The sequence below is a fragment of the Doryrhamphus excisus genome, linkage group LG22, assembly GCF_037039965.1.
Source record: "Doryrhamphus excisus strain RoL-2023G ecotype Guam linkage group LG22, RoL_Dexc_Guam_v1.1, whole genome shotgun sequence".
In the NCBI taxonomy this organism is placed as follows: domain Eukaryota; kingdom Metazoa; phylum Chordata; class Actinopteri; order Syngnathiformes; family Syngnathidae; genus Doryrhamphus; species Doryrhamphus excisus.
Genome location: NC_136378.1, coordinates 10,197,539 through 10,338,900, shown reverse-complemented (window position 1 = coordinate 10,338,900; position 141,362 = coordinate 10,197,539). Strand labels below are relative to the sequence as shown.

General features: G+C 41.7%; 13 protein-coding genes across 22 annotated transcripts; 6 read left to right on the top strand and 7 right to left on the bottom strand.

The window, feature by feature from the left end:
* Positions 1-33,105: 33,105 nt before the first annotated feature.
* Positions 33,106-44,563, top strand: clint1a (clathrin interactor 1a). The gene is made up of 12 exons (XM_058063742.2): positions 33,106-33,305; positions 36,268-36,372; positions 36,802-36,898; positions 37,229-37,337; positions 37,780-37,944; positions 38,062-38,242; positions 38,654-38,873; positions 38,959-39,046; positions 39,774-39,839; positions 40,306-40,598; positions 42,047-42,239; positions 42,539-44,563. Exons 1-12 carry the CDS (start codon positions 33,265-33,267, stop codon positions 42,880-42,882), a joined length of 1,902 nt encoding a protein of 633 aa, XP_057919725.2. The 5' UTR covers positions 33,106-33,264; the 3' UTR covers positions 42,883-44,563.
* A 587-nt stretch (positions 44,564-45,150) lies between these two features.
* lsm11 (LSM11, U7 small nuclear RNA associated) lies at positions 45,151-47,222 on the bottom strand. The gene is made up of 4 exons (XM_058063743.2): positions 46,744-47,222; positions 46,393-46,532; positions 46,212-46,295; positions 45,151-45,911 (listed from the first exon to the last, which is right to left on the bottom strand). The coding sequence occupies exons 1-4, from the start codon at positions 47,177-47,179 to the stop codon at positions 45,672-45,674; spliced, it is 900 nt and encodes a 299-aa protein (XP_057919726.2). The 5' UTR covers positions 47,180-47,222; the 3' UTR covers positions 45,151-45,671.
* Positions 47,223-47,443: 221 nt separating this feature from the next.
* Positions 47,444-50,401, top strand: thg1l (tRNA-histidine guanylyltransferase 1-like). 2 transcript variants are annotated; one of them, XM_078788288.1, is made up of 7 exons: positions 47,444-47,814; positions 48,079-48,282; positions 48,355-48,531; positions 48,611-48,780; positions 48,859-48,947; positions 49,374-49,481; positions 50,035-50,401. In XM_078788288.1, exons 2-7 carry the CDS (start codon positions 48,089-48,091, stop codon positions 50,191-50,193), a joined length of 897 nt encoding a protein of 298 aa, XP_078644414.1. In that variant the 5' UTR covers positions 47,444-47,814; positions 48,079-48,088; the 3' UTR covers positions 50,194-50,401. The 2 variants fall into 2 exon arrangements, with proteins under 2 accessions (XP_078644414.1, XP_057919917.2); XM_058063934.2 differs by having other exon boundaries at positions 47,445-47,814; positions 50,032-50,392.
* LOC144894427 (N-acetylglucosamine-1-phosphotransferase subunits alpha/beta-like) lies at positions 50,267-52,187 on the bottom strand. Its single transcript, XM_078788289.1, has 8 exons — positions 51,994-52,187; positions 51,700-51,919; positions 51,543-51,620; positions 51,372-51,454; positions 51,203-51,301; positions 50,967-51,134; positions 50,814-50,901; positions 50,267-50,744 (listed from the first exon to the last, which is right to left on the bottom strand). Exons 1-8 carry the CDS (start codon positions 52,062-52,064, stop codon positions 50,703-50,705), a joined length of 849 nt encoding a protein of 282 aa, XP_078644415.1. The 5' UTR covers positions 52,065-52,187; the 3' UTR covers positions 50,267-50,702.
* On the top strand, positions 50,520-78,427 carry adam19b (ADAM metallopeptidase domain 19b). 7 transcript variants are annotated; one of them, XM_058063925.2, is made up of 28 exons: positions 50,523-50,587; positions 50,725-50,788; positions 52,546-52,591; positions 52,687-52,741; positions 53,394-53,482; positions 58,859-58,962; positions 59,607-59,692; positions 59,782-59,852; positions 64,993-65,071; positions 65,255-65,331; positions 65,691-65,871; positions 65,938-66,003; positions 66,328-66,399; positions 73,413-73,579; positions 73,659-73,743; positions 73,830-73,969; positions 74,117-74,294; positions 74,361-74,450; positions 74,530-74,725; positions 74,913-75,021; positions 75,802-76,018; positions 76,094-76,171; positions 76,241-76,349; positions 76,420-76,546; positions 76,637-76,739; positions 77,311-77,517; positions 77,592-77,680; positions 77,775-78,427. In XM_058063925.2, coding segments are annotated over exons 5-28 (2,640 nt in total). In that variant the 5' UTR covers positions 50,523-50,587; positions 50,725-50,788; positions 52,546-52,591; positions 52,687-52,741; positions 53,394-53,480; the 3' UTR covers positions 77,782-78,427. The 7 variants fall into 7 exon arrangements, with proteins under 7 accessions (XP_078644409.1, XP_078644408.1, XP_057919908.2 ...); XM_078788283.1 differs by having other exon boundaries at positions 50,520-50,587; positions 53,397-53,482; positions 65,691-66,003; XM_078788282.1 differs by having other exon boundaries at positions 50,520-50,587; positions 65,691-66,003.
* LOC131110643 (N-acetylglucosamine-1-phosphotransferase subunits alpha/beta-like) lies at positions 52,139-56,798 on the bottom strand. The gene is made up of 11 exons (XM_078788287.1): positions 55,994-56,798; positions 55,819-55,907; positions 55,464-55,583; positions 54,924-55,123; positions 54,768-54,832; positions 54,571-54,705; positions 53,283-53,462; positions 52,920-53,120; positions 52,670-52,840; positions 52,333-52,456; positions 52,139-52,257 (listed from the first exon to the last, which is right to left on the bottom strand). The coding sequence occupies exons 1-11, from the start codon at positions 56,123-56,125 to the stop codon at positions 52,181-52,183; spliced, it is 1,494 nt and encodes a 497-aa protein (XP_078644413.1). The 5' UTR covers positions 56,126-56,798; the 3' UTR covers positions 52,139-52,180.
* Positions 65,176-72,375, bottom strand: LOC131110641 (N-acetylglucosamine-1-phosphotransferase subunits alpha/beta-like). Its single transcript, XM_078788281.1, has 18 exons — positions 72,194-72,375; positions 71,773-71,861; positions 71,411-71,530; positions 70,260-70,462; positions 70,096-70,160; positions 69,888-70,022; positions 69,598-69,768; positions 69,309-69,518; positions 69,057-69,227; positions 68,666-68,789; positions 68,211-68,607; positions 67,917-68,136; positions 67,724-67,837; positions 67,565-67,638; positions 67,397-67,495; positions 67,153-67,320; positions 66,689-66,774; positions 65,176-65,926 (listed from the first exon to the last, which is right to left on the bottom strand). Exons 1-18 carry the CDS (start codon positions 72,323-72,325, stop codon positions 65,919-65,921), a joined length of 2,586 nt encoding a protein of 861 aa, XP_078644407.1. The 5' UTR covers positions 72,326-72,375; the 3' UTR covers positions 65,176-65,918.
* Positions 78,428-80,842: 2,415 nt separating the features above from the next.
* Positions 80,843-83,022, bottom strand: gpr151 (G protein-coupled receptor 151). Its single transcript, XM_058063933.2, has one exon. It carries the CDS (start codon positions 82,720-82,722, stop codon positions 81,412-81,414), a length of 1,311 nt encoding a protein of 436 aa, XP_057919916.2. The 5' UTR covers positions 82,723-83,022; the 3' UTR covers positions 80,843-81,411.
* Positions 83,023-83,952: 930 nt separating this feature from the next.
* ppp2r2ba (protein phosphatase 2, regulatory subunit B, beta a) lies at positions 83,953-118,171 on the bottom strand. Of its 2 annotated transcripts, none has more exons than XM_058063931.2 (10): positions 117,908-118,171; positions 93,280-93,377; positions 92,427-92,592; positions 91,689-91,801; positions 90,072-90,249; positions 89,810-89,974; positions 87,113-87,282; positions 85,886-85,977; positions 85,677-85,800; positions 83,953-85,162 (listed from the first exon to the last, which is right to left on the bottom strand). In XM_058063931.2, exons 1-10 carry the CDS (start codon positions 117,984-117,986, stop codon positions 85,007-85,009), a joined length of 1,341 nt encoding a protein of 446 aa, XP_057919914.1. In that variant the 5' UTR covers positions 117,987-118,171; the 3' UTR covers positions 83,953-85,006. The 2 variants fall into 2 exon arrangements, with proteins under 2 accessions (XP_057919914.1, XP_057919915.1); XM_058063932.2 differs by lacking the exon at positions 117,908-118,171 and adding an exon at positions 102,350-102,566 and having other exon boundaries at positions 83,957-85,162.
* Positions 118,172-118,618: 447 nt separating this feature from the next.
* Positions 118,619-120,939, top strand: rpl26 (ribosomal protein L26). The gene is made up of 4 exons (XM_078788064.1): positions 118,619-118,740; positions 119,398-119,569; positions 119,650-119,790; positions 120,777-120,939. Exons 2-4 carry the CDS (start codon positions 119,402-119,404, stop codon positions 120,903-120,905), a joined length of 438 nt encoding a protein of 145 aa, XP_078644190.1. The 5' UTR covers positions 118,619-118,740; positions 119,398-119,401; the 3' UTR covers positions 120,906-120,939.
* Positions 120,940-121,597: 658 nt separating this feature from the next.
* On the top strand, positions 121,598-122,919 carry atp6v0e1 (ATPase H+ transporting V0 subunit e1). Its single transcript, XM_058063936.2, has 4 exons — positions 121,598-121,840; positions 122,225-122,272; positions 122,660-122,781; positions 122,891-122,919. Exons 1-3 carry the CDS (start codon positions 121,737-121,739, stop codon positions 122,751-122,753), a joined length of 246 nt encoding a protein of 81 aa, XP_057919919.1. The 5' UTR covers positions 121,598-121,736; the 3' UTR covers positions 122,754-122,781; positions 122,891-122,919.
* Positions 122,920-123,778: 859 nt separating this feature from the next.
* On the top strand, positions 123,779-126,772 carry LOC131110350 (vesicle transport protein SEC20-like). The gene is made up of 6 exons (XM_058063398.2): positions 123,779-123,865; positions 124,280-124,372; positions 124,442-124,533; positions 124,605-124,709; positions 124,950-125,068; positions 125,192-126,772. The coding sequence occupies exons 1-6, from the start codon at positions 123,785-123,787 to the stop codon at positions 125,386-125,388; spliced, it is 687 nt and encodes a 228-aa protein (XP_057919381.2). The 5' UTR covers positions 123,779-123,784; the 3' UTR covers positions 125,389-126,772.
* Positions 126,773-127,805: 1,033 nt separating this feature from the next.
* Positions 127,806-129,524, bottom strand: nkx2.5 (NK2 homeobox 5). 2 transcript variants are annotated; one of them, XM_058063562.2, is made up of 2 exons: positions 129,116-129,524; positions 127,806-128,495 (listed from the first exon to the last, which is right to left on the bottom strand). In XM_058063562.2, exons 1-2 carry the CDS (start codon positions 129,441-129,443, stop codon positions 127,888-127,890), a joined length of 936 nt encoding a protein of 311 aa, XP_057919545.2. In that variant the 5' UTR covers positions 129,444-129,524; the 3' UTR covers positions 127,806-127,887. The 2 variants fall into 2 exon arrangements, with proteins under 2 accessions (XP_057919545.2, XP_057919546.2); XM_058063563.2 differs by having other exon boundaries at positions 127,806-128,492.
* Between the last annotated feature and the right edge of the window lie 11,838 nt (positions 129,525-141,362).

Here is a 141,362-nt window from a genome sequence, read left to right as displayed (position 1 = left end):
ACCATGAACTACTTACTATGAGCATGCATTACAATTTCCCTTCAATGTGTAATCTCTTGAACATGACACAGCTCAAAATCTTTTCACTTCCTGGTTGCTTCAGAGTTCTCCTTTATGGCTTAAAACTGCACTAAACATGTCTTATTCTATTGTGCAGTTGTGTCATCACCTCTTTTTGCCTCTCACACAAAAAAACGTAACAGTGGTATACATACAACTTTGGTAGCAAATGAGTTAATATAGACATTTTATTTTTAAGGCAAACAAACAATGTGGTTAGTTTGGAGCTTGTTCTTGTCCCACAGGGAAGTGTCCCTGAACAACTTATTCTGTTAATGTTGTTATCGCGATCTAAAAAGCCATTATTGAACAGTTTATTTCCCATATATATGTATTACTCCGGCTGCACGGTAGCCGACTGGTTAGCACACAGGCCTCACAGCTAGGAGACCCGAGTTCAATTCCACCCTCGGCCATCTCTGTGTGGAGTTTGCATGTCCTCCCCATGCATGCGTGGGTTTTCTCCGGGTACTCCGGTTTCCTCCCACATTCCAAAAACATGCTAGGTTAATTGGCGACTCCAAATTGTCCATAGGTATGAATGTGAGTGTGAATGGTTGTTTGACAGCTGGGATAGGCTCCAGCATCGCCCGTGACCCTCGTGAGGATAAGCGGTAGAAAATGAATGAATGAATGATTTATTATATTGACTAATACAAGTGTAAAGGGGACTATTCGTTCATGTCTAGAGGTCACTAATGATGTTAACAACCATATGTAGAAGGTCATAAACAGTATTTTATGCTCTAATATTCCATTTATTCCAATACTCCAAAATACCAGCAAAATGTGAGTGTCGGAGGAGTTGCTGAGACCGATTCCCCAGGTCAAAAACAGGCCTGCATCACTCCCCCGTCCTCGCAAGGCATCTCTCTGTAATGAATCAAATTCATTAATGCATTAGCGATGGCATGGTGAACATGGTTAGCCTGACAAGTTTCCTCCTAAACATATTAGTTAATGATGATTCCAAGGTTATTAATTGCAAACGCACCAGCCCACCATAATTGAGTCATCATTTGCATACCCGGTCATCAGCAGAAAATTAATTTCTTTTTTATTTTTTGCATATCTAATTTAAGAGGCCGCGATTGGATTACCTTGTGAAAACAGCAGATCCCGGGGTTCCGCTGACCTCCGTGTGTGTAACTGGAGGCTTCCGTAGAGCCGAGGGGAACCTGGAAGTAGTGATGAATTAAGGATTTGTCAACACTTGAGTGCCTCTTTAATTGCTTGCAACTTTATAATTGTGCAGGGCCTTTTCCTTGTGTATGTAATAACCGAGTTGGTAGTTTGCTGACAAACAGTAAAGTAGGGTGCATGATTTAGCAGTAAGAGGTGGAATATTGAATTATGGAGGTGACTACACGGAGCCTAATGTTTTTGATTAGCGAGCCGAGCATCAGCACGCGGCTCCTGGGAATCCACCGCTCCACAACACACACGGCATCTGAGCAGACACACTCAAACACATAAATCATAAATACACATAGACAAAAGGTGAAGCCATTTTGCTCCAGCTTTCCCCGGCCCAGATAGAGTGGTCAGTGTGGAGGAGGACAATAGGAGTGGGAGGCCCGCGGCCGGCCTCTGGAGACGTCCCATTCAAAGACACTATTCCTGGAGAGCGGCTACTTTGGGTAGCGGCGCCACAGCCTCGGCACATCAAGAGCGGCGCTGTTCAGGAGTTTCTCTGCTACTAGTATCCTAATGAAATATATTAATGCACATATTCCGCACCATCTCGCACTCCTCCTACTTCTCATTCTCCTCTCTGTATGGACACATGAAGAGAGGAAGGGTAGTGGAGAGGCGTATTTGAAAGAAAAAACAGGAGTCCCCATGGGGATCCCACATAAAGAAAAGAAAGAAATGAGAGAGGAGAGGATGGGGGGAGAAGTGGGGGTGGGTTGGAGAATGGAAACAGAGCAAAAAGACAAGGAATGAATATTAATAATATGCTGTGTTGGAAAAATAGCTATACAATGGACAAAGAGCTGCATTCCTCATCACACTTAATATTATTTATAATACTATGTACACCAAGCAGTACAGCTTCAGTTTGGTATGTAGTATTATACATTTGTACACAGGGGGTTCAGCATTCATGGACTCACAAGTTAGTGGATATTTGGTATAACTTTAAACCTTTACTGCTAATTTTCCTTTACTGCTAAGTGCAGTTTTCCTTTAAAGGGGGCCTATTATGCTCATGTTTCGGCCCTTTGTATTGACTTGTGGGCTCCTATAGAGCAGCTACACACAATAACCAGCACATATAGTGCAGTAGCAGCAGTACCAAAAATCCACTGAACCCCTACCGGAGGTATAACAAGTCGTACTTGGTATCAAAATGTTCGTTAGAACCTCTACTTTTCAGAACTGGTGTTGTACTTTGAAAAAGTTGTGTATAACATAGTCAATTAACCCCTTTATTGCCGAAACACGCAAAAAAACGACACTTCCTCATACCTTCAATTTATTCAACCCAGGCACTATAAAACTTTGTTTGATGCCACTACAATGCTATTTCTTTATTAACAGAGGTCTGTGGATATCATCTGGACATCAGTGGTGGTGTAAAAATCCCAAGGGGGGTAGTCTGGGGCCCCAAAATGGGGATTTTAGCCCCTTTTTCTACTTTTTCTTCAGGAAAACACCCCTTGTGAGCCCAATTTCAACTCAGATAAGGAGTGTTTGGTATCAAAATGTTCGTTGGAACCTCTTCTTTTCAGAACTGGTGTTGTACTTTGAGAAAGATTTGTGTAACATGGTCAATTAACCCCTTCATTTCAGAAACACATTAAAAACGAAACTTCCGTACACCTTCAATTTCTTCGACCCAGTCACTATAAAACTTTGTTTGATCTCGATAAAGTGCTTTATTTCTTTTTAGCAAATGTCTGAAGAAACAATCTGTACACCAGTGGTGCAGTAAAAATCCCAGGGGGCTAGTCTTGGGCCCCCAAAACTTTTATCTTAGCCCCTTTTTTCTACTTTTTTTCGGGAAAAAGATCCTGTTGCAAACACCAGTGAATTTGTAACTGTACTCGGACTCTGAAGGTCACTTCAAAACTCGTTTACCTGTTTGAAACAGCTTAGCAGTATTTTCTTTACCAGTAAAAAAGTGCCTGCTACCAAATATTGACCAATGAGACCAATGCTAGTTTTCATCGCTTCTGCCATCCCCATCCCCATCCCCATTATCTTGCTCAACACGGACAGTATTCGGGCAGTCACTGCATTTGCATGCTTCGATGCACGGAAGTCCAACCTGGAGACATGGACATTTCGCTCCATCAATACAGCTTGAATCTTGACAGTACAGATGAGTGAGGTTCCTCAGATCACTGGGAGCCGATTCCTTCAAAGTTCGAATGCACACAAGGTTTTCTCCACTCTTGGTCCAGCCATATGCACAGGGGTCCCCAACTTCAGGTTTTGCTATGTGGCTGCTGCACCATACCATGGTCTGATATTTTGCCCGGAGTGCGTGCTGTTGAAAAGCATCCTCTGTAGGAGGGAGTGACACCACTGGCTTGTCGGTTGTTGAGTGGATGAGACGCAATTCATCCAAAGTTTTGCAATGTCTGTCCTTACGACCTTTGTAAATGAGGATACCGAATTTTCTTGCAGAATCCATTCCCACCTCTGGTCCAGGACTGTTGAATTCAGAAAGGCCTTTCAACTCATCTTGATGCTTTTGAAGCGCATTGAATGCAGTTCGTTTCCCTATTTTGAAAAATCCGCTAGTAGTGTCACATCCTGAAAGGGCGTGCATTGCTGGCAAAATGGAGCAGAGTAATGGCCCTACTTCTTCAGCAATCTTAGTCACTGGAATGAATCTCTCTTTTGTGGTGAATTTTCCGGCATGACCTGCGTGCATGTAGACCTCCCGACTCAACATTCCTCCACTCTGATAATGCAACAGCAACACAAGGACATCAGTGTCATCGCATCTGACGATGGTCCGTGGAAAGGAAGCTGAGTGTGTTGCATGTAACACAATTCTTGTGTCGGCTTCAGCTTGTGTCGAAGCCAGGTTCTCCATCGTACAAGGTCCTTCAGCAGATATTTGTTTCACTGTCTCTGGGTTCGGGTAACCCCCAGCAATCACCAGTGTTTTGTCTGGTGCAATCATGTCAGGTGCTCTCGCCTCTATATATTGACTAAGAAAATATATCAGTTCTGCTTTATTCTTTCCGGACTTGAGAAACTGTTTGTAGTTAGGAACTTTCCTATTCCCAATTACCTTGTGGGAAGCTCTATGTTCATGACTGTCCCCACGTCGTTGTCTTTCTCCTCCCTTGATGTTCAAGCTTGCATCTACATCATAACGGTCAAAGACCACCGTTTCGACTTCAATATGCAAGTCTGGATTTTTCAATAGTCTGGTCAGTCTTTTCAAGATGATCTGTCCCAAATCATCGAATGTCTGGAAGTGTGTTTCATTCACACTTTGTACAAGACTCATTCCATCAATTATGTATGCAGTTCGTGTGTAGGCTTCTGATTTCAGAACTGTTTCCTTCTGGCAACGTTCTTCAAGCTTGCTAGCAAGGTCTGATTTAGTCACCTTTCGCATGGCACCATCGTCATGGAATAATGCTGGCGGTACTGGGGTCAGCTCATACGACAAGACATCCTTCAGGTTGATTTCTCTGTGTCTTGCAACACAAAGCAATCGACTGAACAACACCTCTGGGTCAAGTAACAGCTTCTTGGCTTTATCAAACGATAGAGATTTCTTCATGCTCTCGAATGTTGTGGCCACAGACTTGGGTACTGCATCCCAAAAGTCTTTCTCTCCACCATCCACAAGTCGCTGGGCAATGAAATTATCCAGTATGCCTTTTCCCTTTCCTGGAATCGTTGTCAGGGACTGCACAACCGGTTTTGTGGCAATTTTCCCACTTGAGATATTCCCCTGGATCCCCCTGGGATTTTTACTGCACCACTGGTGTACAGATTGTTTCTTCAGACATTTGCTAAAAAGAAATAAAGCACTTTATCGAGATCAAACAAAGTTTTATAGTGACTGGGTCGAAGAAATTGAAGGTGTACGGAAGTTTCGTTTTTAATGTGTTTCTGAAATGAAGGGGTTAATTGACCATGTTACACAAATTTTTCTCAAAGTACAACACCAGTTCTGAAAAGAAGAGGTTCCAACGAACATTTTGATACCAAACACTCCTTATCTGAGTTGAAATTGGGCTCACAAGGGGTGTTTTCCTGAAGAAAAAGTAGAAAAAGGGGCTAAAATCCCCATTTTGGGGCCCCAGACTACCCCCCTTGGGATTTTTACACCACCACTGATGTCCAGATGATATCCACAGACCTCTGTTAATAAAGAAATAGCATTGTAGTGGCATCAAACAAAGTTTTATAGTGCCTGGGTTGAATAAATTGAAGGTATGAGGAAGTGTCGTTTTTTTGCGTGTTTCGGCAATAAAGGGGTTAATTGACTATGTTATACACAACTTTTTCAAAGTACAACACCAGTTCTGAAAAGTAGAGGTTCTAACGAACATTTTGATACCAAGTACGACTTGTTATACCTCCGGTAGGGGTATCTCGAAAACTAGAGCACTTTTTGGCCACCTGCTACTCCCCTAATAAAGCTTGATGGGGGCGGCACGGCGTTCAAGTGGTTAGGGCGCAGACCTCACAGCTAGGAGACCAGGGTTCAATTCCAACCTCGGTCATCTCTGTGTGGAGTTTGCATGTTCTCCGGGTACTCCGGTTTCCTCCCACATTCCAAAAACATGCTAGGTTAATTAGCGACTCCAAATTGTCCATAGGTATGAATGTGAGTGTGAATGGTTGTTTGTCTATATGTGCCCTGTGATTGGCTGGCCACCAGTCCAGGGTGTACCCGCCCAAAGACAGCTGGGATAGGCTCCAGCACCCCCCGCGACCCTCGTGAGGAAAAGCAGTAGAAAATGAATGAATGAATAAAGCTTGATAGTTCTTCCAGAACTTGCACCTATTCAGTTGCACGGTCGGTTTTAATGTATTCCACCCACGGCCCGCCTCCAGGCACTCCTACGCCGCTGTGGTTGGTCACATTCACGAATACTTAAAATGGATCCCAAACCGTATAGGTGTTGATGATAAACGGCAATGTATCCTTTTAAAATGTTGGCTTTTAACATGCAGCCACATGTGTTGGATTATTAGGGATGATCATATTAGGGATTTGACCAGCCAGACGACTGTGAAGGCTGACATTGTTAAAAAAAAAAAAAAATGATAATGCCATGCTCCACAGTCTTATTTTGTAATGGTTGCATTTCCTGTCGGGGGGAGGTTGCAGTTGCTTGACCAACAGCTGTTTGTAATTGCAATTAGTGGCTGAGTTGCAGGGATGCCGCTGGTTCCTTGACTCCGTTCCCCTCACCTGTGCTGTCACCGAAACGGTTTACTTACCTGTTGCTTCTGTTATTTGTTCTCACAGAGCTTTTTTCTCTGTCACCTTTTGTCGCCTTTTCCTGCACAAAAGTGAGTATCTTTTTGTGAAATGTTTTAAGCTGCCACTGTTTCTGCATTCTAGTGGTAAGCTAATCAATCCCAACGTCGGTATCAATATAATGTAAAAAGAGCGCTATAGCAGAAGTGCATGAGTACGCATTGGAAACCACTTTGTTGCACCAGGAAGTCAAATGTTGCTACAGGATAAGTGATATAGGAGGGGGGGGGCTCTTGTCGCCGTTGCTCATTAGGGGTCGGGTTGCATTGTAGAGATTCCTACAGCTTTCAGACTTGCCCCAAGGTGAAGATCCACTCCCGCCTGCTTGCGCAGCGGATAATTAGTTTTTATTGATCGCCTGTGTTTTATTACCGAATAAATACCCGACGCAAGAAACGAGTCCTGTCTTTGAATTTGAACGTGCACCCCTACTCACTAAAGATAGCGCTGTGGGGGTGGTAAATGTCACTAAATTGTCAACACTGTCTCTTCAACGTATGAGTCTTGTGCTGAGAATTGGGTCTGTAAGAAAAAGTCATTGATTGATTCAGTGAAAAGTTCACAGGTCAATAGAAGATGCTTGTGTCGTGAACCCTGCCATGCTTACCTTACCATGCTGAATTCTACTCCGAGGTAGAAACACGGCTACAGTAGCGATAATGTGTATCTGTGGCAATGTAATATTGTGCTTTTGCAGGTGCACAAAACCACACAGCACATCTGGCTGCCAGTAAGACGGAGCACATTTAAGGTACGCACACGCTACTCCTTGGATATGAGCGTGCACTCGCATTGGAGGTTTGTGCTCTCACTTATGAGGGTGTGCGGTCGTTTCCCACAGTAATTATAGCGGTGACTGTGTGTGTCTGTCTATGATCTGTGTGGTACCTGTCAGAGGGAAGCCGGCAGAGCACATGCTTTATACGCCTTGTAATTGCTGCTGCTAATTTACTGTGCAGTGCTCTAATGAGTGGGGAGGGTGAGGGGCTGAGGTGTATAATGGATGTTAGAGCGATAGAGATACAAAGATAGATTTTATCGTATATAGAGAGCGGGTGGGAGGCGGGCAAAGTATGTGTGTTAAGCAAGCATGTTACACTTATCTTTATTGTTCTACTAAAGCAAAAGAAAAAAAACAAAACTCTTTTTCTTTCCATCTTCTTTCCCCATATGCATTCTCCTCTCAGCCAGCACATTAGACACGCTTTTTGTTATGTTGATTAATGATAAAAGCAAATCCATAAATAATGTAGATTATTTATTCCATTTATTCACATGATAATTAGGGCTAGAAGCAGCTACCTCACAGAGATACAGCCGTTATTATTTTTTTCATCTGTTCCAGTACAGCTCCATAGGCCAAGTGACTGAGGCACATATTAATGTCATTCACACTTTGAAGCTCCAACGGTATCTTGTGATGAGGACACGTCCACCCTTCATTTTCCCCTAATGAGGTCGCGATAGAGGCCAGTGGTTTTCAACACACACACACATATGCATACATTGTTTTTTTTGTGCAGCCTGTCTGCACAATCTCAATGAATGCTGGATTGACAGGGTCATCTTTGATTGATGCACCGCGGTCCGTCTGCATGTTCTACAGCTCAGTCATTTAATTATGTTTCCTAAGCATCATTAAGTACCATTATATTCTATCATATTCTAATGAGAGAGGTGGCCGGTCGCAGGACAAGCTAATTGGTGATTAATGTTGTGTATCAGTGAAAGACAACGCAAGATTGCTCATTTAATGACACAATGCTGTATTTAAGTGCTGAATATGTAAAAAGGCAAACAAAAGAAACGAGGGAGGCTAATCTCTATCTTCTCACATCGTCTGAGTTGTCTTTTCTTCCACTTGTGTGTGTGTGTGTGTGTGTGTGCGCGCACACGGACACACACCTCGCTTTACTTTGAATTGTTGACCTCTCAGCCGCATTATGCACACTTACCGCGATAATGCAGGAGACATAACTCAGCTGCTCCTCCAGATTATCCACTAACGAACTCGGTATTGATGCACTGCGTCACGGCGACATGCAGACGCGAGAGCATGCGCAAGCACAGACACAAACATCTTCATGCGGTATCGACGTGCCGTGCGGCTGTAGGTGTTTCCATTTAAGGTCAGTCGATTGCTTTAAGTATGTAATGTTAGGAGGGGGGTCCGTAAACATGTCAAATTAGTAGTAATGAATGACCAGACGCCAGCAGGGGGATGTGTCAGGGTGCAGGCTCAGGACAATACATTAGCCTGAGTTATCTGAGTGTTGCCCGCTTCGAACACACGCAGCGGCCATGCAGACACGGGGTGTAAACCAATGGGACCCATTCAGCGGTCACACGTTCTGCTTTAATGGGCCGTGTGCCTGATTGGTGTCCCGAAGACCAAACTTCACTTGACAACATAATGTTAGTACGTGGGAGGATTAGGGGAGGAAACACTTAAAGAGCAAACTTAAAAAGATTTAGCCACACAATCAGGATGATTTGAGGGTGGAGGAGGAAAACAAGAGCACTCGGAGAGCACAGACCTCCTCCAAGGCTTGAACATTTGTCTCATTCTAAATCAATGAGTGACCAAAGATCTCACTCGCTAAACGGCGGTAAACTTTCTTCCAGACTGATGGGACAGGAGAAAATGTGATACGATCCCAATAGCCGAATATGATGGGATTTTATAGGAAATAAAGTGTCAAGACTTTTAATGTTAAACCTTTTTAAATACAGTGGTACCACAGCTTTTGTTATGAATTAGAAACCATGTAACTCCAATCAATACAATACTTTTTCTGATCCATTCAATACACACAATACAACACTTGTTACGCGCATTATTGCACAATTATCGTGACAGTCTACAAGAACCGATGGCAAAATTTGGGTGAATATTTTCGTGAAAAAAACAAATGAAAAATGGCGGGTTTTGAACCATACAGTAAAGTTTTGTTTATTCTTAAGTGCAGGAACAGCAACGTCATTATGAACTGGAGACTATCCCAACTGACTGGCCACAAGATTGGGTATACCCAGGGCCACATAACATATTTAAAAAATAAATATGCCACTTTTTCAAACATTGCATTAAGCAGTGTCTTATTTTACAGAAAGTCTTTATTCATGTTCATTCATTATTGAAGATTGTTGGCCATTATCCAGCATCTCCAATAAAAAAATTGGTGAAAAAGAAGCTCAAATATCAAGGTTGACAGATCAAACGACAAAAGACAGTACACAAAAACCAACAAAGAACCCCACAGCGATGAAAACATAACTTCCTTGGCAGAGGTAAAACTTGAAAAATATGACAGATATATGGCTAAGATGGGAGAGAAAGCAAACAGTGCTATTTATTTTTTCTTGTCCGTGTTGAAACAGGAAAAGGACCTCTGGTTTAATAAACCATGAATCCTTTCACAGAGGGTTTGTATGTTATTCTTCTGAGAAACAGATATGTGCGGAGGGAACGAAAGAGGGAAGGAAAGAGAAACAGAAAGCAGCGGGAGGGAAAAAAGAGATGTAGTTCTTTCTCTCCATTGCACATATACACACACCATCTACAGTGGTGTGAAAATTTAGTTTTTTTTTGTTTGTCACAAAATGTTTCAGATCATCAAACAAATTTAAATGTTAGCCAAATACAACACGACTGAGCGCAACATGTTTTTAAAGGAAACTTATTAACTTATTAAGGGGGGGGGTCTTAACTGACATGGCCCTGTGTGGAAAAAGTGCCCCCCCCCCCCCCCCCCCGTTAAAACATATAATAATGTAATAATTGAGATCTATCAATCTGTCTGGAAACAGTTATAAAGCCATTTCTAAAGCTTTGGGACTCCAGCAAACCACAGTGAGAGCCATTATCCACAAATGGGGAAACATTGAACAGTGGTGAACCTTCCCAGGAGTGGCTGGCCAACCAAAATTACCCCAACAGCGCAGCGACGACTCGTCCAAAAGGTCACAAAAGACAGCATAACATCATCCAAAGAACTGCAGGCCACACTCGCCTCAGTTAAAGTCAGTGTTCAAGACTCCACCATAAAGACACTGGGGAAAAAAAAAAACATTCTTCGTGGCAGAGTTCCAAGACGAAAACCGCTGAACAAAAAGAATATTAAGGCTCATGTCAATATTGCCAGAAAACATCTTAATGATCCCCAAGACCTTTGGAAAAATACTCTGACGAGACAAAAGTTGAACTTTTTGAAAGATTTGTGACCCGTTGCATCTGCAGGAAAACTAACCATATTTTAAGAAAAAGAACATCATATCAACAGTCAAATATGGTGGTGGTAGTGTGATGGTCTGGAGCTGGAAGGCTTGTTATGATGAATGGAACATTGAATTCTGTTGTCTCTAAAAAAAAAAAATCCTGAATAAATGTTCGTCCACCTGTTTGTGACTTTAACCTGAAGCCAACTTGAGTTCTGCAGCAGGATAATGAGGCTGAGAGTGAGTGTGAATGGTTGTTTGACTATATGTGCCCTGCGATTGGCCGGCGACCAGTCCAGGGTGTACCCTGCAAGCAGTTTTCCAACTGAATTTATATCACCAGCAGGCAAGCAGACGAAAAACCCCATCAGTGACAGATGCACGGTCGTGCCCGATGTCTTGTTAAAAACAGTGTATTTTCATTCATTCATGAAACAATTTTAAGATTGCAATATATTGAGAGGGATGTAATATTTTAGCACGCATATGCCAGCCATACATGCAGAATGCCGTCTTTGTGCGGCATCAAACTTTCCAAATACATCGTGTACTGTACGTGAATGAGGCACCGCTGAGCTCCTCCGTGTCTGATGCTTGCAGAGTCAGTATCGGGAGAGGCGGTCACTGTGTGTGACTAGCCAATCACGGATCATTAAGAACGAATACATAATGAGCATTTTCTTTAAACATGATGAAATGTGTTTGTATCCATCGAATATGCATTATCTGTTACTGGATACTTGTTATAAATGAGTATCTCTACTTTGGAGTGTTCTTGTCCTCACCTGAATCCTATTGAGATGCCATGGTGGCATGACATTAAAAATGCAGTTCTTGCTCAAAAACCCTTCAATGTGGATGAATTACAACATTTCTGCATGAGTGGGGTAAAATTCCTCATCGGTGCAGTAAGAGACTCATTGCAAGTTATCAAAACGCTTGATTCCAGTTGTTGCTGCTGAGGGTAACCAAACCAGTTTCAGTATATTTAGGGGGCAAACACACAAGTCTGGAGCTTTTTCCCGTCTTCATAATGAAACGGTTCAATGATAATCTGCATTTTGTGTTCAGTTGTGTTTGTCATTGACTAATACATAAAATTCTTGGGAAAACACTTTTCCAAAACCACTGTACAAGCATCTACAAGCTGTATGTTGGTTTTGGGTTTATGTGTGTGTGTCGGGGGGGTGGGGGCGTTATACATCCTTCTTGGTCCAGTCTGGGAGTGAACAAGCATAAATGAGAAGTAAAAGATCCACTTCCCATCTGTGAATGATTAAACCTCTCTCCTCTTCCACTCCACTTTTGACACTTTGACACACCAAAATTGCTCTCTAACATATTCACCCCCCCACCGTTTGCTTTACCACAACACTGCTTGTGTACTTATATATACGCATAAGCGGTGCATACCCAAAAGGCAGCTCTGATTTGGAAGATCTCTTTGACCCTTGCATCCACAGCGGATATGGTGATAAATAAACATGTACACAAGTGTCTGTGTAAGTTGTCTCTTTGGCCCCCACACTCCCACTCTCCCCTCGCTCTCTCTCGCCTTCCTGTAACAAAGGTTACATTGATCATGTTTCTAAAAGAGACTCTGTATTTCCACACCGCCCGGCCTCTGATATGTTTTTCTTGGCAGCTCGGACTTCTACTTTTGTCATTCACTCAGCATATTTTAACAAATTAGAAACATTAGAAACCAGCATCGCCGCGATGTTTTGGTTTGGGTTTGAAACTCTTACGGTCGCCACAATTATATTTCAAAACATGGCTGAATTGTTTGACAGCTGAGCGGAATAAAACCCTAAAACAACTTTTTCATTAGAAACACATGGGCTTGCAATTAGACGCCGGCGTGATCGCAACGGTGATGATGATGTTTGCACGGGTTCATTTGTTGTCATGTGAACAGCGACACATCGTGCGGGTTGGAGGTCGATGCACGTGTACGTTCACCTTTACGTGTGTGTTGTGCATACTTGTGTGTGTGTGTGTGTGTGTGTGTGTGGAAGGGACAAAGGGACACAGTGCTCTACATAACAACATTACAGATGGCTGTTGTGAGTGGTTGTGACAGTGAAAGCGAGTGAGTTCCCACTCCATACAGATGTACTCTGAGTGACCTTACAAAGTAAAACAGCCCCCCCGCACCCCCGTTACGTCTCCCTCTCACTCTGGCACACACTGTCAATTCTCACTCAGCCCTTGCGGGCCACTAAAACTTGTTTCCTGAGCCAGGAATACATCAAGGGCCAGGAATATATATAAGCAGCGAGCCGGGGAGATGCATAGCAAGGGTCCAGGAAAGCAAAACTTGGACTAAATAAATATTGGACTGAAGGATTAGTAGCTTTTGCCACCTATAAAAGCAAGACAGGTATGCCAGCCTGACTTAACGACCACATGCTCTGACTTTACCCTCCATTGTTTCACTTTTTTGTGAACGAAAAGAACATTTCAACACATTTACTTTATGGACTAAAAGCGGGGGAAAAAAAGTAGAAATGACTTCCCTCATCTTAACAATCGCCTCCTTCCTTTTACTGACATAGAGACTATATAATGTTATTGGGTGGGAAGGGGAACATAAAAGCATTAGTAATTGATGTTTTTTGGAAGCCTATAGTGAGAGAAAAAAATCACCACCCACCCCAACTTATAATAAAAATGATATTAAAGTTCTAAATTGGTTGAATTCTTTCCCCAGTGATGACTTTAAATGCGCTGGGAATTAAAGATGGGGTAACCCAGTTAACATTTTAATGTGTCAATGGAACAATCATTTTCATACTTCCATTAATTTTGGTTAAATGAAGACATAGCATTGTTATGTGTATGTGGCTCAATACACAAAGACAATTGCATGCCTGTCAACCCTCCAGTTTCCCCTGGGAAACTACCCTATTTTGTCCTTCTTTCCCGGCACCCTCTAGTTTTAATAGTTTCCCGTATTTTAACTTTTATATAAAGACTTACACATCTGGTAGCCAGTAAAGTCAGGCCTTAATTCTAATTAATTTTTTCCTAACTAGAGATGCTCTATCGGCTTTCCCCATCAACATCAGATATACCAATATCATCCAGCACTTCATTACTGATACCAAGATTAACTGAATGAGCGAACACATTATGTTTTTTTTACTGTGATGCAACTGGATGCATTTCAATTTCAAAACCAAAATGCGATAAATGCTGCAATGTGCATTGTAAGTTATAGAAAAGGTGCCATATTTATTTGAATATAAACATTTTGTCTCAACAAAATAGTCATTTAACTATTATAACATGTCCTCCTGTTAGCAACGATACAGATGCAAGCCGGATATTTCGATGTGGCACAAACATCAAGTGCTAGTTGTGTGTGATATTAGATTAGAAGTATTGAAGGAAGACGTCTTTCTCCATATTATAGTCATTGCAGACTGTGTGTTTACACTCTGAAAGAAAATAATAATTCCAAACAGGACATACTGCACCAATATCAATATCGGCAGAAAAACTGATACCGATATGACCTGATATCTCATTTTTATGCAAATAGTCATGACCATGAAGCCCATTAAAAAAAATGTAGGGGACATTGAGGCACTGGTGATTGAACTGTGCATGGTAACAAGTTCCAATGTGTAGAATGACCAGGTAAAAAAAATGTGAGCCATTCAATTGGCTCACATTGTCGTGTCTGCTGGAGAGTTAAAGTACTCTTTCCATCATGAATCATAATATCAGTTACCTTTCCAGTGCTCATTTCCAACAATATAAACACTGTCCAAAGCTAACAGTCAGTAGTGTCGTTTTTCTGGTATGGTGCCTACTAAAGTGATTGGTAAACATCATTTTTCCCCATATAAAAATGCTACAATGCTACAAATAAAGTTTTACAATACATCAGTTGTACATGTTTCAATCAATGAACTGTTAAAATGAGGTAGAATTAACCAAAAGAAAAACTTCCCGAATTAAATCTTTGCGCACCATCCCTTTAAGGCTGCCGTCTCTGTGTTTTAAACAGCAAATATATTTTCAAGGGCTTCCGTTGTGCAGCATTCCTCCGCTTTCTCTGATGTTCAAGCTGATTTTGATTTTTGCATTTGCTTGCTCGTTCCTTTTCAGTCCTCCTCTGAGCCAGCTCTTTTCTGGTGGGAGATTGTGAAACAACAAGAATGTGTTTTATTCTCGTGTGGTCTGACCCGCAACATTTGCTTTCAATTTGACAGAGTTTGGAAAAGGCATCCATGGGAGAATGAATGATGGCTGCATGACGGTTCACATGTAAAATCCTGATCCTAGCCCAGGTCATGTAGTCCCTGCAGCACAGGAGGCTTTCTGCTTTACTTCCTTCACCTCCTCTCTTCTTCTGGTTCTGTCCAAACAAAGTCACCTGGTCGTGTATTGTGGGAGATTGTAAAGTTTTCACTGAGCCCATGTGGAAGCCATTTGGCTGTAATCTCCAGTAATTGTGACTGTAACGCAGAAACAGGCTGGAACGCACTGGCCTCCTATTTTTCTTCAGGGTCACGACAGGCTTATCTCAATATTTAGCGTTTTGCCTGATTGAGTTATCATATCACATTTGCCGTTAAGAGCTGAGTGATGTCAACAAATGTAACCAGAGAGCATGAAATGTTGCTTTAAATCAGGTTCCCGTTTGAAGAGAGCGCACACAGCCGTGTCAGCACGTCCCCAGTGAGATCTGACTTTTTAAAATGCATGACATTTAAGGCCGCGCTGGAGATGTTCGACTAAAACGCTGTTAAAAAACCTCACCATTACACTGTGACCTATCCAAGTTCTCAACCCAGCCCCCCCCCCCCCACCCCCAACAAACACACACACACACACACACACACAAACAGGCAGAAAAGGGCCACTCTGCTGAGGTGCAAATGGTTTGTCTCTACGCATCAGTGGTTCAACACCGCTACTTCTCCTCTGCCTGCTCCTTCTTGACTCTGTCCATCAAAAGCCCACCTCGGTCACCCCTGTCCTCTTTTCAGTGATGCCTCTTCCTCACTTATCTTTCCATCATGGCTGTACTGTTGGAGGCAGGGTAGCTGTTGCAAAATAAGAATATAATACAATATAATATCATTGTCTGAGCTCCCTAACCAGCCTTATGTGCCAAACGTTTGGAGTTCATTGGATTCTCAGAAAGTACTGTTTTCCCCTTTTATTAAAAGACTATATTGATTATACATGCTGCAATGACTCTGCATTGTGAGTTAACGTAACTCACTTTAATGGTGAGCTGTTCCATACAATTAATTCCCGCTAAAGGAACATTCTGTGTTTCTATATCTTCAGTTGTCATTGCTCACTACTAGAGAGGCAAGTGTCACACAAAGCTAAAAAGTGAATGAATGTCATGTTTGCACAACACCCCGAGACCTTTAGAGGTAGACGTTCAACCTGATGCGGTTCTTATTTTGACACAGAACTTTGAGATGTTTGCAACAGCACCAGAGAAGATAACGTGGCAACTTTGCAGATGCGTAAACCAAGCTTAATTGCAGATTAATTTGCAGAATTAATCATCAAGGTCATGCCACAGCATCTTAATAGGATTCAGGTCAGAATAGACCATTCCAAAGTCTTCCTTTTAGTTTTACTTCAGACATTCAGAGGCGGACGAACCCGGGTTTGATTCCGCTTGAGCTCACAAACAGATGGTCGGACATCCTCTTGCAGGAATTTTTGGGAGACAGCAGAATTCATGGTTCCATTTATCACAGCAAGTCTTCCAGGTCCAAAAGCAGCTAAACAGCCCCAGACCATCACACTACCACCACCATATTTTACTGTTGGCAAGTTTTATTTCAAAACTGCAATTTGTCTTCAGTTGTGTTCCGGATCTGAAACTTAAGTGTAAAAAATGTGCAAAATAAGAAATCAAGAAGGGGGTAAACACTTTATAATTTCCGAAAGACTTGGCTACATTATTAGAGCTTCATTTTCAAACACCAGCAAGAGCAACATTGATCATGAAGGGTAAAAAAAAAACCCTCCATGGGTCCATAGAGGGCACAAATACGTACATGACACCACTGCTCTCATATCACCGTTGCTTTCCATTCTCCATGAGCCCTGTGGCCACTTCCTCACATCCTGAGGAATGAGTAATTGTGTTGAATTGTACCCAGTCATCCTTGTCCATGTTTAATAATGACTCTTTTGAGTCTTCCATTCCAGTGTTGTGGAGAGTGGCAGGCCCACGGAGCTGGAAGCCATGCAGTTATCATATAAAGCACATCGACTGCGAAGCCGCAAAGCCTACAAGTGATTAAAACCTGTCAACTCAGGGTTACTTCATCACAATCATTAGTCTTTTCTTGTCCTACCTTCTGGCTGTAAAAACCCACACAGCCTTACCCCTCCCCGTGCGTTAATAATATTCACTCTGCCTCTGATACATTAGCCAGTGAATGATAGGGCAAAGCCCCGGCCTAATTGCTTTCTTCTTGTAAAGTCTCAATTCATTTTTGCTGAGGAGACACGGAGATGTGTGCCGACGTTCACACACACACAACCTGACACACACTTACATTTACACATAGCCCCACCTTCCCCACTGCTGTTTTATGATGGATGGGGCTGAGGATGCACGGAGGGGAGCGTGGAGGGGGGGGGGGCTATAAGACTGCACATGTGCATGTACTGTGTGTGTGCAGTAAAAGTGTGTGTGTTGGCTGGAAAAAGAAAAAGAGGGAAGCTGAGCAGAGGAGCTCTGATTAACGACACAGAGAAGGGGTCCCAGAGGAGCTAAGGGGGGGGAGCAAAACTATCTAGGGCCAGTTGAGAGAGAGAGAGAGCGAGAGAGAGAGAAAGAGAGAGACAACGAGCGAGGATGGGAGGGAATCTGTTTTCTTTTCATATGTTTCATTAAAGGAAATTCACAGTCGTGTGAAACTCGGCGTATCCATCATTCCATTCATCATCGGTACAGTAAAGGCCTCTTCTGGTTAGCTTCCCTGAACACCACGCTATAGTCCTTCTCCATCACACACACATCTGATTAAATCTCTCACCTGCCTTATGATTGTGGACGAGTGACGGACTTGTGTCCACAGTTTTGTACACGGAGGAAAGAGTGCCAGAGCGCGGGCCATCACCTCTCTCTGATTGCGCATGAGAGTAAAGGTAATGGAGGTGTAATAGCACCTTAAGTACCCTGCTCTCACTGACACTCCCTCTATAGCATTACCCCTTTGGTCTAGATGTGCGAACGAGGGGATGTGTGCATTGGCATATGTCCATGTGTAAGTTTTGTGTGTGTGTGTGTGTGTCGGCAGTGAATAAAAAGGAGACTTTCTGTGTGTGTGATGAAAGACATTTGACGAAGGTTTGTTGTGTTTTCCCAGAGGGTTGTCTGAGCGGCGGCGATCAAAGAGAAAGATGGAGGTTAACTGACCAGACCTGAGAACGTCCACACAGGAACCTGAGGGACTTGTCTCTGTTAGCCCAGGTACCGATAATCTGACACACACACACTCAATCAGCAGAGAGCGGAAGGGTAACCACTGGGGATTTCAGGATCTGTAAGGTTCAAACTAACTTTGTCATTTCACTCATGAAGCTGTAGCCTTTTCACACAGTATCCACAACCTCGCCACAAAATAGCTTAGCGCCAACTCCGGCTTCGATTATTCCTTCCTGGAATACAGAAGTCCTATAAAGTGAGTATAAGTTATATTGTGTGCATCCCTGGAGAGGAAACCAATGACTAGTCTTGCAGTAAGAAGTTAGACGTTCTGCCGGTATATCTCAAAGTAACAATCCACGCCCAAGGACTGAGTGAGTGGTGCATTTGTGCTGGAAGTTAAGTTGGAAGTTATAAAAACACACACACACACACACAAAAACAATAAAAGACGAGTGTGTGAATGTGTGTTGCAGGAGTGTGTTTGAAAATGAATGAGAGATAACATCAGAGGCAGCTGCTGTGGTGAAGAGAGACAACTAACACCAGCTAGAACTTGCCTTAAAAACAACATTGATGACTTGTTGATCCAATGGATGCTTGAACCTATTAGTGGTAAGATTAAACTCTCATTGAATCAGCAAAAGTTGAATTAAAGGGTGGAATTTAAGTCAAATAGCAAATTAAAAATGAAATATGTATATCTAAATTGTACATCAAATGTGTATTACTGTCAAAACTTGGATTTCAAACACATCAGCTTTCATATGATTTGGTTATAGTTTGAAATTTGGCTCATTCGCTCATGTATTTTGCCCATGGCAAGTACCAAGATGGCGTCCTTCGTCTCCACCTTTGCTGCTGCCTCATCTGTCTTCTCCAACAAAAGTCTTCAATAAGGGCAAAAGTGATGATAATATTCATTCATCCATGTAATTTGTCATTTAATTTTTATTAATTGTCTGATAGGGCAGCACGGCGGTCGAGTGGTTAGCGCTCAGACCTCTGTGTGGAGTTTGGATGAGTTTGGGTTTTACTCCGGTTTCCTCCCACATTCCAAAAACATGCTAGGTTAATTAGCGACTCCAAATTGTCCATAGGTATGAATGTGAGTGTGAATGGTTGTTTGTCTATATGTGCCCTGTGATTGGCTGGCCACCAGTCCAGGGTGTACCTCACCTCTCGCCGGAAGACAGCTGGGATAGGCTCCAGCACCCTGCGACCCTTGTGAGGAAAAGCGGTAGAAAATGAATGAATGAATAATTGTCCGATTAATATCAGACAATTTCCGTAAAAATGTGATCGCCATATGCCGATAAATGCCTTTCTAAGTCGATCACAAAAAACTAGGGGGAATTAGGTGTGTTTTCTGTGGAAAAAGATCACATATGATCAATATAATTAGAATTAACATTCTGAAAGTTTTACATATGAAAAGCTCCCACAGGCTGAAACTATTTTTCGTCTTTCCATGAACTGTAAATCTTACTTGTGCGAGCTGAAAAGCAAACATGTGACATAGTCCACATCTGTACAGCAAATGTGCTATCTCAATGTTTGATAAACAACTGATTAAATCGACACTGCTCCTCTGTTTTATAAAAGATGCCTAAAACGTGTCAAAAACATCTGCTTATACAAAGATAATAATGCTAAGCTTGAACTGACGTCGTCAGAGGTCATATTTAACAATACTGTGTGTTTTTTTAAACAGTCCTTGTATCTGATCTCATTAGATTGTACAAGTGGTTCATAAAGTATGCGTTTTAATGTTGTTGTTTTTAACAGCTGAGTAGACCTGACCATGCAGAATTGCATGCAGAAGCAGATAAACACATTGTTAGCATGCACCTTTTTCTAAATAACCTAGTTTGCCCTGCAAGAGGAGCAGAGTGAGAGTGGGAACAGCTCACTCCCTTACACCTTAAGAAACATGCTGGTGACAGATGCTAGTAACCAGATGCTGGTAACTATAGCCTGCCATACCAGGGTCATGAGTGCATCTTTTTTCTTTAGTGCCCCCCCGTGTTATTCTCAAGTGAAATTCAAAAGAAGCACAGTCCAATTATGGTAATTTTATCATCCATTCCAGAGAAAATGTTTGGCTTTTTCACTGTTTTTTTTTTTGGCTCATATGGGAAAGTGAGATATTCTGGAAAACCTGTTTCCAGGCTAATGGAAGCAAAGTTTTCTCTATTCAGTTCATTTCAATTCGATTTAATCACATTACTAAGTTCTTTCAGCTTATAATTAATTCCCTAGTCCAGTGGTTGAATCCAATAAATAAATAAATGATATGGATCCCCTTCCTCGGAAATATTACATTAAACACAATAAACACAGCTTTATATCCCAAACCATCCATAGCCTCCAGGTTTAGAACCCCTGCTCTATTCACACAGAACTTCATAGTCTGAAGAGCCTTCGCTCAACCTTCGCTCATTTGTCCAACTTTTGAATTGCAAAAGATGGGTTGTTCAGAGAAGAAGAAAGAATAAACACCAGAAGTTACAGTATGTGACTTACATGATGTGATTTCTTGTTTCAATATCGGGTGCTCTTTTGGTCCTAACTGCTCATCTGTTGCAACCATCATGCAGGATAAAGATGATTGTATGAATACTAGGGGGGTCATGGATTCTGTGCACTGTTACAAGAAGTTCTGACAGGAGAAGGACAAAAGTATGGAGATTTTATTACTTCTTAGTTTCTATCTTGTATCATTTTATTTCTGTATACAGTATATGTTCTTCATATCCTCTGTTAATTTAGGTATACTATGTTCTGACTTACACTAAAACTCAACTTCGTAACCCGACGAGCACCGGTATTGTATTTCCCACAAGAAAATTAGTTTTGGAATCCAGACAAATTGGAGATTGACCGAGGTGGTGGAACATCTTAGGTTTGACGTTATAAGTACAGTCATTTAAAGAAGACAAGGGCAGTATCAAAATAAATAAAGCATGCAGGCTTGACCATAGCAAACTTTTTTAGGGTCCTCGAGTTACAGCAGACAGCGAGTATCCTTTACTCTTAAGTTAAATACGACCCAAACTATGACATTGAGAGCCGTACTGTTTAGGTATAGGGGGGGAGGTGCACGGGATGCCGCTGCTGGGTAACATCTCTGTCAGGGTGGCTTTGCTCCATCACCACCCCACTTCCACATGCACACACACATCCACCCACTCCATCACCACCCGCTCAGGGCTCATCAGTCGCAACGGAGCACATGTGGCTCGAGTATTCTAAACAAAGCTTTATAAAGAGCTCAGCTAAGACGGCCCGATGTCACAGTGGGGGTACTAATGATGTCTAGAGACTGTTAAATACGCCAGTGACAGACCAACGGCCCGCATGCCTCGCACTCAAACACATCACACACATGTTTTCCTTTTGGTATGTGTGGACAATCACTATGGAGGGGTGGAACACATGATCACCGGGACAAACACACACACACCTTGTGCCCAAGGGCATCTGTCCGCAGCCTAAGAGCCCCCAACTGTTGAAGAAAAGCAGCTCAATTAGCCGTGTGGAGAAACTAACAAAATACATCCATAGACACACTCACACCACCCACACACACTCAGAAGTGCATTGATCCTTCCCAAGTCTGGGGCTCTAATTGGTGTGTAGATGATACCGTGAGACTGTGGGATCCTTCAAGCAAACACAGAATGACTTCCATTTCTTTATTTCTCATTTAAAGTTGAAATACACCCACAAATCCTCCCAGTCGCACTGTATTCTACCTGATATTCTTTTGGAGAGTCTTATCTCATCTCGCTGGGTTTAATCATTTTTGTGCATAAAGCACACACTGGAGCATTAAAATCTGAAACATTCCGCTGCCATAAATATCTAATCGCTTGATAACTTTGTAGACAGAGAAGTGGAAAAAGATCCATTTCTATTATGCGTACATGTCCATTGTTCGATGAGCGCCCTGAATTCTAATATACACGCACCACCTCCCACACACACATAAGAGCGAGTTGTTACAGGCCGTTATCGAGAGCAAATGGAGTCGAGTTATTTCCACAAAGGGTCTCAGCGGGTCTAGAGGATCTCGACTCTCGCCGACTGGGAGCGATTTAGAGAAAGGCACACTGGTATATTAGTAACTGAAGACGTCTGGGGACAAAGCTGCTCTCTCTAAAATCTCATCCCTGCACCGTGACCTCTGCAGCACTCACAAGCGGGACTCGGATGTGCTCGCCGTTCTTTTTTGTCTTCATTGACCATTTGAAGTTTGTTCTTTTCTCTTTGACTCTTCTTTTCTAACGCTAGGTCATTTTCTCTTCCACCTCCTTTCTTCCTCCTTTCACTCAACTGCACTCATATTCCAGCCTATTTTTCCACATTTCTCTCACTACACTTCTCTCCTCTTGCATCCATCCCGTCGCTCCGCTCTTTCCCTCCACCGCCCTGCCTCACTGGCCCCAGGGACGGACTGCTGATAGACTGTGTACACCAGCTGCCCAGGGGCTATTTTTAAGGAGCATTTGTCCTTCTCCTTTCCTCTGGAGACTGACTCAACCCAGCAACATCTCGTTCGTGCACACTCACGTGCACACACAAACACACACAGGCATTAACACATGCACTCATTAGCCCATGAGCATGCATGCCCCACAGTGTTTCTCACACACACACACACACACACACACACACTCCGTCCAAGGGCATTCTGTAAATGTGGGGGCAGCTTGTAGGGCCGCAGCCCACTGCTTAACTGCACAGGAGCCCTGGCGCTCCCTGGCTGGCCTCAGAGGGCTCATAAAGCTGCACTTCTCCTCCTCCTCCTCCTCCTCCTCCTCCCAGGTCCCGGGCTAATTCTCTCCCTTGTTCTACTGATGCTTTACAATAGTTTGTAAAACAATACTGTAAAACACTGTTGCAAAGTATTGCGTCACATTGCTTTCATCACTAAACCCAGCAGCGCCCAATAGGAGCCTTTGAATAATGCATACAGGAAGTGGCAAGTTTCAAAATAGTGGGACTTTACCACAGTTAGTTTGTTTTCTTTTTAAATGTGCTGCTGAAACATGTCAAGAAATCCACAAATACTGACAGGAAAACAGCAGACAAGAACAAGTGATGCAATTTGTCTTCAGAAATGTTACAGAAATTCCATGTCACCTTGGACGTGATTGTGAGGGAATTTGTTAACAAGCTTTTTCAAATTAAATTCACAGCATCAAATGTGGGCTGCTTCTGTGCTGCGTTCAAGCACCGCTTGCTGCTCAAAGCGCATATAAGGCATAAAATGAATCCTCAAACAACTGCTCCAGCAACCTCGTTAAGGCATTATTTACTTTCATCGTTAGCCAAGGAAGAGGACACTAAAAATCTGTCAGCAGCCTGAAGTGTCTGAGCGCTGCTTAATTGTGCCATTTATCAGCCAAAAAAGCTTGCACACTCATAAATAAACACAATGCCTGTGCAAAGGAATTATAAAAATGTCAGGGCTAATCCACAAGTGAGGCCAGCGTTGATGCATATTAAGCGATTTAGTCAGTGAAGAAGTGAAGCAAAAAAATATGATGGTTAATTTAAGAGTCATTAAAATTGCATGAATGTGCATTGCGCTTGCTTGGAGTGGGATTTTCTTCTGATCGCTAGAGAAGAGGGAGAAAGAGCAATACAAGCTGCCACACAATGTGGGCTATAAGCTCGCTGATTGATCACAGCAGAGCCCAGCAAGCCTGAGCGAGAGTTCAAATCAATGCTTCTGATACTGTGGAGCTAATGTATGTGGCACATGGATGTGTGTATGTGTGTGTATGTGTGACCAGTGCGTGTGTGTGTCACATTTGGTCCATACACGTTTACAACCTTGTATGTTTTGTGCATATTGAAGTGCTTGTGTTTGTGTGCCTCCCTCATTTGAGGAGAGACAATGTTCTACATTCCACAGGGGAACACAATCATTACCCAAGCAGGAACTATCAAGCCTGGAGGCCACGGCTCTGCATGTAGTGTGAATAGATCCATCTACTTTTTCACTGAGACGTGCTACTGAACGCACCGTCCACCATTACCAGTGCCCTGCAGTTCAAACCGCACTGTCACCTTAAACAACAAAACAATTAAGGTGAACAAAAACAAACGTTATCCAAACATTGCTCTGATTGTGATGAAGCGGTCACCGCTTGATGCACAAACCTCACCGGTCCATCAATTATACTTAAATAAAACACAAGAAGGGGTTGAGTGGGTTCCTTCTATGAGGTGACATGGACAGTAGCTTGTCTAGACGGTTTGTGAGTGTAAGCCTTTACTTTCCTAACTGGCCTGAGGGACAAAAAGGCTTTGAAGCCCTCTGCTGCCCTCTGTTGGTGACTACAACTCACCATACATTCCCACGCATGGCAGGCAGGTATAAACATATGGCAGCTGTCTATCTCACCATAACAGGTGTGTGAGTGATTCCTCTCTTTCCCAGCATGCCCCTTCTTCTTTGTCGATTTCCCCTGCTGGCAAAAAGCAGACAAAGTATGGTTGAGTTAATTTCCCTTGTTGCTCTCTCTCTCTCACACACACACACACACACACACATGTTGTTAGCATGGCCCACAGGAAGCTATTGTTCCATCATAATAGATGGCAATCAGAGGTGACGCCAGCTGTCACCTGATGCTGTGTATCCTGCTCTCAGCTTTCTGTGTGCAGCTCTGATATACCTGCACAAACGTCTCTGTTGTTTCAATGACCTTTTGCACAGCAAAAATTACACAGTATGGCCATTTGGTGAGAATATGGTGCATATGCAGGGTTTTATTATTGCCATTTTACATCACTCTGGCTTCAACGCAAAGTAAGCACTGGAAGAATCATAAAGAGCCTAAAAAAAAGCCTAATGCCACACTATATGTTTTTGGCAGTAGTATACAGGAGACGCATGGGGGTTACGTTCCAACGCCACCCTACGAATAACCAATAACTGAGATTCCCTTAAAGATGTTTGAATACTTGGCTAACTCCTGGTACTCACCTCATTGCAAGTTTGGAGGCTGAAATGATTGGCAAGTGGACTGTAAATGCTAGTGCTGCTGTAGCAACACAAACAGAGCACCTCCATCTTGCAATAATTTGGAAATAAGGGAAGTTTATCAAGAAAATAAGGGAAAGTGAGGTAAAATTCTGGTCTTTCGGAAATACCACTATAGAATTTTTTCAACTGTGTTGGCTAAAATACAGGAAACTTTAATAAAAAATACGGGAAAATTTGAAAACAGGAAGGTGCCAGGAAAGATGGCCAAATATGTTACTTTAACATTTAATGCATTATTATTACATATTTATAAATTATTACCAACTTGGACTAAATGTGATATGTTTTCTGTGGAAAAAATTGGTTGTTAAAAAAATTATTTTAATTAAAAAATATTTTTTTTTAACCAAAAATCCACAAAAAGTAAATCGCAAATATTGAATATTTATTTACATATGCTCATTGTAGCATGATAAAACAACATAGTTTTCACAGTACTGAACATTTCTAACGCCATGTGGTTATTTCTCTTGTCCTCCTAGCCACTAAATTAAGCATGACATATCTGGGTTGCGATAGCTCTGTAACACACCATAATGCTACTATACAGCACTGATTACACAAATGTGCACATACACACACTCACCAGCCTTAATAAACACAAAGATACGTCTTTAATAACCTCCACGCACAAAGAATGTTCTCTCTCTTGCTTTATGCATCCTTGAAACTACCCCATTCAGTCATTTTAAACATATTTCTCCGGGTCTGGATTTCTTTTAAGATTTATTGTTAGTGTGCTTCCAGGGCCTAAAGTCGTAAAGAAATGTGCCAGGGTGCTCTCAGTATGACACAATAAAGTTGATTTTGATTGACACCACTGGTGAGGTCTAAAAAAAAATGAATATTTACACTATTAGTATTAGTCATAGTAAAAATTCCAGTCACATCACATACATACGCTTAAACCAGCCTTGATCTATAAACAGACTGAGAAGGGAGCGACTTGATTGGCTGAGAGGATGATTGACAGTTGAACGAGTGGAACCTTTGAATGTAAAACTCAAAGGAAAGATGGGAAGCGTGTTTGTGCAGGTCCCATGGGGGGAAATGCCTGGATTTTACACACGTGCACACATATGCACGCGCGCGCACACACACACACACATAGACACAGCCTTGCTCTACTTTGGGCTGTGCTCCACTTGAAAGCATCAATGCTCCCTGTTGTTTGAGACAAGCTGAGTGTTGCATTGCAAAGGAGTATACAAGTCAGTGTATCCTTGTAGGTGGACAGGTGTGTGACGATAGCAAAACAGGTGACACGGCGTCCATCCGTCACGGCCCTCTTCATATTATTCCCGTATCCATCCTACAGTATCTCCTTCCTCTCCTTCTTCCTCCTCTTTTGTTGTTCCTATCATGTCCCAAGAGATGGAAATGAATGAGTTTCATTCACGTTCTAAGCTTCAGGTGAAGCCCAGAACAGCAAATTATTTTCCATTCACTTTTCAATGCTCATTTTCTCGTCTGTGTCATTCACATATAGGATTTATCCTCATGTTCATGTTTCATCCAAGCTTGAAAACATATTAAGAGTGATGTATAGTCAAATGAAATGACAAAATACGCTGTGTTCTGCAAACGGTGCCGCAGAAACGTGAAGGCACCGTGCCCTTGACTATCCCCCTGCTGAAAGTAAGTCTTAGCCAATTAACAGTGTCTTCTACTGGGTCTACATGCACACACACAAACACACATGGGTATGCACTCGCACACAGCCGAACCCTCACAGCTCATGGGACTAAACCTCATTAACTGCTCTGAGACAGACACTCGCTCTTTAATCAATCCTTTTCTAAGACTGCGCGCACATGGATGAGAAAGATGACAATACACCACAAACACACACACACACACATAGTATGTGGAGAGAGGTGTATCTATGTTCCCACACCGGTCTCCCAGAGAGAAAAACATGGTCATTTGCCAGGGTGATTCAACTCTAAAACACCCTAATTACATCGACAAAGCCACTTTGTTTTGGTGCTGGATAAAATGTGAATGATTTAGCATATTATTATTACGCCTCTAAAATATTAACCAACCCCCAGGGAGTTGATCTGCTCTTTTAAATATATGCAAATTATTTTATTTTGGTTTGGTTTGTTTCCAGTGACTTTTGTGAATTGTGTTTGGATAATTAAATGAGTACATGCAGATGTAGAATTGTAAGCACTGCCTGCTCGATGATCGCACAGATTTGCATACAAATTAGGAATGGCGCACCTCGACTGCTAATCGACAAACTTTTGTTTTCACTTCAACCTTGACCTATTTGAAACATCCACCGTGTGTCTGGCCTTGGAGAGGAAATATAAACACTGCTTTTTAATTGATAAGACTTACTTGATATTGTCCTTCAGTGCAACACTTTCTCTTCTGTCAGGCTCTTTCAATTATGATTGTCCTCCTTTTTTTTTTGCACACAACCACTGGATTGATGTTACTGTGGAGCTACAATACCAATTCTGCAATGACTTGCAGTATCTGTTCAGCTGAATTAGTGCATGTGAATCATGACAAGCGCAATTCTTTCAATTTCAAGGATGATGTCAATTTGAATTGGTTCATGTTTTTATATTTATTTTGCTTACTTGGGAATATGCTTTGTTATGATAATAACTGTAGAACTATGTACAGTGCCGCACTGTGCGAAGGGTGTCACAACCCATGAGGTGCCCAAATTTGCGCAGAGGGGGTGAACTCACGGCATAGAGCATGACAGCCCAAGGCTGCTGCAATGTCAGTGCCTGGTGGTGTAATGGTACAGCTGCTGCAGAGGCTGCAGATTTGATCACAGTATATAGTATAGCAATAGTATAAAAATAGCTTGAAATGGGTCAGTTTTAATGGCTGATTTTTTTTTTTAAGGGGCCCAGATTTCCTGAAGGTGCCCACGTTAGTGATATAGTAATTATGTAATTGGGGAGGGCTCCAAATAACACTCTGCTTAAGGCTCCAATTTGGCCAGGGGTGGCCCTGACGATGTACATGTAATATACATCCATCCATCCATTTTCAATACCGCCTCTGCAGGGTTGCAGGGGTTGCAAGGGGAGCAAGAGCCCATCACAGCTGACATGACAACCATTCACACTTACATTCACAGCTACAGGCAATTTAGAGTCTTCAATTAACCTAACGTACATGCTTTTCGACTGTGGGAGGAAGTACCCTGAGGAAACTGCAAACAAGCATAGGCAGAATATAAACTCCACACAGAAAGTCTACATGTTTGTTAGTGTTTAGAATATTTTATGAAGGATTATGAAATAAAGGCGCAGAATTATTTCATTGATGCCAATCGGTGAAGAACATAAAGACACCCAACTCACAATACATGACATTGGGTCTATGAGAATAAGACAAGATGAAATTTTATGATGATTTTTAAGAAAAGTACAATGAAAAAATATTACAGAACTTTAAATACATGTTTTTATTTAACCAAGTCGCAAAACAATGCAGGTGCGTAAATGCTTATTTGCCCATGCGCAATTTGTCAACATTTTTTGAGACCAAATGAACCATGAATGTTATGATAATTACAATTATACATAATGGTAATATTTCCACCCCACACCCCCACACAAACAAAGCGACTATATGACTGACAAGAGGTCTCACTCTGTTTGAATGCCATTGTTTTACGAAGCATCGTTGTTCTATGAAACGTCTAAGTGTGCACAGAGTGAACCCTCAACCTGCCTGGCAAGAGGAGAGAAAAACGCTTTCACACAATATATAATGGCCGACAAAATCATCCATTTAAAATGTAACCAAATGACCAAAATGTAGTTTTGTCCTCAGTCTACAAAGTTTTGTGCTTTTGTATATTTATGTCATCCTGAAAAATGTCACTGAAGCAACAAAGCTGGCAACATTTGTACAGTAGTATAGTAATAGTACTTCTGCATTTTTTTTTTACATATTTGAGAAAATACAAACTTGTCTGGTGTATGTGTCGAGTGGTTAGCATGTTGGCCACACAGTCAAGAGATCAGGAAGACCCGGGTTTGAATCTTTGTTTGGGCATCTCTGTGTGGAGTTTGCATGGTTCTCCAGGTACTGTGGTTTCCTCCCATATTCCAAAAACATGCATATTAAGTTAATTGGCGTTTGTCCATAGAGTGTGAATGATTGTTTGTTTATATGTGCCCTGTGATTGGCTGGCGACCAGTCCAGATTGGTGACAGTCCCTGCCGCTCATCCTGAGTCAGCTGGGATAGGCTCCAACATACCCTAATCTTTCCAGGTTGTGTGGCTATCATGAATTCTTGCATCCATGAAGTCTTTTGAACCCTCCACAAAGGTCATTTTCCCACTATCTTTGTTTTTCCACTGCTTTCTCGCTGATTATGGAGGTACTTTCCTGTGAGCAGAGTTAACATTCTATCTCAGTCAGACGTATGTTGAAAGTCTCCACTTATAGTACTTCTCCATTTACTCGTGTTGCTCGTGCCCTCTAAAAGCCTCTGCTCTGTCCCATTTCTCCCATTGCCTCAGGTCCTTTTTGACACCTCTGCCATGTTAATGGACCAATCAGAGACACTGTCCTTGAGAATCTCACTTTGGCTCATTTTCATACCCCCCTTCCTCTCGCTCAGATTTATAACCTCTACTCCTTACAGCTCCAGATGTTTTGTTCTGCGTTTTACTCTCTGTAATTGCTAATTCAATCTGGTAGTAAAGCAGCAGATGCTCGTTGGATTTGAGCGTACCTGCGTGGGTTCCTGCGTCTATGGACAGGTTCAAGGAAACAGGATTTAGTGTAACATGCCCACTCATAAATACTTAGAAGTCTTATCCCAAGTTCATTTAAAGCAAGGATATAGAAACAGGTACCAGCTTCAATCATACGCTGAATGACCGCCCCCAACTAAAGCCACGGTTGCTGAGCTTCACTCGTTTCATTCTATTGACAATTGACTTTGGAGGCCTAAAGCACGGTGGGAGTTTCTGTCGTTGGCCGTCTTGCTGTTTTTTATTATTACTATCATTTCCCCATCTTTTTTCTCACAAGCGAAAGTGGCCGTCAAGTCAAGTATAAAAGAAAAATAAACAGAGTGGTTATCCACAGGAATGGGAACACTGCTTTTGTCCCATTAGGAACATCTGTGTGTGTGGTTTAAGATCACAGCAGGATGTGTGTGTGACTTTGAACACATCACAAATGGACTGACTGCATAAGCACATTCAATACTTACATACTGCGACAGATATGTTGAGTATGGGTACATAAGGTGTCTATGCAGTACTGCATATAAGTGTTTACATGAAAGTTTAACACACACGCACTGCTTGCTCGCATATCCACACACACACACACACACACTCAACACAGTGGACCTGTCATGTGTCATGCAGACAAGGGTCAGATACTGCTTGATGTGTGGGGGGGTTATATCGCTTGGGAAAAGGACCTAAGATCTAACTGGGGCTGCAAGGGGGCCAACAAAAACAGCATGGAATACAACAGCAGAGAAAGACCAGTCCCATGGACAAGAGGAAGTCTGAGACTCAACCAATGGCTCCACGGAACAGAGCTGTTAAATTATAGGTAATGTGAAAAACAAAGAAAACTGTTATCAAATGACACAATATCTCCACAGGGGGGTTTAGAAAATGCTATTTTACGCACATAGACATCATATTCCAAACACATTCATCATGGGAACTTTGTGAACACACGGTCTGGTTCTCCAAAAGTGACTGGCAAATGGATATAAGGTAGAGTATCATCTCACAGGATCAGAAAAGTCAGAGTGCCCCCTAGTGTTCTCATTGCTACAATTACACCACAATTGTTGGCTGTTTGAAATAAGTGGAAGATGACTCTGGATGTGGCATGAGAAAAACTAATGTAAAAGAATATTTTTGTCTGATAGGTGAAACTAAAACAGCCTGATATGATTTGGAAATAGGACAAATAAGCACCAAGATTGCATACACACACCCACACTATCCACACCATCCACACCATCCACACGTCAGCGGACAGAATTGTGATCTTTCAGGACACATGGGCTTTTTTCAATCAAATCTTTGATTGAATACTTTGCTCTCCTCAGCATCCGCAGCCTCAAAAACGCACACATTGTTGACAGAGAGTGTCTTGAGCAACATCATTTACCACTTAGGCCCCTCCCAGAGGAGCACGCCATGCCTAATGCGTGGCAGATAGCTTGATAGCTCTGGCTTGTGTCGAGAAGTGCACGTCAATCAACAGCTCGCGTCAACGTCACGGAGGCAAAGTGTTCCTGAAAGATCTTTTTACTGAGTGCCTTTCTATCCATCCTCTCTCAGACACACACAACATTCACACATGCACAATCACACGCGGCCATTTCCATCTCAGCAATCACTACTCCTCGAGTTCTGCTCTTCGGACGTGTAACAGTAATTGAGGCTGCTCCCTCGGGTGCAGTGCATTCTGGGCTGTTAAGTGCTGTTTCTTGTTTTTGTTTTTTTTTTCTCAACAGGCTTGTGTTTTGGCTATTGTGTTGTTTCCTCCTCCTCTTCTATTGAAGTGGAAGTCATGGGCCGATTTACGCGTATCATTAGAGGTTCCTGATGGATGTAGGCCATCCTTCCCCAAGCTATATTAATCAATACGACAAAAAGGATTTAGATGTTTTTGTATAAGCACACAAGTCACATGAGAATTGGAAGTGTATTTAAAAACATGGCCAAACAACTGCTGCCAATCATTCAGCGCCTCTTCCTCTTCAAGAACTCCTTCTATATCCGAGATGACACTCAAGTCAGTCAAGGCACTTCACATGCCACGCTGACCTCGCTGCTCGCCACAGCAGGCCTGGCTTTAGTATGCCCTTGTGACCTTTGTGTGCGTTGATGACGTCATCCGTCCAGAAGAGGGAGTGATTGATCTGGATTGACACAAACAGCCAGTGCCCTGGCTGGCCTGTCACACAGCATCACTGGGTCCTTGCATGCCTGAATGCCAGATGAGGAGGGAGTGAGAGCATGCAGGGGGGATGACCTGCTCACTTTTATGTGGCTGGAGCACATTTGGACAAAAATGAAAGGTTTTCCTTTGACAGTGGAGCGTGAGAAGTTAGTTGAGATGCTCCGAAAATACACCAAAAACTACTGTGTACTTTGAAACATCCATGCTCAAATAGTGGCCTTTGCTGTAATATACTGTACGCCATGCCTTAATTAGTTGTCCATTTGAGCAAATAAATGCCAAATGAAACCTTTTTTGCCAACATTATTAACCAAAATAAATTCAGTTATTATTATATTCTAAAATGATTGGTCTTATACCTGCGTACTTGTCAAGTTGCAAAGTTTTTTCCGTTGAGGGTTGCATACTGACTGACTTTTGAAATTTGTAAAAAGGCTTAAAAAAAAAACATTGGCTCACACACCTGTTATGAATTGAGTTCCTTGTTGCAACAAGTTCTGCAAAAAGTACTGAACAGTTTGTCATGTGCATTCAAACATTGAGAGAATGTCAGTGAAGCTCACCTGTAAAGGTTATACTGTAGTGTGGCTTTAGCTTCACACTCAAAAGCTGAATAATGTGCAAATAGGTCATTTAATTTGTGTTATAATTATTCATTTTTAGTATAGTATGGTTTATTTCTTGTTAAATTGTTATTGCATTGTATTATATTGTTTATTAAAAAAGCTATCTAAATAGAATTATATTGCAGGGCCTATGATCAGACAATTAGGAAAACAATGAATGAGTATGTATTTAAATTCCTTATTGTATTGCGTATGTGTTCCCATGACAAAGTTTGCAACAAGATGTTCCTGGTGCAAAGGTGCAATGTCAGGTCTTTTGTTCTTCCACTTCAAAGTACTTGAAGCAAACGGAAGCGATCATTTATTGACGCCAGTAAGCTTTCGTGACGGCCTGGTTGGTGCGTTTGCGCCTCCTGTCTAGAAAGAGAGGTGTGACCACTCTTTACTTTTCCAATTCAACGTTTGGTATCGGTGTTGGGCTTTGAGTGAAGCGTTTTAGCGAGGCGGAAAGCTTCTTTTCACAGAGCCAAGATGCTGAACATGTGGAAGGTTCGGGAGTTGGTTGACAAAGCGTGAGTATCTGGCAGCCGTTTACGTGTCCTTTGCGTGCGGAGTGTACCTGTTTGAAAGAGACACGTATCAAAAAGTTTGACGTCACGTCGCTCAGACAAGTTAGCTAGCTTTGGACGCTTGCTAGCGATGTAGTTGGCAAATTGGACTCATTCTTTCAACGTGTATACTCATTATTTCAGTGTTGCATTTGATTGTATGAGGCGCAATGTACTGCTTATAACCTAAGCGTGTTGTTGCTGTTTGTTCCCGGCAGGTCAAGCTAACTCACTTAGCCAACAAGCTAATTTCCTGGCTAGGTGGCTAACTGACCCGGCTAGCCAGCTAAGCTAGTTTGACAGCTTTGGCTCATTAGAGGGGGGTACTGCTGCTATATAACGTTACGTTTCACAGCCACGGTTTGAAGTGACAACAGTTAAAAACACAAACTCGCCAAGTGACGTGGACATTCTGGCACTTGTCGATAAGTTTGACTCACTTTTAGTTACTCCTTATGGAAGTGTGGGAACGTGTGTCTTAACATTTCGTGTCATTCAACATGTAAAAATGTTATAACATGTAGTAATATGTCATTTATTGGTGTGTTTCGAACATTTGTTAATATTTTACACATAATTTAGCTAACAAGACGTGCAGTTTGTCTTGTTTACGTTTCAACAGCTGGTTGAAACCTGATAACGAGGGGTGGGGGACAATTCCGTTGGTGGTATCCTTATCGGATCGATACTAGCGTGATGAGATCGATATTTTCCAGTTATTTTCTATGTTTATGTTCACAAATGTGTGTGTTTGGTGTGGCATTGCTTGCCTGACAAATGATCAGAGTCACAAAGAAGACATTAAAGACAAAATAATTTCATGATTTTAAACATATTCAAGTTTTTAAAAAAAAATTACTTGGTATCAGATCAGAACACAGGTTTGCAGTATTGCTCAACACTACTGAGAACATGTGAACTGATTTTTAAAAAGTGTATGCAAATGAGTTGCCGTGACACTCCTACATGTAGTACACTAAAGTGTCAGTTGTGTGTGATGGCAGCCAGTAGTAAATATTTACCAGCTTTGACCTCAAGCAACTTCTGTTTTCTTTACATGTAAGTTAATTGTGTGCACATTTTTATTGTATTATATGTCTTACATGCAATGTTATTAGGTACATGTTTGCAGACAATTGACCTTAGACCATTATTATCTAAGAGTGTTTTTCTGTTGGATGCACTCTTGCAAGTAGTGTGACACAGAAAGGGCACAAAATAAAGAGGAAAATGTATGTTCAAATAAAAGATTAGTTTCCCTGAAGCCTTGGGTGATTAATACAGCACGTGTCACCGACTGTAATGTAGTGTAAATGGTTTCCAACCGACTACGCTTCAGCTGTTTGTTTTGTCAGTGCATAAAAATAACGCGTGAACAAAGAGTAAAACACTTGGACAAATGCCAATCTAAAGAATATATCTGTTTAAAAAGTATGTGATAGTACACCGCTGTCGGAGAGAATTGCAACTTCCACTTTATCAGTAATATTGAAGGCAATGGTGACCAGTAAATAAGATAAGCCATTGCATTACTACATCCTGTCTCTGCATGTGTCATTTATAAGAGCATGAGGAAATGTGCAGTATCTTAAATTATTACAGAGGCAGAGGATATGTCCATCATACAACATAATGAAAGTAACTGAAGAACTTGATAAAAACTAGATATTATCTCAGTCATGACTGCCTCTTTTACACTGGGGCTATTTTTCCATTTAAGAATTACAGTAGAGAGCTGCTAACCCATTTTGGATCAACTTCTACAATAAGTGTGACTCTTGTAAGTTTAGATTCAGCTCCAGAACTTCCCACTTCTGTCTTCAATATGCCTCACAAGGATTTGTATGTATGCTGTTTATTTATCCTGTGTATTTTTCAATGATTACCAACTTAGGATGAATGAGATGTGTTTCCCGGGAAAAATAAACAGTTTTCTTGCCATGAACTTGCTTTTTCATCCAAAGAACACTGTGTACTCAAGTGTGTAATCCTCATCCCCAGAAGCTTGACGTAGTGATGCAGTCTGTCTTCACAACCACAAAAAAGGGTGTATCCCAGTTAAACTACCACCAAATCAATGCTGCTCTTTTAGGCGCTGTGCTGAGGTGGCATGAATATGTGAGGAGGTTAGGAAGCGTACGGCCCAAATGTACCCGCCATACCATGTTTTGGTTATACTGTAGCTCTGATAATTAGCTCTTTATAATTTGATAAAGAATCCAAATGCATTCTTCATATTTTTGTTCAAATCAAAAACATCCCTCTATATTAGCATCGTATTAGCCAGCAAACAAAATATAGAGGCCCCAGATTTTTGCTTTCCAAATTATATGCCCTCAGGTGAATTTGGAGGTCCCACGTTCTTTCAGTCTTTGTATTTGATGGTTGTTTGTGGCTTAACTTCTACATACTCATCATTCTTTTCGGATATTTCCTGACTGTTCAACAAGGTCACGTTCTAACCACTTCAAGCAGAAGTTGCAACATGTGTACAAGGACTGAACAGATGAAAGATAACATGTGTTCTGTGTTTTCACAAACTTATGAGGTGTTCTCATTTGGTAGTTTTTTTTACGTAGCCAATAAAGATCCTGACTATGTTTTTGTTACTCTACATTGTACTTCTTGTAGGCTAAAATCGAGCAAGAGGTCTCTTGCAGCAGGTCTTGTGGTTTTATACTGGGCACAAATTTGCTTTTGTTTGTTCATAGACACGTTATACGGTTCTTGTTTTGACTGCTGGTTCCATGCAGCGTTCACAACCAAGCATTCCCTTTGTCCCATTGTCCAGAGGCTGAAAGAACAAGTGTATGGGTGTGGCAGTAAAGGCAACCTTTTTACTTGTTGAAACAGATGATGTGATTTGGTCTGTTTTGTTTTTTTTTTCTTTCATATTGATTTTTTTAAAAATTTTAATTCTGCACAGAACGAATGTGGTGATGAACTACTCGGAGGTAGAGTCCAAAGTTAGAGAGGCAACCAATGATGACCCTTGGGGACCATCAGGACAGCAGATGAGTGAAATTTCGAGGTGAGCAACTTTCAATTAATGTTGCATGCTGCCTCTCTTACTATCTTGAATAAAGTTTTGCTTTGTTGTGTTTACATATTACAGTAATCCCTCATTTATTGCGGGTAATTTGTTCCAGATCCAACAGTGTTAAGTGAATTTCTCCGAAGTAGGATTACTTTTTATAAAAGACATATTTTTTAACATTGCCTCTAGACATGAAATAACACCTCTATAGTCATCTTTACACCCGTATCACCTTAATAGTAGACAAAATAAGAGACATAGAGAAGACATAAACAAGACTTGTTTCCTTGGGGACCTAGCAGACAGGCAGACATGAAGTCAGGCGTTCAGTTATGTTATTACTAAATAAGCCAGATAAACTTTGCATTGTGGTGTGTTAACGTGCTGGCTATTTCTCTGCTTTGCAAATGTCTTAATGCTCAGAGCAACCTTCATGTACGAGCAGTTCCCAGAGGTGATGAACATGCTGTGGACCCGCATGCTGAGAGACAACAAGAAAAACTGGAGGAGAGTCTACAAGGTAGGCCCATGTACTACAAACTTGTAGTATATGCATTTCTGCAACACAGGCGCAAAGGCCGATGGTTACAATTGATTGACCCTTTTAAAAATGCAGCTGTTTTCAAACTTACAGGAACATTTATGTGATTAATCATGAACACATCAAAACCATGTGTGGAAAACCCTTGAATGTTTGAGATTTTTAACCTATCCTGGATTTTTCTCAATACAATACCCTGCTGGCCAGAAAAAAAATCAATCTTGGCCGTTTTGAATAGAATTCTACAATATTCATATCCGCAATTAATGCAAAATCACTCTTGACTATTATATATTCTGTCCTCTGCAGTCCCTACTGCTGCTTGCTCATCTCATCAGGAATGGATCAGAGCGGGTTGTCACTAGTGCTAGAGAACATCTCTATGACCTGAGATCATTAGAAAGCTACCACTTTGTTGGTAAGTGTTTTTCCCCCTCTACCGTGTTTTCTTTTCCTCTGCACTTTGGTAGAGGAGTGCATACGCAAGCATGTCAAACCTCTGCAACTCATTGTCACTTTAGCTGTAAAGTTCTGCTTTGATAATGAGAGGCTTTCTCTAACAGAATGCTAATTAACAACAGTTTCAGTGTGAGCTGTGATGAAAGCTCTGCTTATTCCACAATTCCTAACACCACACAAATGTGCGCGCACACACACACACCCACAGTCACAAACACACAAAGCTGCTTTCATTATTTTCAACCATATGTGTATTTAAGGTGTAGTTTACAAGAAATTCATCATTTTCTGTTGATTTTAAATTTGCTGTGGTCTTTAAGTGCGAGACTGCATGTCAGCATTTAAGTTTTTTTAAAGAATCTGTACACGTTGGTAATTATATGCTGCATCTTTGCACCTAGACGAGCATGGGAAGGACCAAGGGGTGAATGTGCGGCAGAAGGTGAAGGAGCTGGTGGAGTTTGTCCAGGATGATGAAAGGCTGAGGGAAGAGAGGAAAAAAGCAAAGAAAAACAAAGATAAATATGTTGGCGTGTCCTCCGACAGTAGAGGATACAGAGGTTACTGTAAGTCCGCTGTTGACAAATTGATCAAAACTAATCTCAGCCCCTTATACAAAAAACATTAATGTTTTTCTCTGTAATCTGTGTGTAATCCTTCTGTTTTGATGTGTTGGCCCCCAGCGGGGGACAGGTACGATTCAGATAGCCGTGGCAGGTGGGATGACGACTGGGAGAATAATAAAGGGCAGTTTCCTTTCAGCGATAAGTTGGGAGAGATCAGTGACAAGATTGGAAGCACCATTGACGATACCATCAACAAGTTCAGGAAAAAGGACAGAGACGACTCTCCAGACCGATTTAGGTAGGGGGAAGCGGCACAAACCATTTTCCAAATATCAACTCCCATTGCCAAAAGGACATTCTAACCATTTTGAAAATATACCCGTTTTATTGTTTTCATTAGTGTCATTACTCTGTACACTGTTTGTACTTTTTACTGTTAGCTGTACAATTTGTGATTAGCCGTGTGTTTTGTGTTTTATTGACTGTTGTATAGCACTTTGAGCAGTTAACGGTTGGAAATTAAAACAAATAAATTTGACCTCAACCTACCCAGCCTCTTGCCCAAAGACAGCTGGGATACCTAGTGAGAATAAGCATAGAGACAGCACAGTGGAAAACGGAGCTTAATTTAAAAATATATATGTTCCACACTGAAACATTTTACAGGGGCGTTCAATACATTTGTGTTTTTTTTTTGGTTTTTTTCAAGTGACAATGAGGAGGAACGAGGTCGCTCATCTCATAATGGCAAGTCAGGCAAAGAGTTCAAAGATGAAGAAGAGACTGTTACCACCAAGAGTGTACAAATAGTCCAAGCAACAGAGACGACGGCTACCAGAAAGAGAGGTGGTGTCCCATCTAGGAAAGTGGACTTGGGGGCAGCGGCCCAGTACACAGGTGACAAGAGCCCAAATGCCACCACCAAACAGGTAGCATATGTTTAAGAGAAACTTCCTATACAGTAGACGGAAGAATATTGTCCCTCTCTCATGTATTTATTTTATCGTATTTCAGCCCCAGTCAGCAGCCCCGCAGCCTTCAAGTAGTGGACTCGTTGATCTACTAATGGTGGACACGACACCTTCAAAACCGTCTTCCACAGGTATTTTCCGAGTCAATTTCAGAAAGACATTTTCAACCATGATTTTCAGTAAAAACAAAACGTCAGTTTGAAAATCATGTTTCTTCCCAAATGTATGACAGCCAAAAGATTTTGGTAGAGAGTAGTTGTCATATTCTCACCAGTGTAGTTTAAGTAAATACATAAAATGAGGTGTGGTCTGACGCAGAACATACATACTGCATTGTAATCTAACCAAAGTCCTGGTCAAAAGTCCAGAAGCTCTTTTTTTCCCTGCAATTTAATAGAGTAATGTACTGACTGTAATGTAACTGACTATTTAAAATGGTAATGTTATGGGTCAACAAGCATCTCTTTAATCTTATACCCTCACGCAATCAAGGTCCAAGCAAAGACAATTTGAGTCTCTGCACTTGATTATTCAGAAAATGGGAAATGGTGATCCAATGGCCTGACGGCTGGCTTTCTTAAAACGGACACTTCTATACTTTTCACAGTGTCCAGCTGCTGTTGTTGGCGTCAGATTTTGGGGACTGTTGGAGGAGGGAGTTCATGTATAGGAACTAAGTGCAACAGATGTTTTTTGGAGTAGTCCCTGGTGAATGACGAGGGCAGGAGGACTGAGCAGATGTTACCACCCATCCTTTCTGCCCAGCACTCCTGACACTGAAGGAATGCTAGCTGGCAGCTCAACACCTGGAGTTTGTCCATAAAAAATGGACCTCTTCATGTCTCTTTCTCATTGCAGACTTGATTGGTGGATTTGCCGACTTCTCTTCGCCCGCTGCTTCGACTGGTCTTTCCGCCGGATCTGGTAGAATTCAAGTTTTTTTTTTTTTGTTTTTAAGTGTGTGTTGTGCCATTGTAGCTATTCCAGCACACTGCTAGAATATTCAAAAGGAAAGCTGGCCATATGGTGCATGCTACCTGCTCTGCATAACAAGAACAGACACACATCAGCTTCAGTTATGGATGACAAGGAGACAGGGACAGAGGAAGACGGTGGTGGTGGGGGGGGGGGGGGGGCAGAGGAAGTTGAGAGGGAAAGACAACAAGCAGAATCAATTCAATTAAATTTTAAAATGTGGCATTGGTTATCACCGAGAATACCTTCAGTAAAACTGGACTGACCCTACAAAGACTCAACTGATTTCCAGGAGAGATTCAATTTGACATTTCGATTTCTGTTTGCAGAATGCTGCCGTTATTTACACTCAAAATATCAACATCATGGTTTGGGTGGAAAATAACTTTTTTTTTTTTTTCCTTTCATCTTTCAGCCGCAGCAGTCTCCAGCAGCAACGGAGACTTTGGAGAGTGGAATGCGTTCCCTGGTGGCCAGATGCCAGCATCTGCTCAGTCTGTTGACACCAGTGGAAATGACCTTTTTGGAGCCATGACTGCAAGTCCTGCCCCTGCCCCAGTCGCAGCTGCGGGAAACAATGCGTCCTCAGCAGATCTATTTGACTTGATGGGGCCAACTCAGACGTTCACCTCCTCTCAGAGCCTCAACTTCAGCATGAACAGTACACAAAGCATGAGCACCACAGGCCTGCCTCAGTCTAGGTCGCAGGTATGCATGGTTGCACTCATACACACAAGCATCCATTTTGAATAATTTATTGATATACTTAGCATTACATGACATCAGTTTCATGCTGACATTTTGGGGAGAATAATCCTTGACAGGTTTGGAATGCTGATATTATCAGTTAATGTTACTTGACTGATGTGTACAATTATAATAGGCTAGAGAGAGTACACAGCTTCCCAGGCAGAAACGAAATATTGCTTAGTGGTTTGTTTGGGTTTTTTTTAGAGCAGGTAGCACATTTACTTTGGAGACGCAGCTAAAAATCTGAAGCAGGAAACTGTTGCTTTCCCTTCAGTTTGATGCTGTAGATTTCAATTAGTCATTGCTAAACCTAATGAATGCTAAATTGCTATTCTGCATTCTGTACTTGAACAGGAGAGACCAAAGGAGATGTCTGTCACATGACCTTGTGTGACGACTGCTGTTATCGTGTAACAAGCATCATCAGGAATTGATAAAACAATGTTGCCTCTGGAGACCAATCATTTTGCCAAGTTGGGCTTTTTTTCAACCGCAAAGACAAAAGAGCAATATCAAGAGAACATGACAGTGAAGAAACAAAAGTGAAAAAAGACATAAAAGCAATTTCTTCAACACACTCACGTGATCAAAGAATGTGTCTAGTCCAAAGTAAAGGTATGAAAAACAATAAATATAGGCAAAAACATTTTTAGATACAAATATATAATTATATTACACCCACAACTTCAATATACCAATAATACAGTATTAATACCAGAGAGGATACTTGTGTGTTGGAATAGTTTTTTTAATCCTTGGCCCTTATAGATAAGTGTTAGAACATACAACCATCCCTTTGTATGCATTTATTCATCGTTTGCACTGCTTTGTGACCACTTCAGTCAGTGTGCAGTGTGATAAAGACACTTCTCTTGTGATTGAAATAGACGATAAACCTGACGGTAGAGTGTTAACAGATGCTCGAGTTCTCCCCTTGAGATCCCTGCCTAACCACCCACTCTACGTACGGCTGACATCAAGAATAAGAACATCAGGTTTGAGACATGTAAACCAACATTAAAAACCCAACAAAAGCCGGTGCATGTCGACTGTATTCCCTTTTAAAAAGGTTCTTGACCCACTTAAGGCAGACACCCACCACTGCCTTTAGTCTGTTTTGTTCAAGAATATGGTTTAATCAATTAAGATCAGAACCTGGAACTGTAACTCTTCATTATCTCTTTCAGGGTTGGTTTCAGAGAGTAAATCTATCTTTTCACACTATACTATATTACTTTTATTGCAGCATAGTGTGGATTTCTCACTGAAACTGTATATTACTTTCTCTGCCATGGAAAATTGCTAATAACTTTTATCACTATATAGTTGAGTAATATTGTAGTCTTAAAAGTAAGATCTCTTAGAATGTTTTATTTATTTGGTTCCTTTTTTAATGTCTATTCCAGCCAATCCAGAACATCGGGGCGCCTCTACAACCGCAGACTACTCAGCAGGGAGTCATTTCTCAGGGTGCTGCAGCCAAAGCTTCCCTCCCCTCCACTTGGTCAGACCATTCTGTGAACATCAGCCTTGACTTCCTGGGTCCGGGCATGCAGGCGCCCAAGCCAAGTCAACCCACCCTCAATACACTCCAACAAGGTTAGAGTGTGAACCAGAGACTAGGTGGATAACTATAGCCCAAGAGTCTGTGTAGCCAGGCAAAATGTGTAAACAAAGATGGTAGAATAGTCGAACTTCAAGTGGAACGTCAGCGATCACACACGCTGGCACCAATAGGCTTTAGGCAAGCTGACAAGCTGCCGTCAATTGACGACACATTTTACAGACTATTTTCCATTCTCTCACATAACATAACATATGTTGGTAACAATAAATGTGCACTTTGAAAGCGCTCTTTAGTTGACAAACTCTTAACATGTTCAATCCATTTATTCCAGGCAACCAGGCAAGCGCTAATATGCTCTCCCAAGGATTTTCCACAATGAGCCTTGGACCCTCTGCAGTCAGACCGCATGTGAATCCTATGATGCACCCTGGTGCTGGCATGGGCATGAGCATGGCCTCCAACCCAAGTATGATGGGAATGGGAATGGCGTCCAACCACGGAATGATGGGGATGGCGATGGCTCCCAACCAAGGGATGATGGGGATGGGCATGAACATGGGGATGCCACAGGGAGGTATGCCAATGGTAATTCCTGGTGCCATGGGGATGAATCCAGGAATGGTCCAACAGTCCAAACATGACGCATTTGCCGACTTTGGTAACTTTGGGAAGTGATTACGCTGGAAAGCAGAGATGATATCTGAGGGCTTGTTAGTGAAGGATTATGAGCTTCAAACAAAGAGTACTTGAATCATGTCAACTCTCAAAATACAAACTCTGCGATGTCCTTATTTTAAACAATGCTGTACAGTGAAATGGAGCTAAGTGTATGCATGTATGGAGTTTGAACCAATATTGGGTGCGGTCTGGGGGTGGTCATCAGACAGCTATTGTAAATCGTGTGCCTTGCTGTTTATGAATGCGAGGTGTGTTATACCCAGTGAATGTCAGGGGTTTCGCTTTTACGACCTCAATCAAATGAAATCACCAGAATAGCAAAAATGTATATGCATCGGTTTTTGAGATGCCTCTTCTCTAACTTTATTGAATAGTAAGTCAGGATAACATAATCAGCCATTTTAACTTCTAATATATCAAGTTACCTCTTATTTGTCCTTGTCTTCCTTTATTTAGCCCGTAAATACAAATCGCTCCCTTATGAAGAAGCTTATTGGGGGAAATAACAATGTGAAGAGTTACATCATCCAGAAAAGGATCTAAATTTAGATTTTTGATGGAGCTCATTGTGACCTTCCCTTCCATGTTGGGACACGTCCACTCATTATGGAGCCTTGTGTCCTACTGGCAATCATTGACTGTGTGAAACTAAAGCTTTGACTCATTCATGTCTGGAGATTTCCAATCACAGACATCATCAATTATCTTTGGTACTACATATATGGCTTTAGTGATGGTGTACATATATACAGTATATATAAATATATATATAAATTGCTTCAAAAGAAAAGTATGATCACTTTGCATTTAAATGAGATAATCAGTAGTTGGATTTTTTTCCTTCCAATTACAACCCAGAGTGCCTGGAAGACCTTTTTCTCTTGGTTAACTTCCTCAAGGGAGACAATGTGACCATGCAGTGTTGACAGTAGCAACCACACCATGTACAAATAATTTGTACTCGTGCCTCAAGCCAAGCAAACTGTACAGATAACAGTTGTCTTAATTACTTCATGGTTGCTGTTTGATTGTCCTTTTGGACATATTCCGCCTTTTTGAGTTATTGTACTTCCACTAGCGCAGACTGTTTTCTGATTACATCAAATGTGAGCTTGAGTTCTTGTTCGATGTCTCCGCCCTTTTTTTTATACATTAACAGCGGCTCATGTTTAGTTGACACTTCCTGTGTGTGACCGTGTGTGAGTGTCCTCACAGCTTAGCAGGTAGAGAATGATGAGTAGAACAATCCTGTTCACTTAGAACTGGTGCTGATCTGTTAGAACATACAAAGCACTGCTCCTTAACTGGACCAAGTGCCTCCTGACCCTTGTAACTGTAATATCATATAAATCTTGGGTGCCTGACATTTTTGGTTTGCCAATGATATAAATTATTCACTGGCCAGAGTACAAGGAAGTGGATTCTGCAGCCTCGGGGGGACTCGAGCCCTTGCACACCGATACTATTGTAGCCTTTTATTGAAGTCTGGAACATTAAAATGACCAAAAAAAATTCAGTAGTGTTTGTCTTATGCAGGGGTTATTTTTCTACTTTTGATCTATAAAAAATGGGATTGTTACTTAAACACTATCTGCAACTATCAAGTTTTGCATTATTCCCATTTTGAGTTACACAGCAAGATGGCTTATTTACAACATTAAACAGTTGATTGAAATGACTTAATGGCGTGTGTTGTTTCATTAGCCTCATTCAAATGAGCTTCAAGCGGCACAAACGAAGTACTGAGCTCGGAACTGTACTTTTAGTCGATGTAAGCATGTTCAGTGTCACAAACCTTGCATGTTAAGTAGTTGAGTTTTGAAATTGTTAAATATTAACAATTAAAACATATTTTTTAAGTCTACCTTCAATTATAACAGTAATGTCCACACGAACCCAATGCTGGAATAATACTTGTAAGCCATGACGTCTTTGCGACAGCACGACACCTTGTACGGCTGTCCTTTGACGGCATCTGTCCGTCTCGGTTGTCGGTGTTTAATGCATTGGTGTGCGGTACAATGATTAAAACATAACTAAACTCATATGATGATGTGAAAATGCAATATACTGTATGTTATTTACGTTAAGATAACTAACGAAAAAAAGTTGAACGTAATCGGTGAGTATGACTCCTGGCTCATTCTGTCGTTAACTTTCATATGTATAAATATCGTATCATTTCTAATTGACCAAAATAAACGAGGAAAAATCCAGAGTGTTGGGGACGCCGAAGTAACCCCCACAATTGAAAAGCGAAAGCATTTTCTAACTTCGACGAGATGCAGTAAATTGTGCTTTTATGGGTAATGTGCCCATTAAAGAGTAAAGGCAATCCGAGACGTCAAGACAAATGACAGCTTTTGAGTGCCATCTGCAATCCCGAGCTTCACAAACTCAATTATTCATAATGCATTTATGAAGTCCGCTGAGACTGTGCTGTCATTCCTGTTCAAACTAAGTGGAAAAGCAACATCAAGAGACAATCTGGAGATAATGGCGACCAAAGCTTTACTGTGTCTTTGCTGCCACCTGCTGGATGACAACTGAGATGCACCCTCGAGTATCTTGTTCCGTCTCAATCAGAATCGGCTTTATTACAATTTGATGCTGATATTTGAATGCTGGTGCATTTCTGAGTGACTTCAGTTGTAGACATGTCAAAAAAGACCCAAAACTACAAGAAATAAATTCCATATCAATATGATATATGATTGATTCTCAGTGGATTCTTACAAATAGAAGAACCACAGATCACTATCAGTTCATGCACAGTTCAAGTGGTGTCAGAGTGGTTGGGGATTGACCAGGAAAATGCTCTCACCCCGGATGAAAAGCTGATTGACATGGCGAGTTTGGACCTTGCCATAAGTCTTGCAGTCTCCTCTGGCAAGGCGAGCAGTCGAATGTTTTGAAGTCGCTTTTAGAGTTGAAGGTGGACTCTTGCTGGTTTCTCCTTGGCTGCTGTGCTGTGTTGGCGTATCCTCACCTCCTGAGCTCTCTTGGAGTTTCAACTTCTCAAAGAGCTGTGGAAAGATTTCAAGAGTCTTAACGAGTGTGACAACTGTGTACATTATATATCATAACTACCACTTCTCAATATGAAACAGCTAATTCCATCATGCTCTCATAGATGTCATGCCCCCACACATATTTGACCCAAATACAAGAAGGTATTTAACAACTGGTTGTCTTATATTTGAGGTCTGGAGATTTACACAAGCCTTGTAAATGATTGACAAAGTGAATTTAGTATTCTATTTATTCTTGCAATATTTCATAACTGAATGAAATGTCACCAACTGACAATCTAAAGCAGCAAATACCCGTGTGATGGTGAGGGCTTTCTCGTGGTACAAGGCCTCCCCAAGAAGAGGCTCTCTGTATGTCTCATCAACATCCACCATCGCCTGCCAAAAAGAAATATGAGTAACAGCAGCAAGTATTCATCATAAAAACTAAAAGAACACCAAAATGGCCTGTTTTACCAAAGCCAGGCGAGCTCACCATGTTCCAGAACTTGTCGAAGGCCACAATGAAGCCAGAGCACACACCCCTCAATCCTTTGAAGGTCCTGATGTGCACTTTAACCCTTATCCTCTCTTCCACACATCGGTACAGCTCCCCCAATGGACTGCCTTTGCATACTGCACACAAGCAGATCTCAGGTCAGTTTTAAATGCTCATGCACGTGAGCACAATCACTGAAAAGACAATTTATATGCATTAGAATGAATGTGAAAAATAGTGAGTGTTATGGTGAATTGTTTATTAGTTTTTCCCCTGAAAGTGGGTGTCATGGATGAAATAGTACAAGAATTAGAGGTGTAAACGTGTTGTTTTGAGTATTGAACCTACGGGTCATCCGAGTTAGGACATTTTTCTGAGGCTTTTGTCGCCGTGGCCGCGGTGTTTTGTTGCTGCCCTCTGCCTCCTCATCTTCAGACTTCTTCTTCACCATGAGCTGCTTCAGTCGCTCGATACGCTCCGGGTCGGCCACCCCCTTCATTGCCTTCTGCCGCTTTTTCTCGACATTTTCCGGCTTTGCTCTGCCCCGGCCGCCCTTGAGGAAGCTTTCGTACTGGGCGACATTGTCGAAACATTTAATGTTTGGAAAAGGCAGCGACACCGCGGGTGAGTACAAGGCCAAAAGTGGGTCGAAGTTTTCAGAGCAAACGTCTGTTTTAGAAGTGTCGTCGTCCAGTGACACCGGCGAAGCATTTAGGCGGGACGTTGATGCTGTTTCTTCATTATCTGGCTTTTCTGTTCTCTTCTGCCTTTCTTTCTCCTCCATGTTTGTTTGAAAGCGCCGCAGCAACAGCGCATACTTTATCGCAGAGCATCATGGGAAATGCTAATATTCTGCACATGCTCACGCCACATACAGCTAGGAATCATTGTTGTGCTCGTTCTTTTAGAAACATTGTATTTTTTGTGATATATATACGTATATAAAGGCATATTTGCCGTTTAAAAACAGTACTTATTTTTCTACTACTACATAAATGTCTCCTGCAACAGCAGTACAAAAGCAATCTGTCGTAAGTAGACGATCTTTGCTTACACGAGCTTCCAGCCAGATGATCACAATTTGCACACTGTATTTACCAACTGCTCCACTCTACTAACTCATGCTGGAGTATATTTTATATCAATATATCCGAATGTCGTATGATTCATAAATTAAATGAAAGCAATCTACTTTAAGTTTTTCTTATGTTCAGGCAATGCGGACCGTTGTGTAATACAGACCGTGTTGTCAGCCGGAACATCTTTACTGGCGGACCCAAAGCCACTCAACTCGCATGAGAGATGTCATCTTTTTAAACACAGCTTATTTTTGTGTCTTCTAATTAATTTAAGACAACAAGCTGGCTTAGCAATATCATATAATCTGTGTTAAAGATTATACACATCGTCTGAAGTGTGGTAAGTCTGTTGTCAAACAGATTAGTATTTGTCTCATTTTATATTGTGGATTTGATTTGTTAGAATAAATGCCAATCTATTATAAATTGTCTTGGAAGCTAAAGGGTACGACTGTTGTCATACAATTTCAAAATGTTTTAGAGGTCTTTGTTGTCTTTGCAAGGACCCTCTTGTAAAAGACACAGACAACCCCACTGAGTCCATGGTTCAAAAGAGATATAATGGAGAGAAATAATAACATTTGTAATGGCTTTTTCATTGCAGGATCACCCTGATGCTGACTGCACATGTCTGCAGATATCTCCAAGGCATAAAGACTTGTGTAGTTTCACCTGTGGCTTGTCTCTTTACCTGCACTCATACCATGGCAAAGAGCAAGTTTGAATATGTGCGTAACTTTGAAGGCGATGACACCTGCCTGAGAAACTGCTATATCGTTGTGCGACTGGATGGACGCAGCTTTCACAAGTGAGTCTCCTTTTCTTGACGGATATCTACAGTCTTCCTGAAAAGATGTGAGTGTAGTTGTGTTGTTTTCAGGTTTGCAGAGCAGCACAAGTTCATCAAGCCGAATGACAACAGGGCTCTGGGGCTTATGACTCGCAGTGCTCGCTCGGTCATGGAGGAACTAGACGATATCATCATTGCATACGGACAAAGTGATGAGTTCAGTTTTGTTTTCAAGAGAACCTCCACCTGGTTCAAGAGGAGAGCCAGGTACCTGTGTTTCAACAATAGTGATACTTTTGCTGCTGTTTTGCCTACTGACTACTTTTCCTCTCTATTCACCTTCCAGCAAGCTTTTGACCCACGTTACCTCACAGTTCTCATCCTCGTATGTATTTTACTGGAAAGAGTTTTTTGGGGAGCAGCCCCTCCTCTACCCACCAGGATTTGATGGTCGTGTGGTGCTGTATCCCAGCAACCGCAACATTAAAGATTACCTGAGCTGGAGGCAAGCAGATTGTAAGTATGCTGCAATTGTACTTAAACTGAGGTGGTTAATTTATTTAAAGTGATCCAAAACTGTGTCTGCTGTTTCAGGTCACGTGAATAATTTGTACAACACAGTGTTTTGGACTTTAGTACAGAAAAGTGGACTCACTACAACGCAGGCGCAGGATCGCCTTAAAGTGAGTATTCAACACTGTATACATTTTATCTGAGTGCCTTACATTTATGGAAAATATGTATTTATCTGTGTTACTGATGATAACTTGCAGCATTTCACACTGATGATTTAAATCTTATAACTTACAGTATGTTTTGTAAAGGCAAGAGAATGAATTCCAACATTAGGTTGTACTACTTTATTGGATCAATATATTTTTTATTGTGCTTCAAAGATAAACTACAGCATTTTTGCTTGGACCACTGCACAGAATGCCTCCACGTCTGCAGAATATTGCCACAAGATGGCGCTAGTTGTATTCTCTCTCATGACTGTGTTTGGTTAACTCTCATGGTTTAACATGAATGAAGGTGATGTTTCACATTTTTATACACATCATTAATGTAGTTTTTACATTAATATACTACATTTCTTTCACCCCCTGCAGGGAACGTTAGCTGCTGACAAAAACGAGATCCTGTTTTCCGAGTTTGACATCAACTACAACAATGAACCTGCCGTCCACAGGAAGGGCACGACTCTCATCTGGGAGAAGGTGAGGTGAAATACTCACTTGCTCAATTTTTGCTTGAGATCTAGACAGTTTTAAAGTACACACTCTCAACATTAACAAACTTTTTTTTCATTGAGGGTCACATTTGATAAAAATTTGAAAAAAAAGTATGTATTTAAAATCACAATAACATTTTTACAGATTTTGGAAGGCGCACTGTCAATCTATTTTCAAAATTAAAGGCTAAATTGTGATTTATAGTGCAGAAAATACGGTACATCTGAAATATTGAACAGCTGGACGCTGTACTTTGTACATGCATTCATTATTATTATTGTGATTATTATTATGCTAACTGTTGGTATTATATTAATTAGATAAACACTATGCATGCTTGAGGGAATACACTCATTACCATTTGACACCATGACACCACCATGTTGGAAGAAATTGCTGAACAAGAAAATCTGGCTTTAGGAACACACAAAGTTTTTATACACTATGTAAAAATACATGTTTATGGATGTTTGTATCTCTATATTATATTACAAAAGAGACTGTTTTAGAGCGTTTTTTTATTATTATTTTCCAGCAGGACGAAACCGTGACCAAACAAATGAATTTAGCAAATGATGAGAAGAAGGATGTGCTTGTGACTCGGACCAGGAAGAGCGTGCAGGCCTACCATTGTGACATCATAGGTGAACAGTTTTGGGAACAACACCCAGACATTCTGGAGAATGATGACTGCTAACACGTCCTCTTCATGAACGGAAAATGACAATAACAGATCTGTGTCAGCTATGACACAAATCCCAGGCCAGGTTTTTCTGGCATTATACAATAATAAAAATCACAAAAGTGAGACTTTACATAATGTATTTTATTATTTACAATTTCACTGTATTATACTGAGAGCCTGTTCTAATGTTTATCCTTTCATTTTGCTGTCTAACATCTTACAGATGAAAGATAAGAATGTTTTTCAGTTAATAAAAAAATAAATGCGTAAGATGTATCTGAATCTTTTTTTCACCAAAGTAAATTTGTCACTTTTTTTGTTTCTCGTCTTAATGAGCAAGCTGTGTTAACATTAAGAAAAAGCCTCACCAGCCGTATGAGCCTAACTGCACGTCACTGGTTTAAAGGTATGTCAGTCGTCCCTCTGTGAGCGAATGTTGTGTGTTTCATTGTGTTCAACCTTAAAATTGAAAGAATTCCTTTTTTACATGAAAAAGTATCAACATGTTCGATTTTCAACTTTCACCTCCTTGTGTCTGTGCAGCAGCCGTTGTTCCAAGTGATCTGCAGAGAAAAAGGTGGCACTGTGAGGAATTATCCTTAAATATGTAAGTAAACGTTTAGATTTCTTACCTTTCTGAAGAGGAACTTGAAAATTAAGACAACCAGGGTCCCAATAACACAATATCTGTAGAACCTCAACTTCTCTTGGTAGGCTTGCCTGTACGAGTAGTGCAGTGTTTTGTTTAGGTCAGACAGAAGTGATGCCTTCATCATGGTTCTTACCATTCCCAGAGCTTGTCTCTGTACAAAATCCCGTTGGATTTATTTTTGGGCAGCTCAAAGGTAGAAGGGTGTGGGAACATGTCGTGGTAGAATTTCCCCAGCTTTGCCTTCACTTCCTTGGATGTGCTTTCAGTGTGATCTATTCCATCATTGATGCAAATGAACTTCCTGTGGGAGCAAGCACAGAAGATATCCAAACACTGTTGAACTGGATATCTTTTTAGGGTTCTTCTTACTTGGGATGGGTCAAAACATCTTTGAACTGATGACTGGCGTTGGTTGCGTTGTTGGTAAGAAACTTGTAATGTATATCCTGCTGCCCCATGACTTGATATCTGCAGGACAATTGACTCTTTAGCAGCAGCATGGAGGTTCACTTGAACTCGTTATTAGTGGAGGTCTCACTTGTACTTTGGGTCTGTGGAGGCTTTGTGGATGCGATCAGCGACAGGCTTGCAGTTCAGTACCAGGTCTCTTGTGATCGGAGGCTACAAATGAGGATATCATAGGAATATCATACAAATTGTAAAAAAAAAAAAAAGTCCTTGTTGATTTTGTTTCGACATTGAGGAGTACATGGTTCATCGTGCTGTTGACTTCCGATGAAAGTGTTCTACAGCAGGTGATCAACTGCTTCTTCAGAACTTCAAAGTCCTGGAATGAACCATAGAAAGAAATTGATCTTAGAATCAAAGTCAATTTTTCTTGACCTAAATTTGGAAGCCACACCCACCGTAGGTTTGATCGTTTCTTTTTGGATTCTCCTGCTGAGATCTTGAATCTCACTCTCGGATAAAATACCAGAGTGATCTTTGTCAGCCGTGTCAAACACCTCTGAGATGTTGACTTTGTGCTTGGCGCTCATCAGGAAGTAATAGTAGGAAAAGGAAATCTGCATGTCGTCCGATTGACGCACATAATGGCTCGAGGTCTTCTCAAATTCTTTTGGGAATCTGAAATATGAAGAGCAAGGCAGCCTCAGCGTTGAACCTTGGTCGGCCTTACTTCACAACATGTTGTCACTCACGTGTCTTGCAGCTCTTGCATGATAAATATGTCAAACAAATGGGGGGTGTGTGCAGGAGATTTTCGGGTCATGATACCGAACTTTCGGTTGTACAGCCTGTTGACGAAGCGTAGCGATTCGCTGAAAGTGCTCTGCAGCTTGTGACCAGCTTGCTGAAGATGTTCATCTTCCTGATAATACAAAGTGATTACATAACGCAAGGTACAGTGGAAATGTACGTCGTGCTTACCTCAAACTGGTCTTGAAAGGATCTATGCTTTCTTGCTACATCAATCAAATAAAAGCAGTATTTTAAAGCTAAATGATACTTAAAGACAATGTTGTTTTTAATCTCCTTACCCTTGCAGTCTCCTCCATCCCAATCACAGGCAGCGTTGTTACACTGGGGGTTACAGCGCCCGTTCTCGATTAAGGTTTCTGGGCAGTGCTGGGCACAAGGGTGAATAGGCGAGGTGACATAAACCTGTAGAAGAAGAAGAAGAAGTAGTAAGGCAGTTGTGTCGGTGATCTGTCACATACAATCTAATTTGTGAATGAATATCTGTCCATCAGGTTGCCATACAATTCAAACTAAAGTACCGTGGAGGAAACTGACCAGGTATGTTCCCAAAATGTGTACTATGACAAAACACCTTTTTCACGACGTTGTGTGATGTTTGAGGTCTATTCTGATTACTTTCTGTCCGTTTGAAGGGCTGTAGAAGTCATCCAACCAGACGTCTTTGCCAAGCATAATGTCATCGTTGAGGTAAATAAACTTCTGCGAGAGTCCCGGAATGCGGTGGAGGTGGCTCTCTATAGCACCTGAGCTGAACGTGGGGAGGTGGCTGTGGTTCAGAAAGATTTCCTGCAATTCAGAATATTATTTTTTTCAGTTCCATTTCCTGTGAGAGGTTAGATTATTTCTTCAAAATCTCAGATTTTACCTTATGTGTGACAATTGAAACTCTGGGATTGCTCAGGTCGAGCCAGAAGGGAATCTGTCCGTTAGTGACGACAAAGATGTGTCGCACCCAGGGAGCGAATTTCTCCACAGAGCGCAGAGAATGTCGGAGTGCATCATTGTCCTCGAAGCGATTGGCTGTGAGAAAATCTCTGGTCTCTTTTTTTGTAGGGACGGGCTGCATCTGCACTGAGAACAAAACAGGGAAAATATTATATATTAATAATATTAACAGGCGATACTTCATTTGAGAAAATAATCTGTTTTACAAAGACACTGTCCGACTGGTACATCATTCATCTAAAGATGTTTATGATTGCGGTTGTAGTTTGGAGTGGTGCAGAACCTTGATGATGGCGCTCAGGTCCCAGAATAAGTACACGGGACTGATGACCAGCTCCTTCCCATTCAGTGTCATTTTATGTGTGCTTTCTTTTCCCTGTTTTGCTTCCTGGAGGAGATCAGTCAAGTCTTGTGAGCTTCTGAAGTGGAGCAAAGCGATGCGGGCCTTCCTGTACAACTCAACCTGAGGAACACATACAGTATGTAAGTGTAATGTATTTTTATTATTACACAATGATAACATTTTGCAAATACAATGTCCCCTTTTTTTGGAAAGCATTTAAGAATATAACAATGTTTTTAATGTAGTGATAAAAATACCCTATAAGGATATCCTGTATCATAGTTCATTCATTCATTCATTCATTTTTTACCGCTTATCCTCATGAGAGTCTCGTTGATGCTGGCATCTATCCTAGTTGACTTCGGGCGAGATGCGGGGTACATCCTGGACTGGTCGCCAGCCAATCACAGGGCACATATAGACAAACAACCATTCACACTCACATTCATACCTATGGACAATTTGGAGTTGCCAATTAACCTAGCATGTTTTTGGAATGTGGGAGGAAACCGGAGTACCCGGAGAAAACCCACAAATGCACGGAGAGAACATGCAAACTCCACACAGAGATGGCCGAGGGTGGAATTGAACTCAGGTCTCCTAGGTGTGAGGCCTGCGTGCTGTCCACCATGTACCCTTGTGGGTCATTGTGATCTGTGTGTTAGTGGCAGGAAGAAAAGCTCTGCTTCATTTAGGGAGAAGTTGTTTAGTGGCACCTGTTGTGACTAGGGGCTCTATTTTTGTGGCGCACCCTGTGCAGTGGTAATTTCATCCAGCGCACCACTGTGCGCAGCCACTTTGGTAATCTTGTAGGAGATGGGCGTGGCGTGCACCAGGGGTAGGTGTCCAAATTTTCATCTTAGTGCTGTGAAAATTTCTCGACAAAATGGTGCGCCGAAGGTGCGCTGAAAGCTCGCCAGCTCCAACCTGGTCTATTCTCGGCGCAGGCGAAACGAACCCGGTGAAGTGGTAAATTAACTGACTATATATGTAACCGTCTGAAGCCGCATGTACATTTTGGTATAATTGTCCCGTTACATCTGATGTTATATCAAAGATCACGTATAATGAGAAATCAACCTGACGGCAGCTGAAAGGGTACGGAGGATATATTCGGCTTCTGTCATCTCATGAATCCCATTCAAAGCGCGCTTACATTTTTGAGTATAATTTGTGAAATATCAGAATTATCATCACAAAGCCAAGCTAACTGGCAAGCAGCTTTTACCGCGGTTATCTTCTTGGTAATGGCGGCAGGTAATTTGGCTCGCAGCGCCTCTGACATTTTGAAGGAGCCAGTGAAGCCACTCAGGAAAGCCACGGCCCGCATTTGGATGACATGCGGAGCATCTTTGTCTGTGGTCTGGAAAACACAACTGAAAGATCATGAGAGCAATAGTGAGGAGGAATAAATCCACAACTCACCAGGTAACACTTGGTGACTGAGAATGTCTTGTTTTCTTTGAGCGTGTTTGCCAAAGCCTTTTCAGCTGAATGTCAGACATATGGATGTAATTAATATCAACATAACATTAACATTAAAACCTAATATATGCAATCATGGCTTCATTCAATCATCACCTTCAGTCTGTGAATGGAAGATAACCACGGAGACGGTGTCAGATGTTTTGAGAGGTTTGAGTTTCAGCAGTGCCTTTGCAGATGAGAAGTAGGGCGAGATTGAGGACAACTCGCCAGCATTGAAACTAGCCGGCACAGCAGGTTCGAGCACCAGCATGGGTGCTGAAATGCAGTTAGAGAGCGGGCATTGTGGCGTCTTTCTGGAACCAAATGAACAAGACTTAAAAAGTAAATGCTTTTGCTTTTTTTAAACACAGCCTCTGAATACTGCTTATAGTGGTAATGGTCTTGATAAACGTTTAAAATCTGTACTGGTTGCCAGTCATATACACTCATCCGTTTATCGCAATTGATTGTTTCCAAACCTGACCGTGATGTGAACATGAAATACAACCATGGTGGTTCGGTGGTGGTCTCATGAAACAATTCCAAAAACTTATTAAAGGTGCCCCTACTTTGTTGGTAACTTCGCTAATCATCCCTAGACTTGTTCAAGTTCTTTCGAAGCAATCAGGTAATGGCTAGATGACCTCCACCCACCTCACAGTGCGTTCTTTTTCTGCCAGTTGCTCTTTGGCCACCAAAAGGTTCCTCAGTAGGGTCTCGTCTGTGCCGTTAACCCAAGTGTACACCAGATCGATGGGAATGGGCGAACAGTTTCTGCAAGAGAAAAGAAGAAATCCAGCACCTCACATGAGTTTGCTTATATATTTAGACATTTTTTTTAATCGTAATTTTATGTCATGTCACAGGCATGTTTTTCATTACTGCTTATTGTTTTGCCTCTGAATGCCACCCAAGGAGATTAGCACAGGAAGTGTTGGTTAAACCTAAAAATAAGCCTTCACATTTGCTTTGAATGATCTCATTTTTGCCATACATGAGTCTTACTCACCTGCTGTGAAATGACTTACAGTCTTCAGTTTTCTTGAGCAGGTCTAATACCACATGGCGAGACCGGTCCAGACTTTGCTTTGCCACTCTCTGCATGCATAAGAGTAGTTAGTACATTATTGCAACTGAATGTCCCAGTGTCCCATATATGAGAGAAATATCATCAGTTGTCTCACCTCTCCTACTTGGTGGATGGACACCATGAAAAGTACAAGGGCCCCGCAGTAGATGAGAACTCTGTGTCGGCAAGGCCGACAGGTGCAGGTTTGCCTCAGAAGCTGCCCGAGCACCAAACTGACATCCGCCATTGCTCTCTCACGTCACTGTATTCTTTTCAACCGAGCTTTAGCTTACACAGTCACGGTATCTGTAACAGTGGGAGTAAGCAAAAGGTATCATCTTTGCATGACGGGAAAACATAACCGGTTTGATGAAGTGCCTTTTGTCATAAACACTTAGCACCAAACGTCTAGTGGCGAGCAGTCCGCGGAATACATATTAATTAATGTCCATTAAACTGTATTATGAATGTATTTTCTGTATGAGTCCAGTTGTTTTTAACATTTTCTTGAGTAAAAATTACTGAATTTGAGCCCAACAGATTGGGAGTGATAAAACACACACAGGTGTGGACTTAATATTATTATTATCTATTTTTGAATCTGAAGTAGTCCGTTCTGTATTTATTTACTCTTATTTTATTTTATTATCTCCCATATCTTCCCTTGTCTGTCTTATTTTGAGTGATTTAATTTATTATGACACTTTTGCAGAGCTGATGGAAATGTGACATGAATGTAAACAATGTTGTAAACAATGTTGAATAATCATCAGGGAGCGTATTATCACGCTATCAACTAAGACCGGTTTTCCCACACCAGGGCATGAATGATGAGATATAACTTGTTGTCTCATATTTTGTTCAATAAATAACGATTTATCTGTAGGTTTACATATATTTTACACAATAATCTTTATAATATTGTCATATTTTTACATAATAAAGCAATTAATGAATGTATATAGAACATTGAATACCTTCTTATTACATTCTAAATGCGTTCTTTTTGTTTAAACCATTATTAGAGCCTGGTAGATATGAAATAACAACCCTATAGTCACCCATTCAATAGTGATCATTCATCAATTAATTTTTCAAGAAAACATGATTACTGTTCTTAGTTTTACCCTCATTTAATTTGCGTTGCGACCCTTGCCATAAAACATGTCAACACTGTCATCTAGTGGTCACTACTTGATACATCATTCTATAATTGAATGGATTAAAATATGAAAACTATATACATTATACATATATATGTACATACATATACAATGTATTATTATGTAATATTCTCCAGTTTAAGAGTTAACATTCATACATTAAAACTATAATATATAATAATATATACTATAATAATCAGTGTTAAATTTACACAGCAATGCCCCCTCGCTCTATTGGTGGTGACAGTGTTGCTTTTGGTAGTGATGATCTTGTCTATAATAATTACTTAATCATCTAGAATCGGTCAATTTTTGGACAGAAGTAGAATAATAATATGTCAAACTTCCCCTATTATGTGAACGTGCACTGAGCAAAAAGCAGAACCATCTTCTCCCTCGAGAAGATGGTTCCTCAAATGTGAGGGGTGTACTCACCTTTGTGAGATGCTGTAGCTACTAATTTATCATGCTAAACCATAAAAATCTTTATGAAAAGAGTTCAGGCTGCATCGTGCCTTTCATTTTCTCTTTTTTGGTCTAGGCATAAGACATGAAACTGTATTCGCACACCTCAATCAAGCACTGCAGATACTGGAGTGTTTGGCAGGAGCACTCATGGCCTTGTCTCGCTGCCAGGATGCCATTTACAGAAGTGAATGGGTTGGTGGGCCTGCACTTCCATCAGTGCTCAGAATAACTCACACACCCGAGTACACTCTATCCCCTCTGACATGTGCTCTATGGCATAGTTATCATTGCACTTCTAAATGACCGGCTCAGTATGAATGGCTGCTGTGGAGTTAACCTACTGTATTTCATTACCACCGTAAGCTCGTTTACTATGAGTGCTGTATTTTGGGGGTTGGTGACCTCTTTTGAAGCTACTGTACATGCTTCAGTGAAGTCAGGACTCACTCAGAGGAGCACCGATCCTAAATGCTGTGTCTTGTGAATGAGTCTGAAGACAATGCACTTGGGTCACAGCAAAAGTCAACACGGTCTCTGGCTCGGTCTCGTGGCCTGACACATTTTATTTAGCAGAACATGTGGAGGCAAGTGGTTCAGTTATTTAGAGACAGTATGTGTTTACATTCAAGCCTGCTAGTTGAAACTTGTTAAGGATATTCTCTTTCCTCATTTAGTGGCTATAGGGGATTTCATTTAGTCAAATGCAGAGAGTACATGGCATCTGTTAGGGTTAAGGCATGAAGGTTTGTAATTGTAATAACATTTGTATATAATTTCATAACATTCATATTTGAAACTGTTTTTTTTACAATAGACCACTATTTGACAAGTTTATTTTTCAATTTACCATCGGTTTGGACATATTTATTGAACTGGAGTGCGCATCTGACAATTAAAGTGTGGTGTCTATTTTAGTGGGGGCCACTATTTGAGGAAATATGGTAATGGTGGTGATGTGGCTTCATGTTTTTTGTTTACTATCTATCGATTTATGGGTGGCACATATCTGTGCAAGTTCTATGGTCCTTAATTAGCGAAATATGCCTTTAAGAATCATATATAAATAAAAAAAAAACTTTAAAACCTTTCAGGCTAGGCGTTGTTACACTAGCTGTTGAATGTCTGTCAGGTTGAATTCTTCTTCGTCTTGTCTCTTGTCCTCTGCGCGTGCGCCTGTGCGCGTGAAGGGGGAGGGCTCCAAAACGTATCCATCACCGCTCTGAGAGCAGCGGTTCTTTGCCATGTCACCCCGACAGAGAATGTGTCTGCATCTGACGTGAAGGATCCAAAAGGAGCGTACACATTAATGTATCTCCTTTCCGTATTCACTGGGGGCTTCTCGTGTTTAGGATGCGTCCTACTCTGCTCCATGGCGCGGCGTCCTCTATCTGCCTACCCCTCCTAGCGCTCCTCCAATGGGCTCACCCACTCGTGCAAGGCGCTCTTTACCGCGGTGAGTCCCACTTGTTCCGCTATTCGTTGCATTTAACGGAGACGCCAATGAAAATGTAAATAACAATGAATATAGGCTGTACCGTCTCTTACAGTTGAATCATTTCGTACATTTGAGTGCCTTTACATTGGCCTGGTGGACCACAATTACGTTAACTATTAAATCAATATATGAAAATAATACACTTTATATTCATAGGTACATGCTAGGCTTATATTCTATTCTAACAATTTAGTAGTGCAGTCTCGTTACTATATATTAGACCAGTGGACAACTATTCCATCAAATTAATATCCAGATTGAGTTTATCCAAATCATTATTGAACGCCTCTTCATGTGCAGTACACACACTGCTTATGAAGTGAAATATGTGAAACTCCTCCATACACATAATAAAGACGATTAAAGGATTCCCTTGACGGAATCTGTTTATAGTGTCCGGACTCTAAAAGAACCCTAATGCATTCTTCATCAACATGTGAACGCTTTATTTGGACACCTGATTCTGCTGACTGGTTTATTGGGCGCAGTGTTTGACTGTACGACAACCAAGACATTGTACCGAAACTTAAATGTATTTTTAGTAATTATTTTTGTCAAAAACTAAACAAATATCATGCAACAGCTTCTTCATCTTTGTGCAGGAGAAAAGAGTGCAGCGGCCAGTTATGACATCACCTATCCCGTATGGTTGCCTCTTCACAGACACGGCAGGTCTGCCAACAGAGAGGTGAGTCACTCTCAGCATGTTAATTTCATAAGATGATTAAATACACAATGCCAGTTGTTCAGCTCTGAGTTGCTCCTGTGTCCTTTCAGCATCCTGTGGAGGCTCAAGTTGTCATCTCAGCCGAGGGCCAGGAGCTGAAGCTTCACCTGGAGAGAAATGAGTGAGTCATGTCGCTATCATGTATGAATTGTGCTCAAATTCGCCCGTGCATGTGAGGAATCGCTGCACCAGACGTCCACGAGACGCCTCGACTGCGTTCTTTGTTTGACCAGATGTTAGTTGACACATAGACACATGGATGAGATCAGGGCCCCCTCGGGGGCTGAGATGGAGATTACTCGGTGATGTGTTTGGACGACGGACGGTTGCTGACACCCGATCTGTGTGCCTTTTGGTTAACAGCAAGTCAGAGTACCTTTAAGATCCTGCAATCTGGTGCCTTCTGAGTGCTTCCCTTCCAGTAACTATGATAGATTGATAAGAAAGACTCTTATAGCTTGGTGGGATGTCCAAAATGTGGCGACAGACAACACACGTGTGCAACAGAAAGCTTTTGTGAGCAGATAAATGAAGCACGTTGTACCACACTAATGTATGTTTTCATTCACCCGCATCCACACACGCATTAGCATCAAGTCATGACTCCACTCTGTCTAACAGACAATCCCCTGCAGGATTTATCCCCATGTATGTCCCACCTCCCCAGCAGGTGGTCACACTCTTCTATTTCCTCCTGCAAGGAGTAGGGATACTTCATCAATCACCTCCTTGTTCATTGTTGTAGAGGGGAAACAAAGAGACAGAGCATCTTTAATGCACTCGTATTCTTTCATCAGTCAGGAAAGGTTTTGAAACATTTTAAGCAACTCTTTCCTGCATGGAACAACACAGGTTTCATCATTTTACTGACCTCATTTATTCAGTTGCAGGTAGACTTTATTATAAAAGTCATGTACCCATTTACTGTCAGGAACACCCGTTGATTTGAATCTCCAGACCCCGAATATATGACTCGTCGTTAATATTGTGTGATATTTAGGTCAATACAGAGAGATATAAAAATGTACTATTATAGACTCTGATTGTTATATTGGACAAACTTTGTAGTACATACAATACAAACAATTTTAGGATGCCTTATGGGAAACGCTGTGATCACCTACGACCATGCGTTTATAGGCTTCTGATTGTACAATTTACTTGGCTGCAGTATCTGCATAAGTGATTACTAATTGCAACAAAAAGGCTGAGAAATCATAGGTTTTTCCACACATAATTGTTTTATTTTCATCACTTCTGTACATTTTTGTATAAATTACTATAAAGTAATATAAATTATTTTGAGACAATACATGAACTGTATCAAAGACCGTGTCTTGACAAAGACAATAAGGTATTCATTTAACAATATATTTGCATTATTTTTGGGTGTAGTTTACAAGAAAAAAAGACGCAATAGCAGTTCTTTATTTGGAGAGACAATCATGAGCTATGAAAAAGCTCACAACAAGCTTGTCAACCCACTGGAAATTACAGCAGCTCATTACTCAATATACTCTGACCCATAGAGTCATCTTACAAAGAAAACCAAACTCATCACACAGCAACTTAACACTCAAAGGTTAGCTAGGAAATATACAAACAAGTACCAATATGAAAATACAATAAAATAGAAATTGGATGGTGCTGCAATGATGGCTCTGTCCACCAGAGGGAGCCAGAGGAACCACACTGGCATGCATTATGCATTATGGGAAAACCTGTTCATGAGCACTAAACATGACAAAGCAATATAATCTCTTGATTATATAAAGACTTGTTTGCTCCGTGTTTGAGAGAAGCGCTCACGGCGCTCAGTCACTGTTGAAGAACCAGAAAAAAGCACAATCCTCATGAACCTTGAGGTTTGAGTCAAAGTAAAATTTTCCTCTTTGTTAAACAGATAACTACTGTCGTTTCGTGTCTTTCCTGTTGTCTTGAAACAGTCGTCCTTTCAGGATATGTGCACATCATTGTCCTTCCTGTCACATCCTCCTGTCCTCACCTCGTATGTCCTCAACTATCAGCACTAAAAAAAAAACAAGCACCCCATTCTCTCCTCTGACGCTCCCCAGAGCTCCCAAGACAAATATACATCTCCCACGTGTACGGACGGCTGTTAGGGGTTGCGGCCACACGCAGCCACAAAACGCCAATGCACGCAGAATACACAAACAAGGCTTAGACCTGATGGATGTCAGGGAGAGCAGGAGATGTCTTACTGTGTTTAGTCTGCTCAGATGTCTTAACACACACACACACACACACACACACAGTTTCCTCGTGCAATAAAAGCCCGTAAATCCTCCATTGCCTTCACCCCATGTGAGGTGATGTTATCTGATACGATGAGAGAATGCAACCCACTGACCTTAATGCATTACCCCACATCCCGTCCTCTTCCCTTCACCATCTCCAAAGTACATTAGCATGAGTAATCCCCGCTCCCAACAGAAGCTGAACTAAGCCTTTGTCTCGCTGATTCAGACGGCACCGCTCTCCTCAATCACAGCATCTGTCCTCCCCCTGGACCACATCCAACCTCTGCAGAGTCATCTTAGGCCAGCTCGTGTATTGGTTCATTTTTGATATAGTCTTCATTGAAAAATGCTACTGAAAGGCTGTTTAGATACCATGCAAGGGCTCGATGTTTGCAATGAAGCGTGTTGCAGAACCAGCTGAGACTGGATTTAAGGGGTTTTGGAAATTATGGGCAAATGTTGAACAGTGATGTGCACACTTTACACCACCATTACACCACCATGGTCAAAAGAGCAGTCTCACTGACAGGACAGCCGTCAATCATTATGGCAACAAGTGCAGTGTCATATTACTCTCATATTATTACTCATATTTCTTCTCTCCTGCCTCGGGCTCCGTTAATTCCTAATACATTTTGATAATCGGATATGCATGAATTAAATGCGAATGAATCATTTAAAAATAATTGAAAAATATTTAAATATGAATATAATGTCCATGTTCTTTTGTCCAGCCCTGATACGCATTCAAAATGTCAAATTCATTTCAATTCAAAATGTGTTCATAGTGTGAAATGAGCATACATTTTGACTCAAGAAATCAAGCTTAAACCGACCTAAAAAGCGAATAATCTGTATATTATTGCTCAGCACATTGACTTGAATGATCATGTTATCATTTTCCTGTGCACTTTTGCCTCCTCCTGTAGAAACAGATGATATCATAGACTTTATTTGTACAGGCTTAGTTATTACAGCAGTGAATAATTTTCATTGCAGACCCCCAAAACCTCAGTTTAAAGATGTTTAATTGTGGGAAATACACACTCTTTGTCACTGTTTTAATCTAAATGTTAATTAAATTAACCGGGCTTCAAGTGGTGATTACATCATTTTGCTAAAGGCATACTGTGTCTATATGTCATGCGTTGTCAGGTTTAAGAGCCTGCAGTCTGGTGCACACTCTGCCATCCCCAAGGAGCAGTGTAGGATCATAAATGTAGCAGCAGAAGAGAGGAGCGGGATTGTTCATGTCTGCATCATTCATCTTTTGTGATTATGAGAACAGCGCCAGGCTAAAACACGGTTAATCATCTGACATTTTGCCTGTAATTCCGCCTCTTGGGAGCAAATGCTGGGACTCTTTTGGGGATGGGAGTGAATCAGGAAAACTAAAAGAAGCGTTAAATGGGTTGTAAGGTTAAATGGCAACTCATTGAGAAGTTGCTTTGCAGCTTCATTTCTTCCTCTTGCAGGATGTCTGTGTGTGTGTGTGTGTGTCTGTGTGTGTGTGTGTGTGCACATTTCTTGCCAGACCACATAATTTGTTAAAGCATGAGACAACTGCTTTTTGTCTGTCTATTTAGAGATGACATCAATAGGCAGCCATTGTCTCATGACGCTCATCTCCTTTATTGCATATAAAGGGAGGGAAGAAAATCCTTCTTGTGTCTTGAAGCAGTTTTTCCAAAAGAAAATACCCCTCTAAAGTCACATACAAAAACATTCATTGTCCTACTGTCAACCATGCACGTCACAACAGCATATTTTAAGTTAAGAGGGTATATTTAATGAGCATCTACAACAACTTTGGGGGCTGAGAGCAGGCTAAACAGTTTGCAGCAAAGACGTGTGAGCTCAATTATAGAGCCTTTCAATGTGAACATGTGAATTACAGCTTACTTACGATGTAATGCAATTTGGAACACAAATGTATTAAGCGATGAAACCAACGTTAGACAGTATGTCTATGATATTAATGTAAACAGTACTGCCTACTTTGTGACCAATTTATAACCTCAGTGAGGAATGGTGGTTTGTTTATACATTTACAGTTTGGACAGTTCTTTCCTTTAGTCATCTCACTATGTGTGTGTGCGTTATACTTGTTCATAGAATGCACACAGAACAACTCAGTTTCTGTCTGTTTTAATGTTGTTTTATTATTACCACTGTAAAATAAGCAGCTTTGACTCTGGAAAAAAAAGTTTCAAGTGTTGGAACTTTCATAAAGAAAGTGAGAAACCCTAGTGAATTCACGAAAGAAGTCGAAGCAAAATGCAGCGGAACCTTGGTTAGCGTCATTAATCCATTCCAGAAGGTCGGAGTTGACCTGCGGTTCTTTTTTCCATGTAGTAGTAAACTAATAGGCAACACAGTTGGACTCGTAAAGTGTAATAATATTTTTTTTTTTGTAAATGTGCAAAAACTGTAAAACATGCTAACCAGGACGTACTCTAACCAAGGTTGCACTGTATTTCTTATGGGGAAAAAAAAAACTGCAAACTAAAATCAAGGAGCAGGACAAAGTATGTGTTCTACATGTGCTTGAGTCCTCCAACAAGCATCACTTCATGGTGTCTGTTCTCATGACGTCATGGCTACAGATGGTTTGATGGATGTGAGCTGTGACAAGAGGAAGGAGAACTGGGGTTTACTGGGGGAAAACAGCTGTTGAGTAGGGAATGTTTATGAATGAAAACAGGAAGGTTGAGCAGTAAGATGGGGTGCAAGACAAACATCTGGATAAAATGTAAATACTGGGCCAGGAGGTTGTCACAACAGCTCTGTCTTGCACACATTAACATCGTATGTGTGTACTGCGGCATTCATACGGACATCACACCGTATTGTGTTGTTTTCTATGGAACGTCCAAAGATACATTTATCAAATGCAGCCAACAACGTTTGTTTATTTAGCGACAATATTAACACAACTACAGTATAGTTAGAGGCATAGAGAGCTTTTGAGGTATATTAATACAATCCATGTATCTCCAGGCAGCTGTTGACAGCTGGATATCAGGAAATATGGTACACTCCAGATGGAAGCCGCATGTCCTCTTCCCCTGTCAACATGGTAAGTGAGGCACTTTTAATGAGGCACTTTTAATGAGCTTAACTGCAACAGGGACGCGTAAAGAACCAGAGGATAGACATAAAAAAATTATGACCCAGGAAGTGTTCCAGTGATGAGAATTCAGAAGATTTTATTATACATGAATGAGTTGCATGTTGATATCAGATTGTTTTGGCATTCTAGAATCACTGCTTGTACCACGGAGAGGTTTTGGGTGTTCCAGGTTCCAGCGTCGCTGTCAGCACATGTGCAGGACTCAGGTGAGAAACACCTGCTTTCTAAGAGGGCTGGAAACAAAAGGTTCTCAAGATGCAGTCATGGATGGCCATAACTGTGCCATTGTTTTATAATGGAAGAAAAACACTGTCAACACAAACGCTGTTACTCTTGTCATCACAAAATCATTTGTAAAAAGTATCAGTGCACCACTCTTGACATCGGCTGCCATCAATAGCCAAAAGTCAAAAATCAAAATGTTGATACAAAACTATAGCTGAGATATTGAAATACTTTTTTCAGTAGTTAGACAGTGACACATTTTAGCTAAAAGAGCACACAGATCCACATTGATGCACTAACTTGGATGGACCCATTGATGGATCCTTCTTTGTTTCCACAGGGGACTCATTTCTCTAAACACGAGCGTCAGCTACCTCATTGAACCCGTTTCCACGGATACGCCTCAGCATGCTATTTTCCGAGCCGAAAGTGTCACTCTACCTCCAAGTAATTGCCTGCAGCACCAAAACAAGGAGCTGAAAAAGTTCCTCCATGGGATGACATCGCCACAAAGGATAAGGGTGAGTGTTGTAACGAGTAGTAACACCAGAGATACTGCACTTGAACATCACACCTGTCGTTTAAAGGAAAGAAGAGATGTGAGTCAGAATATGAAATATGTGGAGCTGTTGCTGGTGGCAGACAAGGCTGAGGTGAGAATGCTTACATGTTGTGTAATGGACATGGACTATGGACTCAAGTCACTTACATTAGTGGTTGTCAACGCTTTTGAAGATTCATTTACAATTTTCAGTATTCATAGGAGGGATGAAAATATTTATTAACACTACTTCTCCATTTCACACTGGCATAGAAACAGAAGAAATGTGTTTCTTTTCTTTGTTTATGCGCTGACTCACATCTTGTTTGTCATTTGTACAGTTGGGAGTTTCTTTTTCAATGTTAATTTGTTCAATGTTATGTGTATGAGAGTGTGTGTGTTGCGGTTAAACACACGTGGTTATTGTGGCTTTCAGTTTGACAAACATGGGAGCAGTCTCGAGAAGACCAAACTGAAATTACTGGAAGCTGCCAATTTAGTTGACAAGGTAAGATTTTATTTTGTCTAAAGTGTAAGTACCACTGGTTATTGTATCCGACCGGCGGGAACACAGGTCACGTTATGGATCGATAAATGGGAGGGTGCGAGGAAACACAAAGGATAAATTACGGGTGTTTCAGATATGTCGTGTTCTACCTCAATAAACACAACATACTCTTTTTACACAGAGCAGTATAAACCTAGTGATTTAAACGCTTCAATCGTTTCAAGTCAGTCATCTGCAAGGAGAACGGTGGCGCCGTGACGGCTTATCCATAAATGTATCAGCATTTTCTTCTGGAAGAGGAACTTAAGAATCAAGACGACCAGGGCTCCAATGGTACAGTATTTGTAGAACCTCAACTTCTCTTGGTAGGCTTGCCTGTGAAATGTGCAGGGTGTGTGTGTTTAGGTCAGAGGGTCCCAAAATATACAACAAATTCATTGTAATTGAGACCAAGTTACTAATTTAATTGCAGTAAATTGACATTTTAAGACTTAATGGGCTTTGCATTTGGTACCTGGACCTTCAATGAGGACTTAACCAACTTAATCCGTTTCTTTATACCACCACTATGGTGTCACAATTATGAGTTGTGCTCCTCGCTTTTGAGTATACTTTGAGGATACTTCACTTTTCAGGCTGCGTCCTTTTGTTCTTACTTTGTAATAGCTTACATATTTCCATTAGTGTCTGACGAGTCTATCCCAGCTGTCTTTGGGCTTCTTACTTTCACCCCAACTCCATCATGGTTCTTACCATTCCCAAAGCTCGTCTCTGTACAAAATCCTGTTGGATTTGGTTTTGGGCAGCTCAAAGGTAGAAGGCTGCGGGAACATGTCTTGGTAAAACTTTGCCAGCTTTGCTTTCACTTCCTTGGATGCGCTTTGAGTGTGATCTATTCCATCGTTCATGCAGATGAACTTTCTGTGGAAGTAAGTACAGAAGATATCTGAAGAGGGCTCAGTGTAATGTTTTTCAGACTTACAAGAGTTCTTCTCACTTGGGATGGGTCAGAACATCTTTAAACTCACGACCGGCGTTGGCTATGTTGTTGGTAATGTACTTGTAATGTGTGTCCTGCTGCCCCATGACTTGATATCTGCAGGACAGGTGACTTATTAGCAGCAGCATGGAGGTTTGCTGAACACGTTATTAGTGGAGGTCTCACTTGTACGTCGTGCCTTTGTAAATGCGATCGATGACAGGTTTACAGTTCAGGAGTAGGCTTTTCGTGATGGGAGGCTGTCGAAGAAACCATAGAACCGTCATCCAAAATCTGCACAAAACTTGCTTCTTTTGCTTCGACATTGAAGTGTACACGGCTCACCATATCTTCGTCATGGTCGGTCACCTGACAGGGTTTCACCTGAGTAATACCAGTGACTTCTGATGGAAGTGTTTCACAGCAGGTGATCAACTCCTTCTTCAAATCTTCAAAGTTCTATCAGGAACCACAGAAAGAAACTGATGTCACAATCAACTGAATTGATTCTTGATCCAAGTTTGGAAGCCACACCAACCGCAGGATTGATCAGCTGCTTTTGGATTCCAGTGCCGAAATCTTGAAACTCACTATTGGACAGAATGCCAGAGTGATCTTTGTCAGCCGTGTCAAACGCCTCTGCAATGTTGACCTTGTGTACGACGTTCATCAGGAAGTAATAGTAGGAAAAGGACATCTGCATGTCATTGGAGTGACGTAATTTGTTGCTGGAGGTCCTCTCAAACTCTTTTGGGAATCTTCAAGAGGAAGAACGAAGCAGACTCAGCACGCAGCCCTTTGTTGGCCTTTGTCACAACTTGTTGGCACTCACGTGTCTTTTAGCTCTTGTATGATTGCCTTGTCAAACAAATGGGGTGTGTGTGCAGGAGATTTTCGGCTTTTGATGCCAAACTTGCGGTTGTACAGCCTGTCAACGAAGCGTAGCGCTTCGCTGAAACTGCTTAGCAGCTTCCGGCCAATGGCGGCACTATTGCTATCAAACAATAGCACTCTCTGTAGATCTTCAGCATCTTCAGCAGTATCAGTACCAGACGCTTTCACCTTGGGGCCGCCTTTGCCCTCATTCTCATCCAACGACAAGATTGGTAGTTTTAGTGGAAGCGTTTGCTTTTGGTTGGTGGCCTCGGGCGTGTTGGCTTGAGGAAGCTCACCACCAATAGTTGTAGAGCCCCCCCATAAACCAACATTGCGTCTAGACCTCTTTTTTGCTATAAGTAAAAGAACATATTTAAAATTATAGTACAATGCCATTGTACATCTCTTTACCTTTGCAGTCTCCGCCATCCCAATCACAGGCAGCGTTGTTGCATTTGGAATTACACTTCCCATTCTCGATCAAGGTCCCTGGGCAGTTGCGGGCACAAGGGAGAACAGTCGTGGTGACATAAACCTGCAGAGAAATCATAAACCATTTATGTCGCTGAGTTGTTGGAATAATGTAATTGTGAATGAATGTCGGTCCGTCAAGGTAAATCCATCCATTTTCTATACTGCTTATCCTCATTAGGATTGCAGGGCTATGCTGGAGCCTAAAGGATACAAGTATAATCTTTGGAAATATACCCTGGAGGAAAGTGTTATTTTGGGGATGCTCCTATGGCAAAGCACGTTTCTATGAGGTTGTCTGGTGATTGAGGTCTATTCTGATATACTATACTTTGTGCTCATCTGATGAGGTGTAGAAGTCATCCAACCAGATGTCTTTGCCAAGCATCATGTCGTCGTTTAGGTAAAGAAACTTCTGTGACAGTCCCGGAATGCGGTGGAGGTGGCTCTCGATGGCACGTGAGCTGAAGGTGGGGAGGTGACTGTGGTTCAGAAATACTTCCTGCAATGCACAAGAGATACCTGTTCCACAAATCATCCCCCGACGTTTTGACTATATGTGCCAGTGAGTGGGAGATTTTACCTTATGCGTGACAATTGAAAGTCTCGGATTGCTCAGGTCGAGCCAGAAAGGAATCTGTCCGTTAGTGACGACAAAGATGTGTCGCACCCAGGGAGCGAATTTCTCCACAGAGCGCAGAGAATGTCGGAGTGCATCATTGTCCTCGAAGCGATTGGCTGTGAGAAAATCTCTGGTCTCTTTTTTTGTAGGGACGGGCTGCATCTGCACAAACTAAAAACAAAACAAAAAAAATGACTGTCAAAGAGGTACTGTGATCATTTCATAGTCATAGTTTGGAGTGGTGTAGAACCTTGATGATGGCGGTCAGGTCCCAGAATAAGTACACGGGGCTGATGACCAGCTCCTTCCCATCCAGTGTCATTTTCTCTTTTCCATGTTTTGCCTCCTCGAGGAGATCAGTCAAGTTTTGTGAACTTCTGAAGTGGAGCAGAGCGATACGGGCCTCGCTGTACAACTCAAACTGAGAAACACATCAATGGTCTTACATCTTAAAATGGAACAGTTTCAACTTTTTGAATAGAAGTTTTAATAGAGTGGAATTATTGCCACATAGCAAACTAACTGGACGAGCAGCTTTACCCCATTGATGTTGTTGGTGATGACGGCAGGTAATTTGTCTCGCAGCTCCTCTGATGTTTTAAAGGGGCCTACGAAGCCAGTCAGGTAGGCCACAGTCTGAATTTGGATTACATCCGGAGGATCTTTGTTTGTGGTCTGGAAAAAGCCCGCATAAGATCATCAGTGAGGGCCAAAAAAAAACAAAAACAAAGCATAAAACATAACTCACCAGGTAACACTTGGTAATGGAGAATGACTTGTTTTGATTGAGTATTTCTTTCAGTGCCTTTTCAGCTGAAAGACAGAGTAACGTGATACAGTAAACTATTTGTTTTTGACAAGCCAAAAACCTCATAAATGTAGTCGCAATTTGATACAAGTTTAGCTCTTCACCGTCAATCTGTGAGTGGAAGATAACCACAGAGACGGCTTCGGATGTTTGGGATGATTTGTTGAACTCCATCAGCGCCTTTGCGAGCGAGAGGGAGGGTGCGATTATGGACAACTCTTTCACATCCAACCTGGCCGGCAGGGCAGGATCGAGCACCAGCATGGGTGCTGAAATGCAGTTAGACAGCGGACATTGTGGCTTCTTTCTGGAAAACAAATGAACGAGACGTAAAAAGCTAATACTGCTGTTTTTCATTGAAAAGCATCTTAACTCCTGGTTTCTTTTTAGCGGAAAAACAACCACTTCATACTGTTTGTCTTGGTTAGGGTCATGGGTAGTATGCTGGAGCCTATCCCAGCTGTCTTTGGGCGAGAGGCAGGGTACACAATCACAGGGCACATATAGACAAACAACCATTCACACTCACATTCATACCTATGGACAATTTGGAGTCAATGTAGTAACATGTTTTTGGAACGTGGGAGGAAACCGGAGTGTCTGGGGAGAAACATTTACTCGCTGACTCACACTACAGTGTGGAACCTCAGTTAGCGTCCTCTTCATATGGTGCCCGTCTTGTTCTGTTGGTAATACGTACATTGCAGGAATCGAACAGTGTTCTTTATGTTTTGTTTTGTTTTTTATAATAAAACATCATACGATGTCACAGAGCATATTTGTATAGTTTGACAGGCATGAAACCATTCCAAATGCATATGAAAGAACGAAAGCGATAAATAAACATTACAAGGTTACGTTTACCTTCATTGAACATGTGACTGTTCACAAAGACACAATGTGGCAGCGAGATCAACCACCACCACCACCTTCCTGTTTTCAACCAGGTCAAAAATCACATCTTCAATGAAGTTAAATGTAACCTGTGTGTTTAAAAACCTTAAACCTTGTGTTAAAATCTTTGGCTTTCTGGAACGGATTCGTAGAATTTTTTTCATTGAACTTTTTCTTTCTGAATAAATGGATTCGGTTAATGTGTCGGTTGGAGTCGGACCTTTTAGAATGAGCTATATTTCCGCCTTGTTGATCACCTCAGCGTGTGAAAGGAGTAATTCCGTGACTGAACACCAGGTATTTGTTCAGTTGTAGTTTATTCCAAGCAATCAGTCAATAGCTGTCAATGGCCTACACCCACCTCATAGCGTTTTCTTCCTCCGCCAGCTGCTGTTTGGCCACTAAAAGATTCCTCAGCAGGATCTCGTCTGTACCGTTCACCCACGTGTACACCAGATCGATGGGCATTGGCGTACAGTTTCTGCAAGAGAAAAGAATAACATGAGCAGCTCTCATGGGTTGGTCTGCATTAAACCAATGAACTTCAACAACGTATCTCAATGCATGTATGTTCAACTTCTTTATGTGGCTTGCTTTTGGTACAGAGAAATCCATAATGTCAGATGTTCATCATCTTTCTCTTTTGTTATTTTGCCCCTGAATGCCACGTAAGGAGTGTGGCACAGTGAAGGTGTTGCTTTGCAGTTTGTGAGCCTCACTCACCTGCTGTGGAACGATTTGCATTCCTTGGTGTTGTTGTCAATGTCAAATACTGTGTGGCGAGACTGATCCAGACTCTGCTTTTCCAATTTCTGTACACATCAGAATAATTAGTGCTATATGACAACAAGTTTAAGATATTGTTTTATATTTTAATGACTTTACATTGTCAATTGGTAATGCACTCATCCCTAAATGAACACAGATAAGTGATCATCTTATTTTGGAAGTACGGTACACCACAGAATGGAAGTTGGACTACTTCTATTTCTTTGGTTTTGGACAGGTGTGATACTACAAGTGTACACAAAGTACCAGAGTTCCAACGAGTTCAAAATATACATAGATTAGACGATTCTAGTAAGGACCTCTGCAGGTTCCGAGCTATGAAACTGTCACAGCACAATGACATTATTAAACTTACCTCTCCTATTTGATGGATGGACACCACAAAAAGGACGAGGACCCCGCAGTATATGAGAGTTCTGGGTCGGTGAGACCGACGGGTGCAAGTCTGCCCCAGAAGCTGCTTGAGAACGAACTTGATGACTGCCATGGTCCTGTTGCTATCCTGTACTGTAAGGACATAGTATGTAAAAGTGCCTGTGATCTTTTTTATGAGCTCTTTATGAGCTGTCATGGGAACCGGTTTTGTTCGCAAGCTTATCATGCCATTCATCAATCCATCATTGTTTTCTCTTCAAATTGTACTCACAAGCTGGCACGAAGCCCAGCTGACGTTGAGGCGGTGTATGCCCTGGAGTGGTTGCCACCAGGACCTAAAATCATAATGGTGTAATGCTGAAAAATGCTGTAATGCTGAAAAACTGGATTAATGTTTAATTGCAAGATCTCTGTAGCAGGAAAAGTGAGTACAGCTCGCAAGACTAATGTCATGTACACAAGCAAACATTGTTGAATAACCATTTTAAAAGATGCTGTTATTACCAAAACTCTTGCTATCTGCTGTCGCTACGACTGCCAATCCAATGTACCATACTGCCTTACAACGGATTAGTGAACGTTAACATTGAATATGTCACTTGACTCAGTTGATGTTCCGTGAGTGTGATAAAGGGAGAATGAGGAAGTAATGTGTCATTGATGTGATGAGCAATGTGATGCGCCTTCTCTGTGTGAATAATACAATCTTACAAATTAGCACTGCTATTGGCATGTTAAGGTTGGCAGTAAAATTGGCAGTGAAAAAAACACAGTAAAAAAAGTGTCAGGCTGTGTACTTGCACAATATCACCTTCAAGCACTTGTTACGTCTTTTGATAGTGTCCATTCATGGCAATAATGCATGTTGATAACGCAACTATAACCATTTTAACAGGTACTGTTATACTAGATAAGTGAAAAGATCGGTTTTCCCATACCGATTTTGCCCTACCAGGGCACAAACGTACATATTTTTGGACAAAAATAGCATTCATTTGTAATGGGTTAGGTGTGTATTACATATTACCTGATACCGGGGTCGAACTGGTACTTTTGAAATGGTGCTTTGTGCTTAAAGAGTGGCCAAACTGATACTTAAAACAATTGAAAACGTTCAAATTGTCTAAAATAAACACCATGTTATATGTTATATGTACTTCTCCTGTTAATACTTCTGTATACATTCTACATACACACAGTACTACAAGGCTTTGAGCATCCGTGTGGCATTGATTGGTCTGGAGGTGTGGACCAGCCAGGACATGATCGCGGTGTCCAATAATCCTCACAGCACGCTTGCGGCGTTCCTTTCCTGGAGACGCAAACATCTCAACGTGCTCCCTAACGACAACGCTCAGCTCATCACGTCAGTATTTCACCTCGTTTGTCTGAGATGACGACTTTTATTCTGGTTGTTGAATCTAATAAACACTCGACGTCTCCAGGGGACGGTCATTCCAGGGTGCGACCATCGGACTGGCGCCTATCAGAGCCATGTGCTCCGAATATCAATCTGGTGGAGTAAACACAGTAAGCGTCGGATTTAAAAGTTGACACACTGTTATGAAGTAGATATGAGGAAAACTGTTATTCTGCATTTGTGATTGTGGAAAAAGGACCACTCGGAGTCAGCTGTTGGCGTCGCTGCCACCATGGCGCATGAGATGGGCCATAACTTTGGAATGAGTCATGACAGCGTTGGATGCTGCCAGGCCAAAGATGAGGACGGTGGTTGCATCATGGCAGCTGCGACTGGGTATTTTTTTTTGTTGTCTGAAAATACACTACAGTAAATCATCCTACTATAGCTAGACATTCACTTTCTTTTCTGATTTTGGATCAACATTTGCACAACATCAACATTTTATTTCTAAGTGCCCCCGCCCCTCATCTTATCTCGTAGACACCCTTTTCCACGCGTGTTTAACGCTTGCAACATGCGGGAGCTGAAGAGCTACCTGAGCTCCGGAGGGGGCAAGTGTCTCTTCAATGTACCAAACACCAGATCCATGTATGGCGGGCAGCGTTGCGGCAACGGCTACCTGGAGGATGGCGAGGAATGTGACTGCGGCGAGGAAGAGGTCAGCTTCTATCTGTAGTATTCGTACGTACGAAGACTTGAACTCACCAGATGACTTTCTCCACAGGAGTGTACCAGCCCCTGCTGTAACGCAAACAATTGCACTTTAAAATCCGGAGCTGAGTGCGCCCACGGTGTCTGTTGCCATAACTGCAAGGTTGCATAATATAACAGTTTAACAGTCACATGAGTGATGTTTTGGTCAACTAATATAAAGTTAATGTCGCACTGTGAAGCTGAAGAGTCCCGGGGTGCTGTGTCGGGCCCCATCAGGCCAGTGTGACCTGCCGGAGTACTGTGACGGAAAGGCGGAGACTTGTCCTGCTAACTTTTATTTGGTGGATGGGACATCGTGTGCTGATGGGAAGGCTTACTGCTACACGGGCATGTGCCTCACACTGGAGCAACAGTGCCGCTCGCTATGGGGACGAGGTGGGTAACCTGCGTTGTGGATTAATGTCTTATTAATAGCTCATAGCTTTTCAGATGCAGCTGCATCTATGATCTCCAAGCAGGGCAGCTCATCAGCATAGTGATCCATGTTTGTAGTGCATTGTCTTCAGTAGTACAAATACTTAAAGAATAGTGAGTTTTTGAGTTTTGTGTGTGTTCCGCATAGATGGCCGCCCAGCTCCTGATGTGTGTTTTAAGAAGGTTAACGAAGCAGGGGACATGTATGGGAACTGTGGCAAAGATCTCGTGGGGAAATACAGGAGCTGCAAAGAAAGGTGAGTTTTGTTTATTATTTTCATTTTGCATAAAATGCAAAAAATTTATTGTCGTTTTACAGATAGTAGAATGAAATTGGGACAGGTCTCACAGCTAGGAGACCCAAGTTCAATTCCACCCTCGGCCATCTCTGTGTGGAGTTTGCACATTCTCCCCGTGCATGTGTGGGTTTTCACCGTGTACTCCGGAGAAACATGCTAGGTTAATTGGCGACTCCAAATTATCCATAGGTATGAATTTGAGTGTGAATGGTTGTTTGTCTATATGTGCCCTGTGATTGGCCGAGGGTGGAATTGAACTCGGGTCTCCTAGCTGTGAGGCCGGAGCAGAACCATTCATTCATCCATTCATTCATTTTCTACCGCTTTTTCCTCACGAGGGTCGCTGGGGTTGCTGGAGCCTATCCCAGCTGTTTTCGGGCGAGAGGCGGGGTACACCCGCCTCTCACAGGGCGCCAGCCAATCACAGGGCACATATAGACAAACAACCATTCACACTCACATTCATACCTATGGACAATTTAGAGTCGCCAATTAACCTAGCATGTTTTTGGAATGTGGGAGGAAACCGGAGTACCCGGAGAAAACCCACACAGAGATTTGCCGAGGGTGGAATTGAACCCTGGTTTCCTAGCTGTGAGGTCTGCGCGCTAACCACTCTACACCGTGCCGCCCCGGAGCAGAACCAATGTTGTCAAATTGTGGTTAGCACATAAGTGTGTAGTACTTTTATCCCAAAGTGAATGGACTAAAATGATGTATTTTCCTTGTTTGTACCAGAGATGCTAAATGCGGGAAGATCCAGTGTTTATCTTCAGCATCCAAGCCAATAGAGAGCAATGCGGTCCGCATCGAGACCACAGTGACTGTGGGCAACAGTAGGGTGCAGTGTATGGGGACACATGTCTACAAACCTGGGCATATTGATGAGGAGGCGCAGGGAGACACTCTGGACCCAGGCCTCGTCATGACGGGCACGAAATGCGGCGATGACTCGGTGAGACTTGACCGAATCTGCACATTCATTGAGTTTTTCATAACATATAATGTTTTTTTCCCCCGCTTTCAATAGATTTGCTTCAACGGCGAATGTCGCAATGCATCTTTCCTCGGGGCTGATGACTGCCATGCCAAATGCAATGAGCATGGGGTGAGTTTATACTTGATGAGGATGTGCGTATGCACGTTGTTACACTCTACTTTCCTCCGCTTTCACTAGCTGTGTAACAACAACCACAACTGCCACTGTGAGAACGGCTGGGCTCCTCCTTTGTGCATCCAGAGTGGGTCTGGTGGTAGTGTGGACAGTGGACCTGTCATCAATCACAGTGAGGCAACTTCCTGTTATGTATGAACTATTTTATTTTACTCATGTACTCATACGCTATATTCCAATAGGCAACCTCCTTCCCGCACTGCTGGTTCTTCCTCTGGTTCTTTTTGTTCTGTTGGCGGTTGGACTGTGGTGCTGCTATAAACGTAAACTCCAGTCACTTAAAAGTCCAGCTCCACTACCTGTACCAAGGTACGTAGTCCTGCATCTGTCCTCCACTACAGCAAGCATCACTAAATGAGTTTGTATTTGCATTAATCATCCGTGTGTTTCGGCTTAAAGTTGTACGGTGCCAGTTGAAGCCAAACCTCTGCACGCTGACGCTCATGGGAACGGTCACGCCAACCCAACATTCTTGCTAAGGAAGCAAGACTCACACCAGCAGGTATAGAAATGACACATGACAGTCAAATCTCAATATGTGAGATTAAGTTTTTGGCCTGCTTTTGTACATTATTGCATGTATAAAACTATTCCATTTGACCTGTAATGTATCGTTCTGGAAAATCCAGTGCCCTAAAAAGGCAGCTGACTCACCGGCAATTTGATAAAAAGGTGAGGAATGCGATATTGACAGACGGGTTGCTGGATTGTCTGCATCAGATAAAAAAATTGTCAATGCACCTATCGGTATACATTCCTACTGGCTGGCCTCTTCCTTCCTTGGAGTAGAATCACAGATGAAGTAGCTCAGGTGAGGCATTCAAGGCGCATGCGGCCGGTAGGAAGACTTTGGAGAGTCTCTCAACTGGCTGGTGAATGCCTTAGATCCACCGGAAAAGCTGGACGAAGTAGTAGGGAGGGGGGGGAAGTATGACCTTCCCTGCTTAGGCTGCACATTTCTGTATTAGTGACTGACTTGACTTGGCTTGACTATTAGCAACAAATTATAAGAAACCCTCAATGACCATAAAAATGAGGTAATATCAGTACCAATCACTTGTTTCTTCTACAAGGGCAAGTCCTCTCCTCATCTGAGACAGGCCAAACAAGCCATCATGCGTCCAGCAGTGAAACCACCACCTGTACCAATCCATAAACACCACCAGAGGCGACAACAAGCACCTTCGCCACCCTCAGGACCTCCACCTTTGCCTTCTGATCCCCGACCAGAACCACCTAGCAGACCTCCGCCCCCTTGTCCTGTCAGCACCTCATCAGTGGTAAATATGAGTATGTCGACATTGATATGAAGTCTTGAGCAAACTTTGTGACTGATTGTTGTGGATTTTTTTAGCCAGCAAAAGGCCAAATAGTCACCACTCATGCATTGCTGAAGGGAAAGGCAGCTTTGGCGCCATCTGCTGGACATAAAAATGCAAACAGGTGAGTTAGACAAATGACAACCAGTATGAATGTGTCAATCAAGGCAGAATTTGGATGCAACACATCTGACGACTTATTATTTCACCTAATCTAGATCTTGAATCTCAGGGAGAAATTGGGGACCAATTCCATCACTTCCAAAAAATGACATGACACTCTGGACCTGTGGACTGCATTTTATTTGCATGGTGACTCTGGCGGAAAGAAATGTGAATTATTTGAGGCGAATGTCAGCTGTGATGAAAGATTATCTGGAATATTTATTCCAAAGAAAAATGAATGTTTACATGATCTAATAAACACGGTGCCTCTGAAAGAGCACCGGCTGTGAATGGATATCTTATATTAAGAAAATATGCCAGTGCTGAAGTTCTTCTTATGCTTCTTATTTGTGGGTAATGTTGGGATTTGAACTGTTCCTGATAGGAAGAGATGGCAGAAGCGTAGCAAATGTCTTTTTTTAAATATGTTTTTTTTATTTACTGCAAAAATGATATGAAAATAAATACACTGCTCATATTAGCAACATTTTCATATCTGTTTAGGAACAACAGATGCATGTTCCTTTGAATTATGATAATAAGCATTGCAACAGGGAAGCTTGTCATAATGAAGGTACTAATTGGTGTTAGAAGTTGTATAGAAACACAGCTGCCATATTGAAGAACCTCTATGCAAACTCAGGCTTTGTAATTTCATCTCATTTCCAACTGGAAGTCAATAAAATACATCATGTTGTGCATTTGAGCAGCAAATTGATGCCCCCCCCCGAGTTCTCTCTCCTTCTTTTCGCACAGTCACAGCAAGATTAGAATTAGTATTCTGCAAACTGGCTTTACTTGTAAGCTCACAATTCCATCTATCCTCTCCTCCATCTCAATTAGATGCTATCTTACGATGAAAGACACTTAGAATGGAAAAACAAAATGTGTCAACACTGAGACACATCCTTCAATAAAGATTGCTCAACTTTATTGACATTGTCAGTGAACTCAACAATATCATGCATGAATATCATCTGTTGACAAAATGGCATCATTTGCCTGAGGGCAAATAAAACAACATACGAGTTCACTGGTGGAAACACGGAAGGTAAAATCCCTTCCGTGTTTATATATATATATTTTAACAGCATCTTCTCTGCAGTTGAGTATCTGAAACCCCCAATTACTACAGAAATGGGGTCCCTGAAACCACCACCTGTACCAATCCGGAGGCGAAAACAAGCACCTTCGCCACCCTCAGTACCCCCACCTTCACCTTCTGATCCCCGACTAGAAGCACCTAGCAGACCAATGGTAAATATGAGTATGTCGACATTTATATGAAATTCCGAGCAAACTTTGTGACTGATTTTTGTGACTTTTTTTTAGCTAGCAAAAGGCTAAATAGTCACCGCCCATGCATTGCTAAAGCGAAAGGCTGCTTTGGCGCCATCTGCTGGACATAAAAATGCACACAGGTGAGTTAGACAAAAGAAAAACGATAAACGTGTCAATTAAAATTGAGCATTAATCTTGTTGTTTCACCTCATCTAGATCCTGAATCTCAGTGTTAAGTTTGTCTGCTCTCAAAAAAACGCCGACCTACGTCACCACTCCTTCCGTTCATACGCGGTAAGTCAAGGGGTCTCCAAGCAGTGGCTCCTAACCACTTTTTCAAGTAGCTCTCTAAATGGTTTATTCATTCATCATCAATTCATACTGAAAAAATTACAAAGTGGAGCACAATAGTTCCTCCTTCAAGAGTTTTTACAAAAAATGTATGACATATAGAGTGGATTCTTGCAGTTTATGGTTAAAATTTTTATTTTTTTCCTCCAAAAATGGGCCAAACATATATCTTATTCACTAATAATTTTTAAATCCATGGTAATACAGGTAAAATTAAAATATTTTCATTTTTTTTTTAATATTCAAAGTCTTATACTGAGGTGTCACTTTTATGTGCGCTGACGAGCAGGACAGATTTAATTGCAAGCAGACTCTCCTGCTGAGCACAATTAGTGTTTGACGAGCATGTCACTTCCTGCCGTGATTTCTAAGACATGATGATTGGCTGATGGAACACCGGGGGGCGGCACTAAAAAGATGACCCCACCTGCAGAAAGACCTAATGATGCCTGAGTAGAACTGTTGATGAGATCAACCTTTTCTTTCCATTTCCTTTGGGTCAGGGCCTCATTTACTTGATGCTTATTAACAACTCCATTTTCTCTTGCTTGCTTGTCACTGTAGCTCATATTTAGTGCAAAATAACAGACACCGGTTGATTAGTGCAAAGTAATGCATTGTTATGTTTAACAATGCATGGATTCTGTAGCATTTATAGCCGTCCGGGACCCCACCCTCGGGACTGGTGGCGGGTTATGGAGTTAAGTGTTGCTTCTGCTTCAGGCAATAGAAGGTCAACATCAATGATTCATGAGAGGAAAATGTCATAAGGAGGAGAGAGGGGGCGTCAGGGTGGACGCTCGCCTTCAGTATGTCTTTCAATAACCGCCATAGTGCGTTTCATCAGCGTTGTCATTATCGGTATTATTTGGAATGTGTAGATCTTTTTAACAGTGGCAAAGCTGAACGCATTCCTCTCATGTTGTTTACTTGTTGTTTACTAGCTTTTGACCTACAGCTTTGTGCAGATCAATGAGGAAATCCATTGAATGGGCTCCATCCGAGTTCAGACGAAAGCCCTTTCAATCTAATTAGAGCCCAATGGATGCCCTTATGAAAATATATTTAATGACCGCATGGCAGCAGGGGATCATCCGCTGATTCTTTCATTTCACCGACAAACATGACCTTTTACCTACAGGTGTTAGAGATGACTTTATTGTAAATACTAATTACCACATACACAAATGCACAATAAGCTTCAAATGTTCCTTCACATATGTCACCATACTTGGTTTTGTTTATTTTGAACATGCATATGTACATGTTACATTGGAATACATCACACAATTCACCGTTTCACGTCTCCAAAAGAAAAGGAGTAGGAAGAATCAACGCTTATTTAGTGTAGTCTGAAATAACATAAGAAAATGATAAGGCGGTGTAATAATGTGCTACAATAGGAGTAAAGGTTTGTAAATCAATAATCAATAATAATTAACATATAAATATCTTTTTTTGGCAAAAAACATACATAAATATAGCAAATATATGCGATATACTGTACATATTCATATTGTCCTCCGACTTCAAATTATCCATAGGTATGAATGTGAGTGTGAATGGTTGTTTGTCTAAATGTGCTCTCGCCCAAAGACAGCTGGGATAGGCTCCAGCATACCCGTAATTCTAGTGAGGATAAGCGGTACAGAAAATGGATGGATGGACTAATGTTATTCTTATTTTTCTTTGCAATTTTTCATACTTTTATATACAGTATATTTTATAGTGGCTTTTTTTGTAACCAAAACGTGATCAGGTTATTAATATTTGACATACAAACTTTATTTTTACCCATATTACTTCATTGACACCACTAGTTTACAGTCCTGGAAGAAAGAATATGACACTTCCTGTCATGTTTTTGTGTTTTTTTCCCTCCATAACGTTCAGGATTCGACCAAACATTTTATGATCACCGTACATCAATAATGAAACAATAACAACCATGGAAGTTCAACTTGACCCACGACTAAGTGGATGTTGTTAGTAGTATTCCACACCTTGTACTTCATACCCCACAAACACGAAGACACCCATGCAGTCCATTGATCAGAGTTACTGTTGCCATGGTGATGATGCTGAGGATGATGTTAATTTGTCTCGGTTGTCCTGGTGCTCCCACGGCACCGGGTCATTTTCCTCCAAATAGGAACCCGTCTCCCTCTCGGACCAGAACTGCTCCACATCAGGCAAGACCATGCCATCCTTGTCGACACTTTGCTCCAGCTGAGCATCTCTGCTGGTTCCCGGTTTGTTGCTTGGGCTCCTCTCCACCCTCAGCTGGCCGGAGGTCTCCGGTCTGGGGCACGGTGACTGAAGGGATGTGGGCTTGTGAGGTCCCGGTTTTGGCTTTACGGGAGGTTGTTTGCGCAGGGTTAGACGCCGCCACAACCCGCGGTAGCCTTCTCTGAACTCCTCGGAGAGGGAGAGCACAATGAGAGGGTTGATGAGCGACAGGGAGAAGGTGAGCAGCTGAGCGCAAAGCGTGATGAGAAAAGGAGGACACGAGATGAAGGTGTTGGATCCTCCTGATGCTTCTGAGTGGCGCTCCCAAAGCCACACCACCCACTGTGGAAGCCAGAGGATAGCTGTGGCGACGGTGAGATTGAAGAGCATCAAGGTGAGCTTCCTGGACCTGATCTGTGTACGCAGATTCTGAGTTTTACTGGAGCGGCGCTGGCACTGGCCGTACGCCTTCCAGAAGTATATGAGGGCAAAGCTGAGGGGGGCGCAGTAGACTCCTAGCGGGTATGCCTTTGTGTAAACAGACATGAACTTCCACGCTTCAGGAGGAACGAGAAGCACACACATGAGCCCGTGAAGCCCTTGCTGGAAGGTAGAGAAGAGCCAGTGAGGGATGGTGACAGTGCACGCTGACAGCCAGATGAAGAAGAGCACCACAAGGATGGAGCCCAGGTGGATGCTCACCTGCTTGGTGGGGTTGGACACGTAGCGATAGCACGCTTTGGCCATGACGGCCACGGTAAAGCTCTTCGCCGCCATGCAAGACTGAAGCAACCAGTCGGACGTTTTGCACAACACCCATCCCAGAGTCCAGCCGGTCTTGGAGAAGGACGCGGCCCGGAATGGAACGGTGAAGAGCAACACCAAAGTGTCTGCGAACACCAGGTTGAAGATGAGCGAGTTGATAAGGGACAGTTTGCCCTTGTAAGCGTTGGAGAACAAGATGGCCACGGAGGTGAGGTTACACGTGACCCCCAGCACACAAATAACACCCAGGATGGACGGCACCAGCACCCTCAGCTCCGCGGGGTCCAGATGGAAAAAGGAGTCCCCGTCATTGGAGGACCACTGCTTGAAGGAGTCGTTCACCACCGTTAAATTGTTCCCAGACTTCGTGTCCATCTCTTCCAGAAAAACGGGCAGATAATATGAAGTAGAAAAGGTTTGAGCCCCCCAAAAATTTGTTAAAAATATTTAATGGATATCGTTAATAATATTGTGATCACAGGGGAGCTGCTGTCTGTGTGAGGATTTATCCTGACACATGATGGAGCGGCTTGGGTGGCTTCTTATAAAGATGCTGTTTGATTGACAGCTGGTGTCCCCAGCTGACAAAAGGCGTGGAGACTCAAGCCCCAGGGTGCCAATTATGGAGACCGTACCACAGAGATACTATTTCTTACATATACTGTATATACGTACTATGTAGTATATACAGGGTCTACAAAAAAGTATACACTTGCAAGTATTAGACAAGACTTAGAAGATGGGGAATGTTACATCCTTATTTGATAAAATGGATCGAAACAGATCGATTCCCTCCGCGTTCAACATTCCTCAATCAGTCTGGAAAAGGTTAGAGAGCCATTTCTAAAGTTTGGAACTCCAGTGAAGTACAGTCAGAACCATTATCCACAAAACCGGTGGCCAACTACCCCAAATTCCACAACGACAACTCATCTGAGAGGTCACAAAAGACCCCACAACAACATCCAAATAACTGCAGGCCTTACTCCCCTCAGTTAAGGTCAGTGTTCAGTGTTCAATTTTGCCAGTAAACATCTTAATCCATCTTGATCCCCCAAAGACCTTTGGGAAAATACGAGACAAAAGTCCCAAAAGTCCCATAATAATATCATCATATTTCATGTGATGATCTGGGGCTGTTTTGCTGCTTCAGGACCTGCAAGACTGGCTGTGATGAATGGAATCATAAAATCCTGATGGCCATCGGTTGGTGACCTCAATCTGAAACCAACCTGGGTTCTGCAGCAGGACAATGATCCAAAACACACCCAGCAAGTCCACCCTTGAGTGGATGAAGTAAGACAAAATGAAGACTTTGAAGTCCTGACCTGAATCCTATTGAGATGTGGCATGACCTTAAAGACTCTTCATGTTGGAAAAACCCTCCAATGTGGCTGAATTACAACAATTCTGCAAAGATAAGTGGACCAAAATTCCTCCTGGAAGGGCATCATTGCTCAGGGTGGGTTATTAGGTTTCATTAAAAAACTTAAAATAGTCAAATCAGGAAGTAGGAAAACACTATAAGCTATGTACTTGCAGCATCAATGCATGTGATATACTGGTACAGTAGTAACTATTCTATCTTCCCCCACACGGGGGCGCCCTTACACTATTCATGCTCCACACAAGCATCACAAATCCGCTTTTGAACTTGCACAGCTTTATTATTTTTTTTAATCAAAGAAATGTTCAGTAATCATAAAGACTGCATTCTTATTACATTCTGATCTATAAAATGTTTTTTTTAAATTAGAAGTGTCACAAAGGAAAGTTGTTTAGAAGACATTTCTTGACACGTACAGTATTAATTCCCTGATGTCACAGAGTTCACTTTGACCTTTTTCCTTTTTTTAGTGCTTACCTCAGATGTCGCCGGCTCTTAACAGGTGCTATAATCCATATGTTGAAAATGAGCACACGGCGTGTAGGAGCCATCAGTAACACGTCCTTTACATGCAACATGTTAGAATTATCATGAAGTTCCCCCATCGGAGGCTTGGGAATTGGGCACGGTGATAATTAATACTGTATGCTGGCTTGTAAAGTACCTGGGGTTGGAACTATTGTACCGTTCTCGTTTTTCTTCATAATTGACAGACAGGAAACAAAACATTCACACTTCTGCCTCAATACCCCCCCCCCCAAACCCTTCTTACATTGAACCCCCACATACCAAAAGAAGGCACCACAGCAGCTAAACAAACCGGCATTAAATAAAAGCATGAATAAAAATTGCCTCATTCACATCACAGACTACAGTCGCCCCAGTGTGGGGGGGTTGTGGGGGGGTTGGACAATTGGTACTAGAAAGACTGACCACAAGCAGAAAAGACATTATCAGCAGGTTGTGCTGTCCAAAAAAAATTGCCTTTTCTTGCAATTCACTGTATCCGCCCTCCATTTTTTTTTTTCCTTCCATGGTCCGGAGGGCTGCTACATCCTATCGCTCATGCAGCTGTCATCTTCCCGCACGGGATTCCCTTTTGCTAAATAAATTCAACACTCAGTTCAGAAACCCGCATCACTGATTCCAGAAGCGGACGTCCTCAGTGCAAATCATGTGAGCAGCAACATCGGGGCCATCAAAAACACCCCCTCCAATGCCCCCCCCCAACGTCATGGGGGTGAAGCAAATGCGGGGGGGGGACAGCGTGTTTTAGTTGACTTTGTCTTGGAAAATATAAAGGTTGTTGGTGGCCGCCACAGCGATGATGTTCTCGTGCGGATGCCATGTGGTGTGAAGGATCTTCTTGCTGAAGTCTAAACTGTCCACGCTGATCTCATCCTTTCGACGTTTGCCGCCCACGCACACCTGCGGGACAACATGGCCGATGAGGAGGCGGATTAGAAGTGGATTAGATTTTTTTTGTATTTTAATACAACCAGTAGTGATATTTATGTAAAATCAATATATGTTAGGTTCCATAGTGGGTGTGGCTGCTTTGTGTGTATTCCTCCCCCCCACTTCTCCTCTGCAGGGTGGAGGTGCACACATGGAAGGAGCATCCAAGGTGTGCTTGATTAGTAATCAAGTGGAGCCGGCATAAAGGAGGCTCTTTCTGTGCCTGCTCTTCCAAACATTGCTGTGTGTGTGTGTGTGTGTGTGTGTGGGGGGTCATTGTTACTGTTTTTGTTACTGTTTTTGCTTCACTAATCGCTAATAATTTTTATCTTGTTATGAACGAACTGTTCATTTCAGTCCATGTGTCTGTTGTCCATATTGTGTATTTGCAGTCCATCGAGGTTTTATCATAAGGATGCAGTGTTGCTCACATTCCATCCATGCATTAACAAACCAGTTTTACTGCACTATAAACTCTTTGTACCTTCCGAGGCTTGAGAATTGCTCGTGGTTTGCTGTTCTCCCTCGACGCTTCCAACGTGACGTCCCGCTTGGTGTTGCGGTCAAACATTCGGAAGAAGTTGTTGTAAGAGCCGGTCATGATGACGCTGATTAAGACGAAGAGGAGAATAGCGGCTTAGTGGTGTGTGTACGGTATAATGAAGAAAGTGTAAACATGGAGGGGACTCTAACCTGTCTGATCCGTTCCAGACACACTCAAACTTGTCAAAGATGCAGTCGTTCTCGTAAAGTGAGCAAAGTTTACCCCGTAAGTAGTCGTGTACCTGGAACAAGTAAAAAACTGGAGTAAAAAACTATAAAACAGCAAAGACCAAGGAGTTAAACCTGTTTAAAGTTGCCACATGCTGGGATTTGACTAATCCGTGCAGTCCTGGTGGACTTGAACAGAGAAGGAATTGAACAGAGAATCCCTTGAGCCCTGCAGACGGCGTCCTTATCAATCATGACCTGCCCTTAGAGAGCTTTTGTCCATGATCAGACAGTGTGGATCTGACCCCCGTGACCCACCACTGTGGGAGGTTTTTCCCTTCAGGTTGAATCAGTAGCACCGGTATCTGTCTTTTTACAGGACAGGGAGCTCAATAAGCACTCTCGGCCTGATTGTTAAAGATGGCGAGGTTAGAGCGTGACAGGATTATGTTGAGTGATTAGTCCAAAATCAATACGTTGGGACTGCATCTTAGCATTATTAGCATTATTTACAATTTAACAACATTTACCATACCTGGTAGTGTTGCATTTGAAAATAGGACACTGGAAAATAAGGGTCTTTCTACCCATGTGGTGCAACCTGATTTTTAATTTTTTAATTTTGTGGGATTACTTTACCAGAATGCTGTGCTGGTGTTGCTCCGGCGGTACCATTTTTATAGCCAATATCGTCCCACTAATATTATCGGCAGGTTTTTTTAATGATGGCGACATTGTTCACACAGAGCAACAAGTTTGTCAACGTTTTATGTCCGCAGTCTGGAATTATCTTTGTATTGTAAACATTCATTCATTTTCTACCGCTCAAACCCAGCTGTCTTTGAGCAAGAGGCGGGGTACACCCTGGACTGGTCGCCAGCCAATCACAGGGCACATATAGACAAACAACCATTCACACTCACATTCATACCTATGGATAATTTGGAGTTGGCAATTAACCTAGCATGTTTTTGGAATGTGGGTGATTGTATAGTAAACATGCAATTTGTAATGAAAGCATTGGTTGTGTGGTTGACTAAGACATCTTCTTCCTTCCTTTCTGCTCCGTTCATTCATGAGCCCAGTTTATTTTTATTTCTGACCTGACCAGAAGTTGTGACGCGGCATTATTTTGATATCAATGTCTAGATCGGTACAAGCATCTCTTGCCCATGCATCGTAGCAGCATGGCGTGACGGAACGGCATACCTGGTAGGTCTCAAAGGGTTTGTTCTCCATCTGCAGGTCCCACACCTTAACAGTGAGGTAGTCCCTTGTCATCAAGTAGCGGCCGTTGTGGCTGAACTTCGCATCAGAAATGGATGAGATGATTTCGGAAAAAAAGGAGCGTGTAGCAGGATCCTCCGGCTCTTCAAAGTCTACAATACGAGAAATGAAATCACGTTGAAACAAAACCGGGGAGATTTTACTGCATCTGCTAACAATAACAACACAACAATGCAAGTGTTGTTATTTTGCTGCGGCAGCTGAATCCCCTCCCAGCGTTATTTGTGTGTGTGCGCTGAGGGAGACAGCCACGGGTCAGCGTGATGGCTAAATATTGGTTATGATACATATCGATTCTGGCAGCTGCTCATCCGCACGCAGGCGATGAGAGCCAGACATTCCATTGTGAGCTGTCAACTTATTGTTCTTCCTCCTCCTCTTTTGCCCTCCCACCATTCCTCACCACTTTTCCACCATCCTCCATCGAGATGTGCCAGTGGGAAGTCTAATGAGGGATGCGGAGTGAAAGATGGAAAATGAGGGGTGATGGGAGGTTATAGGAAGGGGATAAAAATAAGAAAAAAAACAAATCAATGTCTAAGTTGGGCCCATTTGAGCCCCTCTGGATTTACGCATGTGTCAGTGATGCATGTTTATATGCATGTGTGTGCATCCTCGTCCTCCCTCCTGCCCTCGCCCCCCCACTAGGGGCACATAATAGGCTACCCGGGGAGTTGGCAGGTCCTTTTTCTTTCTGTCCTGGGGCTCAGTATCTTTGGCTCTCTCTGTTCATCCTTCTATCATCCTTCATTCGTCTCATTGCTAATGCTGATTAATTTTAGCTCGCTGATTTATAGATGTGTATATACGTATATGTGGGGGGGTGCACTATGATTAATATGTCTTAAAGCTATTGTGTGGAAATACATATTTATTTATTTAAGGTCTGTCTCGAGGCTAACAAGAACAGCCACCTGCAGTTTTTGTGTGTGTGTGTTGGTGCTTCACATTCACGCCCTAATCCTAAACAATTGCCACATTTCCTCAATTAACCCAAATGCACCATGCATCCCGAGAAGCCGTGTTAGTTAGCACACGCTCCGTTGAACTTGTCAATACATCGCAAGGAAACAACGAACATCCTTGGACAACAAGGTGTGTCCATGAAGGGCTAATGGCGATGGATTTGCCTGTTTAAAATGTCAATGTGTTCATTATTCATTCAACTGAAGTGTTTGCCTGCGATGTTAGGCCATTCTTTGTTTAAGAGACACCCGATGGGATTTATTGATGGGTTATCAGTCACGGCATGTTGAGCTGCAAGTCCCAGCCACACAAAGGTGCCGCCTATTTTCCTTTGTTATGTGTGTTACTATTATGAAGTTATCATTTTAGAAAAAAATAACAATACTCATGTGTTTCCACAGATATTGTAATATTGTCATTAGTCAATATAACATTTTGACTCGCGCTGTCATCTTATAAAGAAGGCTAAAATCACCACACAGCAACTTAACATGCTAAAGGTATAACAATTCAAGTTTAAAATAAAAAAAAACAATGGTTTTAACTTCTTCATTGGCCAATGGTTGCCATGGTGGTGAGCTCATGAGCTCAGGGTGCGTTTTGAGTATTAAGTTGCTGTGTGATGATTTTTGGATAGTTTTGTGATTGTGATTAAAGTGGTGTCTGAAGTGTTTAGTGATTTAGCGTTCAAAGGAAACAGTAGTTGTAATTTCCCTCGATATCACAGGGGTAAAAAATACATTGCAGTGGAACCTTTTGGTTGTAAGACTGTTGAAAAAGAACACAAAACACATTAATGATGACACAAAACAAAGCGAAATTAATGATTACTGAAATGGATAAATACTTAAAACATTTAATGTCACTTTTACCTTTTATTAGTGAACACAATGATGAGTGAAGGGAGGAGGGGAAGCGACAGAAGACTCACACAGACACTCCATTACAAATGTAACATTAATGAGTGGGTGGTTACAGCATTATATTTGCTCACTTAACTGTATTGTACCCTTCAGTGGCGAGTACAGTCATCGCCAAATATTTTGAGAACGCCACAAATATAAATTGTCATAAACTCCAGAAGGTTATGAGGAGTGGTACAATGAATGGCAAAGACAATTGCTCTTAGTCATGAAAATGAACTTAATTCCAAAACACTGTTTCCACTGCATTTCAGTCCTGCCACAAAAGGACCAGCTGACATCATATTGGCAAGGTGGAAGATGACTGTCATACTGTTTGATTTAAAATAGCAGACTGAAAGGACGGAAGGACGGTTGTGCTTGAAATTGTTGTTGTTTTTTTCTCCGTTAACTCTGGCTATCTGCAAGGAAATACTGTAGAATCTAACCTGGAATCTGTCTATGGTGTCCTAACTCAAAACCACTCACTATCCATCCTTCACAAAGTTTGGATGCTTTGTTTGGGCATTAAATTAAAACCAATACAATATTTATTCTTTTCAAACCTTTTTAAAATAGTAATTGTAAAGTATAATGGCCTAAAACTGCGTTCCATGTGTTCGCATGCTTTCCTGTTCCTGTTTTTGGTATTTTGTCCTTGATAGTTTTAATTGAGTGCCTGATGGAAATGTATTCTATTAAATAGACACGTCAACACGGTTTAGCCAGGATGGTCCCTGCTGGTACTCACATTTGCAGTGCTTGTCGCAGAGCGCCGCCTGTCTCATGTCGCACAGTCTTATCGAGCCCTTGCTGCTGCTGTATGCGAAGGTGTGACACTGCTGCGGATGGAACTCCGCCGAGGTGATGACTTCTGTCAGCTCCTCCATATTGGATGGTTTTATGTCCACAATGTCTGAGAGACGGCAATTAAGAAGAACTGGTAGTGTTGGTATTTGACGCAAATGTTTGTGCAGAGTCTCGATTCTAAACGTAATAAGCAAAGAGGATACTGAAGCTGCGGTCAGTGATCTCCAGATTCCACAGGTTCACCCTGAGGTCATCGGTGGAGATGAAGGTCTGTAGGTCGGAGTTCACGGAGATGGAGTTGATGTGGTAGGTGTGGGCGTTGCTGAACACTCGCCTGGCTGTGGCTTCAACCATCAGATCCATTGGTTGCAGCACCGGCACCTGGAGGTAAAATCGGAAGAAGAAAGTACGCACTGATAAGGCCCACATGTGCCCGCTAGTACTGATATGATATTTAAATGTTATTTGAAGCTGAAGGTCTGTTTATCAGTTTATTTTCTGATGTGCAGACCGCACATGTCTCGTGTGCATGCACTACAAACGTCTGATTCCAGGGATTCATATGACATTTACTCCATACATCTTAATGAGGCACACACCCGTGGGCTGTTTGATGAGCTGACCAAATGAAATATCGATGCTCTCCACACACATACGCAGAGAAGCCTCATCCGTTTTGTGTATGTGTAAAAGGAAGTAAAAAAAAATGTAAGAAGAGAGAAAGATACCCTGAGGGTGTCACCAAGTCCTGCTGAGGAACGATAACTCAACTCGCAGAGACTCCCACACCATACAAACAGTTGCAGCTCCAGCTTCAAAGATGCCCCATCCCCAGTCTACATGCAGCCCCCCCGATGGCCAGATAAAACCCAGACAAAGACGCAGGGGAGGGGAGCAAAGAGAAGAACAAATTGACTGCTTCTTCCCTCTTTTTCTCGTACGATTGCTGGCACTGACAGAGAGGCACGGCAGCACAGCAGGCTGCTGTATCGCCACGGGTGTCGCTTCATTTCCATGTCTTTCACTGACTGCCCAAAGAGACATATAGGGCATTAACCCATAGCCCCCGCGACATCGACGGTCCCCCTGCTAAGCTGCCCTATGCCCCTTTTCTCTGACCTTCTTGCTTACAGCATAATGTTTTACATTGATGCTCAACCATGCAAAACACAGCACATCAGTAAAAAAAATACTAATTCTTTTTTGAGAACATGCCAAAAAAATCCAGAATTAAATTTTAACAACCCTCCATCAACCACCCCACCCTGCCCCCTTGCAGATTTCACACCTTCTAAACAGGATTGCCACACTCCCGGCCTGTCCTCCAGGTCGCTATGATCCCCTGGCTCGCCAGACAAAGAGCTACAGACACGCTGAACACAGCACTAATCTGCTATGACACACTGTCTCATGGTGAAAACATGAGGCGGAGGCAAGGGAATGATGGCGGCCTCCGTGGCCTTCACCTCCATGCACATATCGAGCACTCGTTGTTTATATTACATGAAGCACGGCAGATCAGCGGATTGCTGCCAGTCTGACTGCTGGGGTGATAATGGAATTGATACAGCATGTTAAAATATGTCTTGTAAGGTGTGCATCATTAAAATCAATGTGCGTAATGATGTTTGTGCAAAATAGAAATGGCGCATTTACAAAAAAAACCACCGTCCAAAGCCAGACCAGACCAGAAGACTATTGTCCCTTTCATACAACACTGTTTAGAAATGACTATTTCTGTATATTTATGAAGTACTTTATATTGAAATTGTATGTAGCAAAGTTGATGATAAGTCTGATCTTCATGTGCGACCCCTTACTCGTAGTGAAGTGATGGTCGAAGGGTCTCTAATGCGTCCATCTTCATCCTTCAGGTTGTAGCCCTCTGGACGTTTGTCTCGTTCACTGATTTTCCACAGTTTCACCGTCTTGTCTGAGAAAGGATGAAAATTCAGTTAGACAGCCTCGCCGTACAGTCAATCTTGGATACAAGATGGATGTGATGGGGGGTTGGGCATCCAATCTGGCATGTAGCATGGCAGGAGCCAGCGCGGCTGATGAATGGCGCCGCCTGTGTAGATTGTGAAGTCGCTGATATCAATCTACAAGTTGACTACAATTCCCGCCTTGAAAATGCCATCGAGGTGTTTTCTTCTTCTGCATTACAAACAGCAGTTATATCTCATCTTCTCAGTCTAGCGAGGAGGCTGGTGGCAGCAGTCAGGTCGCTGCTATTTTTTTTTTTTCCTTTTAATATCCGCTGCGTATATTGGTGTCAGAGCGGCGAGGCCAGCTCCACAGGACCCCGCACCATCTGCTCCAACCTCCGCTAGCACTTCTGTAGCAGCCATGCATGACGGTCGCAATCTGCAAGACGTCTCCTCTGCTGATGTTTGAGTGCGAGTTCGGAGATGATATGATTGGATGTGTGTATGTGCTGTGGTAACCATGCATAAAAGCGTCTGTCGGTGGCACTTGTGCAGCAGAGTGGAACACAAACACGGCAACACCAGCAGACAACAGACATTTTTTTTTTTTTTTTTGTGTCAATGACTGACCATTGGTGGAGAGCAGGAAGTAAGCTGCATTCTGCTGGGGAAGCCATTTGATCTTGTTGATCTTCTCCTCTATCTCCAAACTCTTCAGGTAGTCAAACTCTGGTTCGTGGCTCTGGAATGTACTGTAAACATTGTATTCCCCTCGACGCTGGGGCTGGCTTTTACTCTGCAAATTATAAAAAAAAGGAAGTATAAGTCCTGCAACTGACACAATTTATCAGGGTTTGCGTGACTAAAATAAGTTAATACTGCAATCAGCAACACATCATATGTAAATATGCACGTTTACACTTTACACACCTAGCCTTTAGTCTTCAATAAAAGTAAAAGTGATGTTAAATGTTCATTTATTCATTAAATTTGCATTGTTTTCTACATGTAAAACTAGAATTATTCTCTATAAAATGTGCTTTGTGTTCATATTTCTGTGCTTCTGGAGCATATTAATTGGATTTATATTTGTTATTTTGTGGGAAAATGCGTTTGGTTGTGTGTCAGTTTGTTCACGTTTGACCTTTTGCAACTTTGTGAAGACCAGAAACGGTTATTTTGTCTCCTCAGCTTGTACAGATGTACCTAATAAAGCGGCTTGTGATTGTAGATGAAATTGACAGAGAAGTAAGTTTTCTCTGATATGAAATATGTTACATGATGGACATATTTTGGCTATTTTTTGTTGTGTTTTAGTTTTCTGTTCTTGCAAAAACTAACTAAAAGTACTTTTAGAGTTTTCGGCTACACAGTACTTGTTTTATTTCCCCACACTCACCTTCCGTGTCTGTGATATTTTTAAAGCTGTCAAAAAGTATCAAGGTATCATCGTGATTAGTGTTCCTTTGTTGGCATTTCCTACCTCCTGCTCCCTCTGGAAGACAACCACTCTGCCTCCTTTATCCCCAGTGGCCAACAGCTCCCCTGATGAGTTAAACTCCACCGTTGAGATAATGTCAGCTGCAGCACAGAGAGAGGGAGAGAAATGTCAGCGTGGATGTGTACTGTGCGTATCAGCTTGTAAAAACAAGGGAGGCATATTCGGGAGTAGAGTGATTTCAAAGAATACAGCAGCAATGAAGCGCAGAGGGCGCCCTGTCGCAGAAACCAAATTTGGGTGAAGACAAACTGAGTGAATCATTGGCTGTTATTCAGCGATGTGAGCCAACTCATGTCATATAATTACACTCCTGTGCTTTTTTTAAAGGACGTTGCAGTCACACTAATTGTATCATTTGTCTCTACATCTTGGCTGCAAATCCCTGATCGCGTTGTGGTTCAGTTTACAACGAAAATATGCTTGTGGTTCTCATATATCCATACTACGGTCATTTGCCAAATTCATACGAAAATGTGACACAAATTAGTCAGTTTGTTCATGCATCATTCAGACGACTCAAGTTAAGAAAATAAGCATTAATTAATGCAACCAGAGTATTGCTGAATTTACTGTTTTATTACACAGCATTGCCAACAATATTATTTGGCTTTTGTAACAAACTCTGAGTCAGGTCCCTCCGATAAAAGATACAATTGGAAAAAATGTGCGTGCAAAATACTTCTCTAATCATTTGACATGACAAAGATCGATTGTGGTGTGATTTAGAATATACAGTATTTTTTTTTTCAAACTAAATCTCTTCAACACAATAGTAATTTATTGATTTTGTGAGTCTTTAGTGCAAAATTGCATCCAGCAGCACTTCCAATGTAAGCTCCCCTCACAATAACACAGCCGTCCAAGCACAGTGAGGAGAAACTACCATTGTAACTACAGGGCTGAATATCCATCATCATCATGGTGCGTTTTCTTCTTGTAGGTGGCGGCATACAATAAGTTTTGAGGCGCGTTACCACACATACCAGAATTATAAACAAGTGTAAACATGTCAGTATATGCCAGTCTGTTATGAACAAATCATATTTGCCACTTCATTTGACTTCACTGTACATACCTGTAGTCGCACCACAAGTAAATACCACACACCTTCGTCTTCTGTCTGCTCTTCCAATACATACTGATATGGACAGACTCCATGTTGGTTGTGAATAAACAGCCCTGAGCTAGTATACAGTCATGTGTGTCACAGCAGAGGCTTTCTCTCGGTTTAAAACTGACAATTATTTTAGTCAGAGAGAGAGAGAGAGCGAGAGAAGAGCTATAGTTGTTTAGTATCCCCCCACGCCCTCTGTGGACCTTCTTCTGAACAGGAGAGGGGGATGTTGCTATGGAGACCATTTCCATCTCAAGCAGCAGTCAGAGGGGTGTGTGTGTGTACGTGTGTGTATGCGTTTGTAGCAAGTTTGCTGCTGATGGTAGCTGTAATTCAACAGACAGGCACAGAGAGAGAGCAAGAGAGAGAGTAATATTTTCATTATATTGCATTTTTACTCAAAAGACTCCCAGTGCAGAGCAGAGGCATCGGCGAGTGACCATAATAATACTCATTTCACATATGGGCTTGTTGCATTGCATGCTTGCATTGTTAAGTAGAAAGCATATTCACAGCAGAGGGTTTTCCTTGGCCATGTACTGTTACAATCATTTCACTCAAAAAAAAAAAAAAAAAAACACCCACTGGCCTAATTATAGCCAGGCGGCACCCCGCTAATGTACTGCACAAATGGCACCCACCCTTACAAATGCATGTCTTTCTTTGTGTGTCTGAGAGCCTCCACCTCGCACTCACACTGACATGGAAGCATCAAGCCAAAAGCATTGGTGTGAATCGGCTCAGCACAGACCATTCTTGCATCAAGGTTTTCTTTTCACCCCCATTTATTTGTCTTTTACCCCCCCCCCCCCCCCCCCCACCGCACACACAATCTTACACTACTCCTTCCTTCATCATTAACCCATTAAGTCACTGAGGAGAAACAGTAATTGATGGAGCCTATTTAACCAGTTTACACACCAATACGTCCTTCAATCATTTCACAGAATGAGCACACAGAACTGAAGTCATTGATGCCGAAAGTCAAGATGAAGCATCGAAATGAGTTTAAACATGCAAATATATTCAAGGCAGACAATCTATCTCGGCTACTGATGGAACTTGTGTTTGATACTTACACGTCAGATAGCAATTATTCATTATGTGGCCAAACTACAGAGATAGAGTGTATTTTTATCTGTATTTTCTGGCTGGAAATATGACAAGAAAGGAGTAAGACGTGTCAGAGATATTAATGGGAATTATTTACCATTTTCTACCCTTCATACATATTAAAAGTTATTCATATTCTTGATATTAGAAGACATTTTTGAGGACTCTTGCATCATGTCAGTATGGTATCACAGGACTTTAATCCATTTGTGGTGGTGGCTTGTGGGTAGTATGTCTAATCATCAAATTTGCATAATTAGCAATGATGCATTAAATAAAAGATTATAGAGATATTTAAAGACAAAATTTAATTGCTTATTAGTGTAACATGTCCACTTTTGTCTTATTACATTATGACTTTTTACTTTATTTCACCATTTTTTCTTTCATATTTATTACATTTCTACAACTCGGCTTCCATGGAACTGTGGGTGCACGTTACCCGGGCTTGTGGATGTGCCCTGCATGACTGGAACTCCGTTCCACTTGCATTTGCATGATGCAAATGAGAATTTCGGCTTGCAGAAGAGGTAGCGCCAAATCCATTTGTGGCGTCTCAAATGTTTCATATTTTTCTTCAAATGTATTTAGTAGCGGGCTGCCACAAATAAATTAATGTAGTTCCATCAGCTTGTTTTTATGAATATATCATAACACTTCTCTTAATTCCACCTAAACATATACACAAACACACACACACACACATGTGACTTCATCAGCAGACCCGAACCAGATGAAGACTATAAATTGTGTGTCCAGTCAGGTCTGACACAGACAGGTCACTGCTTCCTGCAACGCTTGCTATAAGACCCATCCATCAGCAGCAATAACACTGACTGTTGGATTGCTGCTGTGATATATACAACTACTATAAATCTCCACCTATGTCCATTCAAAGCCAGCCTCCAACATTCAATACTGAGTCCGACTAACTAGATGGAAATATAGATATACATTGATCCTGGAATTAAATAGGCAGCCAGGAAAACAAAGGGGGTGCGATGCTACTGAATATATTTATAGACACCAGTGTGTGCAACATTCGTCGTGCATAATAACAGAAGGGGACAACGCACTAAGAGAGTTGTTAGTGATATGGAGGGAGTGTGATCCAATCCGCGTGGAGGCTTGTTGCACTAAGTAGGTCAATAAAAGATCGTACAGATCATCTCATCGGTACAGACGCAGGCTAAAATAGAAGCTCCCTGGCTCACCTCTAGACAACACTTAATCCTGTCAAGGGTGGAACATACACTGTGATTTGATCCAGCCTCACCCAGGAGTGTTGAATAAGACACACGGACCCAAAATGGTGCGGCCGCATGGAAAGTGACTTGTGTAAGCAAATCCGGTGAGGAACATGGATTGGGGGTAAATGCTTTGTTATAGGCATGGCGAAGGTAGGATTAAAGCACTTGTGTTGAGCTGCCTACGTCAATGGATCAGACTCATGGGGTGTTTAACGTCACACTCTCTTTCCTTTCCAGACCACAACCAGCAATACGTGCTGAATAAGTTGAGCACAGGAATTCAAGCCCATCATCGTTATCATTGCTATCATCATCATAGTTCTGTCACTGATACAAGTATGGTCACATCCCTCCCCCAACCCCTCCAGCTACTCCATCTTTCCACCTTAACCCCAACAACCCACACTGAGCTCTGTTGGCGGTTTCTTTTTCCCCAGAGAGTTTTTCCTTGCCTCGCCAACATGCTTGCTCAATTGTTTCTCTCTTCAATGTACAAGGAGCAGGGTTCGAGACCTGCTCAATGTGTACATTGCCCTCAGATAACTTCTGTTGTGGATTGGTGCAATAGAAATAAAATGACCTGACTTGAATATGAATACTTCGAAAATACAGGAAAATTATGTTAAACAAAACAATATTAGAAAGAGAAAAAGGCAAACTACGGTTTCCCAAGGAAAACTAAAGAGTTGACAGGCATGATTAGGATCGGAATTTTCACACACACACACACACACACACACTCACACACACTCACACAGTAGCATGCTTATTCCTTGTCCTCAGTTTCAAAAGCCATCCAACTTAGTCCAACTTGCAACAACATAAGGGCTTAAAAAATATTAATATTCATTTACAATACCAATACACAGGTTTTAAGAATGTTAACAAAAAATGAGAATAGAATAATCATTTTATGATGAGTGTCAATGGCCTTAAAATACTTACACTATGTATATTTAAAACATAACTTTGACAAAATGCAACAAGATATTCCAAACATTTTTGTTATAAAAAATAAATACTTGTCAGATTGACAATCTCACTTCACTTCTCATTTAGCAGGTTATCCATCAATTTGTCAGGTAATAGTCAAATTGATAGGCAATGAGGTTATATTTGTGCTAATATTCATATATATTGGCAGTTAGCGGCCCTCAGTATCACTCAGCAAACCTCACAAATGTTCAATTTAGTAGTGGCAGTAGTTCAAGCAAAGGATTGCGACAGAACCCCCTCCCCTTCTCTCTTCAATTGCCATTGTTCATGTACAACACAACCCAGATTTAAGCGCTGAATATGCATCACACACTTAAAGTATAAAATGTATGTGTACCCGCTAGTAATGAATGATAATGTAAGATGATCAACAAACAGACAATACAACACTGGCATGGAAACAGAAGTTGAGAACATTCAATGACGTATTAATCTGCACAAATTCAAGGTTCACAAATGCAATATATTAAGTAGCAAGTGCTAATTCGTCACTTTTGTATTGGGACTAAACAGCTGATCATAGGCTCCATTCAGAGCAACTACAATGGAGATGAATTGAAACTTTGAACAAGCTCTGCTGCTTTAACAGACCGGTTTGGCAGCAATGCAATTAAGTGTTTTATTAAGCTTTATGAGCGCCACACAAAGCCAAAGAGCACAATGCAGCTCTCTTCATGTGAGGACCATGACTCCTTGTAAGATCTGATGTGAACAAGCTAATTAACCTGGTTTCTTGTGGATCAGCCCCGTGAGACGTAGAGCGTGCATTATGGCTGAATGTGTGTGTGTGTGTGTGTGTGTGTGCGTGGGAGAGCCACGCTCAAGGGTGAGATGGGTGAAATAGGTGTCATTGCCTCATTTCTCCCACTTCATTAACACATTGCAAGTGGCACACATCTGACTGCAGACACAACACGAGACAGACGTCAGAATGAAGTCACTCAATTTATGCAGGCACCAAACCTTTGTTGTTGATATCTCACAGAAATTAAGTATGGGAGGGGATTTGGGGGGGGGGGAACGGGAGAACGGGAGCATACTGAATTTTAATCCAGCAGGAAAAAACAAAAGCTGTCTCTCGCCTTTCTGTCGATGTGTCTTGGTGAAATCTCTTTCATCCTCTTTTCAAGTCTGAATGAAGCGAGAGTCACATATGTTTTTACATGGACATTATCAGTAGACTATAAAGGATACGAACACAAAAAGCACTAATGCACCCCGTTATTAGGTTCAGAGAGGTCAAACATTGCTCAGCCTTCAGGCGAGCGGCACACTGAGTGACTCCCACATGGAGTAACCATCACAGCGGCTCCACGATCTGACCTGGAAACCGCAGGCATGGCTGAGGAAAAAAAAAAAAAAGATATATCCGTAATCATGTAGCTGCAGCACCACGGGTACACTTTAATAAATTCTCATTAAATTTTCATGGAGCTGCAGACTTAATAAGAAGCTAATCAGGGCAAGAAAGCAGCTGCTGAATAAGGACTATACGACTCGCCCCAACTTCACAGCTTGCCATTAAGCCCCCCCACCCCCACCCCCGATACACACATACACATTATATGACTGGCATTACGTGGCGAGGCGAGGGTGTTTTCAACGTTTCGAGGTGAATAATGGATGGGACCTGGGGGTATAGTGGGCTAAGTCTTTTCATGCCGGGGTCCTAAAGTGTAGCCCCAGGCCGTTTGCCTTGGCACACAGGCGAGCCCCACCTCCTCTCTCATAAGCGGCGGCAATAAAGATTGTGAGCTCTCTGCATCAGTATTCAAATACATCACAAGCCGTCTTGTCGTCGCCAAATGAGAGAAAACTGGGGGCAGGGAAGACATGGAGGAAAGGATTACGTGTCCAAGCAAGAGATCTTTAGGTCATTGTTCCATAAAGGAGCAAAATCAATACCAAAGCAGACATTTAGGTTGGGTGGCCTCACAGCAAGGAAGCAACTTACTAAATTGAACATTGGTTTGTGTTTTAGGAGCAGAATGTATTTCCCATACATTCAATTTGTAATACCACTTGGTTGCCATCAATTTTCTTCCACTTATTCGGGTTCTGGTCAGTGGGGAACCTTTTCCATTTCCACCAGGAGGACACCGAGGCGTTCCCAAGCCAGCTGTGAGACATAATTCCTCCAAAGTGACCTCGGAACCTTTACCAGAACATGTCTGAAAGACCTCAACCGAGAAAGGTCCAGGAGGCATCCGGACTAGATGCCTCACGATGTGAAGGAGCAGTAATTCTACTCTGACACCCCTCCCGTATGACCGAGGTTCTCACGGGGGTGCTGGAGCCTATCCCAGCTGTCTTTGGGCGAGAGGCGGGGTACACCAATCACAGGGCCCATATAGACAAACAACCATTCACACTCTCATCCAGACCTATGGATAATTTGGAGTCGCCAATCAACCTAGTATGTTTTTGGAATGTGGGAGGAAACCGGAGTACCTGGAGAAAACCCACGCATGCACGTGGAGAACATGCAAACTCCACACAGAGATGGCCGAGGGTGGAATTGAACCCTGGTCTCCTAGCTGTGAGGTCTGCGCGCTAACCACATGACCGCCGTGCCGCCCACAAACTTATATTCTTTTGATTTTTGTGTGTTTTACTCATTTTTGCAAAGGCATCATGGCCAAATATGCAACCCACCCCCACCACAAATACATCGCAGCCCTCTGGGAAACACAGCAATTTGCACATTAACTGCGAGGCATTGCGTCATGATGCAAGCCATTCGCCCAGTTGCCATTACCGATTCATGTGTCATCAGCAGGTGGCTGCTGCTCAATTTGTCAAATGAGACCATAATGTTATTTTCTTTCATTACAATCATGATGATATCTGACAGGCCAAAGCTAAGTGACAGCGAATATAGCTTACAGACATCAGCACACACACACACACACACACAGAGTCAATGTAACTGCCCACACACTCAGCGGTGCATGGGATTGGTACAAGGCAAAGGTCAGCGGCATTGACATCATTAAAATGTGACATCATGCTGGTATGGGCAAGCACAGCCTGGGGGTCAGGGGGATCCCTACCATCTCGCCTCGACTCATCAGAGACTAGCCTATCTGTGGAAGTGTGTGTGTGTGTGTGTGGTCTGAGTGGGCCGGGCCTGATTAAACGTGGTAAATTATGAGGATGGGATGCAGACCCAGACACCTGCTCGTGTGATCTTTGGCTGCAGTCTGACTTCATACTACTTAGGGACGGAAAGCAACGGGCAAATACACACGCTCATTGGTGATATATGAGCTGTGACATTCATAAATTAAAGCCATAAAACCTAACAGAAGTAGGCTTGCTGTGTTTAAAAAGCACAGATGGGCCACAGGCTGGCCAGTCATTGACAACCATGTGTAGCTCTCATCTACTTTCTCATGATGAAACCACGAGAAACACCGTGGGCACGTTTTAGGAGTCAGACGGAGACGCAAGCTGGAAGAAGCTCTTTTTTTTTTTTTTTTTTTTTATTTTTTTTTAATCTCAGCGCAAACAAAGATACCCATCACTTCTACCCCCCCATTTCACAGCCTCCCTCTCTGTGTGTTTAGCAGTATGTGCATGTGGGAGCTCGGTCAATGATGACACATTTAAATGAAAACACTTTCTCCCTGTAGTTCATGCTTTGTTGTCCTGCAGCTTCAGTGCAGCCTCTCACAAACCATGCAAAACAACCTCAAAATGTTTTATTCACAAAGTACTCTCATGTAATGATACTTTAGACGTATATTAAAGACCGACCCAAATTTGTATGCACTTTTGAGACAAAAAACACTTTTAATATTTATTGTACAAGCTGTTGCATGACAATATGGTGCACTTAGTTAATTGCTGCAAGTTAAATCCTAAACGTTGCTATTACCTTCCTCATAGCAGCTCATCCGTTCATGCAATCTGCATAATTACTTACTACATACGTAGAGGCCCTAATGAGATGAATGATTTGATTCCCGAACGCCTTCACCTGTAAATCAATGTTTTATGTTGACCAAGCAGTCTGTGCAGCTGATTGGTGGAACATGAGGGAACTATTAAGCATCAAAGAGCTAACAGGCAGATAATCAAGAGGCTGTGTGGTCAGGGAACACACACATATACACACAAATATACACATACACATGATGGGAGCAGCAATTATTGCCCTGAAGCTGCAATAACTGCTATTGTTCATTGCCCAGTGTGCAAGTGAGGGAGACATTTGACCTTTAATGGTTCTATTTTCTGTGAAAGCAAAAATGATACAATGATGCCATTATAATATTTAACAGGTTTTCACTCAGAGAAAAGAGAATTTTAGAATTTATGCCAAGCATTTAACAGCATGATAGATTGGTGCACATGGGAGGATTTGTGCTCACAGATTAAAGCCTTGCTTATCCTAAAATAGCATGACTGGACTCCACCTCATCATCATCACCACTTACTGGCAGCACAATATCCGTATTGCACTTTACGTCATTCAATGCCATTTAAAGTGTGTTTACTGCCAATCAAGTTAGTGTAGTGTTCAAGGCATCCCTCCCATTCTCAGCAAAGCTCCACGAAAGCGTGAAATAAATACCTTCGGTTGCATAGTTGTGGTCGCGAAGGAAGCTGCTGTTAATTTTCCGGGTGTCGCTCTCCTCCTCCATTGATAAATCGGCTGCTTCGGGATCCTGACAGCGGCAGACCTTTCTCCCATCCTGCCCCGGTACCGTCAGCAGGCGGGCTGTGGAACCAGCGGGGCGCCTGTCATGGCTCCAGATCTGCGGTGTAACGAAGGCGATCAAATAGCCTTGGTGATGATGTGCCAATATTTTTTTTTGGATCAAATGAAATATGTCTCTCCGGTTCGCAGGTACAATCCGTGCGTCTTCATGCAAAAAAAAAGAAAAGAAATGAGCGAAATGTCTTGTGAAGATGTAGCAGCTCTCCTAAATCAGTCCTCCAGGGTTTGAATCAAGGTAGAATGGATCTGCCCCCTCTCAGTGCCGGCGGGGCGGGCGGGATTATGCGTCAACAAGCTTGCGCCGACCGCTTCCGCATTGCCAAGTCACCACCTCCACAGGTCCGGTGAGAATATCTCCTATGTGGACCAGAACCGAATGCTCTTCTCATTCACGGAGCGATAGTGAGCTGACTCACTAGGCATGCATGCAAACACACACACACACACACACACACACACTTCAGCATAGGTGGCCCCTCCCATGCAGACACACACTCTGCAATGATCTCCTGTATCTATAATGACAGTACAATTATAACCAACAATGATCAAATCAAAGTTATGATTTAATTTTATAATATGAAGTGGACCCAAAATGAATAATAATTAATTCAATGTGGGTCAATATCAACATTTGAAGTATAGGCGACTTCTTCGCTTCTATTCAGGCAACTAAATCACCTTTTTGACAAACTCCAAAACATTTCCACCATCTGGCAAAAATGTACACCCCCGCAGAGTGAGAAATACTTGCCAAGAAATCATCACAGGGCACCACACAAAGATCATGAAAGGTGTACTGGTAGTCAGCCATTTTGGTTTACACGTTCACTTGCAGTTGCATTGGACAGGAGCTTTTCTTTGTATTGTGTGTAATATTGTAATATAGGCTGTGTTTAATTTCCTCTTTACAATATGTCTCGGGCCAATAAAAAGCAAGCTGCGTGCCGCAAATGCTCCGGGGACTACATTTTGCACATCATGCATTACACCTATGGGTGCTTTCATAACAGTGAACACTAAATGCAATCTTCCATGAACAGTTTTATCCTGTTCAGTGTCACAGGCGTAGCTGGAGTCCCAACTGACTTAAGGTGTGACTGATCACCTGTCAAGGACGGGGGCTGACACAGAGTCACATTCACACAGGAGGAAAGACGGTGTGGAAATACCGCACAGAAAAACCCAGACCAGGATCAATCCAGCATGTTTTGAAGCCTATCCGAGCTGACTTTGGGTAAGAGGACTGGACTGGTTGTCAGTCAACCAGGGCACAACGCTGGGAGAAGGTCCAAACTCCATACAGTGCATTTTATAGTTGTAAATTATTTTTTGCAACCCACCAGGTGAGAATAACATATAGTTGACACAAGCAGCCATTGTTTATTCAAATGCACATGCTTGCTATTTGTGTATTGTGCGGTACGGTGCACAGAGAAACACAAAAAGCATTCACACAAAAGCTTTTGGTAGAGTTTGGTAAGAAATGAAGATGCACCAGAAACCGCCCAGACGCTGATTAATTAGATTAGTAAAGCCGCCGTCTGCGCTTCTTTCTACAAAGATCTCATTTAAACGTAAATGTGCTTTCTCTTTCACAAACCTTCATCTTTGATGGCTGTTTTGGTGCATGTGAGAGGTGTTTACATTTCTTCTCACTTTAACCGAAATCTCTCTACTTCCACAAAGGGACCGGGTATCACCCCTTGTCAAGCCTCCAGTGCACAGCAGCAATAGCAATAAAAGGATTGGGACCCCCCTCTCCTAAATGCATTAGCTCTCTAATCCACAGAACCATTTGCACATCCAATCCTCTCCTCTTCTAATGGGGATCTGACTGTGAGGGAGGAAGGCTGTCATTGAAAAAAAAAAAAAAAACCACCACCTTCCTACACATGCTATTTTACACCCCATCAACCTGCAACTTCCACTGGAATACATTACAGGGCATTATCCATGCAGGGAATAATGAGGGCTGCAGGAGCAGTGGTAAGGTTGTATGCTTCCATCTCCACAGTCCTTTGCTCCTCTAATGAAATTTGCAGAAAAACGCTTCCATCCTTGACCTCCCGGATCTGACTGAGTGGTCTGTGGTGTTTCCCATCTCTATCAATATTTAAACAGGATCCAGAAGGACAATAGAAATACTCGGCTAAGTTACAGTTGAGCAGCATGACTGAATGGAATTGAAATGGAATCAGTGAAACAATGGGTGTAATAAGATGAAGCCACATGCTTCAAGGGTTCATTTTTGTCAGAGGTGAGAGGTTGGGTGTGTGTGTATGACAGACAGAGGTGCTTATTATAGGCAGAGTTATTAAAGTGTATAATGAGGAACTGCTCTGAGATCAATGCTGCCTTTCTGGTCTCTGAATATATGACAATCACCCCCCCTTATCTGATTCCACCCCCCACGTAGTGACAACACAGAATGGCTGCCGGACTTAAAGGGAAGTAGAACACAGTAACAACACCGCTGCCTCGTAAATTGGCTCGCTTACAAGCAATCTCAGATCGATAACCATTTTCTCACATAGGACCTCAACTTTCTGCATCCCATGGTTCATTGGTCCCTACCTCCAGTCAGTGTACATACACACCTTACCCACAATGCATTCCATGTCTGCTGGGTAAAGCACAAGTGACAGCCAGCATCTACACATTACAACGTCTCCCAGGTCACTCTTGCAGGAAATGCTCAAGGGGGAGCGTACCGAAATTGGTGAGCGTGTCCTCAATTCTCCTCAACAAAGTGGGTTAAATTAGATTCTACCAGTCCAAACGTGGGGACAATCACAGGGCAATGATATTTTAGTCATGCCCAATTGCTCTCCCTGATGTGTGGTAATTGCTCGACTCGTGGATGCCCGAGCAAGGGCTACAGGCAGGAATATGCCGTCTGAATACCAAGCAACCTACATCATATATAAAGGCATGAACGCACGCATGGACAGATCAGCGCTGACAGCCCAACTTCACTAAAGATTGCTGCAGGTTAATGGAACAAATCGATTTCAGTCATTTTTTATTAGGACAGCACACAGAGATTATTTAACTCTGTAATCCATACAAATACGTTTATTTAACTATACATTTATTACTGTGGTTTGGGTTTGCAAGGGTGTACATCTGCAGAGATCCTCTAAATAACAGCGGAACCTTGGTTTGCGTGTTTTTCGGTTAACTGAGTTTGGTTGTCTGAGTTTGCATACATTTTCCAATTCGCTCACAATATGTCTTGATGTTTTATAAATGCACCGCGTGTGTCCAACTGTGTCCTTAATGTATTGTTATCAGAAAACGTCCTTGTTAGCAGCCTATTGGCTTTATACTACATGGAAACAGGAACAAAAACAGTTCGGCTCAAAAATGTTAAATCGTGTTTTTATAGTTTTACAATTATAGTTTTACATGCATAAACCTATTCTAAATGCATATAAATAAATAATGAAAGGACACATGAACATTTAAGATTATTTTTATCTTTGCTGAAGGCGTGATTGTTAAGTAGACACAATGTGCCAGCAAGATCAACTTAGACACCACCGAGTTATTTCTTGAAATCGATAATGTTTCTCACCTTCTTTATGAAAATGCTGGCACTTACAACTTTCTTTGGCTCCATTAAGGGATATTTAATCAGCCCTGATCAATAAGAAAAGCAAAGAGTTGAGGGGAGAAACAGGTTTAAGTACCGTATGTTTTGGTTAGAGCGGATTAATGACACTAACCAAGGTTTTACAAGCCCCTTTGCGTGTCATGGGCCGCCCCTGGCCAAATTGGGGTCTTACACAAAATACCAGTAAAAACAAAAATCTGTACCATACACCAACAGGAACTGACAGGAAATTGTGTGAATTATGTCATCCTTGCATCCAAAGTTGATGAATCACAATTCCCTGTTAGTTAAAGGTCACAAATCCCAAATGGGCCATATTGTCAAAGATATAGATGATTTACAAATCCCATGAGTGAAAAAGACAGTATATATGCACTGTGTTCAAAGAAATAAAAAAAACTGCAATAATAAATATGTTTAATATGTCATTGAACAGTATAGATTGTGTTCCAGCAAATGTAAACATGCCTACAGTGGTGGCATGAGCTCCGTGTGATAGATCCCCACTTTGTTATCAAACAAATAAGGATTATTATGATTCGGGAGCATGAGATTCTGCCACCAAGCATGTGCTGCCTTCCATTAACTATGTAACTATGGAGCCCACCCTGGCATTAAGAGGAGCTCAACACATGGGGGTAATAGGATTGCCCTGCAAGTCCATCTGTCAGGGGGCTGAGCGGCAGCAAAGCCCGGCGACCAAGCACCCTGGCCTGGATACACCTGCTGCGGTCTGTCGTAGCTTAGCACTTTGCTCCGGAGATATTTACTCAGCATTAAATCCTTACTCAGCCAAGTGTGTAAATCATATTTAAAGGTGCAAGTAAAAAGTGGAAAGTTGGTTAGCTTCTAAACAAGACAAAGTGCACTGTACTGTTCTGCTTAATGGAGTACAGATGGAGATGCATGGCTGAAGCTGGTGTATGTGTGAGACAGTGTGGGGGAGGTATGGGGAAGAGTGAAGAAGAAGAGAGAAAAATAAAAGGGGGGTGGTGTGGTTTTGGGAGAGTGCAATAAATCCAGCCTAGAGGCAGTCCCTAAACCAGCAGGTTTTACACTTGCTGCCATTCCAATTACATCAGGATGTGACTAATGCTTCATTGCTTGGAGTCCTCAGACCAGCAGGATTGGATTTCTGTTCCCCCCTGACACTCCTTTCCCCTCCCCCAAACTACCCCTCCTTAATTCCCTTGATAGTGAATTAATTGAAAAGAATGCATGTACAATGATTAGCTCAGGGTGGAACATTCTAGGACAGAATTCATCAAACGGAGGGATTGGAAGTGTTTTTGGGGGGCTTTAAACACCACAATGTTCAACAACAATAAGATAAAAGATGCAAATTGACAAATAGATTAGCCTGAAGGTGAAAATGCATGCACACACTGTGGATGTGGATTTGTTTTGTGGGAAGTATAGACTCAACCTGCTGAGAGGAAATGGTGCCACTTAAGGGGGAAAAAAATCATTGCATTGTACTTCTTCGGTTGCTAGGAAACTGCAATTCAATTGGCATTGCAATGCAGCACAACAGCTGTCTCCATAATTGGACAATTAAGATCTTAAAATGTCTTTATGTAGCTCATATTCATTTCAATAAAGGCGCAAACCTGTCCCAACATGTTTTATAGCGGTTGGGTTAATGGGCCCAATATGAAGTACATGTTCTCAGAGGAACTGAGTTTCATTAGTCAAATGATCAGCGATGCGTTCAAGGTTCATGACAGAGACAACAGTGGGAACAATTTGTGCATCTAAGAATGGACGAGCTGCATGCGTGCTGTTAAGCATGCTATGTTTATCCAACGCCGCTTCTATCGCTGTGGACAGATGAAAGATGGCCAAGTGGAAAGTAGGTTAAGCAGGTTAGAGAGTGAATACAAAGCCACCTCCCCATACAGTATGCAAGCTAGCATGCAACGCTGCAAATGTTCAGGACCGTGGACAGTTCTCACAGACGCGACAACAATTAACCTCAAAAGAAAACATAGCCTAAAATTAATCAAATACTAATCAACCTTTTTGAAACTGAGAACTGCTTATGGGTACTGATTACTGACGAGTGGTTAGCACACAGGCCTCACAGCAAGGAGACCCAAGTTCAATTCCACCCTCGGCTATCTCTGTGTGGAGTTTGCATGTTCTCCTCGTGCATGCGTGGGTTTTCTCCAGGTACTCCGGTTTCCTCCCACATTCCAAAAACATGCTAGGTTAATTGGCGACTCCAAATTGTCCATAGGTATGAATGTGAGTGTGAATGGTTGTTTGTCAATATGTGCCAGTGTGACAGGGGTTCGACCAACAGTCATACCCTTCTCTCCAGCACCCTGGAATAGACTTTCCCAGGAAGGCTGAGGAGTGTGACCCCTTATAGTTGGAACACACCCTCCGGTCACCCTTCTTAAAGAGGTGTGACCACCACCCAGGTCTGCTAATACAAAGGAGGAGCATTTTAACCACCCCATCCTCAGTCGAGAATGAAAATACTGTATTGATTTAATAATATGATTCATATTGTGGCTGAATAACAAAGAAATATTGCTACAACAATGGCAAATATTTCTTCAGTGCACAAGACAACGAAGATCTTGCATGTATTCAACATGATATATGTTGCTAAAAATGTATGAGAAGCTTGCTGCCACCACCTTCCCCTTTGGTGGTGACACATTGCCAGAAAGGCTTCCCCTGCAGCCATTCAGTCATGTTCCAATCAGTCCCATGTGACCGCAGAGCATGTTCTCTGAGCACCTCGGCCCAGGGTCCTCACACACAAAAAACACACTGCTTTATTACAATAGTCCACACACACACACACACACACACACTGTCAACAACAAAGACAAATACTTGCAAGCATGTCTCACTTAAAGGCTGTAATCTCCAGGAAAATCCCATTTGGCAGAGCAGCTGCCAGCGTGGAACACAGATAGACTCGAGTTGGGTTGCCCACAGGGTGGCAAGCTGTCAAGTCACACTTTTCTTTTTATTACACACCCACATACACATTTGAGATGAAGGTGGATCAGCACCACCGGTGATTAATGATGCCACTTGTTTTAATAGAAACATGTCACAGGCTCACCAAGATGGAATCTCATTGGGAAAGGATTTTATTTTTATTGCTCATTTTATTGATCTGGCATAAAGGATCGGTGTTGCAAAGTAGCCTCAGGGATTCATTGTTAGAAAAACAGCATTGTATAGAAAATGAGCAGAATTGCTGGCGGCAGTGCTCTGTCCATCTGCATGTTTATCATCCTGGCTGGCTGTCAAAAATGCTGTCCATTTATGATGAATAGTACCAAAATATTACAAGAAAAATAAGTAGACAAAATATCACAATTTTCACATTGTTTGATGTGTATTTTTTAGCTGGAAATGACAAAATAGTGACATAATGTGCAGGGGAGGAGTCAAAGGGGCTGTGACTATAATTCACTTGACATTATTCTGAGTTGTTGCAGATGCTATCTTATTTGATTTAATTAATCCATGTTGGTAATGATAATGATTTCATGCAGAATGCAAGGTGCCAGCAACTCGTACAGTGGTTTCCACAGACCAAAACACTTAAACAGTTATCAAGAGGCTTTCAATTCAGAGGGGCAGTGAAAATTTCCAATCCTGATACCCACTGAACAAAATTTTAAAAAATCTATTTAACTGCAAATCTGGTCATGGTGTAAATATTTTTCTTGTACTGTATATTATATAGCATTTAAGATTTATACCCATTTTGTTTCCAATTGACTGGAAAGCACACACAGGCAAAGACAGTGGCATGGGAAACAGTATATTATCCCACAGCACCACCGCCTGGCCAAAATAAGCAGTACATAGTTAAACCAATTGCAGCACCCTATTACAACAAATTGATGCAATTGATGCATTAGTCCTGTTAAATCAAGCTTGACGTTAATCTATCTACAAGAATAACATTGTGAGACCATAAATGAAGAGTTTGTAGCATCATTGGAATGATTAAGTACATTTATGCAGATGTTTTCTTTTCATCCTGCTGGTGTACAGCGCTCATAGTCATAGTGGAAAGGATAAGCAGCAGTAAATGAATGAATGAGGCCATCACTTATTTCATAAAAAGCTGTTTAACACTTTTGCATGAGTCCTTGGTTGACACCGCAAATGCAATTTGACTCGATGTGATGTGTCAGCATCCATTTCAGATCCATATTCCATCCACGCTAGGCCTCACTAGGCAGAACTAATGCCCAGCACCACACTGGGTGCAAACTGCCAGCTGAGGACTGGCACGGGGGCTCATCAGTGAACAGGGAGACATGGGAAAAGCACTGTGCTTTAAGTATTTAGGTGGAAATGTCATATCTTGCACATGTCCCCCAGCAAGCCAACAAAAATAGTACATCTGGCAAAGTAGTGTTAAAGGGGGGGGGCATGAATGTCATTTTCTGGTGTTCATCCAACACTTCACTGCTTCACAATATGCTTCTGCATTCTGTTGCGTACAGGTTTGATTGTGAAAACTTTAAAATAGACTGACAGAATACATGTCAACATACTATGTGCACTTCCCAGAAGCTTTAAATGAATGTTTTAGGTGAGTGTAAACAGTAAACAACCCCATTGCCAGCACAGCTTGGCCCAGCTGCACACTGTCAATACTAATGACATCAGGACACAGAGTATCACTATGGTAACCTGGTGGCCCTGACCCCATCCCAGACCCCTCTGTACGAGCGGAAGGCTGAAGAATAGCTTGTCAGTGGACAGAGCGAGAGAGGGAAAGAGAGGAAGAGGGAGAGGTGGAGAGAATGATGACGATGAAGAGTAAAACAATGAGCAAAAGAAAGAGCAGGTGAGGCTACGAGGCCTTGATGGGTCAATGAATCAGAGCCAAGTGCTTGATATGGAAAGAGGCAGCTCAGTGTGCCGCAGCCAAGCCAAAGGTTCAACTCTTTTCCCCTCAAGTCTCCTGGCCCACCCCGGCATCCATCCCCACCTCCTTTCAACCAACAGACTACCTCGCCTTGACTCAGCAGCACTTTCAAGGAGACCAGATGGGCACAGTGACATATTCCTCCCATGCAGTCTGCAGTCCCTAAATCACCTCAGTGCTATACTACTCTCCTGGGAAGCATGTATTTCCAAGTACACTTTTGTCAAAATGTGTCCTGAAGGGACTGCCTATAAAACTCAGTTGATCACTGTAAACAAAGAAAGAAAAAGGTCAATAATTTCAAAATATATATAGAAGAACAACAGAAGACACTTGTAAAGAGCTCTGCAGTTTTTATATATGTCACTTGCATGTATTGCTTTGTATAATGTGCTTTTTTTGACCACTCTGGAATTTAAGCAAAGTCTTTTTCTATGGCAAACACATTTTATGCTGAGCAGGTCACAGAACCATTTGGTCAGATCAATGTTGAATAATCCCTCCCAAGCAAGGGCAGGGAGAACCAAGGTCATTTCATTGAACTGGTAACACTTAGTATCAGCACAATTGCATGTGGAAATCAAATAGCGTTCTTTGGATAAAGGGTAATGCACATATTATCAAGTAGTCTACTTATGTGTGGATGGAGTTCTGGTTCATAATAGAATTGAAAAGTGATATTATTATCTGCTACAATTTGCAGTGATAAAGTAGGACTCTACCGTGCTGCGGCTTGATGGCTTCCAAGGGAGTACATCTTATACTTACAAGTAGCAAATTAAGAACATTTCGCTGGCTTGTACGTATTAATAGCAGATCACAAGGTTATAGAATTGCCTGCCAATAAATAAGGTGGCGTCATGTGTCATCCATCTATACACGGTGTGTGTATGTGTGTCTGTGTTTGCCAGGAAGAGCAAGCGAAAAAAGGCTCACGGTAGAGACAAGAATAATATAATAAATTGTACTTACAAAGATAATAACGCTCATGTTGCCGAAAAGACCCTAGTGAGACTGGATGGATGGATGGATGGATGGATGGATGGATGGATGTTGCTGAAAAGGCAAAAGGCAAACTAACACTGGTACTTTGCTTTTTCTGTATATTTCAATTAATATCCATTTGACAGTTAAAACTGAGTAGCAGTATCTCATTGTATCTTGTAGTATCTAGTAGTATCTACTGATGTGTCTGGTCAGTATGTGTTCAGAGCAACAAATGTCATCAGCGAGGTATGCAAGGTGATGTAATATCTCTTGTTTTCCCTCCCCCGCACACAACACACACAAACTACACTCTGTCCGTGGTGCTGACAGACAATAAAAATAAACAGCATTCTTTCTATGTATAGCCGTACCTGCTCCCGGCCATGTTTTGATCCCAGATCCATATCGACCCTGTTATACTGAGGTTATTCAGTGCAAACAGTGCAATGATGACTTTGTAACAATGGAAGGCTATTTTCAGAGGGAGATTGAAAAAAAATCCCTGTAAAAGTCCAAGATGGAATGTTGCTATTAGCCTTGAAATGGACACAGTTATTCTGTTTGCCCACAGCCAGTGTTAACTCACTTCAAATTACACCCTGTCTTTACTTCCAGTGGGTTGTTTAAGAGGTTTTGTTGAAAGAAGTAGGGTTGTATGTGTATAGAGGCTTGAGTCAAGACGCTAATGTCATTCATTCTTCTATCTGAAGGCTCTAGACTGTGACACTGAGCCCACCTTCCACTTGCTCCCAAGGGAACTCTAATGTCAGCTTGACCAGAGAAGGTCTGAGTCATCAGAAGTAACCATCTGGGACCACAATCTCAGTGGTTCTTTTTGGGATTGTCTGATTTTCTTATTTATTTATATTTACTCAAGGAGGCCGACTGAAGGAGCATAGATTGTATGCATTTTGTTTTTTCATTATGTTGTTTTATTTATTTTCTGAACTACATAATACACAAGTTTATATTTACTGTTTAAACTCAATTTAAAAATTAAGCAAATACAAAAATATGACCAGTCCAGTACCCCACCTAGTTCTCGTTCACCCATGACACTGACCAATACAAAAACATAATGTCCACCAAAGCCTCATGTTTTATTAATCTATGATGTTTACATATTTACAACAGGAGATTGTGTATTATTCTCTGAAGTTGACCTGTTTTTACGGAACAGAGGCCAAAAATGCTGATCGGGACATCCCTACTCGTTACTATTTCACTATTTGGTCATTCACACCAGCCCCAAAGTCGGTACAACCATGTATAGACGTTATAGTACACAGCATAGTCAACAAACAACCCCTCAGCTTTTGGTGTGAAAAATGTTGCTTATTTCATAACATCTCTTGAGACTTGGCGGTGTCTTATTTTTATTATTTTTCTTAATGAATTCATGTTGACTTATTTGTTCATAATGACCAGCAATATGGTCGTAATAAAAAGAAAAAAAGAATCTAATCTGAAGCAAAAAATCTGTTAGCAGCACACTCTCCCATCCACCCGCAAGAATCGTTTCCAAAACTACTGAGACAGATGGGCAGGGAGAGGGAGTGCACATCCTACAGTTCTATATATAATCCACTCCTAATAGTGGTTGTGTGTCTGTGCTTCAGCCTGTCAGGCCCAGCAGTCCGGCTCGATAAGGAGCCTCTCTGTCGGCCTATAAAACTGCAGAGAGGAGCTCAGTCGATGTTGTAACGCAGAGAACCTCTTCACCGAGAACAAGATGGTTGAAAAACAATTCCATTGTTTACATGTTGTATAACACAGGTAAAAAGAGAGCAAAACTTGCGTCAGTGTTTAATGTAACAGTACACACCCTCCAGTGGATGAGGTGTCTCTGTGATACCGTGACAGTTAATATCATTCCTTGTTTTCATGTCGGCTCGCTGTGAGAGACAGAGCAGGGAGTGTTTGTGGAAACATGAGACTGCAGATGAGTGCTGTGAGAAAGGGAAGCTGGTATGTTGCTGTTGTGTTGTAAAGGGAACATCAGGAACACTTCAACTGCCTCCTGAGATTCACCTGATAGGATTTGGATACGAGATTGAGTCCATTAAAATCACAACATGTGTATTTACATTACTGCACAGCAAGCGTGATGACGCACAACCGTTCACTCAATCTTTCTTTCCTTCAATATTAAATTAATAATGCATTTGCCTGCATCATCATTATTATGTGGCATGATGAAAAAACTTTCTGTGTCATTAATTTGAGTTTACCACACACACAGATACAGTTATATCACCTTTATGGATAATCGGCGAAGCTATGATGCTGCTTTTTCTTCCACTCTGCACACTCTGCACAATCCTAGTGCAATATATATCATTGTAAGCTCTCTGAATAGAACACAATGTTTCTAACTGTATTGCAAACAATAGGTGCCAAAAAGAACCACTAAGTAGCATCAAGTTAAGCCAGCAAAGATGCTTCAAAGCGTTTGTGTGTATTGCACTCTTTTTCATTATCTTCCATATTTTTCCATGAACTTGATTTTCATCTTCAAGGCCAACATTTGAGAACTGTACTGTAGCTGTTTGGATAACACACATTTATATAAATGCTTGAAACTTCACATTATACATCACCCGAAACTCTAATCTCTACTCACTTGTGTGATGTTTTTTCTTCCTAAATATCCTGTCAAGGATATCCAAATTCAGTGGACTGTTAGGTATTGATTGTTGAATAATTGCATTCTTGAAGGTGTTCAATTACAGTGCACATAGACAAACTTGGCGAGGAGATGTCGATGCCGTTCTGGAAACTGTAATGAGCTATAAGTTTAGATAAAGTCCTCCCTGACAATATCTATAAGTGTCTTCTCTGAAGCTTGCTCGAACTGCAACTGAGATGCTATTTGCATGATAATGTCGATGCCTTCCTGTATGCATGTGTTCGAAACCTCATAGCTATAGGTGGGCTGGATTCTGAACTGTCGAGTAGGTGTCTGTCAAGATAACAAGCATGATGCATGATAACAGCACACGCAGACCCGCAAAATGCAGACAAATCCCCCCTAAAACTCCCCAGGCCCACCATAGGAGGGGCACCACAAGACATGACAAATGCCGTCTGAAGTCATTCAGGACGTACTATGTTGATTGATGGCTGATGTGAGACATGACAAAGTGTCACACTGTGGATGCATATTTTTCCCTGACTCATACACAACAGCAAATACCCATCGCAAACCTGAAAGACTTAATCCGTCACACCACACTCGACATGCTGATGTGAAGTTGGGAAAAGAGCATGAGGAAACAAAAGTCAAAATATATATACACAAAAGCCACAATGCAAAAAAAACACATGTGAATCCATGTGTTGCAATCTCATCACAGTGATCCCAATAAACAGAGCACACACTGTGGTCCACCACTAGGATTATGTAATGTATTTTCCACTAACGCGGTAACTGCACACTCATCTTCCCGGGGGCGAACTCTGCTCAGCTGGAGTGGACATGAATGCTGAGAAATGGCGGGGCGAGGGGGAGGGGGATAACGCTGCAAGTTTTCCTCAAGGTTGATAAAAAGGATGGAAGCTCACACTGTGAACCCCAATCACACGTGTAAACAATGTGTGCCCTGATTTGTGTAAACATTGCCGCTATACCCCAAAATACTGTGTGTACAGTACGTTGCGTGCGTGCAGGGGAGCTGGCATTTCCAAGGTCATCTGCTGTGTCATCATACCCCTCGGGGCTCCACTACATGAGGGTCAACATCTCATGCTGCCGTTCTCTCGCTACAAATGCTTCTTCTTTCTCCATATGGACCACAGCAGAGGATCATGTATCTTTAGACTGTGGCTATATGAGCAGTGTCTTCTGATCTATTGCTTCCTCTAATATTGCTCTTTTGAGAGCTGGAGAATGGGCTGACATCCCATACTAACATTTAGGAGCTTGGGGTTTTTATAGTAATTATGTGTTGGATGTTAATGAAATGGAAGGATCTGGAATAAGTGTGCTTGACATGTTTTTTCTTACATTGATTGACCAATTCTTGGTGCACCACACATTTCACGCAAAGCCAGGTCCATCAATTCTCTCTGTTGCCAATCATGTTCACGTTCACAAGGAGCTGGAGCCTATCCCAGACTTTAATCTAAGGTTGCCTGACATGACGCTATATATCAATTTACAATGAATAACCTGAATTTACATCTCAGAGACTACTCTTTACTCTTGAGTAAACATCCAGTGTGTCCCGATTGTGGCCTGCCACAATTAAATTTGGACCACCACAGAAGGATTTATTACTCCCTCCATACAATAGATGACACCACAGCTGACTTGGTCGTGCATTAAAATATATTAGACATACAATGACGTGTACATTATCTTTACAATCACCACACAGTAAGATGAGTGCAGGACACATCAAGAATGTTTTTTTAATTGCCTGTGCGTGTTATGAGGCACATGCACGCGCTTCTACCGCCGCACAGATGAAACAATTTTTCACAAGTCAATCATTTTTATGCTGTGTTGTTAAATAAGGTTTAAAAGCATGAAATAAAATGGTACATTTCTTATTACACAAACCCGTCCTTATACAGCTAAAAATAACCAATTACCTAAAGATGTCATCCAATAGGAGAAATATGATTTCAGGGAAGAACTAAATTTGAAACACTTATATGCTAGGACTATGTTAAAAAGCCATAGCATTTCAGTATGTGGAATCAAACTATGGATTGAGTAAGACTCTCAATGCACAACAATGAGCCTATTCAAGAAACAATACAAGCAGTTGATGTTTGCTAAATACAAGAATGAAGAGTCTTGAACCAGTCATGATGTTCTATATATATCACTATATTGACACTTACTATGGTACCCATTATGTAATTGTATGGTCATATCACCTCGTACTTCGGTATGTGACAAAAATAAAATAAAATAAACACGAAAAAAAACTTAAACTATATTAGGAAAGCAGGAAGTGAACAAATGTAACAGTTACTGATTGTAAAAGCACCAGATGGAGGGGTAGGATTTAATAAGCTATGCTTCTTCCTACCCCTTTTGGACATGTGGAACTGTGAACTTATGTGATGCACTCAATTGTAATCTGATGCATGTTCAAATGAATAATAAAAAATAAAATAAAACCATTACCATTACCATATACAAAATGGCAGATTCTGAAAATGTTACGACACCACTGATAGATTGCACTCCTGTTGGAAACAGACATAGGTACATACAGTACGATGCACTGTATCACAATGTCTTCCTTCTTGTGCCACAGGCCCGAGGGCAGAGCGTTTTGGAAGGAAAGCAACCATGCAAAGCTAAATAATGCAGCGGCCCAGTCTCCACATTATGACCTAGTAAATGGCTGCTTATAGAAAACACCCTCAAACCCTCCTGGGCTGTTCTGTCTGACAGCACAATCACCAGGATGAATGGACTCCCTTTTATGAACTTCTGTATTGCAATTGTGGCTTGGGTCAGTTCACTTAATCTCATACTTCAACTTTGCCCCGACACTTTGCTGACACTTCTGTATTGTAACCTCTGAGCAAGGAAGAATGAAGTCTAAGTTGTCTCAGCAGAATCAACTTGAATATGCCTCACCAATGATGAATGCAGGAAGAATGAAAGCAACTCTCAAACATGACAGCATAGAAAAACCCAACACCATACAGATTATACATCACTCTAATGTTGGAGTATATACTGTAGTATTTACATTAAAGGATGTCTCCCACAACTTCTTCATGTGTGTCAAATCTGCAGTGCAACTTCTGCATGCATGTATAGAATCACACATTCACATCACAAATACTTATTTTCCATTGAAATGGAGCTTATAAGCAACTCGCATTACATTGTACAGACTCCATATGTGTCCCACCCTACCTTCGGTGTGGCAAGTGGAGGACAGGATAGTGCTCGGCGGTCGGAAGATGTACGGTAGGTAACGGGAAAAACATTTCATCTTCTCCGATGCTTGCCGACGTTTGTGGGGTGTTTGCTTGCAGGCTCCACATCCGCACTGCCTCGGCGACAGCCAGCCAGAGAAGAACCAGTGGGGTGCGGAGAAACAGTGTGTCCACGGCGCGGGGGGCTATGACAGCATCATCCCCCTTTCTCATCCACACCGCGGAGGCAAAGAGCTGTGGGAGGCTTGGCTGGAACTGCAGCCGGCAGTTGTCTGCAATGTGTTTGACTTGTGTACCCTCACGCAGGAGGACGATTTATGTATGGGTGACTGTGTTGAAGTACGGCAAAAAATACAAGTCACCGTGGTCATTTGCATGGACGTGCTGCTCTAAATATTCAAGTGTAACTTTTTTGTCATTTTTAAAAAACTAATTGTTACTACACTAGTGTGCCCAGAAAGAGCTAGCACCAAACTTGATGAATCATAGGCAACTTATTTCTAGTGTCTGGACTAACTAGTTCTGGCTCCATCTTGTGGCGGTGTTCCGTGTCTTTAAACATAAGTCAAAGCAATGCAACAGAGAAAAAATACATTTAAAATGTACATACAAATACACTATGTTATTTTATAATTAAATTCGTTATTTTTTTAAATTAACCAACAGCATACAAAAAGTGAAGCTCAGCTCTACTAGCGGAACTATTCAGTTGTTTTCTTGAAATTCTCGCGAGACTTGAGTGTGAACTAATGCCAGCGGAAGTACTTGGCCACCCTCTTTTCCGCCGGCCATAGAGGAGTACACGGCAGGGTAAGATTCGATGCTAGTAATTTCACTTACGAATCTTGAGCCATCCACGTTAATACACCTCAATTTGATGAAATAAAGCACAGAGCACCAGATTAAAACATACTAGCCTCCCATAAAGACCCTTTTTGCGAGAGAGTTTACGAAAGATGGCTGAATTACGATGCCTATTGCTAACGTCTCTACTACCGTTTACTATCCGCATGTCGGCAGTCATTTTATTTAACAAAATGGAACAATTAACCTTCTGCGTTCGCCGGATGTCCAAATAGCCATGTAGTGTTTTTGCATGTTTGATCAACGTTGCGTATGGCTTAAATCTCCTCAGCCGTTGGTCTGGTTTGTCTATTATGCTAACGATGTTAATAGCTAGCTAAAGCAAGTGCCCCTGCAAGTGAGGAATAAGCACCTCGATGTTGCCCTACGAAGACGTTCATTGAAAAGCAACTTGACAGCTAATGTTCTATGGTCAATACTTATAGTGTAGAAGATTGATGTGCTAGCTGCAGATAAGCAGGCATCTCTTCCGACCTGTCCATGATCACAATAATACATGGACAGATTTGAGAATATGGTATCCTGAAACGTATCTTTCATCTACAGCACCATGAAGCTGAACCCATTTGTAACATGTTCCTGAAACGTATCTTTCATCTACAGCACCATGAAGCTGAACCCATTTGTAACATGTTCCCGCCGCAAGAACCGCAAGCGGCACTTCAATGCCCCCTCACACATCAGGAGGAAGATCATGTCCTCCCCCTTGTCCAAGGAGCTCCGTCAGAAGTACAACGTGAGGTCCATGCCCATCCGCAAAGATGACGAAGTCCAGGTATTTTCTTGAATATCAGCTAGAGATGTTGAATGTGGATATTTTAAATTGATTAGCATTCTATTGATGCCCCCAAATAGGTTGTTCGTGGACACCACAAAGGCCAGCAGATCGGCAAAGTGGTGCAGGTCTACAGGAAAAAATACGTCATCTACATTGAGCGTGTCCAGAGAGAAAAGGCCAATGGAACCACAGTCCACGTTGGTATTCATCCAAGCAAGGTGAGAAGTTATTTTAAATGCTTGTTGAAGTAAATGTAAGATGGCGTAAGTTAGTCATACAATGTAAGACGATGTCTCATCAATGTGGTTGGAGATGTTAATCCTCCTGGAACGATGGCAAGCCAAATTAATTTGCTTCACTTGGTTTTTCACAGTAATGGAGAGATGGGCGCAATGTTGTTTTTCAGCCCTGCAGGCGTGGTGGACATTAAGCGTACCTAAGTCATGTTCTGATTGTTTTGTTTTTTTTTTTATTCGTTGACATCGTATGTACTGTACATATTACATATTCTCTGATCGGTTTATCGCTGCCAGTGTATGTATTAGCTCCGCTTACCAAAGTAGGACAACATTTTAACAGATTTTGGAACTTGGTGCACACACAACACGCACCGGATTACAAGGCGCATTGTTGATTTTTGAGAAAATTAAAGGCTTAAGTGCACATGACTTCCGGGTGTGAACATAGGAACATATTTGTAAATATATACATATCATACGTCTAAATATGAATATTTATTCATGTTGTACGACAAATCTGAGCAAAAGCCACTAGATCAATCGCCTTCAACTTGAAAGCCACCTCACATGCACCTCTCTGCTCATTCTCCATGATTAAGGTGGATGAGTCAAACATTCCCTGACCAAAGACTGATGAAAATATGTTCAATATGTAAATTATGTATTGTCAGACTAATTGCATAGCTACTGTCAGATGGCTGGAATTGATGGAATGCTCACTGTGCCCAGAAGGACGCAGTTGAAATGCTGTATCGTTATGATTTTATTATAACAATTATTTTTTTATGGTGATCCTCTTTGACATTACTATGCATGCTTGAGTCTTACCAGAGTGAACTCACTGTTGATGCAGCAGTGATCAGCATTCCTGTGCAAGCAGTTTGGTGCCTTGCCCAAGAGTGCCTCAGCTCGTTAAATGTCAAAAAAAAAGGTAATCAGTTGGACTATCTCATGTGTTCTTGTAGGTGGTCATCACCAGGTTAAAGCTGGACAAGGACCGCAAGAAGATCCTGGAGCGCAAGGCCAAATCTCGCGCTGATGGAAAGGAGAAGGGCAAATACAAGGAGGAGACCATTGAGAAGATGCAGGAGTAAACATCTTTTGCTATCAATAAATTGTATAAAAGAATTTGGCAAGCGTGTTTTTTTTTCATAGGATTCGAAGCGGGTAAAGTTTTGCAAGGAAGTCGGCACATATTCACAAACCATATTTGTATGTTTGTACTACGGAGGCTGATGTTGGTTTAAAAACCTCCAAAAAATGACCTGCTGAGTTGCATTTAAACCAGCAACTCTTCAAGATTCTGGTTATAGTTTTACATCCAAAATAAAAAGGTTTTTGTAGTAATTTGCACTTAATTTATGCTGATCATACCCACCTCACTCATTGGACACTGATGTATACAATGCATGCAAAGAAAGACGTCTGGGGGGGGGTGAGAAAAGGAAACCGCAGAGAACTGCTATTCTGTCGGCAATATCCATCGTTTGCAACTCCATTGCTAGAAAAATGGGTAAGGACCGAAAATCATAAGCTTAAATAATTGCCAGAAGGAAAGTTACACAAGTAAAGTGAATGCCTCGACTTAACGTTCTTTAACTTTAAATTTGTTCCCTCATAAAATTATAGCTATGAAACTTCTCGTGGTGTCACAAAATGGAGGAATGCTCTACATTTGGATGCACCACATGTTTAAATGTAACACTGGAAAGTTTTCACATGAAGACGTTATGCTTGGAAAAAGTATCATGGCTCAGCATGCTGCAATGAGCATGCGCACACGATCGTTTACTTCCTTTTCCGGCTGCCTTGTGACCTGGTCACGTGACACGTGCTACCGCTTTCGAAGTCTTCTGTCTAAGTTGTGACAAGTTTATATCTGCGACATATTGTGATATATTTTTGTTTTTAAACTCACAGCTGGCATGGCCGAACTAAGTTTTGTGATTTCCATGTCTGTCATGACCTTATTTTGGGGCATTGTTGGAGGAGTGGTGCCCTGGTTTATTCCCAAAGGACCAAATAGAGGGTGAGTATGTTAGCTTGGTTAGCTGACTTCTCTTTTCAAGATAATTATTACATGTGTGTGTATATCATGTGTCATATGATGTGTAAAATAGTTGGAAGCTGTTTTGTATCGAATCAGCATTACCAGAGTCATGTGTAAACTGGTAACTTAGCAACTTTTAGCTGCTTCTAGCAAAAGTTAGTTTTAGCTAGCCGAAACTAATAGGTCAACTTCATCCTTCCTATTTATTCTACTTGTTTGAAGAGTCGCCATTTTTAAACGTCACACTTCTTTCAAGAATACTTGTGTGGGGAAAAACGACGTAACATCCTATTTATGTCCATTAAAAAACACTGTTGTCTGAATGTGCCACATAACTTCCTATAATTTCTTCTGTTTAAACAGAGTTATTATCACAATGCTGGTGATGACTGCTGTTTGCTGCTACTTGTTGTAAGTATTATTGTTGGGTTTACTCCATTTTGCATGTGCTGCACTGTTTAGTGGCAAACTCAATTGAGTTTCGAACGCTGCGCTAACGCTATATTTATAAACATGTATATACAATATAACGTGTGTTGAATCAGAATGTTTGGGTCATAAAGAGACCTCAGATTAACGACCACGTAATTTCATACAAGTTTGTTTTAATCCAAAATGTGTGCCAAACTAAATAATTTACAAGTACTCCTTGCTGCAAGTTTCCAGCCAGTGTCTTGTTACATGTCGTATGGACACAAGGGGGCAGCAAAGAGGCTTAGAGGTTTTTCCCCACCCTTATTATTGAGCGTCACGTGATCTACAGATATGCTCATTCATACATCTCCCCTGTCCCATCAGCTGGTTGATTGCTATTCTGGCTCAGCTGAACCCACTGTTTGGACCATCTCTGTCCACTGATGCTATCTGGTATCTGAACTTTCACTGGCCTTAGTGATCCAATGCCTGCAGCTCTTCCGCAGGTAAGATTTATTTGTGTTCAAAGCTCAGCCAACATTTTGTGTGTTGTATTTGTGACGAACGCCTCCATCCTCCATTGACGTCTGCCCATTGTCATTTCTCTCAATACAGATGCTGCTACATAACCGTGGAGCGTTTTAATCGCCTTAATGTCACATTCTTGTGTGCTTACAGAGTGTTTTTCACACTGGTGCCTTGAACAGAATACCTACAGAATACCAGAATACTTCCTTAATTCCTTCTTGCTGAGTGTGCTACAATTTAAAAATGAAACAAACAAACAAAAAAAACTAAATTTAGTGTTTAGTTTATGTACAGTGTTGTTAAGTGTTGTTTATATTAATTATCATGCCATTAAATATACCTATGTTGTGCCTCATGCTGCTTGTTTGTGTTTTATGTATGTAAGTATGTTACTTAAATCAAAAATCAATTTCTGCAGGCACCCATTATATTATATTTACATGCACAGTTAATCAGACTTTTTGTTGTTACGTTTATAATTTATATTGGCACCCGATTTTATTGTTATTTTCAAATTGCTGAATTCTTAAACTTTGTACTTTTACATTTTATTTACCATTCATGAATTCAGGCTCAAGAAAAAAAATATTGACACGATGGAAGGAGGAATTATAATGTCCTTCTGTCTTGCCGTACTCTGTATGTATGTCTACCAAGGACATTGGAATCGGTTAGGATGAGCCTCAAATGAATATAGCAGAGTCCGCCATGATGGTGAGCAAGATAATTGGGCGGAGCTAAGTAAGTAGGGCACAGCTAAGTAAAATATAAAGTTATACGCCGTGCGTACACTTTGATAAAATGGATAAATGTGTTTTTACCGAACAAAATTAATTTATAAATAGCTGAGCAGTGTTCCAAGGGCATGTTTCTGGTTATCTGCTCACTATCATGGCGCAGAACTCGCTTGGGGCATACTACGGAAGTAAAGTTTGAGTTGATCTACTAAATTAAATTGTCCTTGTTGTATACGTTGGCAACATGGCGTCCACTGACGTTCACGTCCGAATATGTGAACAAGAAATATTAAAATATGACTTAGAAGTCAAAGCTCTCATCCAGGTGCGAATGTTGATTTGGTAAGACTACTTGGGACTGCGGCAGCATTCGGTGGTATTCAAGGAAACATTTTTAAAGCTACTCTTTCAGAAGTTGACATGAGAACTACCATTTGTCCTATATGTATTAAAGTATTAAATATGCCGACAGAGTGGATTTAGGTTTTTCCACGTTTGCTAGAATTATCCTAATGCTCTTTAAAGAACTTGTACTGTTTTCTGAAGAATATACTCTATTGAGTATACAATTGTGGTTTTAAAGGTTTAATTAGGAGTATTTTATTTTCGTGTGTTTACTTTTTCTTTATAAATATATAGATACATCTTCGTATATTTATGATGAAATACCTGTTCAAACAGCATTAATTCTGGACACAAGTACATCATATTACTGTGTATAATGTCCATGTCCTACCAGGATATAACTGAGTGCAGAGGTCCTCAGTGCAATCTGACTGAACTGAACACCAATGTGAAAACAAGTTTGCACAATCTACGACTGCGTATACAAGTAAGAAATACGATCTGTGACGGCTGTGTTAAACATGTACAGATTGGATGATATAAAATAATGTTTCAGGATTTGGAGCAGATGGCGATGGAGCAAGACAAAGAGACAGACAAGCTGGCCTTGATCAGTCAGGTAGAAGGACACAGGAAACAGATGCTGAGGTAAGTTTGTATGTCTTTAGTGCAAACGTGCAAATAACTATGTTCTGAAGCGGTTTGTGTGTTTGTGGCAGCAACCAGACTGCTTGGAGGAAGTCCAACCTGGCCAGCAAATTGTCAATCGACAATACGGAGAAGCAGGCGCTCCTTAAAGGAGGTGATAGTGGCGCGAGACAGAGGTGAGAGGACAGCCTTCCCCGCTGCTTAAACTCTCTTTCAGGAGATCAGAGTCGGGTTTCGCCTCTCCCCGAATAACAAAACCTTAGCAGATTTACAGTGCTTTCAATGCTGAATCACGTCTGTGCAGGGATTCCCTGTTTTGAAATGTTGTTCATTCAGACTTACATATGTCAAATTACTATACTCGCTCTTAACTTGTGAGTGAAGCGTATTTTGATTTTTTTAATGTATTTATGCAGGAAGACAACCAAAGAGGGCCTGGCTGAGACATCCAGTACCATTACACAGAACTTGATGAACATCAGTCGAATGATGGCTCAGCAGGTTAACCAGAGCGAGGAGGCGATGACAACACTAGGTTTGAACAATGCATTCTCCTTAATTTAATTTAATTGTGGTATATGTTCTTTACTAAATATAAAGGTATTTGAATATTGTTATGGTTCATAGTGTTTAAGGTAATGTCCTCATTTGGTTGTAGCTACCTCATCCCGAACCATCCATGAGACCAATGATGAATTTAAGACCATGACAGGGACCATCCAGCTGGGGAGGAAACTTATCACCAAGTACAACCGCAGGGAGCTCACTGATAAACTGCTCATCTTTCTTGCACTGGCGCTCTTCTTCGCCACGGTACTTTACATCCTGAAGAAGAGGATCTTTCCCTTTTTTTGAGAACGCTAAAATGATTTCAAACCTCCACTATGATCTATTTTTCTGCTTTCTGTTTTAAATGCAAAAAAAAAACATTCATAAAACAAAACCACATATTTGGCATAGATTATGTAAACATTCGTGACAGGCCTCTCATTGCATTCCTGCTGTGGGATTTTCCTGCAAATAATAACTTGATATGTGTGACACTGACAGAAAGATAAAGTCCATTATCTCTAATTCCAAAGGGAATCGTTCTTGTATATCACACTCAAATTAGAGAACCTCATCAAATATGTGCAGATTGATACAATGAAATGGCCAATACAAGTCCAATATAATCTTTAATCTAAAATAAATACAAATATAATAGATGATATCAAGTCAAAATGTAATAATGAAAATTAGTTATTTTAAATTTTTTTTTGATTTACTGTTGCGTCTGACATCGATGCCTTCAACTAGATAATACCAGAACAGCTAACAAATGAAATTAGCATCAGAAACTTTTGTTTTTGTATATTTCTATTTCTTCAATTAAATTTTAATTTGATCATGGGTTACACTGTTTAATGAGGCTAGTCCTTCGTTTCTTGCTTCAGTCTTATAAGACTTTGACTCCCACGGGTCCATTGTATATTGATATGTATTTTAAAGTCATCCAAATATCTTTGTACCTTTGTAGCATTCAGAAAGGTACACAATACACCTGTTCATCACTTTGCTTGCGAGCTATGTGCTTAGCTGTGCCGCCACAAGCACATAGATGGCCGAGACAGAACAGCACGCATCCCTGTCTTTCTTCAGATAAGACCCGGAAAAGCAAACTATCCTGCCCGTTTTTTCCCCTCGCCAATGTGGGTAGAGGTTGATGGGAGGGGGATATTTTTGGTCTGTGTGGATTTGTTATCTGACGTTGCCTTTTCAGCACCTCATAGGAGAGCGTGTCCAGAGGAGCTGCATGACCTCGCTATACTATAGTCGCCTCACATTGTCGTCATTTTAATAAATGCCCAATTGATGATTGAAATGTAGAATTCATAAATGAGGGAGAGGCGGTGTTCATTGTTGACTTACAGTATCGCACAAATGTGGGTACACGTCTTGCATTTCAGTGACTTTTATTACATCTTCTCAAGGCACAATACAGAAATGAAACCTTGACAGCGTTTATAGTTAACCGTCAGCCATTATTGTCTAAATAGCTGGCAACACAAGTACTGCTTACAATCAGCATGCCCAAATTGTGTCCAAAGTATCAATAATGTTATCTAGAACTTCCTTAATCCTTTTGGCCGTGAATGTTTGACACCTTGCTCTCTGCCACCTTCCTTCTGCGTATAAAGATGCCCCACAGTTGCTCAAGTCGGGTTCGGGTATGAGTCCTCCATCATCTTCACTTTTCTCAGCACGGCACTTGTCAACAAGGTGTGTTTGGGCTCCTTATCATGTTGGAAAACTACTAAACTCCTTTCCTAATTATGGATATACTTCAGAATGTTGCTGTACATGCTGAAATTAAAGTTTCCCTCAATAAACTGCAGTTAATCCGGTAGCACTCATGCAGCACCAGACCATGAGTCGACGTACAGGGGAGGAATCAATCGGGCAGTAACAAATAGGACTTTGAATTTAGGCAAGACACAATTATATTGCAACTCACTTGTGTTGCCAGCTCTTTAGATAGTAATGTCATGTGCGGTGAATTATCAGTGGACATTATAAGTCTATATAGTTTACTATGTATTGTCCCTTGGGAAAAAATGGCTCCTGAAATGTGTGAGTGCGTGCACTTTTGTGAGATGCTCTCGCGTGTGATTGTAACATAACTTGAGTTTTCTTTTGAGCACCCTGATGGTGTAAGTCTGAGGATCTAAACATTTCTTAAACAAGCACAGCTTGATTTAATTATGTTATATTGCACTAGAATTAGTGTTCCGGATAAATAGGTGTAAAATTTTAATGTTTTAAATTACATTAAAAAACATCCCATTATTACATTGCAATTTGAATTGTCTTCCAGTCAATATCTACATTGTCAAATTGATCTAACTGTGCTTTTACATGTGAAGTAGTAAAAGTATTTGCAGTGTAAATGGAAAACATTAGAAGGTCAAGGTCATTTGGTTCCAGCCATGTTTGTGCTGCTGGCCGCCATTAAACAAATTTAGTGAGTGTACATTAAGCAGACAGCAGGTTGTAAAATATGTAAACTGCTAAGCACCTTTTAACCTTATTTAAGCACTTTGAAGGAAGCCTCATAATAGCCACTTGAACAGTTTAACCAGACACAAACCAACACACTTCTAAGTAACAAAGCATTCATAATAATAATACTTTTGGTATACATCATTTGACAATTCACATTTTTAAAGAACCTGTGCTCTTTATTTAGTTTTTTGGACTCTCTTGTCACAAAAACATCCAAACTAGCACTGGACAAAAACTATATAAAAATTGTTAAATATTCAAATAAACAACCAAAAAAAAAGACTAATGCATGCATGCTCCGAGGGTGGTCTACCAAGTCCTAATTCCATGAAGCGAGGATCCGGCGTTTGAGGAAGGGAAGGTAGGCTGCATGTTGTTTAGATCCCCCACACCAAAGTTCATGTAATTTCCATTGTTGGATGTTGATGTTTGCATTGTGGCTGCGGGATAATTACACGCATAGTTTGCGCTGCATGCTGTGTTGGTATAGCCGCTAAAGGACGGGTAGTTGTTATAAGTGAAATGGTTGACGTGGGCCATACAGCAGGGCGGGTTGCAGGTGCTCGTGTCAGCCGACATGCAAGGCTTGCCGTCCCGCACCAGCACCGGCACCGACACCCTCCTGGGCTGTGGTAGGGACACCATCTCCAAGCTCTGGTCCTGCCTCTGTCGCTTGCACTTGTACCTTCTGTTTTGGAACCAGATCTTCACCTGAGTCGGGGTGAGTTTAAGGAGCCCGGCGAGGTGGTCTCTCTCCGGGGCTGACAAGTATCGCTGCTGCTTGAAGCGGCGCTCCAGCTCGTACACCTGCGCCTGGGAGAACAGGATCCGTGGCTTCCGGCGTCTTCGGGCCTTCGGGCGGTTCGGATCGTCCGGCTTGTTGCCTTCTAGTGACAGACCCGGATGACTCAATTCTTCTGAAAAGACAACAAAAAGTAAGACATTTCTTCTATTATAATATATATTTTATTGTTTGTTTGTGTTGTCTGTGTAATTTATAGGTTATTTTGAGGCCTCCGAATGGCTTTATATTCAACTAATACAATTAACAAATTTCACAACAAACCATTTTGTTTTTTTTTTTTAAATTGCCATTCACAAAATTATACGAAATTATTGCACTTAATAAAATTGCAGGTAATTTTTTTAAACATATTTAACCTTTGTGTCTAAATAATCCTGTACAGTTATATAATATATATTTATGATATAAAATACATTGTATATTTACATTTCCCCTCATGAAAGAGCTTCATTAATTCGGTTTGTTCCCACTAAAGATTTATTGGACGTATTTGAGGGACTATAATTCCAATATTTGAGCAGTAGAAACTGTAGCAAGTGCACATTTCCACCTTGCACAGTTACGTTTTTGCTCTAATTGCACAATTTTTATACACAAATATACAAATATATATCTGATTTTTATATACAAACGATATACTGTATATAGGAGGCTGTTTTATTGTGTTTTTTTGACATTTCTTTTTTCTATTTATTATCCTAAGTATTAGTATCCCCAAGTATTTAAACTCACCTTTTGCATGTTTCTCCTCCAACATGTGTGATCCTTCCTCCTTCACGTCGTTCATCTCCAGGGCTTTCCCAAAAATGGCAGGGGCAAAGTTTCCACATTTGGGGTCCTGGTGGAGGTCCTCATCAAACAACTGGACGGACGTCGAGGCGTCCCGCAGAGGCTCCTGCTTGAGGCGGCCCAGCATGCAGGAGGAGGTGCAGGGCACATGAGAGCAGCAGTCCATGCGAGAAGACTGCAGGTCCAGTGAAGACATGAGGTCATGACTGTTCTCCAGGTTTAATATGTCCTTCACAGAGAAGGGAGTGGACGTGCTGGGGCTTGGAAACATTGCCAACAACTGTTAAACTGACATGTGGAGGTCACAAGAAGACGACAAGGGCTTCTTCTCCTCCCTGCCAATGTTTAGAGATGTAAGTATTACTTTGGTATGCCACACACTGGTCCTCTGTGAGGTCTTCACTCCTTTGCAACCTCTCTCTCTCCCCTTGCACCATGACTAGGGGGGTGGGCACAGAGGGGGGCCAGTGGAACCTTCACTCTGTGGTCCCTCTGGTATACTTCATACTCACATGACTGACACATGTTAGGCTCCTGTTGTCATCCAAATTAACTGAAAGTAAACATTCATGTTCACGCCACAACATCAGGCACACCTGCACCATCTAATCAATGCAAAGATAATAATGCTTATGTTTAATACTGTTTATTAATGCTTATTACTATTGTGGCTGTCAATGCATCAATTGTTCCCCTTTATTGTTGCACAAAAGTGAGCATTCTCATCACAGTGACACACTGCACCACTGTGCATCAGTCGGGGAAGTCTTGCGGCCAAATTCCTCCTTTCATGGATATTACCGTGGCTGTCAATGCATAGTTTGCATTTATCTGAATGTATAATATCAATTGTTCCCTTTTATTGTTGCACAAAATTGAGCATTTAACACATCACAGTGACACACTGCACCACTGTGCATCAGTCAGGGAAGTCTTGCGGCCAAATTCCTCCTTTCATGGATATTACCGTGGCTGTCAATGCATAGTTTGCATACACCTGAATGTATAATATCAATTGTTCCCTTTTATTGTTGCACAAAATTGAGCATTTAACACATCACAGTGACACACTGCACCACTGTGCATCAGTCAGGGAAGTCTTGCAGCCAATTTCCTCCTTTCGTAATGTATTTTAGAAGCTCATTCTTTAGGCTATTATTATTATTATTATTTAATAATAGGCCTAATGTACAGAAGCTACATATGCTTTAGTTTGCCTTTTCAATATGTATATTTGTCATTTCAACAAATAATTACAACTAAAAACAATTATTTAATTAGTTCCCCCACGTTAATTAGTTGCAAATGCATTAATTAACTTATAATATGCATTATTATATGCAATATGCATTAAATAACATCAGATTATGCAGGTGTCTTTGTGTTAATAAAACAAATGGTGGGTTGCGTGCAGGTTCTTGCACACTTGGGGATGTCAGCTTGTCCCTCATCGTGGACGAGGAAACCGAGCAGACCAAAAATGTTTTTGAACACGGAACCTGAAACCAGCAGCGACACATTCTGCTGTCTGCCTCCGAAAGATTCTGGAGCCACTGTCGCTCTTATCTGGACGTGATAACAGACGACAACAAACCTGGACACACACAAACACACACACAAGTCACCCACCCACCCACGCTGCCGGCCCAGTTATCCCAAAACTTGCACAGCCAATCAACCCCAGCGTATTCTTCCATGTGCTCAATGGCGAGTAAATGCTGTGTTCAAACTTGCTGTTAGTTAATGCGTGTGGAGACTCTCCCAGGAGACAGACAGTATTATCGTTTGTTTTATCTGCAGTAGTTTAGCACAGCCACAGGCTAAATGGGTCCACGGTCCCCCAGCCTGGATGGTGTTTATAGTTGGAAAGACTATTTGTGCGCCTTCGTGGCTGATTGATGGGTCGCTGCAATCCTTTTAATCCTTCTAATCATTTCTGGAGTATAAAAGTCAACCCAAAACTAAATGTCGTGCAAGCTTGTCCACATTTACGTGTCACCAAAAGTGGTTTCCATTCTTTCTGGGTGTCAAATCAATCATTTGGGTTGTAAACTTTGTTGTGTCAACTGTAAATTGGACGTGACGCGTCTGGCATGTGTTCCGCATCCACTAATGCTTCGTCCCCTTTGACCTGTCTTTCTGCAGCACATCTCCAGCTCAGATAAAGACGCAGATAAGCTTGCTTAAAAACTTCCGCTGCAGCGTGTGAGTATTTTAAAACGTGTGCGTAAGCGTGTGTCACTTAAATGGGAATAAATCAGAAATACGTGGGAGAAGAATATATCACATTTTAACAATTAATCACCCATATCTCACCATTGCAAGGTGTTTTAGAGTGACGTGGGAGCTGAGCTTATCAGCAGCAGTTAATTGTAACAGATACAGGCTGCATTTATTGGGGCAAAATATTAAAACCACACAAAAAACACACACATGCAGTGTAGAAATGCTGCAGCCTCATAAATGCTCCATATTTTAAAGACATAAGATATACCATTTTATAGTATTGTAGAGCATCCCACTTATCATTTCTTATAGATCAGAGAACCCCACCCTGAACTATTCCCTCCTAACTGTAAAATGCTTAAATCATGTTCACCATAACATCAGTCATTACAGCTGTTGTGCAGCTGCAGCATGTCACAGCATGTTTTGTCACTTTTTATCATGCCTTCTTGAACCCAAGACCCCCCCCCCCCCCCACCCATCACTCCAAAACGAGCTACACTGCCATCAAGTGGCTCCTATAGAAACAGACTGTTTAGATTGTCATTACTGCATGAACAGTACTAGACGTCCTGCTGCTGCAAAGATCATTCACAGGTCAGCCCTCCGTGTGTCACTTCTCACATTGCACAGCTGTAACCCAAAGCATCCACTGATCTGGAGTCAGGTTATAAGGGAAAGCTAACAATGGCAGCTATGTCAAGGGCCGTCTGTCTTTGCATCATTTGTCATGTCTGTGATGCAGCAGCGTCTTCTTCATGTAGGTCCCCCATCCCTCAGTCCTGCACACACTTCCTAGGTCATGGTCATATTTTGGCAAGGCTTCACACGTTCCTGTGCCGAGTGGAAGGTCAAAGGGCCCCCCCTGGGACTTCACAGGATGGCTTTCACACCGTATCTTCTTTAGTTTTGTCTACGTCCTACTGCAGCTGATGTTGGAGTTCAGTAGTAGGGTACTATTTGGTGTACAGTATTGTACACTGTGTACTGTGCTGATGAATGGACTTCAAAAATACAGCTTACTTGTGGTTTCTAGGAATTAAATGTATACATTTTCAGGAAAAAAACATGCGTTCGAACTGTCGCCAAGCAAGATAACACAAAAAAAAAATGATGAAAGAGACCCTTATTTTTCATGATATCTGCACAACAGAATCAAAGTATCGCCAGATTGTTGCGGATGTTGTGCGTTTTCTTTTCATTTTTTGTGAATTAGAACAGGGGTGATACATTTTGTCCATTAAAGATGCTAAAAGTTCCAATGTAAGTCAATATATGCTAAGCTATCCGAGCAAAATATTTACATTTTAATTAGCAAAGTGGTGTAGCATCTAATAATGTGGATACTCATTAATAATTCATTTTATTTTTAGAACTAAAATGTTGTGTCCCAGTACTTTTGTCCGGCTAGTGTATTGTCAGTGCTTAACTTCTTTTTACACTTTTGTGTTAAATGACAATAAGGAAAAAAAACACTTTTGTCATTAAGTTAAGTTACATCTTAATCCATGCACATATTGATTTTTATGCAATATATATTTTTCACAGTCACCGATGAGCTGGAGCCTACCCCAGATGACACACTGGAATGGTCACCAATCAATCACAGGCCACGTGAATGGGATCTCAGGAGGCATATACAGGTACTATCTTCTTTTTCATTACCTGTGCATAAATAATAATAATGATTTTATGATCTATATCTCTGAAAAGTTTGACCCATTTTTCACTTCCATTGTCCAGACAGTTTAGTATTGGTTTTTACCACAAGAGGGCAGCGTTATGCTATAATAACTGGATATTCTCATTCAGATGTGAGGTGAAACGTCTTGTAAAACAACCTGAACAGTCCCCTTGCGATCATTTCAATGCTCTAAGAATTTTGTTATAATATGAGAAACCAATGCATTCATACACTTAATGTAGACATACAGATCGGTGACATTGCCATACTGATTTTTTTAGTATTTTCACATGATGCATATCACACTGAAATGTAATTGAATCAACATTTCTGAATTTATTTTCTGTGACATGACAATGTCCTGGGTGACCTATTGCATTTTGCATCTTTCCGTCTTTCCGCCAGCCTAACAGAAAATTTAACTGACCCACTTTTCTATCAGGCTTACCAAAAAATGAGCACGAGCATTGCTAATATAGACAAATGGGCCGACATAATAAGATGGCTTGATTACCAGTCTTGGCCCGACACATGAGCACTGCTGTCTGTGCACGTCTCTGGTCAAGGATGGGCTCTTTGGTTTCCATCAGGTCTGCACACAAACACATACTGTTGACTTACTCCGCACCCATTTTCACCACTTTTTAATTGTGTGGCAACCCCTACAGTATTTAGAACATCGAACATGGTGTCGTCATCCTGGCACACACACTGTGGCTGACAGAATCAAGTCTGTTCCAGCCCATTATTCCCAGGCTTTCACAGCCTGGGACACCCTCAGCAGGGGCAGTCAACAAGATGTGTGTTGAGCAAAAATAACTAGTGCAAATAGGGAATAATACAAATTAAACACGTACATTATTAACTAAATAACAACCGTGAAAACTACTAATTCAGGCTGACTAATAGCGATATAATAATAGAAAGTCTCATTGACTCATGGGTGCTCGATGAAGAATCAAGTTTCCCTGTCTCACGGATATTTGATGAAGGCTCGAGTTTCATTGACTCACGGGTACTTGAGTTTGAAGTATGAAGACTTGAGTTTCACTGACTCACAGGTATTCGACAAATACTTGAGTTTCACTGACTCACGGATATTGGACAAAGGCTCGAGTTTTTTTTGCCTCGTGTACTCCATGAAGACTTGAGTTTCACTGACCCACTAGTACTCAATGAAGACTTGAGATTCACTGACCCACTAGTACTCAATGAAGACTTGAGATTCACTGACTCACTAGTACTCAACAAAGACTTGATGTTCACTGACTCACGGGTACTCAATGAAGACTTGTTTTACTCACACATAGGTATTCGACAAAGACTCAAGTTTCACTGACTCACTGATATTTGACAAAGACTCGAGTTTCACTGACTCATGGATACTTGAGTTTGAAGTATGAAGACTTGAGTTTCACTGACTCACAGATATTGGACGAAGGCTCGAGTTTTGTTTGACTCACGTGTACTCTATGAAGACTTGAGTTTCACTGACCCACTAGTACTCAATGAAGACTTGAGATTCACTGACTCACTAGTACTCAACAAAGGCTTAATGTTCACTGACTCATGGGTACTCGATGAAGACTTGAGTTTCCCTGACTCACTAGTACTCAACAAAGACTTGATGTTCACTGACTCACGGGTACTCGATGAAGACTTGAGTTTCCCTGACTCACTAGTACTCAACAAAGACTTGATGTTCACTGACTCACGGGTACTCGATGAAGACTTGAGTTTCCCTGACTCACTAGTACTCAACAAAGACTTGATGTTCAGTGACTCACGGGTACTAGATGAAGACTTGAGTTTCCCTGACTCACTAGTACTCAACGAAGGCTTGATGTTCACTGACTCGATGAAGACTTGTTTCACTCACACGTAGGTATTCGACAAAGACTCAAGTTTCACTGACTCACGGATATTCGACACAGGCTCGAGTTTCAAGTCTTTCAAGAAAGACTTGAGGTTCACTGACTCACGGGGACTCGATGAAGACTTGAGTTTCACTCACTAATAAGTATACGACAAACACTCGAGTTTCACTGACTCACGGGTTGACAAATATTCGAGTTTCACAGACTCACTGGTCCATCAGTTTCTGTACGTGCTCTGTGATGAGTACCTAATTAACTTTTAATTAACTCAGAAGAACTGTACTTAGAATTAAGTTTCCCAGAAAGTGGTTTGTGATCAACACTGCATTCTGGGACTTGTAGTGATCGGCCAATTTAGATTTTAAACCTATTTTTGGGTGCTTTACCCATCTTCTAAGTGTGTAAATACGGCCAAGTTAGGGTGATGCACTGTGAGTGTCTGTGCTCTTGCTGTCTTTCCTCCCTGACTCCCTCCCCCTCTCTAATGGGGACAGTATGAGAAGAGAGTTTGTGCTCCGTCTGGATTTTTCTAATTGCCTCCGCCACAGAGGCCTGATACAGCAATACTGTTTTCCCGTCAGGTTTGTATATGTGTGTGTTGGTTGGAGAGAGCGAGCGGTAAAAAGAGACGAAGGTGGACAGAATCATCGCTCTGAAGGACCTCATATATGCAGGCCCCCACATAGAGAAGACCATTCATGATAAATACTAGACTAATGGGAGCTTAGCAAGGAGGCGAAGTTGTTCGATATTTCTTGGATTATGGCTCAATAAAGTCTGAAGGAGTAAACATCCTGGTGTATTTAGCAGACAGTCATCCTCGTGCTCACGCACATGAATTTACAACTTCTTATTCAAGCTCACAATCTTCTTGCAGCTCCGTGGCCTAGTGCTATACTTCCAGGCCAGGTTATGAAATCCACCCAGGGCCAGGTAACAAAATCCTCTCTGTGGTATCTGCCAGGGAAGGCAGTTCCATGTTGACAGATGGGCACAGCATTCCTGGAGCCCAGGCCATGCCAGCTCTCTGCCAGGAGCTGTGAAGAGGCTGAAGCATTTTTTTTACACCTATGTGCTTCATTTTTGTGGCAACCTCAAGGCAGGTACAACATGAGTTATATTTCCCAAATGCTCCTTCAAATTGGCACTTTGGGCAGTGATAGGTTGCTATGAAGGAATGAATGGGCTAGTGATGGGCCAGACATGTGTCCAATTTAATACACACGTCCGTAACGGTGAATGGCAGCTTTGTCATCTTGGTACCTTCTTGTTAGGATCATTTCCTGCAAACAAAATAATGATATAAAGATGTAAACATGTGTATTCATATACAGCATACAGCTGTGAAGAATATTATTGTACTATTTTGGCAAATTCCAGCCTGGTCCTCCTAATCTTCTTAATGAGTGGTTTGCATTGTCTGGTGTTGCCCTTGTACCGAAGTACAGGGTCAGGCAAAATGATCTGACACATTTGTAGGTTAAATAAAAGGCAAATAAAGTAAAGAAACTAAAAAGTGTTTTTATTTTTGAAAAGTACATATAATGCCATTGTGTTTCATTACGTATGTTTTAAAAATTAAGTCAGTTATCGCGTTGTGAGGTCGACCGGTTGATTTTCGTTTCAATGCAGATCCAATAGCACTGAAGTTGGTAACCGATAACAAGATGGTGTGCAAGATTGAAGTGCAAACGTGTGTTGCGTTGCAGTTACAGATTTGTTTGTTTTGATAAATGAACATGCGATGCTCACCAGTCCAATTCATGGCAGGAACTGAAAAAGAAACAAAAAATAGCATTATATGTACTTTTTGAAAATAAAAACACTTTTTTGTTACTTTACTTTATTTGCGTTTTATTTAACCTACAAATGTGTCAGATCATTTTGCCTGACCCTGTACATGAAGTTTTCTATGAACACCAGAGATGGATACCTTCATCCCTGCCCTGTGCAGGTTGTTGCTGATGTCCCCAACAGTGGTTTTCAGTCTGTTGTTTGACATTTGTTACATAGTACACCAGCGGTTCATTTTTTTTCTTCAGGACATTGCACTAGCTATGATTTGTGCCATAGCTATGATGGATTTTGCATCTTCTCTCAGATTCACAATTGCTTGTTTTCAAGGCAAAACCTATCCTATCCAAACAGATTGTAGACATTCAGTTCTATTTTATTGATTGGAGATGCAATGCAATTGGACACACGTGGGCAACCCCCCCACCTGTCAGTCACATGTTGCAATACTTTTCCTCACATGAGAAATGGACCAGTTCAGACAAAAGGTGCAGTCGTCCAAGTTGTGCATCCAATCCAGATGCAAAATAAAACCTGAAATGTTGCTCTTTGGCTTGGTAATGATCTTTTGATGTCAAAGCCAAATGTTTTCAGTCTACAGCAAAAATCAAGGAATTGACCTCACTGTTCAAATTCTGTAGATCTGTAAATCCATCATGTGAATATTTAGTGTTAGAACCATTGTTATGTCGCACGGCCTTAAACCTCGTTACTGGAATCCTTTCCTTGCCTCCCGGATCACATCACCAGTGGAAGGACCTTCTGCTTAATGATGCACCACTGGTTCTCAATTGGGTTCAGGTGTGGAGACGTACATACGTGGCCACTCCATCACCTTCAGCTTCCTTAGCACGGCACACAGTATGTTTGGAGTCGTTATCATCTTGGAAAACGGCCATGCGGTCCAGTTTCTGAAGGGAAAGGATCATACTTTGCCTCAGAATGCCACAGTCCATGTTGGAATTCATATTTCCCTCAATGAACAGTAAAACTAAACCTAGCTCTAAAACCTAACCCTAGCACCCCTACCCCTGACAATGTGAATATGAGACAGAACTTGCATGTCTCTTCCATGCAAAATATAGTTGTTTTGTTTTAAATGTTTGCCCTGCAGAACATTTGAAGCCCAAATGTAGCTTTGGCATGGCTGAACTTAATAGGGTGACATTTTGCAAAACCATGCCACATTCTCCACACTCAGGTTCACTACGTACTACTTACACAGGACTGCATGGACAGAGTGTTCCGAGACGAGCCAGGTCCCCTGCCAACTCCTGGGAGACTGAGGGATTACAGTGATTACTCCTACAGCAATCACACTATGGACTCGTGTATACACCCAGGGGAGGGGTGTGGGGGGGGGGGCAAACTGGAACACTGGAAAGTTTCACAGCGGAGAGCAAAAATACCAGAAAAACGTGAGCGAGCTGCTGACCTCATAATCACTGTTAAAACACGGTGTCCACATTTGGTAATTATCCTCTTCCAGAAAGATGAGGTCAGGCTGAACATTTAGCTCCAAACAAAGTGGAATGATAATGGCAGCGGTGATGACGGGAGAGAAAGCATGAAAGGGAGAAGAGGAAGACACTGGGTGAAAATGAGGGGGGGGGGAAAAAGGGGGGGAGTGGAATGGATCTCTCTGTTGTGGGGAGTGGGTGAGCTTGGGAACTGCGTGGGACTTGTGGATGTGCTAAGAGTCTGATGCACATGTCTAAATATATCAATTTCATATGGAATTGAACATAAAGTGGACCCGGCACACAATACCTCAAGAACCCTCAACCTTAACACCAACTCCCAAACCTAATCCCTTTATCCCGACCCTCACCCATAATGGTACTCAACACAAACCCTAACTTCCTAACCCAACCTAACCCCTAATCCATCCATCTGTTTTCTATGCCGCTTATCCACACGAGGGTCGTGGGTATGCTGGAGCCTATCCCACTTTTGGTGAGAGGCGGGGTACATCCTGGACTCACATTCATAAGGGGCACATGGATAGATTGATGGATGGTGCTAGAAATTGTCATGTAAATCGCTGATGCTAATTGGTAGCATTTATATTGAATTTCCACTGTAAATTAGCATTGAGCTATTGTGTTTGTTTTAATGCATTTTTTTCTTGTTGAATGCCGCTTATATTGGAATCAAACTCAATTTACCTGGAGGGCCACTGGAGCTAGGGTCTGGGTGAGACTGGGCCGCATTAGGTTTTCCAAAACAAACAAAAAACGGAAAAATGAATAAACTTTGCTTTGGTTCCGATTTTCTCCAAGAAAAGCTCTGATAAAACATTCCACTGTTTTCAAATATCTTATTTTTCTACACAAAATAAGATGATAAATAAATAAAGAAAATCAATCAATCAGTAAAAAAGTAAATATAATAATAATAATAAAACGGCAAATAATAAAAACTTAAGTTGGTGGGTAGACTAAAATTATTTTACAGATTAAAATGAACAGTATTAACAGTTATTTAACCTTTAACATGAACATTAATCAAACGTAATAATTTATTCTGGGTACATGATACCATACAGCATCCATATCAAACTAACATTAAACTTTCATATCAAGGCGGGGGCCTCAAACTAGTGTCCTGCGGGCCACATTTGGCCCGCGTGCCGCGTGTTTGAGACCCCTAGTCCAAATGAAATCAGCCTTCGCACCTGTCCGCAGATGGCATTCCACTACTCCTAGTGAGTCGGCTTGGATGCTGAGCAACAACACACACCGGGAGTTTAATCTAGTGTGATTATCGAAGTATCAAAATACGATACACAGCCCTTGTTATCTCTGAGCAGTCGATGACATCCTTTTAGGGTAGATTCTTGACCACTGTGTCGGAACCAGACTCGAAATGGTAAAGCCATTAGTATATGTGAGCGACATTGGCGAAAAAAAAAAGCCAAAACTGTCTGCATGCTGCCTGCAGAATCGGACGCAGGTTGGTTGCCACGCTGTAAAATGTAGCTTTGACAGAGACTTGAATAGCGGCTGTGAGCTGCAGCATATTATTACATATATTTGTGCTGCAAATTATGCTCTACTGGATGTATTTTTGTGTACTTGATGTAATTACAGACTGGGAGCCCAGACTATAGTTTATTCTGATATATAATATACGTAGCAGCACTGCTACATACTGTATATCAGTGTATTTCATGGACAAGTTAGTGACAAGTACCTTCATTTATTTAGTCTTAAAACACAAGCAATTGCATCCATCTGGCAAAAACGACAACAAATGAACAAAATAATTGTATTAAAAATTATTCCCTGAATAATAAATAAGCGGCAATCACCACAAAGTTGCATTATAATTAATTTGACTTGAACAAAAGAGCTATTTAAAGGGCAAAAGGCGAACATAGGCGGCTTTATTCCGAGTAGACGGAGAAAGGTATAAATAGACGTTGAGTAGAGCAACAAGTGAATGTTTCATATGAAATGGCTGGCGTTACATCATTGGCTGGGAGAGTGAAGTTGTGGAGAGTCGCTTGGCCAGCCATTATGGTTTGCACTAATGTTCTGGTTTCATAATCCAAACAGGCGAAGAGCTGTTATTTGCTCTCTTTTTCCCTTTTACTCAGTAATTCTGCTTCTTTTTTTTTTTCTTCAGTAGAGCGAAGCTGTCAACAGAAGGGGAGCGGTAGCTTTAAGTAGCGATAGCAACGACACCTAGTTGTAAACGCTGCATATGGCCCACAAGTATTCAGACAGTGGCCTCGTTATTAGGATTTGGGTTCAGTATACTAATACACGTCTTCAGGGCATGTCCGACCGGTAGAAGCCGGGGATGAGGGAAGTCTGCGTGGAAGTAAATGAATGGTATGAGTGTGCATGGTGTGTTGCATAAAGACATGAAGTAGTTGGAAACAAGGCACTCAAATCTGTGTTCTTACACTAAATAAGTCTGCGTGAATACATTCTCGTATGCGTCCATCACTGCTTTATGTGAGTTCCAGAGGCAAGGCACTGCACTTCCAGGGTGATGCTGTCTGCCGTCCTCTTGGGGCGTCATGGGGCAGAGAGGCGGGCCGAGTTGCGTGGAGACCCAGTGGGTGCAGGCACGTGTCAACGTGATTGCATCACTACTTCACATTTGGCTGGTGCAGACTTTTTTCCGCCCCTTCTTTTATGTCTTTTACATCATACTTTCTTGCAACAGAGCAGGCTTTGTAATACTGGAGGTATAAGTACTGTATGGAGTGTTTATTGAATAATTGGCCACTTATACAGTTTTATACAGTTTATACACGTTTTGTTGCTTTATGATTGTCATGAAATCACATGATCTGATCTCAAGCCAATCAAGCCCGGCAAAGTACTTCACGATTCCATGTACACCAAACCTGAGGTTGATTTTTGATAAAAATAATGCATATTTCCACTTCCATCAACTGTTCCAATTCGTTTCATCCACTAAAATAAAGTAGAATAAAGTAAAGAAATGCCTGTAATAGCCAAAGAGTAAATGAGATATTTTGGGTAAATCTCTTAAATTAAAGCTGACAGCCCTTATTTCAGTCGCAGCTTATCCACTATAGTGGTGTCTGAAGTCCAAATCCTAAACAACATAGGATTGCGGTAGCATTACG

Bases quoted from the DNA above. Each gene is read 5' to 3' on its own strand.
- lsm11 (XM_058063743.2), bottom strand. From the start codon at position 47,179: ATGGAGGAGAAAGAAAGGCAGAAGAGAACAGAAAAGCCAGATAATGAA. The intron at 46,533-46,743 runs GTAGGTTCAATA...GCTTGTGTGCAG, and splicing joins TGTCCTAACTCGGATGACCC to TATGCAAAGGCAGTCCATTG. The intron at 46,296-46,392 runs GTGAGCTCGCCT...TCTTTTTGGCAG, and splicing joins TCGACAAGTTCTGGAACATG to GCGATGGTGGATGTTGATGA.
- gpr151 (XM_058063933.2), bottom strand. From the start codon at position 82,722: ATGGACACGAAGTCTGGGAACAATTTAACGGTGGTGAACGACTCCTTC.
- clint1a (XM_058063742.2), top strand. From the start codon at position 33,265: ATGCTGAACATGTGGAAGGTTCGGGAGTTGGTTGACAAAGC. The intron at 37,338-37,779 runs GTAAGTGTTTTT...CTTTGCACCTAG, and splicing joins AGAAAGCTACCACTTTGTTG to ACGAGCATGGGAAGGACCAA. The intron at 37,945-38,061 runs GTAAGTCCGCTG...GTTGGCCCCCAG, and splicing joins TAGAGGATACAGAGGTTACT to CGGGGGACAGGTACGATTCA.
- LOC131110643 (XM_078788287.1), bottom strand. From the start codon at position 56,125: ATGGCGGATGTCAGTTTGGTGCTCGGGCAGCTTCTGAGGCAAACCTGC. The intron at 55,908-55,993 runs GTGAGACAACTG...TTATGCATGCAG, and splicing joins CCATCCACCAAGTAGGAGAG to AGAGTGGCAAAGCAAAGTCT. The intron at 54,833-54,923 runs GTGATGATTGAA...TCTGACATTCAG, and splicing joins CTTCCATTCACAGACTGAAG to CTGAAAAGGCTTTGGCAAAC.
- LOC131110641 (XM_078788281.1), bottom strand. From the start codon at position 72,325: ATGGCAGTCATCAAGTTCGTTCTCAAGCAGCTTCTGGGGCAGACTTGC. The intron at 69,228-69,308 runs GTAAAATCTCCC...TGTGCATTGCAG, and splicing joins TTTCAATTGTCACGCATAAG to GAAGTATTTCTGAACCACAG. The intron at 68,608-68,665 runs GTAAAGAGATGT...TTTTACTTATAG, and splicing joins GGATGGCGGAGACTGCAAAG to CAAAAAAGAGGTCTAGACGC.
- LOC144894427 (XM_078788289.1), bottom strand. From the start codon at position 52,064: ATGACCCGAAAATCTCCTGCACACACCCCCCATTTGTTTGACATATTT. The intron at 51,920-51,993 runs GTGAGTGACAAC...TTCATATTTCAG, and splicing joins ATGCAAGAGCTGCAAGACAC to ATTCCCAAAAGAATTTGAGA. The intron at 51,455-51,542 runs GTACTCCTCAAT...CCTCATTTGTAG, and splicing joins TCAACAGCACGATGAACCAT to CCTCCGATCACAAGAGACCT.
- atp6v0e1 (XM_058063936.2), top strand. From the start codon at position 121,737: ATGGCCGAACTAAGTTTTGTGATTTCCATGTCTGTCATGACCTTATTT. The intron at 121,841-122,224 runs GTGAGTATGTTA...CTGTTTAAACAG, and splicing joins CCCAAAGGACCAAATAGAGG to AGTTATTATCACAATGCTGG. The intron at 122,273-122,659 runs GTAAGTATTATT...CTGTCCCATCAG, and splicing joins GCTGTTTGCTGCTACTTGTT to CTGGTTGATTGCTATTCTGG.
- nkx2.5 (XM_058063562.2), bottom strand. From the start codon at position 129,443: ATGTTTCCAAGCCCCAGCACGTCCACTCCCTTCTCTGTGAAGGACATA. The intron at 128,496-129,115 runs GTGAGTTTAAAT...TTGTCTTTTCAG, and splicing joins GGAGGAGAAACATGCAAAAG to AAGAATTGAGTCATCCGGGT.
- adam19b (XM_078788283.1), top strand. The intron at 66,004-66,327 runs GTGAGAATGCTT...TGTGGCTTTCAG, and splicing joins TGGTGGCAGACAAGGCTGAG to TTTGACAAACATGGGAGCAG. The intron at 66,400-73,412 runs GTAAGATTTTAT...ACATACACACAG, and splicing joins CTGCCAATTTAGTTGACAAG to TACTACAAGGCTTTGAGCAT.
- rpl26 (XM_078788064.1), top strand. From the start codon at position 119,402: ATGAAGCTGAACCCATTTGTAACATGTTCCCGCCGCAAGAACCGCAAG. The intron at 119,570-119,649 runs GTATTTTCTTGA...GCCCCCAAATAG, and splicing joins GCAAAGATGACGAAGTCCAG to GTTGTTCGTGGACACCACAA. The intron at 119,791-120,776 runs GTGAGAAGTTAT...GTGTTCTTGTAG, and splicing joins TTGGTATTCATCCAAGCAAG to GTGGTCATCACCAGGTTAAA.
- ppp2r2ba (XM_058063931.2), bottom strand. From the start codon at position 117,986: ATGAAATGTTTTTCCCGTTACCTACCGTACATCTTCCGACCGCCGAGC. The intron at 91,802-92,426 runs GTCAGTCATTGA...ATCCTTTCTCAG, and splicing joins CTTCCTGCTCTCCACCAATG to ACAAGACGGTGAAACTGTGG. The intron at 85,801-85,885 runs GTTAGAGTCCCC...CGTCTTAATCAG, and splicing joins GTCTGGAACGGATCAGACAG to CGTCATCATGACCGGCTCTT.
- LOC131110350 (XM_058063398.2), top strand. From the start codon at position 123,785: ATGGCGTCCACTGACGTTCACGTCCGAATATGTGAACAAGAAATATTA. The intron at 124,534-124,604 runs GTAAGTTTGTAT...TGTTTGTGGCAG, and splicing joins CACAGGAAACAGATGCTGAG to CAACCAGACTGCTTGGAGGA. The intron at 124,710-124,949 runs GTGAGAGGACAG...GTATTTATGCAG, and splicing joins GATAGTGGCGCGAGACAGAG to GAAGACAACCAAAGAGGGCC.
- thg1l (XM_058063934.2), top strand. From the start codon at position 48,089: ATGCTGACTGCACATGTCTGCAGATATCTCCAAGGCATAAAGACTTGT. The intron at 48,532-48,610 runs GTACCTGTGTTT...TTCACCTTCCAG, and splicing joins TGGTTCAAGAGGAGAGCCAG to CAAGCTTTTGACCCACGTTA. The intron at 49,482-50,031 runs GTGAGGTGAAAT...ATTATTTTCCAG, and splicing joins CGACTCTCATCTGGGAGAAG to CAGGACGAAACCGTGACCAA.